This window comes from Diospyros lotus, chromosome 2, assembly GCF_014633365.1.
Source record: "Diospyros lotus cultivar Yz01 chromosome 2, ASM1463336v1, whole genome shotgun sequence".
In the NCBI taxonomy this organism is placed as follows: Eukaryota; Viridiplantae; Streptophyta; class Magnoliopsida; order Ericales; family Ebenaceae; genus Diospyros; species Diospyros lotus.
The window spans coordinates 24615335-24741697 of record NC_068339.1 but is presented as its reverse complement, the minus strand read 5'-3'; the positions used below and the strand labels follow the sequence as shown (position 1 = coordinate 24741697).

Genomic DNA, 126363 nt, shown 5'->3' with positions numbered 1-126363 from the left:
CCGAGCATCGTCGTCGGCGGTGAAGAAGGCCGCTGGAGAAGATACAGCAGTCAGGCACATGCATCCACGTGCCCACGAGTAGGAAGAAGGCGCGTGGCATGCACGCGCCCGACAGAAAAATAGAGAAAAAGAAAAAAAGAAAAAAAAATAAAGAAAAATAAAAATAAAAGAAATAAAATTTTGTAAAAATTTTCCAATAAAACTGGAATTTTGTTTATGTTTTATTTTGTGAAAAATATTCTGAAAAATGCTGAATTTATTATTTATTTAAATAGTTTTGCTATTATGGAAATAGGGAAAAAATAGGAATTCAATTTGAAAAATTCCAAGAAAATTTCAGAAGGCTAGAAAAATTATTTAAGGAATATTAATAAAGATAAATTAGATTATATGAAAGTTTAGATAATTATATGTAATTTTGAAGAAATAAGACTTAGAAAATAAAGAAAAATCTTAGAAATTATGAGAAATAGTGAATTATATATTCTAAAAATTATTAAATGTTTTAGGAATCATTGGGGAGGATTAGAAAATAGCCCGCTCGACACAGTTTCGAGGCTGACACGCTTTTCAAGGCAACTTAGTAGTAAGTGTACCGTTACAAGCTCAGTACGGTTATAAATATTTATCTTCGAGAATGCTTTCATCATATTAACATACTATGATATATACCCATCATGTAGATTACATACATGACATGACTATGAAATGCATAAATACATGCTGATATCATTGATCACACACATTGAGGCCGTAGGGAGTACGAGCTGGCACCGTTACCTTACCAAAGGGTGCCCAGACACCCCGGCTTTGAAAGAGGTGGCCGTAAGAACGGTAGGAAAGCATGAGGGGTGCAGTTGACACCTACGATGAAAGACATTGCATACACACATGATATAGCATTATGTACCCTTACTTAGATGGTTCATCATCTAACTTGGGTTTTGCCCCTGGAACATTCGACGTTTCAGTCGGGACTTGTAGTTATGGTACAGAGGTTGAAGATGTGTAGTGACGCGAGTCATTAAAAAACGAGCAAATGTGTCATGTTATGTTGTAATATGAATAGTTCAAGAATTATGTACGTTTTAATTTATCTTCAGAAGCTTATGTATCAACTTTGTAATAAGTGTCATGTTCAGTTATTTATGTATGTAATGCCATGAGCAGGTTCGATTTAGCTTCCGTTTTATAAGATTGTATTTATCTCTAGTGTATAAATTATTTCGTCAAGCACTAGATAGGTCTTAGGGAATTTCAGGAATAATGTAATTTAGAAAAAAAAAATTAAGACCCAAATTTTCTAAGGCATAACACGACCAGGGTAAGTGGTGTAATACCCCATGTTTAGATAAGGTTGCCACGTAATTTAAATAAGTTTAGAATACCAAAAAATTGGCTTGATAATAGTTATAAGTACCGAATCGACTGTAGGGAATGCCTCAAAGTGAAATTGTCTAAAAAAAATTACATGGTCTCGATGAGCGTTTCGAGATAGGATTTATGGTATAAAAAGAAATCAGATCGGAATAGTTTTTGGTACAGCTAAAATACAACTGCCATTTAGGGTGTAAAACCGAATCGTGGTAGGAGACTCCCGAAAAATCAACAGAACCCTAGAGGGCTCCGATTTTGCGTAATGAGCAACCCTTCAATGGTTTCGGATAAAACGATAGCCTAGTGAAGACACTGGGGCGAAATCGTCATTTTTAACTAAGCTTTGAATTATTAATTTTGGATTTTCAGTATCTGAATGCAATCTAATTCAGTATTTGAGGGCATATTTACAATTATGGTATTTTATAAGTGAAATAGGGATAAATTTCTAGATTAAAATATGTAATTTTTCTATTATTATAGTTTAATATATGGTTATATATGTAATTATATATATATATGTGTGTGTAGTAGCACGCAAGGGCCATGCCCTCTGCAAATTCAATCAGCCATGCCCTGCAAGCTCCATATCCTGTAATCTGATGGTTGCCACTTGAGTGATCTTCACGCTAAGAGGACTGGCCGTTAGATGCAGTGAGGTGAGGAGCGGCCGAGTGCCTATAAATAGAGAGGAAGCAATTGGCCATTTGCAGCAAGGAGTTGTGGCCGATAGCAGAGAGAGAGAGAGAGAGAGATAGCTCATGAGAGCTTGGTCGAGAGCTCGAGAGGTGGAGAGATCGGAGGCTGAAGCGGAGGCCAAGCTTGAGATGGCCGAACTCGGCCATGGCAGTGTGGGCTCCAAGCGGCCATGGCTGACCCGCAAGTTCGAGTGAAGCAAGGCGCGATCGACAGCAGCTGGGGCGAGATCCAAACAGCATAAACGAGCAAAGAAGCTCGTGGAGGCCGGTAAGGCGAGGCTGAAGGCTGGATGGTTGCAGCCACAAGCTCGAGCAGGGGCTGCCATGGCAGCGCATTCCAGCGAGGAGGGCTGTGGGTAGCAAGCGGCCGGCAACCGCGAGAAGCTGCCAGCGAGGAGGCAGCGGTCCAGCAAGGCTGAGGGCGTTCGTCAAGGTGAGATGCAGCTGGCAATGGCAGCGGGAGCTGGCGGGCGGCCATGCGCGAGTTGTAGGCAGCGCGCAGGTGGGAAGAAGAAGAAGAAGAAAGAAAGAAGGAAAGGAAGGAGAAGAAGAAGAAAAGAAGAAGAAGAAAGAAAGAAAGAGGAAAGAAGGAGTTGCTGGAGCAGGGGTGGAGGAAGAAGAAGAAGACGAAGGAAAAAGAAGAAGAAAAAGAAAAAAAGAAGAGAGAAAAGGGAAAAGAAAAAGAAAAGAAAAGAAAAGGGAAAAAATAGAGGAAAAAAATGCCAAAAAATTCTAAAAATTTATAGAAAAATGGGATTTGAATATTTACTAATATTTCAGAGATTTTGGGAGAGAAAATAGTTCGGGCACGCATTTCGAGAATGTGGCACGCATACCGAGAAAATCGGATAGGCTAAGTCAAGGTAAGTAAAATTTTCTAAAAATTCAAGAATATTATTTTATGAATTGTCGTAGAAGAATATTTGAGAAAATATTTTAGAAATATTTAGTTTGGATTTATTAAGGAAAATTAGGAAGAAATAGAAAGAAAATTAAAGAAAATGCCAGAAATTATGGAAAAATAGGTTTTAATATTTATTTAAATAATTATGGTGATTAGGATACTTTGAGGCTAAATTTGAAGAGATTCGTGCAAATTTTGAGATTGGCACGCAAATCGAGGCAAGGCACGGATATCGAGGTAGCCCGATAAGCTTGAGAAGGTAAGTGATACTCCCCAATTAAAGTTAGTTTTATGAAAAATGCTTGGTTAGTATGTGGTTTATGTTCCTCGAAAATGTTTTCATCATATTGACATGCCCTGATATGAATCAATCACGTAGACTGCATACATGACATGACCATGAAATGCATAAATATACGTTGATATCATTAGATCACTTGCATTTGAGGCCGTAGGGAGTACGAACTGGCACCGGTGCCTTACTAAGGGTGCACCCATACACCTCGGCTTCGAAAGAGGGGGCCGCAAAAATGGTAGGTAGCATGAGGGGTGCAGTTGACACCTATGATGAAAGACATTACATTCATGCACGAAATATATTTTTTGTACCCTTACTTAGATGATTCATCATCTAACTTGAGATTTGCCCCTAGAATATTCAAACTTTCTAGGTGGAGATTGTAGCAGATACGAGGATAAATGAGGCATGAAATGGTACTTAGCAGAGTGCATGAGAAATGAAATGTATGTAACGTAGTCCCTCTATTTAAGTTCTGTTACTTTAAATTCTGAACGTTTTGAGTAATGTTGAAGATGTAAGAATTTATTTAATGTAAGATATCAGGTTTTGATCATTGCTTCCGCATTTGATGTGTATAGTGATTCTCTTTCGAGATTAATGTATGGGAATTCTAGGACCAAGGAATGATGTGGTTTAGAAAAAAAAAAAAAATTATTGTCCCGAAATTGTCTCAGTTTTCATAATTTCACATTATGCAGTTGTGTGGAATGACGCCCTTGAGTCTAAAACCTAAGAATCAATAGGACTATCCACAGACAAAAGTAACGCATCCTGAATATCCTTAGTGAGTACGTTTGCAGCATCACCTTTGTTCTTGTCCTTCTTCTTTAATGCCCTGCAATTCTTCTTTAGATGACCTTGTTTGCCCCAGTTTCGACACTCTATAGTTTGCCCAAATCTGAAATTACTTATGCCATTCCTTGACTTCGATTTGCCTTTGTTCTGGTTTGAATTTATGTTATTCCTTCTACCCCTGCCCTCAACATTTAGAGCAAAACTTGATGTCGCAAATTCACCTAAATGAATTCTGCGAACCTCCTTTACAAGAATTCGATCTCTGACATCATTGAAATTCAATTTCGCGCTGCCAACAGAATTGCTAACTGTATCCCTCATGGGTTCCCAACTATTTGGTAGAGACACCAAGAGTATTAAAGCATGGTCCTCATCATCAAAATCAATTTTAACGGAAGATATTTGATTTACAATCGTGTCGAACTCATTTAGATGTGTTGCTACCGAAGCCCATTCTTCCATCTTTAAGTGAAAGAGTTTCTTCATAAGAAATACTTTATTATTTGCAAAAGGCTTTTCGTACATGTCAGACAATACCTTCATCAAACTCATAGTCAATTTCTCTTTCGCCACGTTCTTTGATAGTGTCAATCAGATAAGTCCCAACACCTATCTATTAATGAGATTACAATAGTTATCTGACATCCCTTCTAGTTTCTTTTCTGAAAAGGGTTGATATAGTTTCTTTCCATTTAGATTATCCTCGATCTGCATCTTCTAGAAAGCAAAATCGTTACCATCAAATTTCCTAATTCCATGTCCCAAACCTTCTTCGTTAGCTATGGGCTCTGATACCACTTGTTAGGATTAAAGTCCTAATCCTAAATGGCAGAAAAGAAATAATCAAAACAAGCACGAAGAAACACAAGATTTATAATGGTTCACTCTCAATGTGAGAGTTACGCCTATTGCCGCTGCTACAAGTTTTTCACTATAATCAAATTGAAGATTACAAGAATGCACACCAATGCTCTTTAATAACCACTCTAAGGTCGATCTGAGTACTGACTCTGCATTAGGGTAATATGCGCCAAGATAATAATTAGGTCCACACACTAACACTCAACTATCACTGTTAATTTTTACTCCAATTTAAATTATTTTTTTCTCAATCTCAATCTTCATTTGTTAGTTTTTTATTCCTTTAATCTCCATCTTAATTCATATCTTCATCAGGTTTGATATTATTTAATTTCTTCCTTATCTCATTTGCTTTGATGTCTTCTTGCTTGTCTAGAATTCCTTCTCCTTTTTATCAAATTAATCTTTAAATGTATTATAATATTAATTTTAAAATTAATATTATAATATAATATTAGTTTTAAATTTTATATTAGAAATTAATTTATAATATCTTATTTAAACCTCAATTCTTTAAATTTAATTTCTTTGCTTGTTTATTACAAAAAAATATTCAAAACATATAAAATCCATGCCGGCCATTTGGCAGGAGAGACGTCCGGTCTCAATCAAAGGAATCAGATCAACTACCCCAAGACTGAGTCCAGCATACAATACAATCTAATTAAATTTGATTTGATGCAATTTCCGCTTGCAACGCCATTGCGTCACTACTTCGGTCCCACGCAAGACTCAAGTCTTTGTTTAATTTTTCTGCTTTCTAGCGAAGTGTTCAATTGAAAAGAACTCTCTCTCTCTCTCTCTCTCTTACACACCCAGATCAATAATTACATGAACTACATTAATATAATCATTAAAACATTCATATTATAACTTGTTAACAACAAACACAAACGAGTAATAAGTGAATAAAAACCTACATTTTGTAAGAATCAAACCTGAAACTTCCAAGTTTTGAAGGCCTTGATTTTGTCACTAGGCATGCCCTCTTTATTTTTCGTAAAATTAAAACTAATTTAAATAACATGCATCAATTAGATATTTAAGTACAAGTAAAATTAAATACTTATGTCATTTTCAAAAGACAGTGATAATACAAGTAAAATGAATGAATATAAGGGATATTTTAGAAATAATGAAAAACTTGGAATTCACAAATAAATATAAAAATTACAAGTGTTTTAGTTATTATATATATATATATTCATTTATTTAATAAATATAAATTCCAAATTGATGACTCAATCTCATCTCTTACCAGTTACCATTGACTTTGATATTTTCATTGTCCAATGTAGCACACACCCAATGGTGTGCTGCCAGCTAAGTGTCATGACTGTGTTCAGTCATGACACCTAGCATTATTCGCCCATTTAACATTGACATTGATGACTGTATATATGCATATATTTTTCCCCGTAACCAATTATCTGTATTTTTTAAAAAAATTCTACTATATCCATATGTGATGTGCTGGAACTCAGAGAGCATGAGTCAATAACGGTGTTGCCACCAATCGCTTGAGAAAGCACGTCCCTCTCACGTGACTTTTAATCCATCCCGGCCATTTGCCGTGAATCTTCCAATTGAGAAGGACGTCGCCCTCTGGATGAAATATTAACTAAAAATCATTATTCAAATACTATTTACACATGTAGAGCCAAAAGATGAAATATCAACTAATTAAAAAACTGATCCCTATTACTTGTATTTTTACTTATTTTACATGGCTAGTGGCTACAACAAAATATTTAATAATAAGCAAATACTAATTAAGGCCGGCTTAAGATATAGGCCTTATTTTAAAATATAAGCCACTAACACTTATGTCTACGAACCCCAAAAAGAGGGGGCCTCACAAAAATTTCTGGCCAACTTCAAATTCAAGTGGTAGCTCGCAGCAAAATCAGCAAGAGGAGGCAACGACGAAGACAAGAATGGATAGGGGGGCCCCAAAAAATTTCTTGCCCAACTTTAGGAATCAAGTGGCCATTGACAATTGGCCACCCAGGAGGAGGTGGCAACGAAGATTGGAAGAGATGGCGGGAGGAAGGAGATGGCATGCACGTGATGGTCGTTGGTCGATTCATCGTTCGTGCTGATGCACATGGTTGTCAGTGATAGAGAGAGAAAAGGTCGTCTTGCCTACGTCTCAGTATCATGTTGCTGATTGCTGCTGACCACCGACCTCTCGCTTGCCTCTGGTTGCTGGACTATCATGCCATTTCCTTCTTTCCTGCTGCTGACCACCGACCTCTCGCTTGCCTCTGATTGCTGGACTATCATGCCATTTCCTTCTTTCTTGCTGCTGGCCAGGGCTTGTTGTCCCTAAATTAAAAATAAATTATAATTAATATGTTAATTTTGTATTAATTTCAAAATAAGACAAAAATACAGGACAAGAAAAATTAAGCTGATTTGTGGAATATGTATGCATGGAAGACTAAATTTTAATTAACAAAAAAAAATGCTGTGGAAATCAATTTCAATGATAATGATGGACTTGCAAATTGCAGTCTTGTTAAAAATCAGAGCCCCAAATTAACCTACCATTTCTTTTCTTAGCTGCATGTATCCCATTCCCAACATGCTCCGCCAGAAACGTCTTCTTCTCCTTTCCCACATTCTGATCGCAACCATCGCCGCCCCGCCTGATTTCTTGCACTACCTCTGCGTAAACACCGGCCATACCACGTTTAACACGGGCCATACCACGTTCCAGAAGAACCTCGACATCCTCCTCCCTTCCCTTTCATCCAACATCGATAAGCATGGGTTTTACAGCTTCTCTAACCGGGGGGCTTACGCAATGGCGCTCTGCAGAGGAGACGTTCCGCTGGAAACTTGCCGCAGTTGTATTGACGACTCCACCATGAAGCTCACTCAAGTCTGTTCAAACCATAAGGAAGCATTCGGATGGTACGATTACTGCATGCTCCGTTACTCAGACAAGTCTATGGATGGAATTCTGATCAGTATGCCAGAAGATCGGATTTTCTACATGTGGAACGTCAGTGATCGATCGAGCGTAGCGGATCATAAATTCAACCAGACGCTGGCAAGCTTGTTGGACAGTCTACGGGGTAAGACAGCTTCTGGTGGCGATCGCCTGAAATTTGCCACGGGGATCGCCGTTGTTCCAGACTTTGGTTGGAGTATCTATGGGCTTATGCAGTGCACGCCAGATTTGTCCGAGCAGGATTGCGTGGATTGCTTGGTTAAGGCTGCCGAGAGACAAGATTGTTGCGCCGGGAAGGTGGGAGGGAGAGTTGTCGGACCCAGCTGTAATTACAGGTTTGAGAGCTACCGGTTCTTCAACGACACTCCGGCGCCGCCGACCGACACACCGTTGTCCTCATCAGGTAGTATACATATATATAGAATAGCGCATGTCTCTTCTGGGTTTCGGTTTGAGATGTAACTGGTATGCAACAATTAATAGAATTTAGTTGCTTTAATTTCTCAGTTGGCAAGACAAAATTATTATATTCAAGAAAAGGAAGAAAGCTTTCTTTGATAGATGCCCATCTCCAGTCACCGCCACCTGCCGGTGCACCGCCGTCCTCGCCAGGTATGTAAACCACAACTTTCTTTTGCCTGTAGTTTTTTTTTTTTTCTTCTAATTGCAATAACCACCCTTAGAGTTTGCTCTAATTACAGAATATACCTTTTATTTTTTTAAAATAACAAAACTCGCCATTGCTCAATGAAAACCTGCGTAGAATCACCAATTACCCTTAATTTCTCTTCTTTTTGTCTCCTAATTCTTTCCTTTCTCTTCTTCTTGTCTCTCTGTCTCTTTCTCTTTCTTTGTACTATATATATAAAAAATATTAACTCTATATTTTTTTCATATAGAGAGTTATACCCAAATTTTAATAATTAAGGTTTGCACATGTAGCCATGGTCGGTTATCAGTTGACCATTACCATTGGTTGGTTGTACCCAATTTGGGTTCTAAAAAATGGTTGAAAAGAAAAGAATGAGAGAAAGAAACATTATTGCCATTGTAAAAATGATGCGAGGAAAAAGATGAAACCTTCTTGAATGATAATAGTTACATTCACTAAGGTTTCGTCCCCAAAATCCCATCGGTCATTAATGAGATTTTGAAGATGAAACTCTGTTGTGATCAATGGAGCTTTTTCAGAAACAATTTTATAGAGATAATGAGATTTCATTTTCAACATTGATCGTGAGGGATGTAGAAATTTGAGAGATTTCCTTAAAAAGAGAAGGGATAGATGAGGTTTTAGTCGGCATAAAAAGTGTACGTGTGAGAGAGATGATGATGAATTGTCTCATAGTGACATGATTTTTTGCATCTTTTCCAAGTTCAACCTTGGTTTCATATGGGTTTTTATCGTTTAAAAATATGATGTCATAATTGACTTGAATGTGAAGATGAAGGCAAAGGTGTTAAGACATTATTTAGAGATAAGAAAACATGTGCTTTGGACTTAAACAAAAAGAACATTAAAATGCAATGGAGAATAATGGTTTGGACCATAATGTTATTAAATAATTCATTTTATTATCGAGGAACTCAATGTCTCTAGTGATTGAAACCTAAACCAATTCCAATCACCAGTACATAACAACATGCTTGGTTTGGAGGTTAGAGGTAAAAGGAGGAATGGAATAAAGGTTATACTCCAAACTAAAGAGAGAAAGGAGGGAAGAAGAGGAAGAAAGAAGAGTGATGGATAAGAAATGACCAGTGTAGGGTATTTTAGTTATTTAAAAAAATTTAACTGAGTTACTAACAATAAGGTGTTAGTGTAACATCTGTAAAAGTTAAGGGACGTGGTTGTTTTTAAAAACCTCAGGAGTATTGCCTATTTTTAGCCAAAACATGAAAGGTATTTGGTGCAATCACTTTTTCCTTTCTTTGAGTATTATAATAAAGAAACAAAAACACCAAAAACTAGGTACAGACTTGGAAACGACAAAAATCTTCAATTCTAGCATGATCTAAATAGTAGAATTCTACAAAAATAAGAGGTAATTACTCCCATAGCCATATTGTGAATTGTTTTATTTGCATTTAGATCCATGTGATTTGTTTTTGTTACTAAAAATGCGTATAGTATACCTATGCTTAGGCACCCCCTATTCCTTTTTGGTATGAATGACGTTAAATAAATTAAATCAAATCACATTAACAACCTTTACTTAGCAATTTTGTGCATGTGGAGTTTTGGTTTCAAATTAGAGACTAACACCAAGGAAAATGAACATAGAAAATACTAAAAGATTAACATGATTCATTGGTTGTATTGTTAAGGTGGATCTTGAGTTTAATCTCCAAAGATGATAGTTTGATTATTTAATGGTCAGAATGACTCATCATCAATCACCAATATAAAATATAAAGGCCTGGATTGTCTAAGTTTAGCCATTAACTATAAGAGATAGCATATTATTTTTATAATTGGGAAGGTTACCTATACTATCTTAGAATGCACAAATTTGTTAAAGGAATAACTCCCATAGAAACCCTTCCTTAAAGGTCAGTATATCAAAAACTCAAAAATATCATAGTTTCCAACTAAAGTGCTAATTAACAATGGAAAGGGATGAGGAGCACGATGAACAAAGAAGGTATGAAAGTGAACAAAGTTAATAAATTAAGCTAAAGAAAGCAGGTGCGAGTTCGAGCTTTTGACAATCTAAATATGAAAAAAAGAGGAAGATGATGCTCACATGGGGGTTAGTAGAAGAAACCCAACAAAGAGTTATGGCTTTTATTCCAACGATGAACTAGGTTAGAAAAGAAGAAGGACAAGAGGAAAGAATGATGACAAAACCAAAACCCATGGTCAAATCTACTAGTGTAAAGCCAAGTTACATTAATAAGATGTGAAATGTGGAGCAACCAACGTCAACTCCTAACCTTGTTATTTCTTTTGGGACTAAGAAAGAGGAAGATGATTTTGAGATTGTTAAATACAAATCCAAAAGCTTAGAAGAAGAGCCTAATATGGTGTGCTTAGCATGGTAGAATGCAACAAATAAGGATCCACAAGAATTACTAAGAGGCTTTTTGTTAATCTACAGATAAGTTAGGAGTATTTATAAAAAGACATGTCTAATCTTCCCAACGGTAGGTGAAGAGAACTACGTCCCCCAAGTCCATTTCGAAAACACAAATAATCCACCAAAGAAGAAATAGAAAGACTGACAAGATTCTTCCCTTCCTTCTCTCAATCCCATTACACCTATAAAAAGAAAAATAGTTAACTTGATAGTGGAGGAAGTTCATAAATATTGCTCAAGGAGAAATTACCCATCCTTGAAATCTAAATGAATACTTATGGAAGATGCGATTAAACACTAAACTAATAAAAAAAGGGGGGGGTGGAATTTGGAGGTGTCAAAGAAAAAAAGCTGCAAGCTTATGAACTAACTCAACTTAATATGGAAAATATGCAAATGGAAACTTGAAAACCAAGAAAGGTTTTCGCATGTTAGGTAATTCGCAAAGAAAAGCTAGGTGGATTGGTCTATGATAATATAGCTTTTGTAGGTCTTGAGGGTTTACCCTTGAAAGGGTAAGCGGTTTAGGTCTTTGTTGCTTGTATGCCTTATGCTAGTTTGTGTTGTTTGCATTGTTCTGTTGTGTTTTGGTTCTTATTTTGATTGGTTATAAGCATTTGTCTAGTGGGTAGTTGGTTGTGGTCCTACCTTTTTGCTCCTTTAGAGTCCTTAGCTTGAGTTGTGTGCTCAATGTTATCATTTTTTAGATTTCATCATCAACCAAAAAAGAAAAGAAAAGAAAAATAAAATAAAATAAATAAATAAAGAACGAAAGAAGAAGAAGAAGAAGAACACTAGGGTTGTTGAATAGGTTAAAGAGAAGAATCCAAATAGGTTGAATCTTGAAAGTTTTTAATAATTGTAGCAGAAGATAAAAGGTAAGATGAAGATTGATAATGATTTTGATGAAGATTCCTTAAAAAGTTTAACTAGGTCATTTATAATGAAGATGTGATATGTGACTATGTTGAGAGTCATTAGCTGATGATTCTATTGCATCCATGCATATTCACAAGGACTAAGGTATGTTTGATGTTTTGCAAACTAATGAAGATTATGGTCACATCAATTTGGAAAATAAAGTAAAACAAAATGTTAAAGGCACGATAGATGTTTTCTAAATATTTCACAATGGAGCCATTAGGAAGATTCTCAATGCGAATTATTTGTCTGCTTTTGGTGCAAATTTATAACATTATGATCTTGGTAGGTGAGCTAGTGTCTCATGGATGCAAATATGTTGATTTTGGGAAGTAGTGCAGAATTTACAAATATAACAACTTAGTATGTAAAGGAAAAAGAACACCTACTATTTATTTAGGCATTCCATGCCTAAAAGGATTGGTTGTAGTGATACAAAGAGGATTTAAAAGATTCCAAGGAGTATATTTTTTGCGAAGTTGAAATATTGTTAAGGTTTTTGAGTTGATAAAGGAATTGTAAGATCAATTTTTAAATTCAAATCAAATAGAGATGAGGAAGGGTAAGCCAATCGTATAGAGATGAAGCTTCTCAATAATATGATTTTGAATAAATATTAAGATAAAGGTAGGACATCCAATCTCATCATGATAATTTCTCATAAAAAGCATTCCCTAGAGATTATGACAAAGAGTGTCATAACTCGATAATTGTGTTAAGTGGCTGATTTTCTAGAGTTATTGGAATTGTTAGTGATATATCATGGCAAAAACACACGTTGAAAAAATTAATTAATAAATAACAATAAATGGGTCAACACAGTAACCTGGGTTAGCCTAGTGGCAGAGGGTCGTAGGATAGAACACTCTCACAACAAAAGGTAACAGCTAGCCGCGAGCCTTTAAAGACAATCGTTGGGGTAGGGGCAGTCCCCTGCCCCGCTAGGGCTACCGCAGGCTAACCACGACCAAAGGATGCTGCAAACCGACCGCAACCCAAGAGCTAAGGCTCGGGGGTGAAAATTTCACCTTCCCATAGGCGACTTCACTGCCCAAACATTTCTCAGAGTACATGTAGGTAGACATGGCCACGGTTCATGAACCGCCGGTTTCAGTTCATGAATCGCCGGTTCCGGTTCAAGAAATCTTTGAACCTGAACCGAACCGCCCAAGGGCGGTTTGGGACGGTTCGGTTCCGGTTCCGGTTCGTGTCGGTTCGGTCAACGGTTTGGACCGGTTCGGTCAACGGTTTGAGCCGGTTCGGTCAACGGTTCCGGTTCCGGTTCAAACCGAATTTTTTTAATTTTTTTTAAATATTGTTGTATTCAATTTTGGTCCTTGTTCCGTTGTTCGGTTCGGTTTGGTTTCGATTTTTAATTGTTAAATGTAATTGTAAATATAAATATTCTCAACCATATTTTTAATAAAAAAACACTACTAAAAATTGAAGAAATATAAGTAATAATTTCATTAAAAATAATTAAAACAACTAAACAAGTATGTAATACAAGTAATTAATTTTTACAAATGTGAAAAATAAAAAATAAAAAATAGAATTAGACTTAATTTCATTAAAAAATAATTACAACAAAAATGTAATACAAGTAATTAATTTTTACAAATGTGAAAAAAAATAAAATATGGACTTGGATCCTACGCATCTTCATTGGAGTTGGAAGTCGCCGTTGTTGAACCATCATTAACCCATTCGTCAGATGATGATGAATGGATAAGTTCTTCTTGACGTCGCATGTTAGCTCTTTCCCAATCATCGAGGCAAACTTGAGCTTCCAATGATTATGGAGCCAATCTTGATCTTCTTTCGTCCAAAATGTTGCCTCCACTACTGAATGTTTGTTCAACGGCTACAGTTGAAGCTGGAACTGCAAGAAGTTGACTTGCAATAATTGCAAGAGTTGGAAATGTCTCCTTGTGCCTTTTCCACCACTCCAAAATTTCAAAATTTAAACCTGTATCATCACCAAACTCAAAAACTGTGGTTAGATAAGTTTCGAGCTCCGAATGTGAGCTCGATCTAGGTTTTTTCCTCCTTTGATCTAAAAATTTATGACCCCATTTCATTGGTTGGGAGGAAGAGGAATGCGGAGCCATGGATGGAAATGATTCTTCACTACTAGGAGCAATAACATATGCTTCATATAATTGATTGCATAAAGTTCTAACCTTAGAAATTATAATATTCACATCAATTTCTTCATTATTTTCTAATCCTAACAACGAATAATAGTTAGACAAACACTCAATTAAACCATCAAATTTACACCTAGGATCAAATACCATAGTAACAAGAAAAATTTCAGGAATAAATTGATAATAACGTAACCATTTTTCTCTCATTTCTAAAACAGCATGACAAATTTCTTCAACATTAATTCCTTCCATTAATACACCGGCCACATTCATTGCTTCTATTAAAAATTGATGTGAAGTTGGTTTATAAACACTACTAAGTGTTTGAGTAGCATCATTAAAAATTCGTAAAATATTCAAAATTGAACTACAAACATTCCACATAGTTGGAAAAATAGGATATTGTGGAATATAATTTGCTGCAAAAGAACACAATAAATCTTTATATTCAAAAGATTGATTAAGTAATTTAAAAGTTGAGTTCCAACGAGTAGGGACATCTTTTGAAAAACGTTTTGGGGTTTGACCATTGGAGGTGCAAAAATGTGCTCATGCTTTTGCAGTTCGAGGGTGTACCCAAATATAAGAAATAACATTTCTAATTAGATCTAAATAAGAATTAAGTGACTTAATACCATCTTGAACACATAAATTTAAAACATGACATGCACATCTAACATGAAAAAATCTTCCACCAAAATTTGGTTGGCAAATTCTTTTCAATTCATTAATAGAAGCAGTATTAGCCGATGCATTATCAAAAGAAATTGAAAAAATTCTATTAACTAATCTATATTCTTGTAAAATTTCTTGAATTAATCTACAAATATTTTCAGCATTATGACTTTCATCAAAACATCGATACGCAATAATTTTTTTTTGTAAAACATAATTTTCATCAACCCAATGACAAGTAATACCCATATATGAATGAGTTTGCCAATGATCACTCCAAATATCACTACAAATAGAAACATTAATATTATTGTTTTGAAAATATGTTATCAATTCAATTTTTGAGTTTTTAAACAATTTTAACAAATTCCTTTTCAAAGTATTTCTAGGAATTGATTTAAAACTAGGATTAACAAAGTTTTGACAAAATCGAGTAAAACCTAATTTTTCACCAAAACTAAAAGATAAATGATCAATTGCTACCATTTCAGCTAAACCAGACCTACAATTAGCTTCATTATAATGAAATAATTGAGGAGAGTTTGAAGAGGTAGCAAACCCGGATATTTGTGTTTGATCGCGGCTCAATCCAACCTTGAGCGGGTGCTTTGTTTGCAAATGTCGGGCGAAAGTACCATATCCACCTCCTTGCTTGAATTTGTATACCTGATTACAATAATTACAAGATACATCAAATTTACCATCTCCTTTTGGTGTTTTCTTGAAATGAATATTAAAAATATCAGAAATAGAAATTTTTCCACCTCCCTTTTGTTGAGTTTCACTCTCTTGTGTTTGAAAATTTTGAGCTTCAAACTCAACATTTTCAACATTTTCAAAATTTCTACCTTCACTTGCCATTTTTTTGAAAAAAGTATGATAATAAAAAAATATAATAATGATAAAATAATATAGTAACAAGTAATAAATAATTAACAATATAATTGAATAAATTGATAAATAACAAAATGAGAAGATTGAAGAAATTGAAATTAAAATATTAAATGAGAGACAAAATTGAGAGAATAATAGCTTGAGACTTGAGAGAGAGAGAGAGAGAGAGAGAGAGAGAGAGAGAGAAAGTGTGAAAAATGAGTGGGGGAGGGAGGGGTATATATAGATAGGAATTATAAAATTTAAAAAAAAAAAAAAAAAAAAGTTGGCTGGGGGTGGCAGCCAACGGTCCAATTTTGGACCGTTGGGGGGGGGGGGGGGCCAACGGTCCAAAATTGGACCGTTGGGGGAGGGGGGGCAAGGCCGCACGGGGGAGGGGGGGGAGGGGGGGGGAGGGGGGGCACGGCCGCAGGGGGGGCACGGCCGGTTCCGCGGAACCGGCGGTTCCGGTTCTCCGAAACCTTGAACCGGAACCGGACCGAATTTCGCCGGTTCGGTCCGGTTCCGGTTCCGGTTCCGGTTCGGCCGGTTCCGGGTCCGGTTCCGGTCCGAACCGCCGGTCCGGTTCAATTTTGGCCATGTCTACATGTAGGGTCCTATGAAACACGCAAACTAGGATAACTTCAATATCTAGAAATTCCTCTAAAAAGATAAATATCATCTATAAAAGATGAATGTTATATGTAGGAATCCTGATCCTAGAGTACATAGAATTACTTCATACCCTTCTATAAATAGACATACACTTATTCTAGAAAAGTTAAATCTCTAATACTAGTGAAAATTAGGTTCTACAGTCTTTAGCATTCTTAGTGTCTGACTTAAGTATTTAAGTATTTGCGTAGGGACTTTCCCATATACTCTGACTGTTTTCTTCCTTACAAACTAAGGTGGTCTAACGATAATGTTCCTAATCAAATAAATTTATTGTTGTATCTCAACAATAACAATTAGTGTTGTTTATGGGAACCATGCGAAAAGCTAATGAATCAGCTTGCAATGACCCGAACAAGAAGCACCACTAATCAACAAAGTCAAGAAAGAGCAGTAACTCAGTTCCTGGGGTGCCCACTTGGGGCACAAGAGGCTCCCTCATGCCCCATAAGACTGCCATAGGATTACCCACCTCGTACCACTCGAGATTCTCAGCCTTAGGCCCAACCTGAGTCTCACTCCTAAGGCTAGCTAGGAATTCACTCTCAAGACTAGTTGGGAATTCACCCTAGGGTTAGCTGGGAGTTCACTCTCAAGCCTAGTTGGGAATCACCCCTAGGGCCGGTAGGAAACTCATCCCACTAGACTCACAAACCCAATTGGGTAGGCTCTTCCCATGGTGCCATAGGTAGAGTATGAAGCCTTGCAGTGCTAACATAAAGAAGGAATTAAGGCACTTTGAGAAGTTATTGGGTTATTGCAAAATATTATCCCATGTGTGGCATTACCATTAGACTTGAGAAAGTTTGTGTCTAGCTTGATCCCTTTCCAAGGGGTATAAGAAAAAAGTTTTGAGACTACACTGGAACCACAAAGAACTCGGTCACAATCCATTCCTTCTCGGAGAACCCGTACCCGAGACATTTCTTTTCCTTGGATTCAAGATAAAGAAAATTAAGAGACACCAAAAAGGCGTAAAGGCTCCCAATAGGATTCCCAAAATATAAAGTATCTCTAGACCTTTTATCAAGGGATTTTGTTAAAAAAATCAACAAAGTCAAGGACCTATCGAAATTTAGTGCTCGCGAGACAGTGGATATGAAAAGAATGATCAAAGAAGTCTTGGAGTAGAAAAACCTATTACATGCATCATAAGATCAACCCTAAAGAAGAATCCCTTTTACCCTAGCCATCATGGATATGTCTTTACCAAAGAAGTTCAAGATGCCCCAAATATCTACATACTTGGGCAAGGGCGACCCTTACGACAACATTCAAAACTATGAATCCTTCATGATGTTACACGGATGGGAAGATGAAATTATGTTTCGTGCTTTCCCTCTGAATTTGATAGATCACGCTCAAGCATGGTATAATAGTTTACCCGAAGACTCCATATTCACTTTTAAACAAATGAAATCTGAGTTGCGACAATCCGTAAACAGGTTTTGCAATGTGGCACTAGAATTATGAGACTTGCAGGTGGGGGTAGTAGTGGCAACCATGCTACAAGGCACCAGGTCCACATCATTACAGAAGTCTTTAGCCTTCGATCAATCATCTACCTTGGTAGGCTTGTTTGTTATTGCTAATAGGTATATACTTTAATCAAAAGTTATGAGAACTATCAAGACAAATGAGGAGAAGTATTGGAAGAGAAAGGGATGAGATCTTGATGATCGTGAGGACAAGGAAGAAGACAAGCTCAGGAAAGGTGACGGCTTGCCAAATTGCAATACAAGAACTACACTTAACTTTCTAAGCCTCAATCCCACATCTTGGCACAACTATTAAAAAAATTGACCTATTAAAATTCCCAAAAGGAAAAAGTAGCCCATGGGGAGAGATAGAAATGCCTATTATAGATTCCACAAAACATACGGACATAACACTGACAAGTGCTAAGACTTGATGAACCAACTTCAATCCATGATCAAGAACAGAAGACCACAAAGATATGTTCAAACAGAAGATAGAGATAGGAGGAAATGTGAAGAAGAAGTACAGAGAGGGGACATGTGAAAGTAAAGCAAGATCACTATGGGGCAAGTAGCGTAGTTCAAAAATTTTGAATCTTACCTTGATCCCAACAATTAGATCAACGTTGAAATCAAAATAATCACATATATAATAAAATAAATCTAACCTTTAGATTTTCGAGTCCTTTCCAGATTCAAGCTGTCCAAGTGTCCAGCCTCTAACTCGTGATACGCGACACATGTTCGTTGGCCAAGAGAGTGGAATGAGAGTGTTAGCTCATTCTCCTTTTTACGGCTTGTGTACGGACAAAAAATAACGCCCTCATTTTGAATCGATGCCAAAAAGAAATGAGAGAGGGTGAACGACAATTGTTTTTTAACTCTTGAAAAATCGCATAAAACTTCATAAATTGGGCAACCCTTAAAAGGGTATTTATAGAGGAGTCCTAGGGTTTCTTAAACCCTAATGGATATGAGTCAGCCCATTTATCCTAATTCAACTAGGAACTTAATCAAATAGGTTTATTTTATTCCAACTAGAAACTTAATTAAGTAGCCCAAATCCAATAATAAGTTTAAATAAAATATTTGGCCCAAATTCAATTTAGCCCAAGTATAATATTTCATTTAATATTTGGCCCAAATCCAATTTAGCACAAATATTAATTTAAGCCCAAATGTATTTTATTTCCTATTTGTCACTTCAACAAATAGAAAATTCTTAAATTAGAAACTCTTTCCTAATTTAATCAATTGTCGTTTTAGGAAACTCTTTCCTTTATGATGACCCCTCATCATATCAACGTCATTACGTCTATTTGTTCTTCTTTTTTTTTGTGAGAACCTACGACGACAGAATTTCTTGTCGAAATGTCCCACTTAACCATATGCCCGCTCTCCTAGTTTAAGCCAGGGACCACACATATTGCATATGACTCATTAGGCTTCCGAATCTGTTGGCAATGTGTCGGCATAAACACATAAGACAATATTGGCCTCTAGCAAGGCATCATGTTTAAATGGATTCATAATCCACAAACAACATTTCACAAGCATGGTTACCGTGTAATTCAATCATTTTTTCAATGTATCTTATGTGATATCAAGTCCAGCGATGTGTTACTTGATTACGATCACATGAGTTTTCTTCGGTCATCTGGATATCCTCACTCAATAGAAAGTGAATCAATAACTCCTTATTGATCTCTTTCACCATGGCCATGGATTTAAAGTGAAAATCCACCGAAGACACCTTAGATACATCATCCTCTATCAAGGGATAGACGAGTCCCATCTTGGTTATGCACCCATCTCCATAAGCCTCACAATATATCCAACGATTGCCCACATGCAGCCTTTATCTAGGCCCATCGAAACGATATCAAAGCATACTGGTCTTCTTATGAGATGATCGTGACAACCTCAAGTCCAAGGATTAGTCACACCCACCTTGTATGAAAATTCCATCAACATATAACCAAAATGAACTCTCATGGCGAGTCATGTCCAGTGACACATTCTTCAACATTGATCACCTATGTACTTGTCTAGGCATCCCCATGCCTATGGGTGTGAGACCCTCATTACTATCACATAGAAAAACATAGCACATGCAAGTCTTACTGCAATTGTCAATGTTCATTCTTGACATTGCTACGACTTGGGACATTTAATGATGTCTAGAAACTACGATGCATTATTTCACATCTTTATAGATTAATCACAATATATATCATATGGACTTCTATCTAGTTTCATCAGGTTATTATAATAATAACAAGAAACTAATAGAACGACTTCTTGTGAAATTGAATAACTCCTTATTCAATAATAAATATGATTGCAATTGTCAGTGTACAATATGTTCAATCTGATTGGGTCTAGATCACCTACACTAACAACGTGCAAGTGGATTAAAGGTGTGAGTGATAAAAGACATCAAAGAAGGCATGAATTGGGTTTCTAAAATGCTTCTTGATTTTAAAGAATCTTTGAATGAAACAAGAAAACTTACCCTTTTTAAGTTTTAGAAAGCTTTTGCTGGAGAAATAAAACTGATCTCAATTTTTACTAAAAAATAACCCTTGTTGAAAGAAGAATGATAGTGTTGAAATAAAAGAGAGAAATGAAAAATGCAATACACAAGGATTTAATAGTGGTTCGACTCAACCAGCCTAATCCATTTCCTTGACTCCTCACTATAAGTTTTGCAGGCACATCTATAACCTCAACTTTTAATAGGTGTAGCTATAACCTCTTCTTTTCACTGGCTCAACAATAACCAATTACAAATAGCTTTTATAAGGAGCAGATGAACCTCTTACACTTTTCTTTTTTAAAGGGATCAAACACTAATCCAATAAAATCAGAGAAGTATGTAAATTTATCACCTTGAAAAGCTTTTACAAGATTGAAAACAAATGATGAAAATAACTTCTTATAAATAAAAGACAGATAAAAAGAATATTAAGATAAAAATACACTCTCTCTTTTTCTTATGAATGATGAATGCTTTGAGAGCACTTTCCTTTGAGAATGATTATAGAATAAATTAGCTCTACATCATCTATTCTTCTTAAAGATCTTGTCCCTTTTATAGCTTTACTTTCTTGATAATCGTTACCTTTATTTACCAATGGGGAAAACTTAAAAAATAATCAAGATATATTCCATTCTATTTTATCCCAATGGTTAGATATTTAATTTATGCTGAAGGGATGTTTTGAAAGCCTTTCTTAAGTTGTTAGAATCAAATCTGGAACTTTTTTGGATGTCTCAAATGGCTAGAATAACAACTAGTTTTTACGTTTCTGCACACTCTTTACTCAAGTGAATTTGGCCTTTACTAGACTAACTTTGGTCTCTACTTGAGTAAGCTTTGATTGCACTCGACAACTCAGGCCATCCTTTCTGCTCTCCCAAATAGCAGATCGAGCTTGACCCTGAGAATTCTACTCTCTTGAATAGCATATCAAGCCATCCTCTAGCTAGGTGCTTGCCATCACCCCTTTGTCAACACAAACCATATCCTCCACTTCCTCGCTAAGCCCTTTCGAGCTATTTCATAGGACATATAAATTTAATTGTTGTATTCCAATAACAACAATTGCCTAAAGGAATTCCACTCTACTTTATTCAATTTCATGGGAGAATCGGTCCCCATAGCCAGAGCAATACAACTCGCAATCACCTTGGGGACAAAGCCCCGGAGTACAACCAAGTAAGATAACTAAATGATAGTCAACACACTTTCATCAACTTATAACATTATATTGGGGTGTCCACTCCTAAATGATATGAGAATAGTAATAACTTCAATGTACTTGTTAAGGAAATTCTCGATAACCAATGGAATATAGCAAGTCTGATGTGACTAGAGGAAGGCATGAAGCTATTGTATCTCCTCTATGAAGAAAAAAGGTAAGAAGGAAACCCTAACAGATTAAAAAGTTGGAAGTAGTACATTACACCAAGATGACATGGAAAAAAGTGGTTTATGTAGGGAGCCAACTACCAGAAAAAACTGAGGGAGAGATAATGAAATACCTAAGGCAAATTGCTGATACCTTCACATGGATGTTGGTATATATGCTTGTGATAAGCTCGAAAGTAATCTCTCATAGCCTAAATGTAAATCCAAATGTGAGACTCGCCAAAAAAAAAAAAAAGAAACATCACCCCAAAAAGATAAGAAGGTTTGGATGAGCAAATCAATAAGCTGTTGGCTATCGGGTTTATCCAAGCTGTGTAGACTTCACCGACTTGAACAAAGCATCCCCAAAGGATTTGTATCTAGTTCCTAGAATTGATAGGTTGGTTGATGAGACATATGGATGATCTATTGAGTTTTCCAAACACCTTTTTGGGATGCCTTCAAATCATGATGCACCTTTCAGACACCTAAAAAATAGCCTTTATCATAGAAAGGGACACATACTACTACAAGATAATGCCATTTGAATTGATTGCCGAAACTACATATTAAAAGATGGTGAATAAAGTCTTCAAAGACCTATTGGGGAACACTATGGAAGCATATGCGGATGATATGATAGTAAAGAGTAAAGGCAATGAATCCCATGCTAAAAAGTTTAATGAAAGTCGTCAACATGTTTTGAGAAGATAATATGCGACTAAACCCTAACAAGAGCTCATTTGGGGTACAATCAAGAAAGTTCTTAAGCTACATGATATATAACACAGTTGGGCATTGAAGCTAACCCAAAAAAAATATAAGTAATACTTGACATGACACCATTGACCTCAATTAAAGAACTTCAAAGGTTGATAGGAAGACTAGCTACAATTAATAGATTATTTTCAAAGTCAACAAAAAAGAGCTTGCTTTTCTTTCAAACCTTGAGGACAGGGAAAAGTTTCAAGTGGATAGATGAATGCTAAAAGGCCTTTTAAGGCATTAAAATAGTATATGAAGGAAGTTCCTCTATTAACATGGCTAAAGACTGGGGAGCCATTTTTCATGTATTTGGGGGTAAGTAAAACTACGGTTTGTGTTGTCTTTTTGAGTAAGAATAAACAAAAGGATCAGCCCATGTATTACATTAATAAGGTTCTCTAAGAAGTTGAAACGAGATACCCCCATGCTGAGAGAGTGGCATTAGCGCTAGTAATGGCTTCCCAAAAGTTGTGGGCCCAATTTCCAAGCCCATCTTATCAAGGTCTTAATTGATCATCGATTTTTAGCCTCGACAAAACATCAAGGGCCAAGCCTTGGATGACTTCATAGTAGAATGCTCGCATGAATGACAATCACCAAAGGTGGACCTTAGTGAATGGAAGCTATTGGCAAGCAAGGCATGAAGCACACAAGAAAGTGGAGCTGGGGTGGCACTAATATCTCCTAAGGGGGACTTTTTTGAATAATCACTATGTTTTGATTTTACAAGCTCCAACAACATCATAGAATATGAGGCCTTAATAATCCAAATGAACCTGGCCAAAAAAATGGAAGTAGAGAGGCTGGTGGCACACAGTGATTCTCATCTAGTGGTGTAGCAATTTTAGGAGCGGTACAAAGCTAGAGAGTTATCGATGGTACAATATTTGCAAAGAGTTATGGGTTTAGCACAATTTCCCAATGAATTCTAGCCAATATAAATCAATCGGACATTAAATAGTCACCCAGATGCTTTGTTGAAGCTAGCGGTAGCCAAGGAAGCCAATGAGCAAAACGTTCTAGTGGAAACCCTCAAGAAGATAAAGATGTCCTTGCCATAGAAGTTGGCGATGACTAGAGGAGCCCTTTATAGAAATTTCTAAGAACGGGTGAAGTTCACATCGATCTTGTTGCCACGAGACAAATGAAGGTTAGGGGCACCAGGTTCACCATAAATGATGGAACATTGTATAAAAGGGCCTTCACAACACCCTTATTAAAATGCTTGGGCCCCCAAGATGTCGAATATGCCTTGAACAAAACACATGAGGGAATTTGTGGAGAACACCTCGAGAAAAGGGCGTTAGCAACTAAAGTGCTTCATGCTGGATTCTTCTAGCCTACATTGCAAAGAAATGCTTTCAAAAAAGTTAGAAAATGCAACAAATGTCAAAGGCACATGACTATCTAGTTCGTGCCAATCAAAGCCATACAACATATCTACCAACCTATGCCTTTTGCACAATGGGAATTGAGAATCCTAAGACCTTTTCCACAAGCAACAAGCTAAAGGAAATTTCTCTTGGTTGCCACTGATTACTTTACAAAATGGGTTGAACAAAAATGCTAGCCTTGATCACTAAGAAGAAAGTGGAAGTAATAGTATGAAACTACAAGTAGAGTTTCCATAGGGCAGATACCATTTAATCTAGTCTATGGAATAAATGCATTGATTCTTACAGAAATTGGGATTGAATCTCCTTGGTGGAGTGGATTTGATGAGAAGGTAAACGATACAAGGCTAGTAGAAAACCTAGATTTGATTGATGAGAAAAGAGAGCAAGCATCCCTCAGAATGGCCACCTACTAATGGGGAATAGCTAATTACTATGACTTGACGATTGTTGTGCCATAGATTTGATAAGCGTTCACCTAATCATATTTTTAATGAATAATTACAAGTGAACGCATTTTTTTTCAAAAATAATAATTAATAAATAATAGTGAATGAATGAATAATAATAATAATAATAAATTTGAGGGTAAAATCGTCTAGAGAAAAATGGCAAGACTGACCCTATAAATAGCAGGTCAAATGAAGCATAGGGGACTTTTTTTGGGCAACTAAAAAATAAAGAAGAGCTGCTTCTGGAAGTTTGATCTTCCTCCCGGTGGAAGGTTCCTTGGGTGGAATTATTCTGCCTAGAAGTCTGATCTTCCCCCGGGTAGAAGGTTAAACTTCCCTAGGTGGAATTCCACCCGAAAGCAATAAGACCCGGAAGGCCGTACTGCTCTACTTAGACGGCCGCATGACCTCTTTCCCGCAGGCCTCTTTGCTGTACATTAATTCCCCTAGGAGGAATTGATTCCTCTGGAACGAATTTCCTAATTCTAGCCGCGCCAAGTGGCATTCTACCCCAGAGGATAATTAATTGCTCAGGATGGAACACATTTCCAATAGGAGAATTGATCCCTCTGCGTGGAACACATTTCCACTCGAAACAAATTTCCTCTAGGTGGAGCACACTTCCACCTGGCGGAAATTCCTCCTTGTGGCCATCTTCTTCCTCCAGCGGCAATTAATCCCTCTCGGAAGACTCGTTACATCACCTGCAAATATTTCCTTTACTCGGAAATCTCTTATCTTATTTGATAGTATCATATTTACGTGGGATAAACCACATTTTACTACAAAAATTCATACTTTAGACACCAAGAACCTGCTCTTGCAGCTTACCGTAAAGCCCACCTTCTCTCAAAGGACTCCCTAGGCCATTAAGTCTTTTGGGAGGGATTCCTCTTAAACCCAACTAACCATTCTCTTAGCGAGAAATGTACATCTTTTATATTCATTAATTACATTATTTATTTATTATGTACTTACATGAACCTCTATAAGTGTAATATCCCAAATTCTTTTAAAGGGTTCAAGAGTAATTTTAACTTGGGCTATAGGTAAAATTATCAAAAGATTAAGGGTTTAAGTATAATTTCTTACAGTTATAAGTACCGAATCGACTCCAGAGAATGTTTCGGAGTATAAATGTCTAAGGAAAATGATATTATCTTAATGAGCATTCCAAGATAGGATTTATGGTATTAAAAGAAATCGGAATCAAAATATTTTTCGGTACAACTTCGATTTTGTTAAAAAAAAAAAAAAAAAACTAATCATCGTAGGGGACTCCCAGGAAATCAACGGAACTCTAGGGGGGCTCCGATTTTTCGTAAGGATCAACCCTAAAGTGGTTTTGGGATGAAACAAAAGTCCGGTGATGACACATGGACGAAATTGTCCTAATCGAGTAAGTTTAGAATTATTAATTTTTGATTTATTGTATCATAACGCAAATTAATTTGACGTTTGAGGATATAAATGCAATTAGAGAATTGTATAAGTGAAATAAAGATGAATTTTGAGACTTAAATGTGTAATTTTTATATATATTGATGTAATATATAATGTTTTATATATATATATATATGTATATGTGTGCCTGTGAGGCGTGGGGAGTATTTCTGCAGCATGTGGGGTTAGCTCTTCAATTGAGGATTTTTGTCTGAGAAATTGTAAAAAGTATGATGGAATTGGTTCTTTTTTTTAGAGCAATTGGAACTGAAATGTTGAAGAGAGATCGAGACTTTGGTTAGGGTGGTTGGCCAAGGCAGGCTTAAGGCTACGTGGTTTCTCTATAAATAGGAGAGAAAATTGAAGAGGAAAGAAAGCAAGAAGAAATAAAGAGAGAGAGGGGGGGCAAAGCATTTGGTCGAATCAGAGAAGTAGAAAGAGAGAGTTCGCAAGAGAAAGATAGCCAAATTGGGCCATTTCAACAATAGCTTGAAAGAAGCGGGAAGCAAGGGTGAGCAAGGGTGGTACGTTGGTGGTCGACGACAACCACAATGGTGAGCACAGAAGCAGTTGAAGTTGGTCGCAACAGGAAAACAGCAACCATGGCCGCAAGCCGCGGCCATGGTAGCGTAGATAGAGGGCAGATAAGCGTGGCTAAGAATGAGAAAGCAAGATCGAGAGGAAGTTGGGTGGCAATCGAAGGCAGCGCATCGGCAGTTGAGCAATCGGAGGTGGCTAAATTCGACCGTGGCAATGACGAGCGCGAGAGTAGTAAGGCGGAGTAGCGACGGCCATAGCGAGGCCGGTGGCGACTAGTACGACGACCAACTGTGGCGAGCATGCGGTGGTAGGTGGCCGCAGGAGGTGTTGGTTGCACGTTGCAAGAGGCATTGTGCGCATGTGCGTGGAGAAGAAGATGAAGTGAGGAAGAAGAAGAGAATAAAAGAAAAAGAAAAAAAAAAGAAAAGGAAAAGAAAAAAAGAAAAGAGAAGAAAGGAAAAATAGGAAAAATGGAGAAAATTTATGGAAAATGCTAAAATAATTCTGAGGATTATTTTAGGGCTTGAGGAGTATGCCCGTAGCTAGAAAATTGATCGGGCACGCGTATCGAGATCAGGGCATGCATACCGAGAAAGCCTGAGATACTAAGTCAATGTGAGTAAAATTTTTTAAAAAATTACAGAAACTCAGGAATGTTATTTATGAATTTTTATAGAGAAATATTGGATAAAATATTTGACAAATATTTAGTTTGGATTTATTGAGGAAAAGTAGGAAGAAATAGAGAGAAAATAAAGAAAATGCAAACAATTATGAAAAAATAAGTTTTAATACTTATTTAAACAAATATGATGATTATGGTACTTTGAGGCTTAAGTTGAAACAACTTGTGCGAATTTTGAGGTTGACACATAAATCGAGATGATGCAATATTTCAAGGCAAGACGCGAATATCGAGGTAGCCCGATAAGTTTGAGAAGGTAAGTGGTTCAATCCAAAACCCAGTTTCATGCAAACGTTTTAATATCATGTTTCCATGTCTTGCTCTACTATGCATCATGTAGAGTGCATTTACATTTTTTGATGATGAAATATGCATATAAGCACGATGAGATTCATGGTCATACGTTACATGGGTTTGGGATTAGGGATTGACGTCGTTGCTTTACCAAGGGTGCACCCACACACCTCGGTCTGGCAGGGAGAATGTAAAAATGATGGGCAATAGTTGGGTGTAATCGATCCAAACGTAAGAGTAATGATGATATGCACATTGCATTCATACACATGCATTTAATATTGTACCTTACTTAGATGATTCATCATCTAACTTGGTCTTTGCCCCTGGAATGTTCAAACGTTCCAGATGGAGATTGTAATAGAAACGACGATGAATGAGGCATGAAATGACACTTAGTAAAGTGCATGATAAATTGAATGTATGTTATGTAGCCCGTGTATTTAAGTTCTACTACTTCAAATTCTGATCGTTTTGAGGAATGATGATGTATAACCTTATTTATAGTTAATGAGGATATAAGAATTGATTTATAACTAATGTTAAGATGTTAGGTTCGATTCTACCTTCTGCATTTGATGTTTATGATGATTCTCTTTCGAGATAGATATATGAAAATTTTGGGATGGATATGAGGAATGATATGATTTAGCAATAGTTTTAAAGAAAAAATTTATTATCCCAGAATTGTCCTAAATTGTAACACGCCTGAGAAAGTGGGGTGTTATAATTAGTATCAAAGTGAACTAGCAAAAACCTTGATTGGAGACTCAGGGGTACTAGTGGAAATTGAGAATAATCAAGTTAGGAATAATTTAGTGTAGATTGAGCATCCTAGGAAATAATAAACTTAGAGTGGTTTGATTAATGCTTTTGGAGAATAGAATTTGAAAATTTTGATGATGGATAATGAGATAGGGTGAAATAGGAATTGGGTTAAAGTTACCTTGAAGGAAAAGACTCACGTGAAGGAGTCATGTATGTTTGGTTTAGTATCGACTTATGGGACTCTGAAAAAGTTCGTGTCAGAGCGAAATTTTATTTGGAGACTTAGAAGAGTTTGACTTGGAGATTAAGTGTTATTTCAATTGTGGATTCTCATAACTATACCCTATTTGGAGATTTAGGGAAAAACAACTTGGAAACTTAAGGTGACCTGATACAGCTAGATCCAGTTAGCAAGAACCCCAAGATGAGACTAAGGGAAAAAAGAAACTGATAGTTTGTAAAATGAAATCCCTACTTGGGAATTTGGGGTTGTCAATTGAAGTCTTAAAGGTTATTGATTTGAGGATTCTAATGTTGTTAAGTGATAAAACAGCTAGTTAGAATGACCTAAGCTATGAAAGGTAGGGTCCGATAATTTGGTTCGAACATAAGGATGATTCGGTAATCATGAATATGGATTTATGAGATTTAGAGACTGTTGATTTGAAGTCATTAGTTGGAATCATTATGATGAATGATAGGAAAATTGGTGGTATCAAGATTAATCGAGTCATGGATAGTTTGTCTGCTGTGACATAGCCTAGCTGTTGAGTTAGGATCAGATGAAAAATATTTTTGAGGTTCATCCAGTAACTTTAGGAAAGAAACGTATAGATTAAGGATCCCAAGCATTGGATTGCGCGAGACAGAAGGTGGTCTAGTAATGGTGTGTGAGTTACGCTTGCTAAAGATGCGACAGTGGTGCTACCAAAGTGACTCACAGAAATGGGACAAGGAACCCTTGTAACATGCCAACACTACTAGTTTGGTGTTCGCAGTGAACAGATATAGATCTAGGGACCCACTGCAAATGGCTAATGGATGGCTTGTGATAAGGTACGGGAGACCCGTCGACCAAAGCGTTATAGCAAATGGCATGGGAGACGATCAGATGTTGAAGATCTGGAACAACAAAATAGGGCTTGTACCTTGTATGGGGTCCAAGTTCCAATAAACTAGAGTGCGAGGTGTACCACTAGCTGGTCGTATGGCTATGGATTATTGTCCCGATAGTTGTGAGAAATCTTTAGGGCAATCATTTAAGGTGATGACAGGAAGTTATGAATATAAGAAGCCTATTACTATGTGCTATAGGCACTTATGGTCAGTGAAAAACCGTAAGAAAATTGAGGTGATGAGAGAAATATCAGGATGTATTCTCGGAAGATGTATTGGAATTATTTCTTGATAAATAAATTTGTTATTGATAGCTCGAGGTTATTTAATGTTTAGTTATGTGTGGCTTGACTGAGGATATAAATTATCAAGTTTTAAATGAGGTGATAATTAAGAATCAGTATCTTTTCCTCGATTTGATGAATTATTGCAAGAGGCTGGGATATTTTTAAGATTGATATGCAATCGAGAGTAAGATAAGGGAATGCGACATTAGAGTACCCAAAATATAACATTAATTATATATGTTCAATACATTTACAAGAGATCAAACAATGAGTAGTACAAAAAAAAAAAAAAAAAGTTAAACCATAGAACTGATAATGTTGCCGATGCTCAGCATCGACAATGGTTACCGAACATGACGGGTCCAAATTCATTGACGTCGTCTCGGAGTGGGTACTGGTTACTACTAGTATCGGCATGAAAACTAGGAAGTGAGGCATTTTCTGAAAATGGACTTGGTTTGGGTTGTGGGTGAGACCCATTTGGATCAGGTTGAGGATATGCATAATAGTTTGTAAATTCCTACAATAAAGTTAGATAAGCTTGCAGATCACTAACCTGTTGTTAGAGGGCAAGAATATGGGACACACAGCCGTAAAAAGGATCTTGAAGCCGAGTTAGAACTTCAATAGTGAGTGAAACAACTACCTGAGATCGGTCCTTTGCCGGAACTTGGGCTAGAAGGATGGAGGCATTTCTGGCACTAAAAACTCTGTGTATGGTAGAAAAATCAATAGCTCATTCCTCATGGTTGAAGTAAGGGGCAAAGAAGTACCGTGGGGTACATTGGGCATGCAAGACTAAGTAGGCACCGCATCGAAACTGGGGTCTTGGCATGATGGATCTAGGTACTGGCTTAGATCTGGACAGATTAGGTATGGGTCAGATCTAATTGGACCTAATTGGGTCAGGTCAACCCAGATCTGGCAGTAACGAGCAACGACAATGGTCGATAAGGGATTAGATCCAAGCAGCAACAGGCCTAATCTAGCGACGGCGGTCGGTGGTAAAGGAGATCTAATGCACAACAACGCGCGACGGAAGTGGCTACGGCCGGTTGTAGGGGTGGAGGCGTTGTACGCGCTGGCTTGTGCACGGGAGGCCGGGGCGGAGACCGCAGAGGCATCGGTCAGTGGCAGCAATCATGGGTCAGGTGTTGTCGGTCGAAGGCAGTCGCAGCGGGGATAGCGGAGGCTAGGGGTGGCCGGGGGCTGTGCGCAGATGGTGATTAGTTCGTGTAGGCGTTCGCAGAGAAGAAGGAAGGAGGAAGAAGAAAGAGAAAAAGAAAGAAGTAAAAGGAGAAAAAGAAAGAATAAAAAGAAAAGAAAAGAACAAAAAAAAGGAAAACAAAATATAGAAAATTGACCATTCAATAGAAGTCAAGATGTATCTAGATCATGGACTTATGTGCTAAGGTTAGAAAAATACCAAAGCAAGATAAATGACGTCGTGAAAAAAAAATGGGCAATAGAAAAGTGATATGTAGAAGGATATCGATTGGATGATTTAGTGAATGCAAATTGAAAAAATGATGATATGAGAGCCACAGGCTGATCATGATGATGTGTGTACTAGATGGGATCAGAGCTCGGGTTGAGACTCGTGGTCAAGGATCGGGATATGTGGTTATGGGCTTTAAAAGTGAAATTTGAAAGGCATGCGTGATTGATAAGTGTACTTGTCTAGCAATTGATGAGCATGGTCAACCCAAAGATTCTAATTCTAAGATGCGCGATGGCAGTCTCAAGTTTCAGATAGGATATACGTGCCAGAGGTCTTATGCTTAAGAGATGATTATAGACGATGTAGTTTTCCTTGGAATGTGTGATCGCCTGTAAAGAGCTACAACATGATTATTTGAAAGAAGGTAATTAGGTAGGTTCTTCCCTAGTTATTTGATCAGTCAAGCGCTAATTTCGAGGGTGGGATTTTGAGATTTAGAATATATGGAAAATTTCAAGGATGAAATTTTTGTAAAGAGGGGAGAATGTAATATCCCAATTTTTTTTAAAAGGTTCAAAGTAATTTCAACTTAGGCTATAGGTGAAATTATCAAAAGATTAGGGGGTTAAGCATAATTTCTTACAGTTATAAGTATTGAATCAACTAAGAGGAATGTCCCAGAGTGTAAATGTCTAAGGAAAATGATATCGTCTCGATGAGCATTTCGAGATAAGATTTATGGTATTAAAAAAAATCAGAATCAAGACATTTTTTGGTACAGCTTCGATTCTGGTAAAAAAAAATTGAATCATCGTAAAGGACTCCCGAAAAATCAACGGAACCCTAGGAGGACTCTGGTTTTTCGTAACGATCAACCCTAAAGTGGTTTTGGGATGAAACAAAGGTCCGGTGATGGAACATGGACGGCATTGTCCTTATCGAGTAAGTTTAGAATTATTAATTTTGGATTTATTGTATCGTAACGCAAATTAATTTGATGTTTGAGGATTTAAATGCAACTAGAGAATTGCATAAGTGAAATAAAGATGAATTTTTGAACTTAAATGTGTAATTTATATATATATTGATGTAATATATAATGTTTTATATATATGTGTGTGTATGCGTGCCCGTGAGGCATGGGGTGCATTTCTGCAACATGTGGGGTTAGCTTTTCAATTTAGGATTTTTATCTGAGAAATTGCAAAAAGTATGATGGAATTGGTTCTTCATTTGAGAGCAATTGGAGCTAAAAGATTTCTCTTCGTTTGAGAGCAATTGGAACCAAAAGGTTGTAAAGAGATCGAGAGTTTGGTCGGGGTGGTAGGCCAAGGCAGGCTTGAGGCTACTGTGGGTTCTCTATAAATAGGGGAGGAAATTGAAGAAGAAAGAAAGCAAGAAGAAATAAAGAGAGAGAGAGAGAGAGAGAGAGAAGACGCAGAGCATTTGGCCGAATCAGAGAAGTAGAGAGAGAAAGAGAGTTCGCGAAAGAGAGATGGTCGAATTCAGCCATTTCAACAACAGTTTGAGAGAAGCAAGAAGCAGGGGCGAGCAAGGGTGGCACGCTGGTGGCTTCAAGAATGTTATTTTAACAACAGCTTCAGGAATGTTATTTTATGAATTGTTATAGAAAAATATTGGAGAAAATTATTAGTTTGGATTTATTGAGGAAAAATAGGAAGCAATAGAGAGAAAATAAAGAAAATGCAAGAAATTATGAGAAAATAGGTTTTAATACTTATTTAAACAAATATGATGATTAGGGTGCTTTGAGGCTTAGTTGAAGCGACTTCTGCAAATTTTGAGGTTGGCACACAAATCGAGTTGATGCATGTATTTTGAGGCAAAGCGCGAATATCGAGATATCCCGATAAGCTTGAGAAGGTAAGTGGTTCAACCCAAAACCCAGTTTCATGCAAACGTTTTAATATCATGTTGTCATGTCTTGGTATGCTATACATCACGTAGAGTGCATTTACATTTTTTGATGATGAAATATGCATATGAGCACAATGAGATTCATTGTCCTACATTGCATAGGTTTGGGATTAGGGACTGGTGTCGTTGCTTTGCCAAGGGTGCCCCCATACACCTCAGTCTGGCAGGGAGACTGTAAAAATGGTAGGCAATAAATGGGTGTAGTCGAACCAAACGTAAGAGTAATGATGATATGTGCATTGCATTCATACATGTGCATATAATGTTGAATATATGTTATGTAACTCATGTATTTAAGTTCTGCTACTTCGAATTCGGAACGTTTTGAAGAATGATGTATAATCTTATTTATGGTTAATGAGGATGTAAGAATTAACTTATGACTAATGTTAAGATGTTAGGTTCGATTCTACCTTCTGCACTTGATGTTTATGATGATTCTCTTTCGAGATAGATGTATGGAAATTTTGAGATGGATATGAGGAATGATATGGTTTAGCAATAGTTTTAAGAAAAAAATTTGTTGTCCCAGAATTGTCCTAACTTACAACACGCTCGAGAAAGTGAGGAGTTACAATAAGTTCCCCCAAATAACCATTTTCTTTCATATATTGACTTAAGTATTGATGGGCATACTTGGGTGAGGAATCTCCACCTTCCTTCTAACTTGTTCTTGTGAGTGTAGTTCCACCCCAAATACATTGGAAGCTCCTCTCAAAAAAATCAACTTCCTATCAGAAGGTACCTATAAGCTCCTCTGATATCTCACCTAAAAGCTTGTTCGAGGGCTCATTCGAGACTTCAATCAAAGGTTCCCTATAGTTACAACAAGGTAGTTCTCTTGGGCCATGGAATCTATCCAGACCACCCTTACCAGAAAATCAGAGACTAGAGCCACTCGTTATATATTTTCACAAGCAGACACCTGCCAGTTTTTTGCCTCACTTCGTCGTAACTGCATCATTCTCGCACTACAAATTTCAATTGTTGTATTTTGGAAACAACAATTTTGCGACGTCTGTGGGAAACAAACAAAAAGTCAAGATTGATGGTGAGAACAACCAAGCCTGCTTGTGTTAGAAATCAGTGAGGTAATAGACAAAAGAACACTAATCCCAGAACAAAAGCAAGTTCACTCATCAAAAGAATTGGTATCCCCGAACACCAACTAGCACATCCAGTCTAGGGATTGGGGTCCTGATTGTTGACGATATCCTCTAGCGCAGAGCCATTAAGTGAGTATAACTCCTCGACGTGCCCTGAATCAAGAAGCTCTTTGTTCAGACAACCTTTCTTTGCAATTAGATGTTGTGTATCGATTTCCACAAACTCTAAAGAACCCTAATGAATAAGTCCTCAAATGGCCACAAGCGTCGCCAACTGTGTTGCTCACCGAATATGAGGATTCAAGGAAAAATCATGATGCATTCAAAATGAGACATGATACTTGATCATTGAAGGAACCAGCTTGTGTTGCCAATAAGGTCACATCCACCTCTTTAGAACCCTCACTACCCTAAGTGGTCTATGGGAAACCACTAAGAAACATGACTTAGGGACCTTTAAGAGTCTTCTTATGAGCATAACCCTGAGGATGAGATAGTTAAAAGATATGAGTGGACAAGAAAAATAGATAGCTGAGAAGAATTCAATGAAAATACAACCTCAAGAAGTGAAAATTCGATTTAATGATCATCCACCACTAGGGTTGCAATGTCAAACCCCTAGGTAACCTCTTAAAGAAAGAAAATCATGGAGGAAATCTTGGAAAAAAAGGAAAGCACTAGCTTCTTTTGAGGAGATACATAACGAGAGGGTTTTGTTTTCCATTAATTTGCTCAAGTAACCACCCCGCTAACGTTTGAACTTATACCCTCGCCAACACACTAAAGGAGAAGAAATCTTGTATCCTCTGGCACAGGTTAGATAACGAGACCGTGTGCCATGGACTTCACTGTAAATGCTCCAAGGAAATAAGGATCCAACATACCTACTCATTATTCAATAGAGGCTACACGGGTCATTGAAATAGTAAGTTGATTATTTCAGAGAGGCTATTCTAGAAGCATGAGATATGCAAGTTAGGCAATAGTTTTGGCATTCCCCTAAGGAATAACATTTTTACCATGAATAGAATCTTGGGCTCTTGACCAGTGTCCTCCCTAGTGAATTTACTTGCCTGAGCTAACAAATGTGTTGAGCGGATAGAGATTTTGAATATTTTCAATCCCTCAAATGCCTCAAGCATGAAGAAGGTAAAGAAGAGAGAAAGGCAGGTGAATGAAGGGCCCAATGGATTCTTAAAAAGTGAACCACTAGTATACATCAGGCTGATCAACTTTTCTCCTTATTTCAACAAACCGTAAGGAAACGACCCTAATATCATTTGTAAGTTTCATGAACGTCTACGTTACACCACCAATAAAGGTTTATAACTACACAATCAAATTGAATAACTAATTCTCTATAAGAAAATGGATCTCTTTATGTTGGATAAGCCAAGGTAACAACCCTACCAGTGGAAAGGGAAAAAGCAAAGGCATAAAAGACAACCACTTGAGACCAGTTATGGAAAAAAAAGTTGTCATGGAAATCAGAATTGGAGGAAGAAAGAGTAGAATGATAACAAGAGAAAAAGGGGATTCTTCAGCAGCTTGAAAGATGTGTACCCAACAAGCACTACATGTTGGTTCAGTGACCCAAGCTAAGAAGGTTAAAGGCCCAATCACTCTAGAGGACTAAGGCGATGTATTAATGCCTCATGATGACCCCCTCGTTATCTCCATCATAATTATCGAGCATCCCATTAAGGGAATCCTGATTGAGACCATCCTATAGAAGAAGTTGTACTTATCATGGGAATCATGTAATTACATATAAAGCTAAGCATGTGCCCCTAGATGTGACTCAGCAGGTTAACTTTATGGCGATCAAAAACATTCTTCTTCCTAATGCGATCTTGGGGAGATCTTTGATTAATGATGTGAGGTACAAGTTAGCGTGGCCAGTCGCGAACGTAGGCGAGACACGCTGAACCGTTGAAACAATATATTGATGCAAATATTCTCTAATTGTATATGTAAGCAAGATATGATGAATCGCCTAAACAAAACTCTAGAACACCAGTATCCTTGCTTTCTTACTCTTTGGTATTCTGACACTCTTATCCATGCACATATCATAGAGGTAGGTGGATCCGAATCGCGTCGACAAAAATATATATATATATATATTTATTAGTGGTTGTCTCTCTATATGGTTATCCACCAAAACATATATACACACTTCTGGTATTCTCATTATGGAATTCTTGATGCAGAAGTAGGCACACCATGCCGGACCGTATAAACATAATTATGGTAACCTTAACCGTAAAACCGGCGATCTATAAGACCGAAAACCCAATCTCATTTGGGTGTCACCTTGTAGCAATTTGGAGGCAAGACATCAAGTTAACCCAAATTCCCTATAACAACCAGATTCCATGCCTTAAGGAAAACCTGGATCCCTTATTGTAATTCGATGCTAAGCTATTAGGCTAACCTGGATTCCTTGTGATGATCGAATGTTAAACCCTTAGGCAAACTTGGGTTTCTTATAGTAATATAGTGCTAAGCATTTAGGCAAACCTAGATTCTCTATGGTGACCAAATTCGAGACATAATATACCTTATTTATGTTTTAATTCTTACTGCAAAAATTGGTAAGACATGTCAAACCGCATAAACAAAATTATAGCAACTTATAAGACCGACGACCTATAATGTTAGATTTGAAATGCTATGGCACACACCAAGAGGGGGGTGAATTGGGTAATTTAAAAAACTTAATTGAACTTGAAAAACTTTTTGATACAAATTGAGGTTTTAGTGATTTAAAACATAAAGCATATAAAATGACAAATGTAAGTTTACAAAGATAAATATGCGAACCAAGTGAAAAATAATGAAATACTTAGAAAGATAAATAGATCAAAGGACACAAGCACAAGAAAACACAAGGATTTATAGTGGTTCGGCTTAACCTAAGCCTAATACACTACCTTAACTCCTCACTAAGAATTTTGCAAACAATCCATTAAAACCTCCTACTTAACTAAGTAGGCCCTCTAGTCCAAAACTAGGAAATTACAATCCCCTTTCTTATACAAGCAAGCCCTCTAGCACCTAGTTAGGAATTTTAACCCCCTTGCTTCAAAAAGCAAGTCATCTAGCACAACAAGTTAGGAAATACAAGATTTTAACAATAAGAGAGAATCTAAGAGATGAATCTCTTAGTTACAAGATCTCTCAAGATACAAAACAAGGCTTGAATGAATTAATACAAATTTATATCAAAACCTTAAAGAGAGAAAAATTAAGCACAGTCACTGTAAATACAAACGAGTATAAATGTAAGCTCGAATCAATTCATTCCCGTCTATTAGCCTCTTCTTGATTTCCTTGATTTGTATTTATAGGCTTCCTAAAAGCTTTGCTCGAAACTAGACGTTTTTGAGTCATTGGAGAATGAGAAACTAGTCTTTGGAGACTGTCAGAGACACAAACTGTTGACAGAGTAAAGAGGTTAGTCGACTAATTATATGAACACAAATTAGACATAGTTGACAGAACCATACCCATAGTCGACAGATCAAAAATATAAAGAAAATTACTTCTAAAATACACAATGATAGTCGACAGATGCAGGAATTTAGTCGACAGAAGCAATAGAGATAGTCCACAGATGCAATGATTTTAGTCGACAAATGAAGAGAAACTTCAATCCAATACATTACAACATATTTACATTTCTTTAGTTTAAGTAAATGTCCTCATTCTCTTTAATTTATATTTTACCTTCTATTTACTTTAATACATAAATGTAAATAAGAAAGTATCTCTATTTGGATTCAATAAAAATATCCAAAAAATCAAAATCCATAACCATAAGAAAATAGAATTTTGGTTTTAGTACAAACTCAGGATTTAACAAATTTACCACTCTCAAAATACATTCTATTTATTAAAAATCATTTTAATAACAGTGAATATTAGCTATCACAATACTGAGAGATAGTTTTTCAAAATGAAAATATTTCATATATGTCTCCTTATAATGCGTTAATCTTCTAGACTTAGAGACATAATATTTCTTGGTTCATTTTGATACACAAAATACTATAATACTTTTTTTTGCTAATCTCCACTAATAGAAAATTATATTCTTGACAAATGACTTAGGGAATAAATTGATTTTATTTTTCATCATCAAGACCAAACATAAGAGCAAAATATCATATAAGACTGACGACTTGTAAAGACCGGTGATTTGTAAGATTGTCAAACCACTAAACCATCCACCTAGCCTCATTGGGGGGCCATCATTTTGCAATCTAGTACCAAGCCTCTAGACTAATCCAGATTCCTCATCGTGATCTGGTGCCATGTCACGAGACTAAACTGGATTCCTTGTCGTAGTCTAGTGTTAAGCTCCTTAGTCTAACATGGACTCCTAGCGAGGATCTGGTGCTAAGTCTCATGAAAAACTTGGTTGCTTGGTTGTAATCCAGTGCAAAGCCCTTAGGAAAACTTGGATTCTCCGAGGTGACCAAAATCTAGGGAAAAAGATAAAAACTTATTTATGTGCCACCCTACAACAATCTGGAGCCAAGCCTCTAGACTAAGATGGATTCCTCGTAGTGATCCAGTGCCATGTCATAAGACTAACTTGGATGTTCTGTCGTAGTCTGATTTTAAGCCCCTAGGCTAACATAGACTCCTCGTAAAGATCCAATGTTAGGTCTCCTAACAAACCTAGATCCCTAGTCAAAATTTGGAGCCAAGTCCCTAGGCAAACCTAGATTCTCCGAGGTGACCAAATTAGAGGCAAAATAATAATAAAAAGAAGAAAAAAAAAAACTCATTTATGTGCCTCCTTGTCATCGTCAGAAGGGGACCTAGTCATCAATAAACCATAAGAAACCCCAAAGGCATTAGCTAAACTGCTCGGGATAATGCCCCAACTTGCAGTAGTAATATTTTATTCTAACATGATGTCCCAAAGGAAAATAGGGCCAATGGCTACCAAATGTGAAATCTCAGGCCTATAATCAGCCTAAAGGGCTATAAGGCAACAAAATTTGGTGGCATGTTCCTTCCGATAAGAATTGAAGCACCAATAGTAAGGAATCACAAAATCATAATAAGGCCCAAGCAAGAACCACTTATCCTCGAAATCATTGACCTTGCATAAGGAATTAATAAATAATCTCCCAATAGAAAAGACCCGTAGAAAGGTATAAAAATTAACGTGATGGTCGAGCCCTGCAAGCTATAGAAGCAACTAAAGAGTTTGGGAGACACTGGCACCCTTCTTTAACCACATAAAATGGAAAAGGATAGCCATCCGTTAGGATGAATATGAGCAAGAGAAAGATGAAAATCTCGAAGAAATTCTCAACCAAAGTCAGACAAAGGAAATCTAAAACCCAGAACTAAAGAAGCCTCATACACAGTCGTCTATCCTCTACCAACCATTGTTGGACAACTCTCCTCCGAGGAAGGAAACCTTATCTCATAATCAAAAGGAAAAGACAAAGACAAGGCAATCCTTGCAAGGTCACCTTCCCCAGACAAGAGTGTTTTTCAGAAATCCTATCTCTCTCCGGCTCCAGGATTTCTCTAACAACCCATTTACACCTCATGTAACTTAAATGCAAGAAGAAAATATGCTTGAAGAGAGACTTGGGAGAAATACCTCTATGTAGATCGAAAATACAAGAGAATAGGGAAGACCAAAGACTTACACATTGTAGGAGATGAAGGATGTTCAAAGAAAGAAATGTGGCAAGCATAGCGACTATGGGGCTGTGGTGTAGGAAACAACAATATCACAGGATAAAGACAATGCAAAGCAATGATGGAAGCATGGTAATGGTTCGTGGGGGTATGATACAACCTACAAGGGTGTGAAATGGCATGCAAGGTAATGGTCGCATAAGAAGGTATGAGCGAGAGATGACTGTGCACGGGGGCATAACAAATGCAAAAAAGATGGTGATGACCCATGGAGGGCCTACGACTATGGCGATGGCCCATGCAGGGGTGCAGTGAAGGTGACGATGGACCACGAGGGGCCTACAGCTACGACAATGGTCATGCACAAGGGTGCGATAGGTGGGGGAAAGACGACGATAGCCTATAAGGGGCCTGCAGCTGCGACGATGGCCATGCATAGGAGCGTGATAGTTTTTATGATAGCAGCAATGACCTTATTGTAGTGATGAAGATGGTAGTGACATGATGACCGTAGAGGCTGTTGCAAGCAAATAGAATTTAGAAAATTAAAGAGAGAAGAATAAGACTTTTAGAGTGAGAAAAAGTGAAGCATGAGATGGAAAAAAGTGAGGGTTCCACCTTTAAATAGCAGGGACCACACGTAGGAAGGTTAAAGCTTAGTTAGAGATTTTATGCAAAATGCCTCTGGTGGAATCCGCAACTGAAGGAAAGCATGTGAAATAAATAGTAGGGAATAATTACTCTTCCTCTTGGGAAACCCAAAAGAAAGATATATCATGGCAAAAAAACACACTAAAAAATTAATTAATAAATAAATAATAAATGGGTAAACCTAGTAACTTGGGTTGACCTAGTGGCAAAGAGTCATGGGAGTGCAAAACTCCCGTCATAGGAAGTAATAGCAGGCTGTGTGCCTATAAAGGCAAGTCATGGGCCTTCAAAGATAGCTGTGGGAAAGGCAATCCCCTACCTGACCAGGGATGTTGTGGACCGATCATGGCCCAAGAGCTAGGCCTGGGGGCAACACTTTTGCAACCGAAACATTTCCCTAAGTACGACGGGTCCCATGCAATGAGCAAACCATGATAACTCCAACATCCAAAAATTCCTTTGAAAAGATAAATGTCATCTGTAAGAATTTAATCCTGGAGTACTTAGGATTACTCCATGCCCCCCTATAAATAGGCAGACACTTATTCTAAAAAATGTATATCTTTGATACAGGTGGAAATTCTGCTTTATGATACTGGTGAAAATTCTGCTCTATAGGTTTTAGCATCCTCAGTGTTTGACTTAAGCATAAGAGTTTTGTGCATGGACCTCCTCACGCCCTCTAACTATTTTCTTCCTTGTATACTCAGGTGGCTTAATGATGACTTTCCTAGTCAAATAAATTCATTATTGTGTCTCAACAATGACAATTAAGGTTTATAGCTTTGCTTCCATAAGCTATATATCATTGATTGAGCGAATATATTCTCATTATTATGGAATTGTTGAACCTAGTTTGTTGAGACTAAACCATGTGAAATTTCTATGCCCTTTTTTTTTTTTTTTTTGGTTTATCTAATCATAACACCACTAATTGTAACTCTCTAATGGATTTGTTTCTATAGTGGAGATTCCCTTATTTTGTATTGTGGATTAGATAAGAGAAAATAAACTTCACTACTTGCTTTACTAATGAAGTTAAAATAATAATTAAATATATATATGTATATATATATGTGTACTTGACATTCATTACAAAAGTCAACCATTGTGGGGCATAAGCATAAAGGCAAAACACCTCAAGCCAACACATATAGTTTAATCTCTAGTCATAATAAAACAATAGCAACAATAAAACATGGAGTTGAAACTAAACAAGCAAAGCAAGGTCCCAACAAAACCAAAAATCCAAGCCCATCAATATATACAATTAAAAAGGCCTAACAATACCATAAATAACAAAAAACAAAACCTAAACACAAAAGCTTGAAGCAACTAACCCAAATCATCGTCGTCGCATGCCATAAGTCAATACCAAAGATGACAACCTTTTAGAAGAAAGCCTCACTATTGCCTTAGCATCTAATCCTCCAACTAGATCTCATCTTTGATGGTAATTCTAAACTAAAAACCCTTTGTCAGCGAAGACTTCAAGCAAGCCTCAAACACCATTGCTAACTATCCTTCATATTTAACATTCATCCCTCCATCCAAACACCATGATAGATTTTTATTCTCTACAAAACTAGGATTAATCATGAATATAACTCCCATATGCATCTAAAACAAGGGAACAAGAGATTAGGGATTAAAACAATGAAATGGAAGAAAGGGTTAATAAGGAGTTGAACCAAGAATAGGAAACTAGAGTTCACGATTGAAGTGGCAAAACATCGAGGATTTAACCATAGTTAATAACTAGAGAAGAGATGGGGACACCAAAGGAGATCAAACCTACATCATTACCAAGGACTGATTCATTCTTCATGCTGCCAAAACCAAATGGAGGTCAATGATGACCTGATCAACCAAAAACCAACGATGGAAAAGGCCAACATATAGTAGGCTACTACATAGCTAGTTTCCCAAGCAAAGCTAGAGAGATACAAGCTCTCCAAAAAGTTCACTATAATAGAAGACTTGATTATTATACTAATGTTGAATATTGTATTATTGACTTTATAGGCTCCCCGAGGTTATGAGACTTTGGTATCTCAATTAAAATTTCTATGAACTATAGTGTTACTAGATTACTTATGAAGATGTATCCTTTTTTAATATATGAAACACATTAAAAGTGATTCCCATCATCAAGTCTGCCTATGGAAATCAAATTTAGACAAATTTCTAGAACATGCCTAACATATCTCAATACAAGCTCAGTACCATCTCCTTCACCAATTAACAATCTTGGCCGTACCATCATTTCTCATTTAAAAACTTCAAAATCATTTGGTGTGTAAGATGTGAAGAAACCCTTCCTAGCATGAATGGTAGCACCATTATCATTCACCAAACTAGACTCAAGACTTGTAAGGTTTACACTATCATCATCAAGGACAATAAGAAAATGCTCTATGGTGACTATACCATATGCTTTATCACCTCTGTCATTTCTCTTGTCTTTTTTAATTTTGTTCTTCTCATTTTCTTTTTTTCATTTTTGGAAAAATCTCTTATAAATCTGACCCTTCTTATCATAACGGTGACATTAAATGTTCATATATTTATTGAATTTACCTCTATATATATCTCTATTCTTCGAACCCTTACTTTGACTTTTATACCTAGTATCTATAACTAGCGCTTTGATTGTGAAGAGGCAACTCTGGTTTGTTTTTCACCTCTTCAATTCTAACACTACTCTTAATTGTATTTATTGTGATCATTCCACCTAGGGCTGAGTTGGATTAAGACGTTTGAAAAGTTTCCATTAGTCTGGTAAAGTACCAAGTAGCCATAATCCTTATACCTTATCATTAAACTTGATTCCTATTCTGGCCAACTAATTAATAATTCCTAAGAATGAATTCAAGTGATATGTTATAGTAATTCCATCTTGGTACCTCAAAATCATCATTTGCTTGATCAAAAAGAACTTATTGTTTCTTGTTTTTTAGCATAAAACTTGTAAGATTGTTCCACAAGGTGCGAGTATGTGTCTCTCTACTAATATGGTTCAAAACATTATCATCAACCCATTATCTAATTTACCTGCTGTTGTGCCATAGAAAAAATAATAAAAAAAAAGAGAAATGAGAATAATGTTGTGCCATGGAAATTGAGGGAAAAAAGTAATAAAAAAATGAATAAAATGATGAAGGCTGGCCGCAAGGGCCAGCCCCACCAGCGAAAGCTCACGGCAAGATAGCCGCGAGCTGGCCACTAGGGACCACCTCGCGGCACCATGCCGCGAGGCTCGTAGCCGTGTGGCTCGTGAGAAGCAGCCTCGCGACACTTTGCCGCGAGGCATAATTGCCTCGTGGCAACATTTGCCGCGAGGCACAAGTTGCCTCGCGGCAGCTTCGTAATAACCCCCCCCCCCCAATTTTTTGTTAAATCCAACCCCTTTAGTAATCGCCACGTGTCGGCTCCAGACACCCTTGAGAACCGTGCCCTATAAATACCCAACTACAGGACATTGATGAGGACCTCCAACTTTAGTAAAATCTAGACGCTTTGGATACATTTTTTTACTATTTTCGTGAATAGTCATTGGGATCCAGGACTGACTTTGACATCGGAGGGTCTTCGCGGGAGAAGATTCCCGCGAGCCCTCTAACTCATTTTCTGAGCATCAACAGGGTCAAAATCCTTGTGGCGAGCCTAGCGGCGAAGACAAAAGCTTGTGGTGAACCTAGCCGCGAAGACAAAAGCTTGCGGCGAGAGCTAGCGGCGAAGACAAAAGCTTGTGGCGAACCTAGTGGCGAAGACAAAAGCTAGTGGCAAGACCTAGTGGCGAGAGCTAGTGGTAAGACCTTGTGGTAAGAGCTAGTGGCGAGAGCTTGTGGTAAGAGCTAGTGGCGAGAGCTAGCAGCAAACCCTTGTGGCAAACCTAGCGGCGAAGACAAAAGCTTGTGGCAAACCTAGCGGCGAAGACAAAAGCTTGCGGCGAGACCTAGCGGCGAAGACAAAAGCTTGTGGCGAACCTAGCGGCGAAGACAAAAGCTAGTGGCAAGACCTAGTGGCGAGAGCTAGTGGCAAGACCTTGTGGCAAGAGCTAGTGGCGAGAGCTTGTGGCAAGAGCTAGTGGCAAGACCTTGTGGCAAGAGCTAGTGGCAAGACCTAATGGCAAGAGCTAGTGGCGAGAGCTAGTGGCGAGAACTAGCAGCAAATCCTTGTGGCGAGCATCCTAACGGCAATCTCCCTTGAGGCAACATCTCTTACGGCATCCTAACTTCACCCGACACCGAGCTCGAGTGGACCCCACATCACAAATTTTAATTGTTGTATTTTGGCAACAACAATTTGGCGCCGTCTGTGGGAAACGCAACAAAAAGCCAATTTCAACACAAAATACCGAGAGGGACAAGATCAGCCAGTCGGGTGGGCCCGCCTGACCCTACCCGAAGGAGCGCCCATACCAGGACGGGAACCACGAAAAGCTCCCACCAGGTGCACTCTACAATACCAGAATTTTTAGTGGATCACCCTAACAACGAAGTGCATTCCGGGAACTTTCCCGTGCTCGAATGCAACGATACCACTAGACTGGGGGGCATGGAGCATTCAGAGCAGGGAGAAGCACACATAGCTGGATTGAGGAGATACGCGATAAGGCGAGAGGAACAAGTCCCCCATGCAGTGCCTGCTAGTCAGGAACCACGCGCATTTGGACAATCTTCAATCCCAAATGGAAACCTCATGGGGACTTCAAGAGTAGCTCCACCCATGGTCTTACTCTCAGATTATGAACTATTGCGGGAGAATTTTGAGGAGCTGAAGAAACAAAATGACGAACTCAAAATGTCCAATAAGGAGAATATGAAAAGACTACAGGAAGTCATTGCTTTGTTATGTGAATTAAGGCCGAACATTCACATTCGCCACATGGGACAAATCGATACAAGGGTAAGACATTGGAGATCCCAAGGCAACCCTTCAAGAGCCCCTCGACAAGGGATAAGAATCAGAACTTCAGGGCTGAATAGTCAAGTCCCGGAAATAACGGACTCAAGAAGAAAAAAAAGCAGGAGGGCAAGAAAAGCTCCCACGTATAGAGAAACAATCGAAAATACCTACTCGGAAACGCCTTATGACCCATCTCCCGGCTAAAATGAAGGGAAGCAAGAAACACTTGGCGTGTCCGACATTAAACGCCTCATAGAGGAGGTGCTAGAACAGAAACAGGTAATGATGATACCGAAAGTAACTCCCTCGAAAGGGTTCCCTCTATTTGAGGAACTCTAGAGGCGACTAGTGCAACCAGGGTTTGAACTACCACAACTCTCGGTATATTCAGGAAGGGAGGACCCCAAAAAGCACTTACAACATTTTGTCGCAATGGCCGTGTTACATGGATGGAATGAGGTCACTAGGTGCAAGGCCTTCCCACTCTTCCTGGCAAAACAAGCTTAGCAGTGGTTCACTGAATTACCGGTAGGACATATATGATCATTCGAACAGTTGAAGAAAGAATTTCTAGATGCATTCTCCATTTATCTTCCAAAGAAGAAGAGTGCAATATATCTAATGAGTTTACAGCAGAAGTCGGATGAATCTCTAAAGCAATACATCGAGCGGTTTAGAGTTGCGACACAGGAAGTAAGGGATCTCTCAATCGGATTGGCAGCGTCAGCCCTGCTAAATGGAACAACCTACACCCCGCTTAGAAGATCCTTAGCTTTCTCTGTGCCAAATTCAGTGACTGAGTTGTTCGACCGAGTAGAACAGTTTGTCTCCCAAATGGAAATTTTGGACGCAGTGGAAGGTAATAGAAGAGGAAGGGAAACCCAACCCGAAGTGCGAAGGACCTTACAAAATCCAGAAGATGATAGACCCCAACAGGTGCACACTACCGACACCACAAAGCGAGGCGATAGGAAAAGCTTGGAACACCACGCACCTCGAGAGGTACTTCCCGGCTTTAGCCCCAAGGGAAGGGACGAAGCACAAGACATAGAGTCAAGCCTATCGTCAGAAGCGTTCCTCGACCCAGTTAGAGGCCGGAATTGTCTTTAAAATTTTCCATTGTAATAACATCTCCCGATAAATAAAAGAATACATCCTATGTATTCTCGTGGAGTAGGCAAAACTATAAGCCGAACCACGTAAAATCTATAGGAGCCCAGATTATTTGTATGTGTCTTGCAGGTATAACGACTCAAGCACAGCTTGCTTCCGATAAGTTAAGTCACCTAGTGGCAATCTGGTGCCGATGACCACGAGCTGGCCCGAGATCACTAGAGGATCCAATGCCTATGCTCGCAGACTCACCTGGATCCCTCATTTGAGTTCGGTGCTATGCCTTTTTGGCTAAACCCGACTCCTTGGTTGATCTGGCGCCTAGGTCTCCCGGCAAACTCGGATGTCTGGTAGGAATCCCGTGTTGGACCACTGGCTAAACCCAGATTCCTTGAGGTAGACTGGCCCTAGGAAGGCGGAAAAGAAGTGATCCCCTGATAGCTCCAACATAAGACCGCTCCCGAAGGTCAAGTCGCCTAGTGGCAATCTGGTGTCGATGACCACGAGCTGGCCCGGGATCAATAGAGGATCCGATGCCTATGCCCGCAAACTCACCCGGATCCCTCGTTTGAGTTCGGTGCTATGCCTTTTTGGCTAAACCCGACTCCTTGGTTGATCTAGCGCCTAGGTCTCCCGGCAAACTCCGATGTCTAGTAGGGATCCCGTGTTGGACCACTGACCAAACCCAGATTCCCTGAGGTAGACTGGCCCAAGGAAGGCATGAAAAGACAACAACCCTGTGATAACTCTGTCATGGCCTCGCTTATTAGAGTTGAGCCGTCCAAGTGGAATCTAGTGCCTATGACCACTAGTTGGCCCAGGATCACCAGAACATCCGATGCCTATGCCCGCAGACTCACCCAGATCCCTCGCTTGAGTTAGGTGCTACGTCTTTTTGGCTAGACCTAACTCCTTGGTAGATCTGGTGCCTAGGTCTCCCGACAAACTTGGATGTCTGGCCGAAATCTCGTGCCGAACAACTGGCCAAACCCAGATTCCCTGAAATGGGCTAACCCTGAAAGACGGACATGGAGAACACAATAGCCAGAGCACTATGACCCATCATAGTATCATCGGATGCTCCGGAGACTGTACCCGTGGGCTCGTCGGGATCCATTGACTGAGTCCGGTGCTATGCTCTCGAGCTAGACCCGACTCCTTAGCTGATCCGACGCCTAGACCTCTCGGCAACCTCGGACACCCAACTAGAATTCCATAGTGAAGTCTATCTACCAGGGGTATGGTTGCCCAGAGATAATTTGGTACTTCAACCCCTGGTCGAGGTAAGATCTTTTTGGGTATTCTGAAACACTTGATTGAGTCAAGGTGCTAGACCTGACTCCTTGGCTAAATATTTTACTCTTTAATTTTGTCTAAAGACAAAACAAAAGAGTAGCGGCAATTGTTGTGCCATAGAAAAAATAATAAAAAAAAAAAGAGAAATGAGAATAATGTTGTGCCATGGAAATTGAGGGAAAAAAGTAATAAAAAAATGAATAAAATAATGAAGGCTGGCCGCAAGGGCCAGCCCCACCAGCGAAAGCTCACGACAAGATAGCCGCGAGCTGGCCACTAGGGCCCACCTTGCGGCACCATGCCGCAAGGCGCAACCTAGCGGCTGCTAGCCGCGAGGCTCGTAGCCATGTGGCTCGCGAGAAGTAGCCTCGTGGCACTCTGCCGCGAGGCAAAGTTGGCTCGCGGCAACATTTGCCGCGAGGCGCAAGTTGCCTCGCGGCAGCCTTTGCCGCAAGGCGCAAGTTGCCTCGCAGTAGCCCTTGCCGCGAGGCCCAGCTGCCTCGCGGCAGCTTCGTAATAATCCCCCCCCCCCATTTTTTGTTAAATCCAACCCCTTTAGTAATCGCCATGTGTCGGCTCCAGACATCCTTGAGAACCGTGCCCTATAAATACCCAGCTACAGGACATTGATGAGGACCTCCAACTTCGGTAAAATCTAGACGCTTTGGATACATTTTTTACTATTTTCGTGAATAGTCATTGGGATCCGGGACTAACTTTGGCATCGGAGGGTCTTCGCGGGAGAAGATTCCCGCGAGCCCTCTAACTCGTTTTCTGAGCATCAACAGGGTCAAAATCCTTGTGGCGAACCTAGCGGCGAAGACAAAAGCTTATGGCGAACCTAGCGGCGAAGACAAAAGCTTGCAGCGAGAGCTAGCGGCGAAGACAAAAGCTTGTGGCGAACCTAGTGGCGAAGATAAAAGCTAGTGGCAAGAGCTAGTGGCAAGACCTTATGGCAAGAGCTAGTGGCGAGAGCTTGTGGCAAGAGCTAGTGGCGAGAGCTAGCAGCAAACCCTTGTGGCGAACCTAGCGGCGAAGACAAAAGTTTGTGGCGAACCTAGCGGCGAAGACAAAAGTTTGTGGCGAACCTAGCGGCGAAGACAAAAGCTTGCGGCGAGACCTAGCGGCGAAGACAAAAGCTAGTGGCAAGACCTAGTGGTGAGAGCTAGTGGAAAGACCTTGTGGCGAGAGCTTGTGGCAAGAGCTAGTGGCAAGACCTTATGGAAAGAGCTAGTAGCAAGACCTAATGGCAAGACCTTGTGGCAAGAGCTAGTGGCGAGAACTAGCAGCAAATCCTTGTGGCGAGCATCCTAACGGCAATCTCCCTTGAAGCAACATCTCTTACGGCAACCTAACTTCACCCGAAACCGAGCTCGAGTGGACCCCACATCACAAATTTTAATTGTTGTATTTTGGCAACAACAATTTGGCGCCGTCTGTGGGAAACGCAACAAAAAGCCAATTTCAACACAAAATGTCGAGAGGGACAAGATGTCAAACTTCCACTATCAAAATAATAGGCAACATACATAAGTTCTTCCCTAGCTTAACTAGAGGCATATCTCAATGATTATATCTCAAGAATCAAATTCTTAACATCTATCCAAAAGAAAAACTAAGAAATCTAACTAAAATAGGATGTATGAAAAAGACCCAAAAAGAGTTGAATGACGATAAAAAACATTCACCTTATAGAACTCTATGAGCAAAACAACAAACTAAAATTTCATCAAGATCAAAGCTGAAATCACCACTTGATCTTGGATAAAAGTATGCAAAATGAAGACCTTTTTTGTTTCTCTTTCTCCTCATTGTCCTACCCTCTTGCTCTTAATTTCAATTTGGCTTTTCTTTTTCTAATTACCATAACGCGCACACAACACCTTTATATTAAAGTGTGCCTTAATGGGTGGGACCTCACCTAACAATATTTTCTTTCCCATATGAACCCCAAAAACCCTCATAGTATGATAGCTACCAGAGCTACAAATTCCCATCAAAGCTTGCATAGAAATTTTGGTGATTACATCATCTTGATCATTGATTACATTCAAAATATCAAGGTTGCCATCTTTTATTCCTTCATTTTCAAGAACAATAATGATTATATGTAATTGGCTTTTCTGTTTACATTTATGACTTGGTATAAATTTCTCATCACACTAAAGACAAAGGCCCTTTGCTATTTTATAATCAATTTTGCTATTTGTAAAGGCAGATCAATTTTGGTTGAGTTTAGTTTGTGGATAACATAAAGGTAATATTCAAAACTAAGTAGAATTGGTAGAGTTTGATGTAAGAGATAAAGTCTGATTAGGAATTATTGTCTTTGTTGTACAAGGTTGGTGGAAAGAATTGGATGCAAATTGGGAAGTTCTAGTTAAAACTTTTGACTTAGGATAGATTGTATATGCAACATCTTGTAATTTAGCTAATGAATAAGCTTGTTGTAAGGTTCTAGCTAGGAACATATGAATAGGAATCTGAATTTCCTTATTTAATCTAGTCAAGAAGCAACTTAAAGAATATTTTTCACTCAATTTCACCTTATTCAACAAATTATCAAATTCATAGAGATATTCTTGAAGAGTACTTGTTTATTTCAAATTCTTCATATCACCCATAGGATCTTCAAAAGCTTGTTCCCCAAATCTACTAGTTAGATAATTTTCCTATTCTTCCTAGGTCATCAAATTTTTTGAATCATTCTTCATAAAATATTGATGCCACTTGATGATGTTGGAACCGATCACCTTCTTTCGTCTTCTCTAGCGCGCCTGCAATGGAGACGGGGACTTGCTCCCCCGGTCAATCTCCGATGATTAAGTCAGATATGCTTTATTCGAGAAAAGCTAGTGAAATTACTTATGCTCTAATCATCAAAAAGTTATTCGATCCCTTACCTTTTGCCTTCCCCTTTCTTTTATCCTTGCGTTGAGATCAGGATTCCGGGTAGAGATCTTCGGGATCTTTATCCCACTTTTCTTGGAATCTTATCGATAAGGATTCCATAATAGTCGCCTTCTCCTAGAAGTTCAGGATAGCTTTCCCCTTCTATCATTATCGGTGAGAGGGTATTAGGGTCTTCCTTACCCAGCATCCTGCCAACTGGTGCGGTAGCCCTTATCTGCCACATGTCCTTTGAGATTAAAACACGATCTCATCTGCGAAATTCTCCTTAAGCGCAATACGTGGCTTGACTGCCATAGGACGCTTTCTCCGGGCGTTGAGAGTAATTATGGGCCCGAGGGTATTTTCCTCATCACCACTATAATGCTCTTCCCTCCAAATGAATTGTTGGTATCTTAAACTTAGATTTAGTAAGTGTAGTATCAATTTCAAATAACTATTCTACGTACTTGACAAGGACAACCTCTCAAATAATCACCAGAAATTATGGGAAATTTGATATTTATTGATTGATTTTTATTATCATTGTTAGATTTAGAATTCCGTTCACCTAGTAAAGATGTTTTTCGAACTTGTTGCATTAACGTACAATGCTAGTGATGAAGATTGTTCACCAAGATTGTCAATTCTAAACTTAATTCAATTATCAAAAGCCACAAATCCCTAATTGATTTCTTCAACTACTCTAGTGGATAGTGTCCTTTGAAAACCCTCAAAGAGGATTTTTATGTTTTTTGAATCTTGAAATCAAGTATTCTCAAAGATAACCGTGATGAAAGGGCTAGAACAGAGATGTAGCTCTGATACCAACTTATGTGAGTAGGAAAGATGAAAAAGAAGAAACGGATAAGAATTGAAGAAAAAAATAAATAATTTCAAGAGAAGAATTCTAGGTAAAAAAGAAAAAAAAAATCATTTCATTTCTTATAATACCATAGAGATGAATTACAAGGTTTTGCATCCTTTCCATCTATACTTTGCTAACTTCTTGCTAAATACAACTAGGTAAGGAATAACTCCCAACAACTCAATTAACTAACTATCTAACTGTTGTTGTCATATGTCACCAACAAATTAAGCTTCTTCAATGCTTTAGTTCTTAAAAAAACCTTCCAACTTAGCTTTCTAAGGTTTTCGAAGTTAGCTCCAGCTCATTCTTAATCAAAAACCATATCAAGATGAACCAATAAAGATAAAACAACCCAAAGAAACATCTTTCTCTCTCCCTTTATCATATTTGAATCTAGATATGGGTTTGAGATGCTTTGAACCTAGATTAGTTCATTCATTTTTCATGATGAATGAACCTATCTAGGATCAAGACAAAGATGAACGAACCTAGGTTTGGGTTCATTCATTTTCAAAGTATTTCTCTCTCTCTCTCTCTCTCTCTCTCTCTCTCACGCGCACACACGTGCATATTTTTTAACTCATATATAGGTTTGAGATAAACAACAAACTCTTTCATTCATCTTCGTGATGGATGAAACCATCTAGTTTAAGATGAAGGTCAAAGTCTCTTTCTCCTCCAAACCCAAGTAGGTTTGTTCATCTTTTAGTTAACCATTAGAAGATGATCTGGATTCATTTATTTTTGAAAATGAACACCTTAAATCTAGTTTAGTAGGATCGACTCGCAACAATAAATTGACTAGAAATGAGAGAGGATAGAAGGAGAGAAAGAAAGAGGAAAATGATACAATTGTTTTTTTGTTTGTTTATTTTCTTTTTAACAATAAGGAAGATTGGCATTGTTTTTCAAAACTTGAGAGTGCCAGTACATTTTTTATCAAACTATGGGGATGATTTGTGACATTTATCTTTTTTATTTTGATAATTTTTATTTAGGGCATCGGAGGTGGTAGATGGTTAAGTAATCGAAACTAATAATTCTGTGATCCAATCCAATTAGGGAAGTGAACATATAAATGTATAAAAATATATATATATGAAAAAAATATTTTTAAATATAAGAAGATTTCATGTAATGGAAATTTAAAAAAAATTATTGAACATAGTTATTGGGCAACACAGTGAATTTTAATTTCATATTAGAATTCGAGAATTTGATGTTTGATCTTAATATTTTTGAAAATGAAATAATAATTATTTTTAATTTAAAAAATATGAGAATGTTTAGAGTTGATGTGGTGGGATTTACTAAATAAAATTGATGTCTATTGGAAGAGAAAAAAATACTATGAAACAAATAACATCTTGATAATTAAAAAGAAAAAGCAAGGTAGGGTGTCACAAGTTAATTTCCTACAATTTTTTATCTAAAATCTAGCACTTGAAAATGATTTGACCAAAAGGAATATTGGTTTTGCAGGAAATGATGATAAAAAAATCGTTATCTTTATTGTTGTTGTTTCGACTGTTTGTTTTGTGCTAGTACCCCTTGCTGTTATTTGCTTTCTGTTTATGAGGAGCCTGAGAAAGCCAGAGCACAGATTTGGATGTAAGTTAAATGTTGTACATTATTTAAGCCTCATGTGGATTTAGGCTCCAATTTTTGCTACTTGGATTAACATATCTAGTTTGTGAAGTTATGGATCAATATGGACCCATGAACAACATTAGCATCCCAGAATCCTTGCAATACGACTTCGATACTATCTGTGTTGCAACAGATTACTTCTCCGATAATAATAAGCTTGGAAAAGGTGGTTTCGGAGTTGTTTATAAGGTAATGAAATGTTCAAACTATGCATAAGATTTGTTACTCGTCTTTTAAAAAACCAATTTTTTTACATCAAAATTTGTTAATTTTCTTTTTAGTTACTTTGTTGATCTGTAGGGTAAGTTTTGTAATGGGCAAGAAATTGCTGTGAAAAGGCTCTCCTTGAATTCTGAACAAGGGGAACTAGAATTCAAGAATGAAGTTATGCTACTGGGTAAGCTTCAACATCGGAATTTGGTCAGGCTTCTTGGTTTTTGCTTGGAGGGAACAGAAAGGCTTCTTATCTATGAGTTTGTGAACAACTTGAGCCTTGATCACTTCTTATTCGGTATAACTAAACTATAGTACTTGTAGGTAGCAAATTCTGTTGCTATCAACCAAAATTTTATAAGTTCCTTTTATATGTATGTTGTGGAAGTTTTAACCCATTTTAAGTTTTAATTCAATATTATGAATGGATAATTTTGCAGATCCTATGAAACGTAGATATTTGGATTGGGAAACACGTTACAAGATCATAGAGGGCGTTGCTCGAGGAATTCTGTACCTTCATGAAGATTCAATACATAGGATAATTCATCGAGATCTTAAAGCTAGCAATGTTTTGTTAGATGAAGAGATGAATCCCAAAATATCAGACTTTGGTATGGCAAGATTGTTTATGATGGATGAAAGTCAAGGGGATACAAGTAGAATTGTTGGGACTTTGTAAGTTCTAAATTACATGAATACCTTATTTAATTACTTAACCAACACCTATATGTTACTTCTATTATAAAAAATGTGTTAAAAGGAACATTTTATTTAATTTGTATAGATAAATCTTCTAATCACACTAACTGTTTTGGCCACTACAGAGGATATATGGCTCCAGAGTATGCAATGCATGGACATTTTTCAGTAAAGTCAGATATCTTTAGCTTTGGTGTCTTAATTCTAGAAATTGCCACTGGGCAGAAGAACAAGTCTTCACAAAATGGCAAGAATTTAGAGGACCTTTTAAGCAATGTAAGTATGAATATTCACCACCAATTTGGTATGCCATTTACAAGTTTTTGAATGCTTTGTAGCACACATTAAATGCATGCAGGCTTGGAAGGCTTGGAATGAAGGGACAACTTCAAATTTGATAGATCCCATGTTAAAGTCTAGTTTAAGTTCAACATGTGAGATGATCAGATGCATCCATATCGGTTTGCTATGCGTCCAAGAAAATGTTGCAGATAGACCAACCATAGCTTTGATTGTTCTTATGCTTAGTAGCTCATCTCCCCCCCTTGCAACTCCTTCAAAGCCAGCCTTTTTTATGCATTGTGGTATGAATCTAGAGATGCCAATGCTCCGAGAAAATAGTTCTTGTTTTGTTGCAACAATTGAGTCTAATAAATCAAAAAATAAATCTAACGTTGCATCAATCAATGAGGCTTCAATTACTGAGGTATATCCTCGATGATCATTGAGGTTGTCATTCCACCAGTAAACTTATGTACATGAGTTTATAAAAGTTGGCCTTGTGAAACAAAAAGCTTCCTTGTAAATTGTTGACCAATAACTCAATGTAGAAGATTATGTTTATAAAGAAATTGATGATTGTTCTCGACTCTCAAAATAAACAGTCATTTATGTATTATATACAGAGCATAGTTGTTGAATTGAGATTTGAACCAAGAATCGAAAATTTTATTTTATGAATTGTTAATCGAGAATCAAATCGAATTGTGAGATTCGGTATACATTCTCAATTTCAACTATAAATAATATATATCCATAAAAAATAAATAAAATATATTAAAATATAATATATTTTAATAAATATCATGGACCATGTGGTCAATGGGAAAGATACTTGTCTATGAGGCAAGAAATGTGCCCACCATGATCAATTCTTTTAAATATAAATAATATTTTTAAATATAATTGCTAAGTTTAAAATTATGCCAAAAGTATATTCATGTTGCCTTTAAATTCAAATTGCACCAAACCAAACCACTTTAAAAAAAAACTATAATTAGTAGGCTACTAAAAACTCCCTTGTCCATAATCTTAACTTGTCAAGGCCCGCTTCTGAATATACTCGCTAGCATAGGAACATTCGAAAGAAGGTCTTTCCAAAATGGAATACAAAAATAAACATATAAAAAAAAAAAACTTTCATGATATAAATTAGCTTACTTTCCACATAAGCAACATTCATTCTAACATCATTTCTTAAGGCTTTAGAAGCCATGCACTTCTCAAAAATATACAAGGGCGCCAATACAATACAAAAAGAAATAACCTTCTACACCGGCCCTTCACACAAGTCCCAAAATCTTTATGTTGGGGGAGATCTCTATACACGTCTAATTTAACTTCAAGCCCCACTAGACTCCCCTTCTACCATGGTTTTGCCCTTACTTGGAATGACAACAACAAGCAAGTGAGCCACAAGGCCCGACAAGCATATATATATAGCAAGAGAAATAAATATAAGATAGATTTATGAAGGCATGCATAATATAAGAATCAGTGGAGGACTACTACCTAACATTTAGAGACAAAGCTTTTGATCATGCCTTCTTCATCAATAATACCTTAATGATTGATATTTCTTTGCTTAACAACAAGGCACACATTTAAACTCATAGAGTAACATTCGCACAATTTACATAATGGCATAATACCCTTTTTTTCATACATGACTCATACCGTAAGAAATCACATAGCACATATACAAAAGATTGCGAACAAGCCGCCTTTTTTGTCATGGCAAGCCTTTGCGATATCCACTTACTTTCCTTCCACCCAAAATAATAGGTGTGTTAAGGTAATATATACATATATATACATATATATGCATACACATTCAAGCATCTTAACATACTTAACAACAACATGCTTATACTTACCCACTAGGATTTTGGGCCACACCACATCATTTTCATGCATATGACTTCATTCAAATCAATTTATTGTTTATTCATCGCTTATGCATCTTATTTGAATGACTCAAGACAAAACGGATGAAGAAAACTCACTTTGGGAAAATTGGCTCAAATAGTCGACTGAAGGGATTGGACTGTCGACTGACCAATTTCATTAGTCGACTGGAAATGATAGTTGACTGAAGGGAACCCTTAGTTGACTAGACAACAAGCTGGTCTGCAAACCCAAATTTTCCAACTACTGCTCAGTTAACTCCTCAGCTTGAATACTCGACTAAATGCACACACAAAACTTAAAAATCCACGAACAACGAACACCCAAAACACCCACAAGCAAAACCCTAACCCCCCAAGTTACCAATGTCTGGATAAAAGATAGGGAAAACAAGCCCCATAGAGACAAAAACAAGACTCAATGACACATTTGAAGGAAATCCATAAGAGTTGAGAAAAACACGAAACTAATACATTTAAGTACAAGCTTTCAAAAAACCACCCAAAAACCACCATTAAAGAGATGATAGCAAGAACTTTAATTAAATATAAGGATATAACTTGCACTAAAAGATAGGAGAAAAGGATAATGAAGTTTTCCTTTTGATGAAGAAGCCAAAGAGAAGAAGAAGCACTCCAAGAGCTCGAAATCTACCCACTTTGGGAGCTTGATTCCACCACAATTAATGGAAGAAGAAGAAGAAAAGAAGAAGATGAAGGAGGGCTACTGAGAGGAAGCAAGGAAATATAGAGGGAGAGAAGAAGATTGAAAGAAAAGAGAGGCATGAGGGATAATGGGTTGCACGTCCATTCTCCAACCACCCCCTCCCCTAGAATTTCCAATTTTTCCCCACACACACCCAACTTACTTATGCCCTTAATGGTTTTTTGCTTCTATTTTCCTTTTCTTTTCTCTTTTCTATATTCGTTCTATTTTGAAAATTTCCATTTTACCCTTAACTTTTCCCACACACACCTAGCATATAAGTGATCTTTAGACATTTTGCATTTTCATTACCTTTTTCCAATTTCCTTATTCATTCATTTTCCACAATATATATCTATATATACACACATATATACATCTCATCAAATAAAACCCATATTTATACATGGCCCAAGCCCACTTAAAAGCCCAATTCATATTAGACCCATGGAATTATTTTAAACCCACCACTTCCATTGGGCTTTAAACCTTTGACCCAAACCCACATCAAAATACCAATAAACGCCTAGACCCACTAACAGTTCATTACATAACTAGCTACCAATCATTTTCAAGTTCAAAAGCATCATCATTTTCATCTTCTTTGTCTTCAAAGATAGCCAAATCCACTTACTCTCGATCCTCTACATCTTCCTCACCATCAATCAATTCAAAATTTAGTTCTTCTTCCACTTCGTTTTGAACAACTTTTCCTTTCCTTTTCTATCTAGTTTCAGGTTCCTTGGCTCTATATTATTGAGTTTTGGGGTTGAGAGAGAGAATTTAGTTTGCATTTAATCAAAAAGTAATAGAAATAAAATAATTAATTAAATATGTAGAAATAATAAAATAAAAGGAAAATATGATTTAGTTTATATGCTATGAATCCAGTATATATTTCCTCAACATGGATACGTGGAACACATTACATACACTAGCCAACTGAGGTGGTAAAACCAATCTGTATGCCAAGGATCCAATCCTCTCCAAAATCTCAAATGATCCAATATAACAGGGACTAAGTTTTCCCGAAATCCCAAATCTACGTACTCCTTTCATGGGCATTACTCTCAGCTATACATGGTCTCCTACAAAAAACTCCAAGATATTAGCTATTAAAATACTGGGAGATAGTTTTTCAAAATGAAAACATTTTCTTATATGTCTCCTTATAATGCGCTAATCTTCCATACTTGAAAAATAGCATTTCTTAGTTCATTTTGATACCCAAAATACTATAATATTTAAAATATATTTTCCACCATAAGACATATCAAAAATCCATTAGGGGTTTTAAATGTACCAAAAATAATTTTATTAAAATTATGTTTTGTTAAACATCAAAATACATAATAGGTTGATTTGAGCAATTTGACTCAACATCAAACGCTTCCTTGAATCTTGCCCAAGTCACAGGTTGAGCTTGTCTAAGCCTTGGATCGTGTTCTACTTGCCTAGGTGTCCTTTGCAAGGCCTGCTGAGTTGATTGCCACCATCTTTCAGCTTCTTCCTTTAACATGAAAGTAACGCAATTGACCTTCTCCTTATCAACACACTACAAATGTTGGAGGAGCTTCTCGATTCACTCAATCCAGTACTCAGCCATGCCAGGGTCATCTCCCGCCCTTCCTTTGAACACCGGGGGTTTTTGCCGGCGATACTGATCCAATACATTGGAGGTTACAGTTGGTATCACGATAATATCATTATAAATGCAAAAGCAAGATCAAAACCTCAAACGCTATATATGTAATGACCCTAAATTAGATCTAGGTGTTTTTAATATTTAATTTTAACTCAAGGGCATTCTAAATATGGGTCGAAGTATTTTAACAATTTTTTTTGATGCCATAAAATGATTTTGGATTAATATGAAATTTTCTTGGTGCATGCAATCATGAATTTAAATGTATGGGCCTAATTTTTAAGAATTTGAAAAATTAATGTTTTGGACTCCATTTAAATAGTTAAATGAGTTCATGGGCTTATCAGGTGGGTTAAATAAATTGTTGGTTTGGGCTTGGGCGCAATGATAAAAGAGATTTAAATTTTATTATGTGAAAAAAAAAAAGAAAAGAAGAAAAAGAAATTAAAATAAAAATAATTGTCAAATATCAAAAATGCCCCAAAAAGCTTGTTTGTTACCAGAAAAAGGAAGGACAAATTAATCTTTTTTTTTTTTTTTTTGGGGGGGGGGGGGGGGGGAACAGTGCAGTCTAGCAGCCTTTTCTATTGTGTCTTTTATTTTATGCACAAACCATATTCTACTTTTCAGCGCCCATAATATACCCATGTTGCTCCACTATTGCATTGCTTCTTCTTCTTCTCTCGCTGCTATGGGTTTTCTATTGCTGGTGGAGTTTTTGCACCTCATCAGGCAAGTTCTTCCTGCCTTCTCAGTCATATTATATAAATTCTGTGTATTTGATCTCTTCTTGGGCTATTGTCTGTTGCCAGGATGAATGTAAAATTCTATATCCCTGCTAACTTCTTCTCCTTCCTCATCTTGCTATATAGCATCACTTTTTATTTTTTGCGAATGGCTACCTTTGTTTCAGTCGATACAGCAGCCTTGTTCATCTTTGTATCAAAAAAATTGGCTACATGTATATATACACCCATATACATATATGTATTCACACCAGATGAGTAGCCTCTTACTTGGATATATAGCCGTATAGATATATGCTTTATGCGGATCACCATTTGTATACGTACACGTACACCTCCACTAAAATGCTCCCTATTTCAATTAACCACTTGACCCACTTATATATATATATATATACACACACGTATACACTTTGTTACACTTGCCATTCCAATGCCCTGCTCCTATTCGGCCACCCACGTATTCATATATACATAAGCAAATCTGAATGCTCCCTTGTTCTAGCCTACCCACCCACATATATATACATATATGGTTATACGCATCAGAGCAGCCAGTTGAATGGGAGCTCTCCCTCTGCCTCTACCCATACATATATGTAATCTTATATGTTGAAAGTGCAGCTGTGCATCAAGGAAGTAGTGGTAGTGTAGCTGCTTACTGGAAGCCTTCCCTCTCTCTGTCCAAACCACTTGTCTATATATATATATATATATATATGTGCACCAGTAGAGAGAGAAAGTGAGGGCATTAAAATCCAAGGAAATAAAATATACATATATGTAAACCCATTCACGCACCACTGGATGCTCCAATCAAACCTACTTATAATTATATATATATATATATATATATACACATCCAAGCTAATGCCCTGCTCCAAGAAACCCATTTATATTTATATGTATATATATATGTACACGGCCACGCTGCGCTGCTCCAAGCAACCTATTTACATTTATATATATGTATATATAAGCACATGTCACTGGATGCAAATTTATTTACATTCATTTATATATATATATATATATACACATTCAAGCCAAAGCCATGGATGCTCTGTTCCAAGCAACCCACTTATATATATATATATATACTTAATTCTTTAAACATCCATGCCTCACCTGAGTACACATCATCCTTACCCACTTAATTATATTATATATATATATAATGATGAATATATCCCTTTTGTTATTGTTATTCCATAAATAATGTAAATCATATATCAAATATATATATATATATATAAATACTTGGGGCTCATTTAAATAAATTGTAAAGAATTTATGAGCTTCTTGGAAATTGATTAAATAAATTCTTAGGTAAATCATTGTGTCTCGTGTGCATAATTGATGTGAGTGGGAAACTATCGATTATTGTGAGATAGACAGAAAATATATATTAGTATTGTAATAGTTGTGAGTCAAAATTTCATGAAATTTAGATGGGAATGAATGCATGTCACATTTGTACATAGTCAGTATGTTCATGTTATGATGTTTCGTATTACTTATCTTTGCGCACTTATTATTTTGTGCGGAGTGAAAGGGTACCCTAGAGCACCTGGCGCGGGAGGAAGTCGCCATAGCCCGGCAAGTTGGCTCCATATTTATTGGTGAATTTTTATTTACATGATGCACTTTGGCATGTGTTAATTAATGGCTTGCGAGCCTACGAGATTAGATTCTGTCACTTAATTTTATATGCACATTGCATGGTGATATATGGTGGTGTGTTACATTTAATTGGGATTGATCAAGTCTTAAATTGCGAATCTTGTATAAAACTGTCGAGTTCTTGATTACTCTTTTTGGTGTCACCATATTCTTGCTTCCTATTCATTGTTCATTGTTTCTAGAACTTGCTGAGTATTATGGCTCACTTGATCTTCCTTGCCATTCCAAGTAAAGGGAAGGCCATTTTTAGGGGCAAGTCCGGTGGGACTAAAGCCCAGGTATAGTGGTGTACGAAGCTGCGTCCTAACTTGAAGATTCTATTTAGCATTTTGGTGAGGCTTGAGATGAAATGATTTTTATTTTGTTAGTTAACATTAGAGCCTTTTAATTATTTTGTACAGCCTTTGAGCCCCAAACTTATGAGATATTGGAAGTGTAACTGAACCTTAATTTAGTTTCCGCTGCTAGTAATGAATTGAGTTATTTGTTTTATTATGGGTTATTCTATATCATCTCTGTGATGACCTCCTTTCGAATATTCTATGCTAGCGGGAATATTCGAGAGTGGGCCCTTACAATATAACCGAAACAACTTTATTCATAACATGGAAATTGCATCATCATTTAACATAACATCATCAAAATAATATACATAATAACCTAAAATACATGCTATGAACCACCGACAAATCCCTGTCACTCCTCAATAATTCCTTTTCCTTTGGCATCACTGCTTTTACCTGGAACGTTTAAATATTCTAGTGACAAAGTCCAAATAAGATGTTGAATCATCAAAGTGAAGGTTCAAAAACACATTTTCATGAATATATGCAAGACCATGAAACAAAATGACATTTCTTGACATGTTTCAGCCCAAGAGAATCCCATATTGTGCTTAACCCATACCACGGGAAAAGAGGAGTTTCTCTAAAGGTAACTCAACCACATCGACACATTAGCACAACACAGTCCTAGCTTAAGAGGGTAACACCAATGCCTCTCCCTGACACAACGAAAAACCATCGCTACCACTCCCGACACAAAAATGTTAACATTAATTCAGGAACTCAAGGAATCACCCCACAATCATGTTAGGGATTACGTTTCCACTCAAAAGCATTCTCGATCACGTTAACACAAACCTTGGCCACAAGATGATCAACACTATCCCTAGAATTAACATCACCTCGACAATAATGTTATTACTTAAAGGAACCTGGGGTGGTGCTTACTTTTAGTCCCGCCACTTAAGCCGATACGAGGTGGTGTCCACTCTCAGCCTCGCTACTTGTGGACCATCAGGGGTGGTGTCCACTCTCAACCCTGCCACAAGTGAGCATTAATCCTTGGCACACATCCCTAGTGTTATCACTCAAATTCCACATCCCATATGAATAACCAATCACCCTAGTGTAACTTCCCCGGCAACCAAGCCTGATATAGAAACCTAGGCAGTCATCCCAACAAGCACACACGGCACGGGATAACCCTATACATTGTTCCTACAAACACCATTGGGGAATTACGGCTACACTATTAGGGCAACATTCCAGGTTGACATCCTATATGGACAATACAAAAAACATGCCAATGCCACATACCATGATTCGACACATCATATAAACAACATTTTATGTACATAATTCACTACGTAAAATTCAATGCACATGTATAAAATATTTTGGGACGAATCTTCCACATGAAATCAACCATCATAGGAAATGAAACCCTTTGCATGTAATCAAATCAAGTTTAGGTAGAATCAGAAACCAAGTTTTGGATAGAACCACTCACATGAACATATCTAGAATGCTTCGATTCTCATGGATAACCTCAATTCTAGTGTCAAGCCTCAAACAACCCTACTTTTACTTAACCTCGAGCCTCAACGATCCCTAGACATTATATTTATTCAAAGGAATATCAAAATCCATTTTTCTCATTTTTTTCATAATTTTCACTAATTTTCTTCCTATTTTTCTCTCGATAATTTCAAAATAAATACCTCCTCAAGTATTTTTTTCAAATTTTTCTCCACCAAAATTTATAAAATAATTTTAGAAAAATTCCTAAAAAAAATTTCAATAAAAATTACCTTGCCACGCGCCTGAAATAATTGGCCAGCGTATGTACTACACGCATCTACTCCAATCCTCCGGTCGCCGGTGACTGCTCTGATCACCGATCATGTTGCACCACCTTGAAGACCTCCTCCAGTCAATCTTATTGGCACCCTCCTTGACCTGAAAACACCACCAGAGGTGCCCCAAACGACCAAATTTCAATTTGGCTCCGGGGAAGCTTGCAATTTTCTAACCACCCTTTGAAACCCACCTAAATCGACACCAAAACTCTTCAAACTCTCCAGAATTCTTCCTCTCGACACATCGAAAAAAATCCCTCTAACCAATCTCTCAAAAACACGAGCAATTTGATGCTCCAACACTCACAACCCTCGACCCCTATTTATAGAAAAAATTCGATAACTCTCAGCCAATCAACGGCCAAGCTTTGTCCCCAAGCTTCCTTAGGCCACAATGAACCTCCCCCAAGCCATCCTCAACCGTCCTATCATTATAATCGTGGACTTTTTTCAGCGGCCACGTGAGTTTGCAGGTTTCACACCTGCAAACTTCTAACATTTACACTTTGGCCCCTCCAACTTTTCCTTTTACATTTCAACCCTCATTTCAAGTCCTCAAGTTTTAATATTTTACCACATGAGCCCCCAAGTTCCAAGCTTCTCAATTTTCCCAACAAATTTGAAAAAAAAAAATCTCATTTTCAACCCCTTTTCAACTAGAATTAAAAATTACACTTAGATCCAAAAATCGTACTTAGGCCTTATCTTCCAAAAATTTCATACAAAACCACCTTAGGGTTCTGCTACATATAGAATCAAAGTCGTCTCAGGATTCCGATGACCTTTCAGAAGTCTCTTACAATCATTCAATTTTTTAGCTTAAATTACAGCTATACCGAAAACTATTTTTGATTTGATTTCATTCGATACTATAAATCACATCTCAAAATGCTTGTCAATACCATATCATTCTTCTTAGATATCTAAGATTCAGGGCATTTCCTACAGTTAATTCGGTCACTCATAATTGTGAGAAATTACACTATGACCCCAGAACTTATGAAAATTTCACTCATGCCCTAAGCCAAAATTACACTGAAGTCCTCAAGAAATTCTCAAGTGTTACAATTAGTATCTCATATTAATCAAGATAGTAAACATCATGTTAGTCCATAATTGACTAATCAGAGTCCCCTTCCGATTAATCTAAGGACCATGAATCTTTAAGAAGATCCCGCTACTAGAGAATCTTGTTGTATCATATTTTTTGGTATATGAGAAAAAATATTTGATGCAAAATCTATCCTTGTGAAAATCATATTTCAAAATAAGCTTTCATATTTCGAAACAATGCATAAAAAGTTTTAAGCGCGAATACTCAAATGTTTGAAAGAATCCAAATGCATGTGTGATGTTTTGAAACCAAGTGTTTATGTTTCGAAACACTATTCTTTTATGTTTCTCTAGATATTTTGAAATGATCGTGGTCTAAGTTTAAATGTTTGCTAAATCTGCATATCATATTTCGAAACCTATCTTGAATTTAAGAAGTATGTTTCGAAACCTACCCTATCATGTTTCTAAACCTATGTCTCTGTCTGCAGAGCATTCAAACGTTTTTGAGTTGCATATGTTTTGAAAGAAGTTCTCGAAGTATGTTTCAAAAACCTCCTATCTATGTTTTGAAACCTTTGACTCTCTATGAGTAGAATATTTTCAAAACCAAGAAGCATGGGAGCTAAATGCTTGTTCTATATAAAAAGCTTTCAAAATCATTTTAAAGTGATTTCTCCATGCCCTACAAACTCATTTATTAAATAGTTGAGTGGAGACCTATTTTATATCCTAATGGCCATGAGATTCCTTAAGGATGTTGTCTCCCACTTGTCTGTGTCTCTAAGGGGGCGTTTGGTACGGGAGAAATTTTAAAATTTCTGGGAATGTTAGGTTGAGAATCTATATTTCCATGTTTGGTATAATTTTTTTATAAAAAGAATCCTGGGAAATAGGATTCCCGGGAATGATTTTTAAGCAACTTTTCCACAAAAAGATTTCCATGGGGGGGTTGGGAATCCAAGTTTCCCATGGACTTGGAATGTTTTTAATAAAGAAAAAGACTAAAACACCCCTTACCATTTTATAACCCCATACAAATATATTATATATAAATATATTATATATCTATATAATAAGGGAGGACTGTTTTTGAAAATGTCTCAAAATGTCTTTTGATCCTATGGCTGAAATTGATTTCAGTGTAAATGAATGGCTTGAATTAATTTTCATATTTCAATTTCCCGCCCACTCTGTCTTTCCTCTTTCTCTCTCTCACACCCACCCCCCTTCCATGCCAGTACTCTACAATTCCCTCACTCACTATCTCTATCTCTCCCCTTCTTCTTCTCTATCTGTCTCTCTGTTCTCCTTCAAGCCAGCCAGCACCACCATTGTCCCCCACACCGCCTACTTCATCTCTCATTCCGCCCATCTCATCTCTCCATCACGAACCAATCGCCATCACAAACCCACCCACCCACGCCGTCGTCGCCCCTTCCTCCGTCGTTCGCTGCACCCCTTATCGGCCTAGCCCCGCCATCGTCGCTGCAACCCCCTCTCGAGACCACCGAGGAGAAGCTATTCATCGGTGGGATTTCATGGGAGACCACCAAAGAGAAGCTGAAGGACCACTTCGAGATCTACAGCGAGGTTTAATGGCCACCACTGCCTTTCGGCCCCGAACCGCCGTCATCGCCCCCCATTTTCGCCGTTCACCACCACCCCCTCTCGGCCCAGAACCGTCATCGGTAGAGTGAAATTTTGTAAGCGAATCTCTCAAATTTTCTCCATTGTGGACTCTCTCTTTCTGTGTATGTACTTTCAATCTCTTCTTTTTCGTGAAGAGATCTTTGTGTCGCCAGTTTTGGTGCCTGATCTGTCAGTGGCTTCGTTTTGCTTGAATTTCTGGGTTCTGTTTGTTAATGTGTGGGTTTGAGTTTTTGTTTGGTTGATTTGAAAAGGAGGTAAGAGAAATGAGAATGAAGGCCAGATTCTTGACCTGGAAACTGAAATTGTGGGCTCTCTGTGTTAATATGTGCATTTGAATTTGCTTAGGGTGAGTTGAAAAATGGAAGTTGGAATCTTTTCGTGGGAATTGAAATTTTTGGTTGTTTTTCTTTTGGTTTCATTTGAGATTTTGTTGGAAGTTATGTAAACAAGGGAAAAGGAACGAAAAATAAAGTTGAAATCTTTTCCTGGTTTGGAATTTGTAATGGAGTGTGTCGAATTATCCTATTTGGTTTTGTTTTGTGTTGGCTTTTATTGTTTATAAAACTTTTTTGTATTCTAAGTCACCAAATTGGGTTGTAGTGGTTCTCCTTGCTTGGATTTTGCTTATAGGCTGGTTTTTTTTACCCTGACTTTGTAACTAAGACATCTCCCCGGAAAGAAGAATACAAAGAAAATAAAATAACTAATGGACATACATTTTATGTATATATAAGTACATATGCTGTTGTTTCATTTTCTTCGCTTCCACAATTTTGAAATAGTGGTAGTGCCATTTTTATGGTTAAATTTTTGAATGGTAGGGCTAATGGATTTGTCCTTCAATAGATCTTATCATTTGTTCTGCTATTGTTGGCTGAGTGTATAAACCGATGCACTTTTTTGTGGTTGTGAAGATTGAATGTTAGAAACAGGAAATGTATATATCAAGTTACCAAATGATTTTATTTATATTTTGTAAATGGAAGAGACTGGAAATTTGTTTTTTTGATTTCTTATGTTCTGAATTCTAATTTGTTCCTGTTACTTTTGGTTGCTTGCATGTGAGATTTTGGGCACATGTATATATGGATGCTCCAAACAGCAAGTTCAGTTGGCATAAGCCTCAAATACTTAATTTTAAATATCAATTAAGTATAAGAAGTGGTTGGTTGGAAATGCAAGCAATGAATAATAAGCCCATTACATCCGTTTTGTTTTTCTCGATTGGTTGGGAAATCTGATATTGTTGCACGAATCAATTTTGTGGAAAGAACATGTGGTTTTGTGGTAGAGATTTGGATTTTTAGGGTTTTGGGCAAAGTATTTAAGTGGTTATTCTTTATGTTTTTATTTGCTATATTTACTTCTGTTCCTTTAGTTGCTGAGAAAAAAGGTGGGAAATAGATGAAGAATCGTGTGTCTTAGATTCTGTTTACAAAATAAATTTTGAAATTCTGATTTTCGATTGAGATTCGAGGATTTTGGTGCGACTTTGCTTGATGTTTTCTGTTAATCTCCCAGAAAAATACCAATGAATTCTTTCAGGACATTGAAAAAGGTGAGTGTATTTGGTTCTTTATATAGATTGTAACGAAACAATAATATTTGAGATTAGATGCTATTAGTTAGTCTCTGGGATAATGCAAGACCGTAAGAAATGGTACTTGAGCTGTTTGCTGAAGACCCAAAATATATAAAACTGGATGTAATGGGCTTATTATTCATTGCTTGCATTTCCAACCAACCACTTCTTATTCTTTATGTTCTTAACTTTTATTCTTTATGTTCTTAACTTCAATACTTAATAACATATTCAAATGTTATTGACTACAACATTTGAATTTTTTTAAATAAAAAAACACCAATAGTGTAAATTTTAATTTTTTTTTAAATTTTTACGTGATTTTACCACTATTGTTTGTTTCATTGAAATCTGAGGGGCTTGAATTGCTTGATTTAGCCTAAGTTTTAGGGTATGGATGTGGCATGTGTAGCAAGTTCTAATCTTTTGATTTGTTGTTTGTAGCAAGATTGGGATTTTCTTGGAACTTGCCTTCCCACATTGTGTTGTAAGTTCATGATCTAATATATATGTAATTGTGGTGGAATATGTTAGTGGTGAAGCAAAGAGAATGAGGATGACACTGATGTACAATGAAAAAATGACTAACAGGGTTTGGTTTCTTGGTTTTATGTGGGTAATGGGTTGTTTGATTTTTGCATAATTCCTTGGATTTTGATTTTATACAGGTTCCAAAGTGGCCTGAAAAGATTCCTTTAGCTGAATATAGGTTCCAGAGTTCAGGTAGGTAATTGATCCACTTTGCTTCATCCGAGCTCTATTATTATTGTTATTTGTATATATGACTGTCCATGTTTATGAGGGCATGTGTGTATGTGTTTAAGGGGTGTTTTAGATGGAGAAAGCTGAATTTGGGTTCTGAAGTGAGCATTTCATATCCATGCTAAATTATCTATTGACTTAAATGAATTGGAGCTTATTTACATGACTTAGGACGTGACCTGATGTTTGAGTCTATCCTGTCATGGGTTGTCTTGGTGTTCCGCCCAAATTCTATTAAGGGATTAGGAATGCACAAGGTCTCAAGGCCATGAAGATTTGTCTTCAGCTTCACTCTTAATTAATAGAGAAAAAATAATAAAGCATACATTTTCAGTGATCTCAAAGAGAAAAAATAATAAAGCATATGTTTAACACCATTACTTACCTATGTGTACCAAATGAACAAAAGGCATATTTTCAAGGCAAGTATATAATCTTCCCATGGTTGCCTAGAATACATGTGAACCCTATATTCTGTATAATGCCATATGTGCCACACCTCAACATTAAAATAAAGCAAACCATGGTATAAAATATTGGTCCTTGGAAAAGGACGGTACTTTTTTTGTGTCCATTTGTTATGTATAGCTCTTATTTTTGGGTTAAGTAGTTTGTACAAGAGATTTCAAGACTTTAATACTTGAGTTGGGCAAGTGAATAAGTATTTCAAGACCTTCGTTCATTGCTATATGTGTTGTGATTGAGATATGTTGGTAAAGACTTAGTTGAATATGTTAGAGATATGTTGGTAAAGACTTATTACAAGTTTTTATTTGAATATTTAGTACTTATCAAATTATTTTTGTTTGTCGCATACGGAGTGTATTTATCTATTTTTTTTTAACTTGCTTACACGATTGATATTATTACGTTCTGATGCATTTTGGTAAATAATTTTGCTAAGACAAGATTGTGTGGGTAATAGTTTCTATATTTTCAATTGCATGTTTAGTTATTTCTCTCTGTTTCTTATATTTGTAGCCACTATAGTGTACTAACCACCAATGCAAACTCACAGGATTGAAAAATGAACAATCTCACCATTTTTTGTCATGTAAGTTTAAACCTCTTCTATTTTCTTTTTATTTTTTTTTAACATCGCAACATATTCACATATCTATTTCACTTTATTTTCATGCATCTTCTTACAAATTGATGACGACTTAGAACAAACTATAAGATGAGTTTCATTTCACTCATATATTATTCACAGTTTGTTTGTTTATTAGATGGTAGATTGTGTAATTAGTATTTTATTGATTGTCTATACAGGTTGATAATCTATTGGAACCATATTTTTAGGAGAAATTATCTCTAAATATTTTTAAAAGAACAAAATAAGTATTTTTAGGAGAAATGTTTATTTTTAGGAGAGACCTCTTTAGTATATGTTAGACTGTTTTGTTAGTTTAAAAATGTTTCAGCCTCAGTCTAGAGAGGAAATCAATGAGATTCTGGATTAAACTTAAATCAATGACATGACTAAATTTAATTGTTTTTGTAAATGCTAGATTGTTGTACATTCTTTCAATTGGAAGATGCAAATTTGGATTGATACAATGACATTTAAAGTTGTGATGGAGAGAGAAAATATTTACAATGACGCGTAGATGAATGACCCATTTTGATAAACTAGATTAAAGAATGATCCATTTTGCAAATGTACTATATATAATTATGTTTTGTGGTCATTCTTTAATCTTATTTATGTTTAGGCACAACTATGAGTTTATTTTACAATGGTAAATAGTTTGAAATAGGCAAAACAATGGTTATTATTGTTTTGATGCCTAAAGCAATTGGTAAATAGTCATGTTAGGCATGACGATGGTTCATATTATGATGTTTTATGGTAATCAGCATGCATATGACATGGTTTGGTTATAGTTATAAAATATATAAATTTTGTAGCCATGTTGATATATTTGTGGTATTATATTTTCAAATGATATTTTGTCGAAAAATTGAAAATTTCTTACATTGATTTCAATTTACATTTTCAAATGATACTTTCTCATTACATGATTTTTGAATTAAACAAATTTTTTTAGGGACCCAAAATGTAATTATTGATCTCTTGCTTGGTTTTTGTTCATTCATTGAGATAACGATTGATTTATAAGTAGTTTATATCATTTTATTTTGTGATTAAAGTAGTCTGTGATTAAAAAATTTTATGGATTTATTTTGTCTGTCGCTTTTACAAGTATTGATATAGTTGTTAGTGTAGGAAGAATTGTGTTGTGGTAATTAGTACATAGTTAGATTTCAGTGTGCATATGACATGATTTGATTATGATTATGAAATATATATGTTTTGTAGATAGGTTGATATATTTTTTGCATCTTATTTTCAGATGATCCATGTCAAATTTCTGACAGAGTATCCACATTTTGACCATTCTTATTTCACTAAAGTCATGACATCAAACCATTTTCAGCTTAATACATGCTTATATTCATTGTTTGATTATTTCGTGTTTAAGAATTATATACATTGTCTTCACACACATGATATAGAGCGAGTTTAGGCTTTCAATTTAGTACATGTCCAAGTTCAGTCTTTGATTATTTCGCATTCAAATTCAATATTCGATTTTTTTTTAGTTGTACCGTGCCTTAAGGCACGGGTTATCCCTAGTATTTATATATTATATATTAAATATAAAAATATATATTATAATATATTTATATTATTTATTATAAAATATTATATATATATTAAAGTAGATATTCATACAAATATATATTATGTATATATATTATATATATACACATGCATATATATACATAATGTGTAAAAAAATGACATTTGTTTGACTTTTTAAAGATGTTGTGGGTCTCAATATTTTATATAGTAGAAGGAATTTATCATTTTTAAATAAAAAAATTAAATAAAGGTAATTTTGAAAAAAGAACATGAATTCTCAAGAATGTTACATTTAAACCTAATATAGAAATATAATATTCTCAGAAAAGAATACTCAACATTCCTGAGAATGTTTAAACCTAACCAGACACAGAATTGCATAAATCCTGGGAATCAAATATTTCTAAAAGCATTCCCAATAATCATGAATCCCAATAATTTAAAAACTTCTCCCGTACCAAATGGCCCCTAAGTGCTTGATGATTCGAAACCTAATGTTCATGTTTCGAAACCATGGTCTATTTCTGTGATGTTTCGAAACACAGTATGCATGTTTCAAAACCTACTTTTCTAATATTGTCTCTAACGGCTATTTTCAACCATATCCTTGTTTCTTGATATATATAGCAGGTCTTTAAAGATAAAGAGACATCCACAACACACAAGAACAAGAGAGAGTAAACACTTACTCATATACACTCTCAAGAGACACAAGTCACACTCACAAGCACATATGAAAGAAAATAGTTGACAAGCATCCAACAAAGATCATTTGTATCCATCTTAAAGTGTGCTGTATGGAGTGAAAAAGGAGAAGCGAGCTAAAGAATTCTTTCATCCAAGCTCTCATATTCTCAAATTAAGAAGGTTTGTACAGCCATATTGGTAAGAAAGTTTTATTGCATTAAATCTATCGGGCTATAAGAGATAAAACTTTACTTATCTTGTTTAAGTTGTAAGGTTTGAGTTTAGCCTAAAAACTCTCTGTGGAAATGTTTGAATTTAGCCTAAAACTAACAAGTTGTAAGGTTCGAGTTTATCCCGAAAAAGCTCATTGTGGTGAAAGTTTGAGTTAAGCCATAAAAACTCACCATTTAAGGTTTTAGGGTGAGTTATGGTAAAACTCTTAGTGTGTTTGATCACTAATGAAAGTGATTGTGGTTGAAAATCCTTCAAGTGGGTAAGCTTGAAGGTAGTGGAGTAGGCGGGTGTTGAACCACTATAAATCTCGTGTACTCGTGTCTTGTCTATTTCTCTTTTCTTAGTGTTGTTGCCCATGTATTCAAAAGAAATATCTTTCAAAAGCTAAAGTAGCTTCGAAATAAGCAAACCAGATAGCAAGGTTTCGAAATATACTATAATAGGTTTCGAAACATACTTTCTAGTAAGTTAGATTTTGAAACATACTCATTTGTGTTTCGAAACATATACTTAATAAAAAGGTTAGTTTCGAAACATACTCCTTCAAGTTTTGAAACCTAATATCTTGCAAGCAAAAGTTTTTCAAGTTATCGAAAATCTACCTAAATCCCAATTTACCCCCCTCTTGGGATATATTTGTCATTATATAGAACTAACAAATCTTATCACATATTCTTAACATCTTAAGACTTGCAAATAGGAAATCCAATGACTCATTCAAATTTCAAACTGGGGAGTCTAGTGAATGACAAAAAACTTGTCTTTTATTAATTATATATAAATATACATCAAATGTATTTATTACAAGCCCACTAGACGTGATACATCAAATGTATTTATTACAAACTCACTAGACGTCATCTAAATCTAATATTAGGATCCATTACTAACAACAATATGACAGGTAGGCGATAGAACAGAGGAGGAAGATGAACAACAGAAAAGCTATGGGCAAGCTTCTGCTTCTCCCTTTTGAGAATTGGATGAAAGAGAAGAAGAATGAGGCGTGTCTCACATGCACGCTACTTATTTTCTTTTCTTTTTCTTTTTAATATTTCCCCCCCCCCCCCCCCCCCCTTTCCCCCCCGCTCTGTGTCTCTCTCGTGTTAAATGCATCTCAAAACCATTAAATGCTCTACCGACAATGACAATGAAAGAAAAACATGTGGGGGCTTATGGAAATAAAGACCTCAAAGTGACATCAATACAGATGCGTATCACCTCTTATCTTTGCAACAATACAGTATAATGACCCTAACCATAGAGGTAACAAAACTCAATTGACATTGTCACTGCGCTCTAGTAGCAATCTTTCTTAACTGTTCACAAAATTTCTTAAGCATTGGAGGGGGCTTTTGGGAAACACCTTTAGGCAGTCCTAACAACTATTTGGCAGGAGAGAAGTGTGGTCTCAATCAAAGAAATCCGATCAACTACCACAAAGATTTGAGTCCAGCATACAATGTAATTAAATTTGATTTGATGCAATTTTCGCCTGCAACAACATCGCATCACTACTTCGATCCCATGCAACAGCCAAGCCTTTGTTTTATTTTTCTCCTTTCTAGTGAAGTGTTCAATTAAAAAGGACTCACTCTCTCTCTCTCTCTCTCTCAAATCAATAATTACATGAACTACATTAATAAAATCATTAAAACATTCATATTATAACTTGTTAACAATAAATACGAGCCAGTAATAAGTTGAATAAAAATCTGCATTTTGAAAGAATCAAACCTGAAATTTCCAAGTTTTCAAGGCCTTGCCTTTGTAGCTAGGCATGCCCTCTTTATTTTACGTAAAATAAAAAATAATTAAAAGACAGTGATAATACAAGTAAAATGAATGAATAAAAGGGATATTTTAGAAATAAACAAAAACTTGGAATTCACAAATAAATATATAAATTACAAGTGTTTTAATTATTATTTATTTATTTAATAAATATACATTCCAAATTGATGACTCAAATCTCATCTCTTACCCGTTGACTTTGATCCTCTCGTTGCCCAATTCCATTTAACATTGACATTGATGACTATATATATGCATATATTCACAAATAAATATATAAATTCCAAGTGTTTTAATTATTATTTATTTATTTAATAAATATACATTCCAAATTGATGACTCAAATCTCATCTCTTACCAGTTACCATTGACTTTGATCTTCTCATTGCCCAATTCCATTTAACATTGACATTGATGACTCAATTCTATCTGCATTTTTTAAAATAATTCTATTACATCCATATGTGATGCATACTACATTCTTTGCCTTCTAACCGGAGATCGGCGAGCTTGAGTCAATAATGGTGTTCCTACCACTCGCGTGACTTTCAGTCACGTCCCTCTCACGTGACTTTTAATCCATACCTGCCCTTTGCCGTGAATCTTCCAATTGAGAAGGACGTCGCCCGCCGGATGAAAAATACGTTCAGGGAAAATTCATTCCAACTGAGAATGCGTCACTTCAGATTTTAGTTTTTTAATTTAATTATTTTCAAAAATTAAAATAATAATGTTTAATTATTCTGTTTACTTTTAAAACCTTTTAAAAAATATGCAGAAAATAGAAGTAATAGGATTATGATGCACAAAAACTTCTTGAGTGACATCGTTTCGACGTTTTCGAAATATTTTCATTTTTAAAATGCCAAAAAAAGAGAAAAATCATTTATGGATTGTTTTTATAATTTTAAAAATATTTTGAATTTGTTTAGTAATATTAAAAATAAATTTTTAATTTAAAAATACCTTTTTGTCCATAAAGAGGTAACCTATTACTTGCACATACTATAAAAATTCACCTCATTAGACCATAATTCTGTTCTATCTAATTTTGAACTAAAAATCATTATTTAAATACTATTTACACATGTAGAGCCAAAAGGTGAAATATTAACTAATTAAGAACTTATCCCTATTACTTGTATTTTTACTCATTCTGCATGGCTACCAAAAAACAAAAAAAAAAAAAAAAAGAATACTTTAACAATATCAAAGGAGAGTTTAGTACTTGTGGGACTCACATCAAAAAAACAACCCAAGAAAATAAAAATAAAAATAAAAATAAATTATAATTAATATGTTCAAAATAAAACAAAAAGAACTGTCCAAGAAGAATTAATATGAATGGATGGCGGTATTCAGCTGATTTGTAGAATTGTATGCATGTAAGACCAAATTTTGATTAATAAGAAAATTCTATGGAAATCAATTTAACTGATAATGATGGACTTGCAAATTGCAGTCTTGTTAAAATCAGAGCCCCAAATTAGCCAATCATTTCTTATCTTTGGGGCATGTATCCCTCCCCCAACATGCTCTGCCTGAAACGTCTTCTTCTCCTTTCCCACATTCTGATCACAATCACCGCCGCCCCGCCTGATTTCTTGCACTACCTCTGCGTAAACACCGGCGATTCCACGTTCCAGAACAACCTCGACATCCTGCTCCCCTCCCTTTCATCCAACATCGATAAGCATGGCTTCTACAGCTTCTCCAACCGGGGGGCTTACGCACTGGCGCTTTGCAGAGGAGATGTTCCGCTGGAAACTTGCCGCAGTTGTATTGACGACTCCACCATGAAGCTCACTCAAGTCTGTCCAAACCACATGGAAGCAGTCGGATGGTACGATTACTGCATGCTTCGTTACTCAGACAAGTCTATGGATGGAATTCTGATAAGTATGTCAGAAGATTGGATTTTCTACATGTGGAACGTAAGTGATCGATCGAGCGTAGCGGATCATGAATTCAACCAGACGCTAGCGAGCTTATTGGACAGTCTACGGGGTAAGACAGCTTCCGGTGGCGATCGCCTGAAATTTGCCACGGGAATCGCCGTTGTTCCACATTTTGGCTGGACTATTTATGGGCTTATGCAGTGCACGCCGAATTTGTCCGAGCAGAATTGCGTGGATTGCTTGGTTAAGGCTGCTGAGAGACAAGATTGTTGCGCCGAAAAGATGGGAGGAAGAGTTGTTGGACCCAGCTGTAATTACAGATTTGAGACCTACCGATTCTTCAACGACACTCCCGCACCGCCGGCCGACACACCGTTGTCCTCATCAGGTAGTGTACGTATATATAGATTAGCGCATGTCTCTTCTGGGTTTCGGTTTGAGATGTATAGCTGGCATGCAACAATTAATAGAATTTCGTTGCTTTAATTTCTCAGTTAGCAAGACAGAATTATTATATTCAAGAAAAAGAAGAAAGCTTTCTTTGATAGATGTCCATCTCCGGTCACCATCACCTGCCGATGCACGGCCATCCTCGCCAGGTATATAAACCACAACTTTCTTCTGGCTGTAGTTCTTTTTTTTTTTTTTTTTCTTTTAATTGCAATAGCCACTCTTAAGAATTTGCTCTAATTATAGAAAATACCTTTTATTTTTTTAAAATAACAAAAATCACCATCTCTCATTGAAAACCTGTGTTGAATTACCATTTGCCCTTAAATTCTCTCTTTCTCGCTCCTAATTCTTTCCTGTCTCCTCTCCTCGTCTCTCTTTCTCTTTCTATATACTATATATATAAAAAATATGTACTTTATTATCCAATTATATTATTATAAAAAAAATCATAAAACATATTGCTCATTGGAAAAAAAATATGTTTTCCAAACAACTAATTTTTAGGTTTTTTTAATCTTTGTATATAATATGACACAATATATATTTTTCATATATAATTATTTATAAATTATGCCCAAGTTTTAGTAATTAGCCGTAGTTGGTTGTCAGCTGGCCATTACCATTGGTTGGTTGTACCCAATTTGGGTTCCCAAAAATGGCTAGAAGAAAAAGGAAGAAAAAAAGAAATATTATTGCCCTTGTAAAAATGCTATAAAGAAAAGGATGAAACCTTATCTATCCATGATAGTTATACAACCACTAAGGTCGCTTTTTTTTTAGTTTTCAATTTTCAGTTTCGAATTTTAAATTTATTTTCAGTTTTTTATTTTGATAATCTGTTTATAAAAAATTGAAAACACGTTCTCTTTGTCATTTTAAAAAATTATTTCTTCAAACAGAAAATTAGAAAGCAATCTCTTTAAAATTTTGAAAATATTTTTTTAATAATATTTTATTCAATAAATTTGATTATTCAGTAAATTATAAATATTTAATGTTAATATATTATTAAAAAATATATATACATTTTAAAGTTAATAAATTTTGTAATATTTTTTCCCATTATAATAATAAAATATGAATAAATAAATGTGTTTTGAGTTTAGAGTTTGTTTTGCATGAAAACACTTAAAATAATTTTTTGTTGTTTTGAGTTTTCTTTAAAAATCTTTTTTTTTTAAAATATATTTTTAAAAACAGTAAAGAGAACGCGTTTTTATTATTTTAAAAAATTAAAAATAATTTGAAAACAATAAAAAGAACGCAACCTAAGGTTTTATCCCTAAAATCCCATCAGTCACTAATAAGATTTTGAAGATAAAACCCTGTGGTGGTCAATGGAGTTTTTGGAGAAACCCTTTTATTGAGATAATGAGATTTTATATTCAACATTGATCTTGAGGGATGGAGAAACATAAGAGATTTCATTAAAAAGGAAAAGGGATACAGAAAGTTTTAGTCAGCATAAAAAAATGTAAGTGAGAGAGATGATGGCGAATTTTCTCATAATGACATGATTTTTTTCCATTTTTTTCAAGTTCAACCTTGGTTTCTTATGGTTTTTTACCATTTAAAAATATATGATGTCAAAATTGACTTGAAGACGATGAAACCAAAGATGTTGAGACACTATTTAGAGATAAGAAAACATATGCTTTGTACTTCAACAAAAAAAAACAATCAAATGCAATGGAGAATGTTTTCCCCTGGATAATTACTTTTTCTCTGGAAAACCCAAAAGAAATAGCAAGCCGCTAGCCTATAAAGGCAGATTATGGGGCTTCAAAGACAGCTGTAGAGGGGCAGTCCCTGCCTTGCCAGGGCCGCCACAGGCCAACCGCGACCCAAGGATGTTGTGGACTGGTCGTAGCTCTTGCCTAAGGGCAGCAATTTCGCCCTCCTCTACCCCCCTTCAAAATGTTTCCCAAAGTACGGGGAGTCCACGCAATGCGTAAATCAAGATAATTCTAACATTTATAAATTTTTTTAAAAAGATAAGTATTTATAAAAGATAAATGTTATTTGTAAGAATATAATTCTAGAGCATTTAGGATTATTCCATATCTGTCTATAAATAAGTAAACACTCATTCCAAAAAATGTATATCTCCGATACTAGTGAAAATTTTGCTCTATAAATTTTAGCATCATCAATGTTTGATTTAAGTATTTGAGTGTTTGTGTAAAAACCTCTTTATATCCTCTGATTATTTTCTTCTTCGTTGACTCAAGCGACTTGATGACAACGCTCCCAATCAAAAAAAATTCATTGTTATGTATAGACAATAACAATTAAGTTTTATAGCTTTTCTTCCACAAGCTATATATCATTGATTAAGCGAATATATTCTCATTATTGTGGGATTGTTGAACCTAGTTTGTTGAGTCTAAACCATGTGACATTTCTAAGCCTCTTTTTTCTTTTTCTTTTTTTTGTGGTTTATCAAATCATAACACTACTAATTGCAACTCCCTGATGGATTTGTTTCTATAATGGAGATTCCTTTATTTTGTATTATGGATTAGATAAAAGCAAATAAAATTCACTACTTGCTTTACTAATGAAGTTAAATATATAATTAAATATATATATATATATGTACTTGGCATTCATTACAAAAGTCAACCATTGTGAGGCACAAGCGAAAAGGCATAAGACCTCAAGCTAACACACATAGCCTAATCTCTAGTCATAGTAAAACAATAGCAACAATAAAGCATGGAGTTGAAAGTAAACAAGCAAAGCAAGGTCCCAGCAAAACCAAAAATCCAAGTCTATCAACATATACAACTAAAAAGGCCTAACAATGCCATAGATAACACAAAACAAAGCCTAAACACAAAAACTTGAAGCAACCAACCCCAATCATCGTCGTCGCATGCCATAAGTCAATACCAAAGATGACAACCTTCTAGAAGAAAGCCTCACTATTGCCTTGGCATCTAGTCCTCCAACCAGATCTCATCTTTGATGCTAATTCTAAACCAAAAAGCCTTTGTCAGCAACGACTTCAAGCAAGCCTTAAACACCACTACTAACTATCCTTCATATTTCTCATTCATCTCTCCATCAAAACACCATGGCTACTTTCTATTCTCTACCAAACTAGGATTAGTCATGAATATAACTCCCGTATGCTTCTAGAACAAGGGAACAAGAGGTTAGGGATTAAAATAACGAAATGGAAGAAAAGGTAAAAGGAGTTTAACCAAGATCGGGAAGCTAGAGTTCACGATTGAAGTGGCAAAACATCGAGGATTTGACCATATCTAATAACTAGAGAAGAGATGGGAACACCAAAGAAGATCAGACCAACATCACTACCAAGGACTGATTCATTCTTCATGGTGGCAAAACCAAATGAAGGTCAATGATGACCTGATCAACTAAAAACCAATGATGGAAAAGGCCAACATATAGTAGGCTGCTACATAGCTATTTTCCCAAGGAAAGCTAGAGAGATAGAGGCTCTCCAAAAAGTTCACTAAAATATAAGACTTGATTATGATACTAAAGTTGAATATTGTATTATTGACTTTGTTGGCTCCTTCGGGTTATGAGACTTTCGGTATCTTAATTGCAATTTGTAAGAACTATAGTGTTACAAGATTATTTATGAAGATGTATCCTTTGTTAATATATGGAACACATTAAAAGTGATTGTCATCATCAAATCTGCCTATAGAAATCAAATTTAGACAAATGTCTTGAACATGCCTAACATATCTCAATACAAGCTCAGTACCATTCTCCATCTCCAAACTAACATCTCATTCACCAACAGTCATGGCCATACTGTCATTTCTCATTTAACAACTTCAAAATCACTTGGCATGTAAGATGTGAAGAAACCCTTCCTAGCATGAATTGTAGCACCACTATCAATCACCCAACTAGACTCATGACATGTAAGGTTCACACTATAATCATCAATGACAATAAGAAAATGCTCTATGGTGACTACAAAATATGCTTCATTACCTTTTTCATTTCTCTTGTCTTCTTTGCCTTTGTTCTTCTTCTTTTTTTTCTTTTTTTTTTTTGAGTTTTCGGCAAAATCTCTTAATGTGACCCTTTTTACCACAATGGTGACATTCAATGTTCATATATTTATTGAATTTACCTCTACTTATATCTCTATTCTTCGAACCCTTAGTCTAACTTTTATACCTAATATCTGTAACTAGCACTTCTGATTGTGAAGAGGAACCCTGTGGTTTTTTTCTCATCTCTTCATTTCTAACACTACTCTTAATCAAATTCATTATGATCTTTCCACCTAGGGCTAAGTCGGATAAAGACGTTTGAAAAGTTTCCATGAGTCTGATAAAGTATCAAGTAGTCATAATCCTTATACCTCATTATCAAACTTGATTCCCATTCTAGCTAACTGATTAATATTTTTCATGGCAATGAATTCAAGTGATCTATTATAGTAATTCCATCTTGGTACCTCAAAATCATCAATTGCTTGATAAAAATAACTTATTGTTTCTTGTTTTTCTAGCATAAAGCTCCCAAGATTATTCCACAAGTTGCAAGCTTGATAAAACAACTATCTAATGTACCCACAAACTTGTCGATGAAACAAATTCCATAGTTCAAAGCATTATCATCTACCCACTATCTAATGTACCCACAAACTTGTTGATGAAACAAATTCCATTATTCATCAGTCTCTCTAGCTTCTTAGTTTCAAACACTGACAAATAATAATTTTTCACATAAAGAATATTTTTTATCTTTCCTTTAAAGACTTAAAATGGAGTTTAGATTAATCAGTTTACTTATAATTTGAACCATTTAGATTAATCAGTTTACTTATATTAGCTTTCCATATTGAACACAAGGTTGAAAATTGTAATACCCCAAGAGCCTAGAGAATGGTAGAATATATCAAGGATAAGTAAGGAAGGAAACAACATCAACTGAATACCTTTTGAGCTGAATGTAGGTAAAAACTTCGGGATTAAGCGTGCTTGAGCTAAGGAAGCTCAAGGATGGGTGACCCCCTTGGAAGTTCGAGTAGGTCCATTAGGGTAAGTTGTTTCGATCCTTCCTATCGCTCGATACAGGATGTTTCAGGTGGTATTAGAGCCAACCCTTGGTGAAGGTGGTCCGATGAGAGCGGGGAGTGGCGCCGGGGCTCGAGGGCATGTACAAGGAGCGGCTTCTGGCAGGTTTCTAAGATGGCAGCCCTCAAAGGGGAGAAGATCTGAGACCAATTGTATGGTCGCATGACGAGGACGTCATGTGCTCAAGGGGGGAGAATGTAATACTCCAAGAGCCTAGAGAAGGGTAGAATATATCGAGAACAAGTAAGGAAGAAAACAACATCAGCTGGATACCTTTTGGGCTAAATGTAGATAAAGAACTTCGAGATTAAGCATGTTTGAGCTGAGAAAGCTCAAGGATGGGTAACCCTTTGCAAAGTTCGCGTAGGCCTATTAGGATAAGTTGTTCTGGTTATTCCTATCGCTCGATACAGGATGTTACAAAAATCTTATAACTTTGCTCTAATACCACTTATTAAGAGAAATACACAAAATAATAAATCAAGAATCATAGCAAACACACAATTAGTACCAGATATTTTTATGTGAAAAACTACCATGGTGTGGGACTAAGAACCATAAGTACAAACCAGTCAAACTTCCACTATCAAAATAATAAGCAACATACAAAAGTTCTTTCCTAGCTTAACTAGAGGCATATATCAATGATTATATCTCAAGAATCAAATTCTTGATATCTATCCAAAAGAAAAACTGAGAAATCTAAATAAAACATGATATATGAAAAATTCCCAAAAATAGTCGAATGACGATAAGAAACATTCACCTTGTAGAACTCTGTGAGCAAGACAACATACTGAAATTTCATCAAGATCAAAGCTGAAATCACCACTTGATCTTGGCCAAAAGTATGCAAAATCAAAACCATTTTTATTTCTCTTTCTCCACATTATCCTACCCTCTCGATCTTAATCTCAATTTGCTTTTTCTTTTTCTAATTACCCTAATGCACACACACAACACCTTTATATTAAAGCGGGCCCTAATGGGTGGGATCTCACTTAACAATATTTTCTTTCCCATATGAACCCCAAAAACCCTCATAATATGATAACTAGCAAAGCTACCAATTCCCATCAAAGCATGCGCAGAAAGTTTGGCCATTACATTGTCTTGATCATTGATTACATTCAAAATATCAAGGTTGCCATCTTTTATTCCTTCATCTCATGTACAACAATGATTATATGTAATTGGCTTTTCTATTTACATTTATGACTTGGTATAAATTTCTCATCACACTAAAGACAAAGGCCCTTTGCTATTTTATCAGCAATTTCTTTGTTGGTAAAGATTTTGGTCTATTCTTGGAAAGGTTATTTTAATGTCACGATTTTGGTTGAGTTTAGTTTGTGGATAACATAAAGGTAATATTCTAGACTCAGTGGAATTGGTATAGTTTGATGTAAGAGATAAAGTCTGATTAGGAATTACTGTCTTTGTTATATAAGGTTGGTGGAAAGAATTGGCTACAAATTGGGAAGTTCTAGTAAAAAATTTTGACTTAGGATAGATTTTATATGCAACATCTTGTAATTTAGCTAATGAATAAGCTTGTTGTAAGGTTCTAGGTAGGAACATATGAATAGGAATCTAAATTCGTTATTTAATCTGGTCAAGAAGCAACTTAAAGCATATTTTTCACTCAATATCACCTTATTCAACAAAATATCAAATTCATTGAGATATTCTTGAAGAGCACTTGTTCATTTCAAATTCTTCGTATCTCCCATAGGATCTTCAAAAGCTTGTTCTCCAAATCTTCTAGTTAGACAATTTTCCTATTCTTCCTCAGTCATCAAATTTTTTAAACCATTCTTCATAATATATTGATAATGCTCTTCCCTCCAAATGAATAGTTGTTATCTCAAACTTAGATTTAGTAGGTGTAGTATATAATTTCAAAGAACTATTCTACGTACTCGAAGAGGCCAACCTCTCAAATAATCACTAGAGATTATAAGGAATTTGATGTTTATCAATTGATTTTTATTGTCATTGTTAGATTTAGAATTTCATTCACCTAGTAAAGATGTCTTTTGAACTTGTTTCATCGACGTAGAATGCTAGTGATGAAGTCTATTCAACAAGATTTTCAATTTTAAAATTAATTCAGTTATCAAAAGCCACAAATCCTTAATTGATTTCTCCAACTACTCTAATGGTTATCTTTAAATCGAGTATTCTCGAAGATAACCATGATCAAAAAGTTGGAACCAAGATGCAGCTCTAATACCAAATTATGTGAGTAGGAAAGATGAAGAAGAAGAAGAGGATAAGAATGGAAGAAAAACGTAGATAATTTCAAGAGAAGAATTCTAGAAAAAGAAGAAAAGAATAATTTTCATTTCATTTCTATAAATACCAGAGAGATGAATTGAGATGAATTACAAGGTTTTTTATCCTTTCCATGTTTACTTTGCTAACTTCTCGATAAATACAACCAAATAAGAAATAATTCTCAACAACTCAACTAACTAATTATCTAACTGTTGTTGCCGTATATCACCAACAGATTAACCTTCTTCAATGCTTTAGTTCTTCAAAAAACCTTCCAACTCAGCTTTCTAAGGATTTTCCAAGTTAGCTCTAGCTCATTCTTAATCAAAAAACCATATCAAGATGAACTAATAAAGATAAACGGACCCAAAGAAACATCTTTCTCTCTCCGTCTCTCATCTTTGAAACTTGATATGGGTTCGAGATGCTTCGAACCTAGATTATTTCATTCATTTTTCATGATGAATGAACCTATATAAGAACGAGACAAAGATGAATGAACGTAGGTTAGGGGTTCATTAATTTTTAAACTCTTTCTCTCTCTCTCCTAGACACACACGCATATTTTTTAAGTCATATCTAGGTTTGAGATAAACAACAAACTCTTTCATTCATCTTCGTGATGGATGAAACCATCTGGTTCAAGATGAAAATCAAAGTCTCTCTTCTCCAAACCCAAATAGGTTTGTTTATCTTTTAGTTAACTATTAAAAGATGATCTGGATTTGTTTATTTTTAAAGATGAGCACCTTAGATCTAGATTAGTAGGATTGACTCGCAATAGTAAATTGGCAAGAAATGAGAAAGGTTAAAGGTGTTCGTGATTTTATGTAACCCACAAATAACACGCAAGTATATGCGATCAAGACAAGTAAAGTGATGAGTAAATATCATTCCCATGGAGATTGATAACTAAAATTAGTCACAATTAACTATATTTGGATAATTGATCACTCAAATAATTTACTCCTTAAATTGTGTAACTAGAAAGAAAACAAATTAAATAATTAACAATCACTTAAGAATTAAAATTCAATTGATTAAGACTTAGGATTTTCTAAATTCACTTAGCAAATCCACTTTATCAAATTATCTCAATTTTAAGTTGATTAAGTTACGAACCTTGTCAATCAAGCACTCTAATGAATTTATTAACCTATGTCTGGGTCTACTAAATTTATTTAACTAACATAGCTCACTATATGTTTATGTAAATTAGAATTAGAGAATACATTAAGTATAGATACTCATAACATGAAAATATTCATTACAAATATATATATAATCAAAGATTGCACATGTAATGTCTTCCCCAATTAACATGTGTTATTTTGTTCAAGAGTTTATTCCTTACTTATCTATGTCTAGTATCATAAGAAATCTCAAATTATGTAATTGGTGATCAAGCAATTACAAGTATTAAGTAGGGGTGTTCGCGGTTTGGTTTGGTCGGTCTGAATCATTTTCAGCACGTCAAACCGTTAGTGCGGTTTTTCAATCAAACCAGATCGTAGTCTGGTTTGGGTTCGGCCAAACTACACCAAACCAAACCGCATTTGCGGTCTGGTTTGGTGCGGTTTACTGTGGTTTGAAATGCTACTTAAAATCACTAAAAAAGATATTTAAAATGGTAAATAAAGACATAAATATTGATAAATAAAAACAATTAAATGTAAATAAATAGGAGCAAAAAATAAAAACAAAATAGTGTAAAAAATAAATAGGATGAGGCTGCCAATTATTAGATTTTTATAATAATATTTTTTTTTATTATTTTTTTGGGCGGTTCGGTTTAAAACCGAACCGCCAACTATCCAAACCGCAAATCACGGGGTTTGGACATAATCCAAATCGTTTTCGACCACAAAAAAAAATGAGAAAAATTATACAATAATTTTTTTGTTTGTTTTTTTTTTAACAATAAGAAAGATTGGCATCGTTTTTCAAAACCTAAGAGTGTCAGTACTATTTTTATCAAACTATGGGGATGATTTGTGAAATTTATCTTATTTATTTTGATAAATTTTATTTAGGACATCGGAGGATGGTTAAGTAATGAAACTAATAATTCTGCGATCCAATCCAATTAAGGAAGTGAACATGTAAATGTATAAAATATATATGTAAAAAAAATATTTTTAAATATAAAAAGATATCGTGTAAGAAAATTTAAAACAATTACCGAATATTATTATTGGGAATCACAATGAATTTTAATTTCATATTAGAATTTGAGAATTTGAGGTTTGATCCTAATGTTTTCGAAAATGAAATAATAATTATTTTTTAATTTAAAAATATAAGAAAATTTAGAGTTGATGTCGTGGCATTTACTAAACAAAATTGTTGTCTATTGGAAGAGGAAAAAGTACTATGAAACAAATAACTTCCCAATAATTAAAAAGAAAAAGCAAGGTAGGGTGGGTGTCTCAAGTTAATTTCCTACATTTGTTGATCTAAAATCCAGCACTTGAAAATGATTTGACCAGAAGGAATATTGGTTTTGCAGGAAACGATTATACAAAAATCGTCGTCCTTATTGTTGTTGTTTCGACTGTGTGTTTTGTGCTAGTACCTCTCGTTGTTTTTTGCTTTCCGTTGATGAGGAGCCTGAGAAAGTCGCAGCACAGATTTGGATGTGAGTTAAATATTGCACATTATTTGAGCCTTATGTGAATTTAGGATTCAATTTTTGCTACTTTGATTAACAAATTTAGTTTGTGAAGTTATCAATCAATATGGACCCATGGACGGCATTAGCATCCCAGAATCCTTACAATACGACTTCAATACTATCTGTGTTGCAACAGATTACTTCTCCAACAATAATAAGCTTGGAAGAGGTGGTTTCGGAGTTGTTTATAAGGTAATGAAACGTTCAAACTATGTATATGATATGTTACTCCTCTTTTAAAAAAATCAATTTTCTTACACCGAAATTGGTTGATTTGCTTTTGAGTTACTCTGTTGATCTTTAGGGTAGGTTTCGTAATGGGCAAGAAATTGCTGTGAAAAGGTTGTCTTTGAATTCCATACAAGGGGAACTAGAATTCAAGAATGAAGTTATGCTACTAGCTAAGCTTCAACATAGGAATCTAGTCAAGCTTCTTGGTTTCTGCTTGGAGGGAACAGAAAGGCTTCTTGTTTACGAGTTTGTGAACAACTTGAGCCTTGATCGCTTCTTATTTGGTATAACTAAACTACAGTACTTTTTGGTAGCAAATTTTGTTGCTATCAACCAAAATTTTATAAGTTCCTTTTATATGTATGTTGTGGAAGTTTTAACCCATTTTAAGTTTTGATTCAATCGTATGAATGGATAATTTTGCAAATCCTATGAAACGTAGATATTTGGATTGGGAAACACGTTACAAGATCATAGAGGGTATTGCTCGGGGAATTTTGTACTTTCATGAAGATTCAAGACTTAGGATAATTCATCAAGATCTTAAAGCTAGCAATGTTTTGTTAGACGAAGAGATGAATCCCAAAATATCAGACTTTGGTATGGCAAGATTGTTTATGATGGATGAAAGTCAAGGGGATACAAGTACAATTGTTGGGACTTTGTAAGTTCTAAATTCCATGAATACCTTATTTAATTACTTAACCAACACATATATGTTACTTCTATTATAAAAATTTTGTTAAAAGGAACATTTTATTTAATTTGTATAGATAAATCTTCTAATCACACTAATTGTTTTGGCCACTACAGCGGATATATGGCTCCAGAGTATGCAATGCATGGACATTTTTTAGTAAAGTCAGATATCTTTAGTTTCGGTGTCTTGATTCTAGAAATTATTACTGGCCAAAAGAACAACCCTTTGCAACAAGGCGAGAATTTAGAGGATCTTTTAAGCAATGTAAGTATGAATATTCACCACCAATTTCGTATGTCATTTACAAATTTTTGAATGATTTGTAGCACACATTAAATGCATGTAGGTTTGGAAGGCTTGGAATGAAGGGATAGCTTCAAATTTGATAGATCCCATGTTAAGGTCTAGTTCAAGTTCAACATGTGAGATGATAAGATGCATCCATATCGGTTTGCTATGCGTTCAAGAAAATGTTGCAGATAGACCAATCATAGGTTTGATTGTTCTAATGCTTAATAGCTCATCTCTCCCCCTTGCAACTCCTTCAAAGCCGGCCTTCTTTATGCACAATGGTATGAATCTAGAGATGCCAGTGCTCCAAGAAAATAGTTCTAGTTTTGCAGCAACAACTGAGTCTAATAAATTAAAAAATAAATATGTCCTTTCATCAGTCAACGAAACTTCAATTACTGAGGTATATCCTCGATGATTATTGGAGTTGTTATTCCACTGGTGAACTTACGTGCATGAGTTCATAGAAGTTGGCCTTGCGAAACAAAACACTTCCTTGTAAATTGTTGACCAATAACTCAATGTAGAAGATTACGTTTATGGAGAAGTTGATGATTGATCTCAACTCTCAAAATCAAGTCATTTCTGTATTATATATAGAGGGAGAGAAGTAACTTTACTTTTTTATGCCCTGCATACTTGTGACGGCACTTTTATACCCATTTAAGTTTGCAAGTCGTACATCCAACTCCAATTCAAAATTCTCATTACAACCATCTCCTGCTCATGGGGCTACCTACCTACACTAATCAACTCTAAAATACCATCTGGGTGGTAGTTAATTTAATGGTAGATCGTATGTGTTGCCAAGTCTAGAATTAATAATGTACTCTAATCTAGTTAATTTTACTGTTTTTCTTTTCTTTGGGTTTCATAGATTCACACCATGTGTTTATCTGGTTCTAAGATCGAGATAAACAACCAACCCCCATAATTGTTATATTATTATATTGTTATGAGAACAACTGTTACAAATATGAAAGGCTAGTTGGAACAGTAATTAGTTCAAAATTAATTAAAAAATGGGGGGGGGGGGGGGGGGGGGGGAATATCATACAAACAACTATATTTTAGCTTGAGACTCAAATTCATCACTCTATTTTAAGAAAAGTCAAATAAGTCAATCTACTTTTAGCTTGAGACTCAAAGAACCTCACAAACTTGAGAACTCTTAAATTGAATTAAAAATTTGAATTCGAATAATCACACACAGATGCAATTTAGCCATTTTCAAGCTACAAAAGTCGATTTGGCTTCAAGTCTAAAAATATGTTGATTTGTTTGACCCTTTTTAAAAGATAATAACCCTTATCGATGTAGTGATTTATTTAATATTTGGAACTTAAAAATAACCCTTATCGATGTAAAGTTTTGTAATGAGATCAAATTAATTAAATTAAGAAAATTTCAAATAACAATAAACCTACAGAGTAATAAGAAATGCTTTGGACCATTTAAAATGATAAGTATCTTTGCTAAGAATTAACTCAACTAATCTTACCAACTTTTTTGGAATCAATTAGTTGTGGTAGATGTTGTTGAGAAAATCTTAAAATTTCAAATTTAGATAATTTAACCTAAAGCATGATAGAGTTGGCAAAACTTAATGTGATAATTGTGATCCAAAATTCAGGTTTATCTGAGATTGGGACTCTTATGTAAGTTTCAAATGATGGCAAATATATTTCAAGAGGGGGGATGAATTGGGATTAGGGTTAATTTTTCGAATGATTAAAGACCTATTGATGGCAGAACACTATGTTTCGAAATATCAATGAGTTTGTTTTGAAATCAACTTTTCTATTAAGTATATTTCGAAACCTACTATGATATGTTTTGAAACCTTATTTTCTGTTTTGCTTATTTTAAAACTTTTAGCTTTTGAAAAAAATTATTCTTTTGAAAGCATGAACAGTAAGAATAGATAAGTAAAATAGTAAAACAAATGCACATGAGATTAATAGTGGTTCAGCACCCCGCCTAGTCCACTACCTTCAAACTTACCCATTTGAAGGATTTTCAAACACAATCACTTTTGCTAATGATCAACAACAATAAGGGTTTTACCACAGTTCACCCTAAAACCTTATACACGATGAGTTTTTGTGGCTCAACTCAAACCTTACACCACAATGAGTTTTACTGCTAAACTCAAACCTCACAATCAATTAACAAGATAAATAAAACTTATCTTTTACAACCCGACAGTTTTAATGTAATGAAAAATCTTACCAAATGGTTGTACAAACCTCTTGGTATGAGGTGAGGAGAGCTTAGAAGGATGAGATGTCGGTTTCAGTTTGCTTATCCTTTTCACACCACAATGCACATCATGGACTGATTGAATGGATCTCCTTTGAGAGTTTGTCACAAAGATTTGGTTCACTTGTGCTTGTGTATGTCTCTTGCAAGTGTTCTCGAGTATATGCTTGTGAGAGGTACTTCTCATCATCAAAGAACTGATATATATATATATATATATATATCAAAGAGATAGAGTTTTTGGCTAATTATAACTGTTCGAGACAAGATGTTAATGTAGGTTTCGAAACACACCCTATAGGTTTCAAAACAACACACTTTTACACTGAACTTTCGAAACATACATCACATGTTTCAAAACATCCATCCTTGATAGCTAGTTATATACTAAGAGACAAATGAATAAGAGACAATGTTTTATGCAAAACATGATTTTGTTTTATTCTCCACTTTCAAAATTTTGAAATTGAAACATCAGAGCATGGAGATTAAGTCAAAGGAAACTTTCAAACAACTTTTGGATTAAAAGGCAAAAGCATGTCGGTTTTCAAATATTCTGCTGACAAAGTCAAATGTTTCGAAACATGCTTCAAAAATATATATGAAAACATATGCAACACAGATTTTAAATACTCTGCTGACAGAAATGACAAATGTTTCGAAATATACTATATAGGTTTCGAAACATATGCTTAAATCTCAAACAGGTTTCAAAATATATTATACAAACTTAGCAAACATTGAAACCTTATCAAAGGACATTTCAAAACATGTATAGAAACATGGCAGAAAGATGTTTCAAAACATGATGCATGAATTTTGAATTTTTCAAACATTTGAACATTCGCACCCAACATTATTCAAGTATGTTTCGAAATATGAAAACTTTATTTCGAAATATAAGATTCACATAAAGATTTTTCATTCTAAGATATTCATCAAACATATTTTCTCATATATCATAAAATATGATACAACATCTTAATCTGACCATGATTATGACTTCAAATTTGACTATGATTGAGACACTAAATTTGACTGTGATTGGGATTTATCTCAAATCAAAAACTTATTTTCTTAGTTCATCTTATGACAAAATATAATTTCTTGTGTACATCTATAGATGAATGTTCGGTCTATCAATAGATTCCCAATACCCTAAAATTAAGATAGCAATATCACTTTTGTAGTACTAATTTCATTATAGTGATATTTTATTTTTCATGCACGTGATTTTTGTTAGAATAGAAGTGCTATGGCACACACCAAGAGGGGGGGTGAATTGGTATATTAAAAATTCTTTTCATAAATAGGAAATGTCGTCTATAAAGACCACGACTTCGTTAAACCTTAAGACTATGAAATAGCACGATAAGGTATCAACCGTGTAAAGACAATCTCATTTTGATAATGGAAAACACAAGAATGAAAAATGAAAAATCTTTTTCATTGAAGGGTTTAAAAATATGAAGCAAGAGAGAAATCAAGGAATGCTTGAAAAGATTAAAAAGGAAAGATCACAAGCACACGAGAACACAAGGATTTATAGTGGTTTGGCTTAACTAAGCCTAATCCACTACCTTAGCTCCTCACTAAGGATTTTCAAGCAAAACAATATAACTCTCCTATGACACTGGATAGGCTCTCTAGCATTAAGCTAGGAAAATACAATTCTCTTAAACAACCAAGCAAGCCTTCTAGTAAACCTAGGTAATACAAACCTCCTTCTTTGATAAGTAGGTCATCTAGCTATATAAGCTAGGAACACAAGAAATGATACAAAAGATTAGTTTATAAGAGTTTGCCCACTTAGTTACAATATAATCAAGAATAAATGCAAGGCTAAAAATTATGCTTTGGACACAAATAAAATACAAGCCTTGAAAGCAAGAGACTTAGGGCACAATTGAAGCACGATTGATGAGCACTTGGGAGCTTGTAGATAGATTGCTTTGGTAGTTTGAATTATCCTTCTTGACTTGCATTTATAGAGGTTTGAAAGACAAAACTTGAAATCATCCCATTGTAAGTGGAGAGAACACTTGATGAGAGGTGATCACTAGCCGTTAAAAGTTATCTGTGACAAATCGGTCGACTGCTTCATTTAACTGGTCGACATGATAGTTTGAAATATTTGAACACCGATCGACAAGTAAGGTAAAACGGTCGACATGTTCTCAAGACCGGTCGATAGGTCAACATGCAGAGGCGGTCGACAGTAAACAACTAAGAGCATGTTGTTTAGCCGGTCAACAACCTATGTCTTAACCAGTCGACAACTTGGCATCTTGAAGCAACTGGTCGACAGGCTTGTATCACCGGTCGATAGCTTCTTATAATTTTGAAAACAAAAACTATTACTTTATATTTATTTTACACGACAAATTTAAAAATAACATTTTGGAACATAATAAGACCAATGTGTTTAAGACAAAATATGATGATTTTGCTATGATATAAATATGAAAGATTGTTTTTGATTAACTTTGATTTAATTTGAATATGATAACTTGATAGAAAAAAAGTTTGAAATTGAATTTATCTTCATAACATATATGTATAAGTTTAGTCAACCATCAAAACCAAAACATCAATATCATCAATCTCCCTTTTTTTGATGGAGAAAAAAACTTTCAACTTTCAAGCAAAATCGCAAAATCAATTTCAATTTCAATACCTTCTCCCTTTTTTTTATCAAAGATCAAAAAGAGATTACTTACAAGCAAAAAAGCTCCCCCTTAGTATAGGCTCCCCCTTAAGGTGAGATAAACAAAAGCACTCATTAAAAAATTTCAACCATAAGAGTAACAAGAGCAAATACATACAAACCGTTAATATAAAAAACGTCAAGAGAAAAAAGATACCATTACCAAGTTTAAAACATTACAAAGACATAGATTCATATCCAAAACAAGGCCAAGTGCATAGGTTCAAAATAAAGTTTCAAAAAATGAAATGCCATATATGAACCAATATAAAAACATCCTATCAACGTCTACAATAAGAAGAGGAGATGAGGTTGATATGGCTGGGGGTAGTCGAGATAGGATGAGCTCCATTAACTGAGACATCTGAATTGCATGCTAAATTTGTTGGTTACAAATCTCTCAAACCTCTCCTCGAAGGGAATCAACTTCTGCTCAAAGGCCAGCAATCCCATGAATCACAAGGTCATCTGGACAATAAGATGGTTCTCCAAATGCATGAGATGAAGAGGCACACAAAGGAGACAGAGGAGGAATGGAAGATGTGGCATGAGGCTCAGCTATAGGAGGAGGAACATCTTCATGTTCAGGTGAAGAAAGCGCACCTCGCTTCTTGGACTTGACCCAATTTTTGTGTTTATCTTCTTTGTATCCCCATACGTCCTAAGGTCTTGCTATTTAGGACTTTGGAAGGTTGAATCATTATGCGACGAGTGTTAATAAGGGTTGCACTACCTATTTTAGAATCAATGATTGAGCTAATAAGCATGCCATAGGGAAGACTCCTTTGTTTGTTGGTGAATGCACCAATCATTTCACTCACAATTAGGGAACACAGGTTGATCTTTTGACGAGTCATAATATGAAACATGAGCCACACATCTTCTTTAGTAACTTGGGCAAAATTACCCCGTCTAGGCACAATGACTTGGGCACAAATGAGGTGTAAGAGACGACCCATTAAAGATAATTTGGATGATAAGTCAATGTAACATAAAAGAGACTCATCTTTAAAAACGATTTTGGATGCAAGGTCATGATCAAATTCAGTAGGATTGTAGATGATGCCTTCGTTAGGAATTTGAGAGAAAGTGTTTTTGTGTTTAACATCTATGTTAATAGTTTTTTCATAAACTTTGGTTTTAAATCTAGATTGGGAAGCATAACAATGAATGGTGTTTGATGCATTGCAGTAAAATGTTCTAACAACATCCACATAAACTTCTCTATATAAAGAAATAAACGGCAACCAACCAAAACTCTCTAGATTACTTAGATACGGAAATCTAATAGACTCTAGAAAATCTAGACCAAGAAATCTTTCTAGAATGAATTCACGAGAGGTGAATAAAGTAGAAAAGCGACTAAGATTAGTCGGATTGCTTACTAACCACTGAATTTTTGTGGGTTCATTCAAATGACCTTCTTTTGAAGCCTGAGGACGTTTGGTGCGAGCCATTGAGATGAGTGAAATCAGAAGAGATTGATGTAAGGAAGATTACCAGGGAGATCAATCGAGCAAGATGAAGGGTAGAAAAAAGGTTATTGGCCAAGAAAGAAAAAAGAGAGAGAGAATAGGGTATGAGGGCAACCCGACAGTCGCTCGCTTTTTATAAATCTCGACAGGAACGGTTGACTGCTCATAGAGGAAATTATGGAAAAATTGAGAAAATTTGATTTTGATGTTTCCTTAATTAAATATGGTGTTTAGGGTGTTTCTTGGCTTGAGGTTGAGAATAAATTCGGGTGTTTGTGATTTTGCACGCAAATCGAGGCTTTTCACAAGGATATAGGCATTCCAAATGTGTTCAAGTGAGTGGTCTGACTCTAGTTTTACCCTTGTTTGGAAGGTGTGAGTATAGTGAGTTCAGGTCAGTGGTCTTACCAGAACTCGGGATGCTATGCTTATACGTTTTATTTATGTATTTATGGCATCATTTGCATATTGATCATGTGGTATATTGCATCAACCGTTTTTACTTATAAAAGAGTCGGTGCATGGTGTGTGATTTTCATATCATTGGGTTATTGGTATTCGTGTCGGTGTTGTGTCCATGTGGGACGGGATGGGGTTTTCTTGAGAATGGGACAAGATTAATCCAGGTGAACGAGTGACACGGTAAGGTACTCGAGAGATTAAGTATGTCGCGACAAGGTGAACCCCAATGGTGTGTGGAATGGATTTTCTACAGGAGGTTGAGTATGTCAAGGAAATTTCTCAAGATAGAGGTGTTGCATGTTGTTGTTGTCTTTGTATGCCATGCTCGTGTATCTTTCATGCATTCGGTAAACTGTTTCATGCCATCATTTAGATATTTCATCATCTAACCTGGGTTATGCCCCTGGAACATTCAAACGTTCTAGATAGGGACTGCTGTGAGGGCAAGGACATGGTCAATTGAAGGCCAATGGTGCTTAGTTTGATAGTCGTTGGAACTTTTTGAAGGCTTTAGTATGTATTTCAGCTTGTGTATGAACAGTTGTATGATAACATTATTATCATTTGGTTATCTGTATTACGTATTTAGTTATTGAATACTATGTAAGAACCACGGTGTTTGATGTTAAGGTATCAGTTGCATTGTATAATGTCTCGTTTAGTTTAAGGTTACTGATTTTGTTAGTTAAATGGGCAAAACTGGGGTTCTTGGGGTTTGTATTTGCATGTGTAGATTGTTCTTAACACACCGTGCGTGTTGAACTTAAAAAAAAAAAAAAAGAAATCCCAGGAATTGTCTTATAGTGACGCGCTCGTGCGAGGCGAGATGTTACAATTGGTATCAGAACCCTAGGTTAAAACCCTAGGATGGTTAAGCTAGGTTGTTGAACTTAGCATGGTTAGAACCGTTGAACAATAACTTAGAATAGGGATTCTAAGAGACATTCGGAACATAGATGAAAATGGTATGGAGATGCTTGAGAGGCGAGATTTGAGGTTTTTAACTTGGATATACTTTCAGTAGCAAGAGGAGACGGAAAAACTCTGTTCATAGTTTGGGCACAATAGTAGGAAGTGAGAGAAAGCCGGTAATAAGAGTCATCGAAAGGACATAGATATATGATCAGCAAAATGTTAAAAGAATGAATACTTTGGTGATTCTGGTACAACTTGAAGCATAGTATAAAATCTTTTTTGGAAGAATTATAGTAAATCGTTTTAGTATCTCCCGATTGGGATGTGTTAACAAGGGTGATGTCATGCCTTGACAAGATAAGTGAAATGAATGAGGTTACTAAGAGAACTCGTCAAGGGACATGGGAGAGTAAGAATGACTTGTGGCTAATATAAATTTTAAGGTTCAGTTAGATATCCGAAGTGGAGTCTTAAGAGAAACATATTTAGTTAGAGCCAATTAGTGGAAATCTCAAACGGAGACTTAGGGGAAAGAAGCTGATGGATCGTAAAGACAAAATCCCTACTTAGAGATTTGGGGGCTTGGAGAATATCAAACCTTGCTGGGTGATAAAACATCGGGTTTTGGAGTTAGCATCCAACGACATGGTTCGAATGAAAGGTTGATTTGGTAACCATAACTGAGGATTCGTAAGATTTGGAAACTATAAATTGGAGATCATTAGTGAAATCCTTTTTGCTAAATGTGGGGATACCTGGTGGTTATTAAGAGAGAGCGAGTTATGGATGGTGAGTTTGATATGGCAAAACCTAATTGTAAATCAGGTTTATGAACGGAAGGTATGAAATCATCAAGATTCAAGGATAAGAAAGACTCTGTATAGATCAAGGATCCTAAGGAACGATCTGCAAGGAAACCCAAGATGATTCGATAGGTGCTTATGAGAATAGAATTTGAGGGTTTTAGGAATCCGGAATTGTTGATGGGATATTGAGATAAAGAATCTGGAATTGGTGACAAAGGAAATAGGGAAAGATTACCTTAGGGAAACGGTATGTGTTGGTTTCATATGTTATTCAAGGGTAAGGAGGCTCAAGGTGTAGCCTTGAGTCTTGTGGAAGTTTTAGGTAATAAAAAGAACTGTATCGAGGATTTTAGTTTAGGATCAGACGAGGAAAACGAATCGAAATTAATTGAGGATCAAATTCCTGTTTCGGAGTTTTAGAAGTTTTCTTAGTGGCGACTGGAGAATTAGGTAACATATTTTGGGTGGCAATGAGAATTTCTCCTTCGAGTATAATTTTGGAGTATGATCTAAACTTATTTCCCTTACATATGGTCACTACTAGACAAAGAGGGAATGACTATAAGTTGGCTATAGTTAGGGTCAAGTTGCAATTGAAAGGTATTAAAATATCAAACAGGAAGTTTATATATTTGGAAGATTAGAATTTTCGTTGGAAATTTGAAAGCATCATATGGCTTATAGAGGATTTGCAGAATGAAACCCTATGTAAATATTTGGGGATTGTAAATAATATAGGGATCAATGATAGACTAGAGATTTGTGATTTAGGACAAACCTTGGAGATTATAAAGATTTTAGGATAAGAGAACTTCGAGTTTGACTTCGATGTTTCTAAAGGAAAATGTACATATATTGTATAGGCTTGGAGATAAAATGATATTTCAACCTGATGAGACGATTACATCTTAAGCTTGTAATGACCCTAGTCGATTTAGGAAAGTTCAAACTCAGAGGAAAATAATTAGCATGACAATTGTCAAGAACCAAGGGGTAATCATATAGGTCGTGGCTTGAGTTTTAAGGCACCAAGCGATGAGATAAGATTCACTAAACTTGATAAGCTCGTAGAGATATCTTAAGGCAGGATATGGTGATTAGGTCTTAACACGTTGATCTCAATTGATCCAAAGGAAGAAATAGGAGTGATTGAAAGAGCGACCCATAAAGTGAAGTGCCAAGTTGAAAGTCGGTTGCGAAATAAGAAGTCAAAACATGTAAAGGAGAATAGACTGTAGAAGAAAATTCGAGGAACTAGGAATGGTTAAGACAAGGATGCACCACTCGATTGAGTAATATTTTCAGAAAAGAAAATTGAGAATCTAGGAAAACAGGGATTTGGACTAGTAATAATAGAACCATTATAGCTCTCGGAGATGGAACGAGGAATTCTAGCGTAGCGATAACACCATCAGTGTTTGGCCTGTAACAACGGATTTGAGCCTAGGGACCAAGGCCGAGGACTGGTGGTTGGCTTGCGACCTGGGGTGTGATACCCATGGGTCGGAGCAACACAGTGAACTGTAGAGATAGTTAAGTGCCAAGGTTTGGGCAGCAACGTGGATGTTATGTATGGATTAGAGTCCAAGTTCCAAGAAACCGGAGAATCATGGCAGGATCCCTAATTGATATGAAAAGGTTGAAGGTTTGGAAGATGACTTAACCTGGATATTGCCTTGTAGGCTATGATTGTCAAAAGAGAATTGATAAAGAAATGTAATCTCGCATGAAGAAATAGTGTTTGACAAACTATTACCAAAGGTTTGCGAAAGGATTCTTCTAGGATTGTTCCATCCACGAAAGAAACTCGTGAGGTTATGGTTACTAAGAAGTGATGAGTGGGCTTGAAAATTCAGGAGTTGTGGTGAAATAGTAATTATGTTCCTAGGTCGAGGTAGGTCCTAATTATGAATGGAATGATCCTTGGTATAGACATGTGTTGTGGAGTTGCTTAGGAAAAAAAAAATGTGTTTCCAGATTAAGCAAGCGGTGGGACGATTGTTTTTCAGATATAGCCTTTTGGAAGAATTTAATTATGATTATTGGCCTAGTTTTGGTTGAGTGTATTTAATATTACGCGCCTTAGGAGTTGTGAGCAATTGGCTCTGATTTAGTTGTCTTGAATCTTACTTTTGGTGATATAATTAGAACAATAGTAGGTATATCTTGGTACTCTCAAGAACATGAGTTGATCTTTAAAAGAGACGAAGTCGACATAAAGATATGGTAAGTTATATGTTGATAGGTAATCAAAAGTGTTGTTCTTTCCGAGAGACGTGTTTTGATTTAAGAAAGAATATGAATGACTTGTTATATAGGAAGACGTGAGTTTTCAGTTCCACTATGGAAATTTTATTTAGGTTGTAAGATAGAAGGTTAAGCTATTAAAGTTTTGCTAAGTGTTGCCGAAAATCCAGTGAGAATCAAAAGTTATCCTGTAAGGTTTTTCATTTAAGAAAGTTGTGTAAAAACTAGATCGCCTAAGAGGGACAAGATTAAATCTATTATTAGGATCAAAGATGATCGGGGATCTTGTTTGGTTCAATAGAGAAACTGTTTCTCACGTGGGAAGGATAAGGGAAAACATCGCTTAGTTGAGATAGAGCAATTCAGCGGTACTAGGTTGGATACCACAAATGATGTGTGTGTCTAGGGTATAATTATGGAATGTTGTTTTGTGAATGATGAATTGAACAACACGAGAGTTCAGTGTTGAGACAAACTAATATGATTGCTGGATAGTATTTGGAAGAGAAATAGTAACATGCTAGGATGTTAGGTTACCATAAGAGAAATTGAGTTCTTGACAGACCTAAATTGATGATTTGCGTGATCAACTGCAAGAGGCTAAGAAATTGTCTCTAAAGTTAATATGCAACTGAGGTATTGATAATTGAGAAAAAGGTACGTCGAGTGAGTTCAATGTTATCAATTTCTGTGCAATCATGGCAGCTGAGTAAGTTCAATGTTATCAATTTCTGTGCAATCATGACAACCGAGTTAGTTCAATCTTTGTATGATCATGACATATCCATTAACATAAGAGTGGGTTGGGGGAATTACTAGTCAAATAAAATGAGTTTTAAGGACACGATTAGAAGTGATATTAGGTTTTATAAACTATTTTGGGATTAGTGTAACCGCCGATATAGAGCTACAACGGGATATTCTGGAAAATAAGAAACGTGTCTGGTAAGCTCAAACCATATGGAGATGTAAGTTAAGAGCGATTTCCAAGGATTAAGAATGAAATATTTAGGACATTTTAATTGGGAGTCATTAGATATAGGAGTGATACAATTATCACGGACCAAATTTTGAGGACGAAATTTATTAAGGGGGGAGAATGTAATACCCGGGAATGATTTGAGGCTATAAATAATATTTGATGAAGGGTACAAGTGGAATTATCGAAAGAATAAGGCTATAAGGCTATAGGACACACTATCGCACAAGTGGAATTTTGGTGCTCATTTGGGGCTGTTCGAGGGTCGACCGAAATTGGGTGGCGGTCCGCCTACCGCGACCTGCAACTGGTCGTTTGGTGGCCTTTCCGGTGGTGGGTTGGAGTGAAAATTGAACCATTGTGATCAACTTTAAGTGGGCTTCAACGGGGTACCATTTTTGGGGTCATCGGAGCATCTATCGTCGGCCGGATTTTTGGAGAAAACGGTGGTGCGTGAGCTGCACGTGCCACACACCACTCTCACCCACACTCTGGGCGCATGAAGGCGCGTGGATAAGGGTATTTTGGTAATTTTAATTCTAGAATTTTTATTTAATTATTTGAGGATTTATCATGTTGAAATATTTGAGAAAATAGTTGAGAAAATAATTATTTTGGAATTATCGAGGTGAAAAAAGGGAGAAAATAGAGGAAATTATGGAAAAATTGAGGAAAATGAATTTTGATGTTTCGTTAATTAAATATGGTGTTTAGGGTGTATCTTAGCTTAAGGTTGAGAATAAATTCGGGTGTTGGTGATTTGGCAAGTAAATCGAGGTATTGCACGTAAATTGAGGCATTACACGAGGATCGAGGCATTCCGAATGTGTTCAGGTGAGTGGTCTGACTCTAGTTTTACCCTTGTTTGGAAATGTCTTAGTGTGAGTGCAGTGAGTTCAGGTGAGCGGTCTTACTAGAACTCAGGATGCTACGCTTATACGTTTTATTTATGTATTTATTGTATCATTTTAATATTGATCATGTGGTATATTGCATCAACGATTTTTACTTATAAAAGAGTCAGTGCATGGTGTGTGATTTTCATATCATCGGGGTATTGGTATTTGTGTCGGTGTTGTGTCCATATGGGACGGGATGGGGTCTTCTTGAGAATGGGACAAAGTTAATCTAGGTGAACGAGTGACACAGTAGGGCACTTGAGAGATTAAGTATGTCGTGGCAAGGTCAACCCCAACAGTGTGTGGAATGGATTTTCTACAGGAGGTTGAGTATGTCAGGCAGATTTCTCAAGATAGAGGTGTTGCATGTTGTTGTTGTCTTTGTATGCCATGCTCGTGTGTCTTTCATGCATTCGGTAAACTGTTTCATGCCATCATTTAGATATTTCATCATCTAACCTGGGTTATGCCCCTGGAACATTCAAACGTTCTAGACAATGACTGCTGCGAGGGCAAGGACATGGCCAGTTGAAGGCCAATGGTGCTTAGTTTGATAATCATTGTAACTTTTTGGAGGCTTTAGTATGTCTTTCAGCTTGTGTATGAACAGTTGTATGATAACGTTATTATCATTTGGTTATCTGTATTACGTATTTAGTTATGGAATACTATGTAAGAACCACGGTGTTTGATGTTAAGGTATCCGTTGCGTTGTATTATGTCTTGTTTAGTTTAAGGTTACTGATCTTGTTAGTTAAACGGGCAAGACTAGAGTTCTCGGGGTTTGTATTTGCATGTGAAGATTGTTCTTAACACACCACACGTGTTAAACTTAAAAAAAAAAAAAATCCCGGGAATTGCCTTACAGTGACCCGCCCGTGCGAGGTGGGGTGTTATAGTATCCATCTCCCAACTTTCTTCCCCCACTAGAGTTCCCTTCCACCTTACCAAGTATTGCACATGCCTATTCTTTTTACTTGCCCCCAATGTATAATGGTCTAGAATTGCCTCAATCTCTCGATCATGTTGCACCCTGATAGTTGGAAGGGCCCTCTTGGCCTGCACCCGACCGGGAGTGTTGTCCTCATAGTAAGGTTTCATGAAAGTCACATGAAAATTTGGATGTATTTTTAGCCTTTCGAGTAGTAGTAATTTATACGCCACAGCACCAACTCACTACACTACCTCAAAAGGGCCATCATACCTTGGAATCAATCCACAATACACATTCTTATTAGTGATTTGCTTCTGAATCTAGGGAGTAAGTTTCAGCCATACCTTATCCCCCACAACAAATTCTAAGGGTCATCTCCCTTAATTCGCATACTTCTTCATGCATCGAGCAGCTTTGTCCAAGCTGTCTTGTGTTTCATATGGTGTTAAAGGCTACTAACCTATTGCCAACTCAAACTCACTCCGACCCGTAGCAAAAGACTTATGCAAGTTATAGCAGAATTGAGCAATATCCAAAAGGCTTACCTAATTTCTCTGACTTGTTGTCACATAATGCCTGAGATACTCTTCCAACAACGCATTCACCCTTTCTGTCTGACCATCAGTTTGAGAATAGTTTGCTGTTGAGAATTTCAACTCCGACCCCACCATGTTGAACAACGAAGTCCAAAACCTACCTGTAAATCTTGCATCTCAGTCACTAACCACGTCTTCTGGAAACCCAAAATACTTGACCACATGTTTGAAGAAAAGCTCAGTAATGATCTCAATCTTGCTTGCTTTCTATGTAGCCACAAACACTGCATACTTAGAAAATCGATCAACCACCACCATAATCATATCTTTCCCATCCACCTTGGGAAAACCTGTTATGAAATCAATTGAAACTGACACCCACAATTGTTTAGGGACTGGAAGAGGCTACAGTAAGCTTGCTTTCCTTCTTCTCTCCACTTTGTCCTACAAGCAAACCATGCAAGTCCTGACATAAGCCTCTACGTCATCATCCATCTTGGGCCAATAATAGCTACGTGTAAGTAATGCATTCATCCTTGCTGTTCCCGGGTGGCCCGCCCATGTCGTGTCATGGGTCTCACGCATCAGGAACTACCGTAAGCCTGCGCCATAAGGCACATATAGTCGGTCCCCTTTTGCATGCAACAAGCCGTCGCTAAGCCAATAGTGCCACACTGTGCCCTCAGCCACCTGTTGCACCAACTTTTGATATTGAATATCAGCCTTTGCCTGCTCTCAAACCCTGTCTAAGAACAAAGTATTGAAACTGCTAATAGTTGCCACCATTGCTTGGACATGCTTCCTACTCAAAACATCAGCCACTTGATTATTGGTCCCTACCTTACACTGCCACACAAAGTCATACTCGGACAAAAGTTGTTCTCAACGAGCCTGCTTGGCAGTTAAATTCTTATGTGTTGAGAAGTATGTATTGGTTACATTATCCGTACATACTGTAAATGTTATTCCCAGCAAGTATACCTTCCACAACTGCAGGTAGTGCACAACAGCCAGCATTTCCTTCTCATGCGTTGAGTATCGCTACTTAGCATCATTCAATTTCTAACACCCGAATGCAACTGGATGCTCATCCAGCATCAAGACGCAAGCATTGGCCTTGTTAGAAGCGTCGATATGTACCTCGAAGGGTTGCTCAAAATCAAGCAACTTCAACACGGGTTCTAAAGATATAACAACCTTCAACTCGTCAAATTCGTCTTAACACTTAGCAGTCCATTACCATGCCTTATCCTTCTTCAGCAGATCGGTCAAGGAAACAATCTTCTTCGAATACTCTTGGATGAACTTCTTGTAATAGTTGGCCAAACCAAGGAAAGATCTAAGTTCCGACACCTTTGTTGGAACATGCCAATTGACTATCGCCTGCACTTTCTTGTCATCCATCCTGACACACCCTTTGCTAACACGATGCCAAAAGAACATGATCTCCTTCCGGGCAAACTCACATTTTTCCTTCTTCACAAAGAGCTAGTGTTCCCTAAGTTGTGAGAACACCTTCCTTAAGTGCATCAAATGATCATCCAACATCTCACTGTAGATCACAATATCATCCAAGTACACAACAACAAACTGATTGATATATTCATTGAGAACATCATTCATCAGATTAGAAAAGGTAGCAGGGGCATTGGTTAAGCCAAAAGGCATAAGCAAAAACTCATAGGCCTCATACCTGGTTACATAAGTAGCATTTCCCTCATCTCCCCCTGCTATGCGCACCTACCAGTATCCCGAACCCAAATCCAACTTGATCGAGTGGGTGGCTTGTGCCAGCCTATCAAACAAGTTTGCAATAAGTGGAATCGGATACTTATTTTTTATGGTCACCTTGTCGAGGGCCCTATAGTAGACACACATTCGAAAAAACCCATCCTGCTTCTTCTATAAGAGCACAAGAGCTCCATAGGGTGCTTTGGATGGCTAGATCAAGCCTACATCCAACAAGTCCTTCAACTGCCTCCTTAACTATGCAAACTCGAGTGGTGCCATCCTATAGGGTGCTTTAGCTAGGGGTTATGCACCAGGTTGTAACTCAATCTGATAATCCGTCGGCCTCCTAGGTAGCAAGGCCTTTTGCAACTCCAGTGGCATAACATCAGTAAATTCAGCCAATACATCTGCCACCACATAAAGGACTTCCACATTCTGATTTGGGTTAATTTCGATCATGGCTGCAAAATACGTAGTTTCCCCCTCTTAAGGCCATGCTCGACCTATATGGTAGAAAGCGTATTGCTTCTGCCTCCTTTAACCAGTGACTTGTAAAACATGGCTTGCCTCACAAAGCAAGGTTGCAGTTCATCAAAGAATATCACACCTCCCAGGTGTATCATGGGTGTTACCTTCGCCCGCATTAGAAAGTCCACTCCCAAGATGACATCAAAGTCATCAAGTGGCACCACCATGAAGGGCAACGTCCCTCTCCATGGACCAACTGAGACAATCACCTTCGAAGCTAAACCCAGCACACCCTGGGCCATTGAATTCACAGGTTTGATACAATTCTGGCATGGCTCCACCATTAGCCCAAGTGCCACTGCTAACCTTCCCGCCATAAAGTTATGCGAGTCCCCACTGTCTACCAACGTATAACGATCTTCACTGTTTAGTACAATCTTTACTCAAGCTAAGCCACTAGCTGAAGTGGCTTGGATTGCACCGACCAACAATTGAAGAGGGCTCACTCGCACCTCCTCCTGTTCAGCGCTCTCCGTGTCCTACTTTCCCTCAATAACTGAGGCATTAAGCCACTCATGCCTTAGGCACTCCCGTGCCATGTGTGGCCCATCACATATGAAACATCCCTCAGTCTTGGGTTTTCTCGCCTCACCCACAACAACTTTGCATTTTCCTTTGTAATTGTTCTTTTGATCTGGCCTACAATCATCCCTCTTCTTACCTTTTTCCTTGCCCTTGCCAACAACACCATCATTGGCTTTCAAGGCCCGCAAATCTATAAGGGCATCTGTTGCAGCCATTGCCTAGGTCAAATCCTTCACATCTTGTCTCCTAAGCTTTGTTTGGGCCAAAGCTTAGAGACCAGACATGAATTTGAATAGGCGATCCTCCTCCGACATCTTGTTAATATCCAGCATAAGAGAGTTGAATTGCTTGACATATTTTTGCACAGTTCCAGTTTGCTTCAACCTCTTTAAGTCCTCACGAGCTATCCATGATCCGTGTGAAAGTAGGAATTGGGCCTTCAACTCTGCCTTCAGTTCATCCCACGTCTGAATCCGAGGCTTGTCCTTATCGTTTGCCGACACATGGGTCCGCCACCAAAGCTTTGCATCACCCGCCAAGAACATGCTTGCGAGATCCACTTTCTCACCCTCAGGTATGCGAGCAGTCTTGAAGTACTGCTCCATATCCCACAGAAAGTTCTCTAGAGTCTTTGATTCCCTCGCCCCCGTGAAGGCCTTTGGCTCAGGCACCTTTAGCTTTGGTGGTGCCTCACCCCTACCAGAGGGTCCGCTCAACAGTGCACGCTTCAGTAGGGAGACGTCCCCTTACAACGCAACCATCTGGGCCATCAACTCCTCCTCATGTGCCTCTGCCTTTGCGGTTAGGTCTGCCTCAAGGTCAGTTAACTTAGCAGCCAATGTTTCTTCTCATGCCACAATCTAATCCTTCAGGGATGTGCACAACTCATCCATAAGGCATTGTAGATCCTCTAGGGATAAGGCTACCATCGTTGCCTTTTGACTCAAGGAGACTTCGTCAGTGGGGTCCCACTTCCCCATACGAGCTTTAAGATGAGCAACACGATCACGAACTGCTTTACTCCCACCAACCATATTGTCTTTACCTGCTTCTTTGTATAGCAAGCAACCTTGCTCTAATACCAACTTGTCACAAGACTAGCCCTGGATTACAGCCGACAACCTTGTGATGGATCTAAGTTCACCTACTTAGATCAACCAACAACCTTCTGGGGTTAATACACCAAACAAACGGAAGCACACATAAGGAATACGGGAAAAATACCAACCTTTTATTCAATCCGAGAATACAAAGGAAAATGGCTTGGGTCAAGCTCTCTAAAAGCTACCAAAATAGCCCACAAAGCTATATATATAGGCTACAGAAAATACAAGCGGTTGTGCCTCATAATCGTCGCTACTGAACCATAGGGCTGCATGCATCACGTGCAGTAACCGTTTGTGGGTCACATGGTTCGTTTGGCTGACACTTGTCCCAACTGCCTCAACCCCCTGCACACGCATGGCCATGTATGGCCCTCGTGGGCACGCCCTGCGCAATCGTGCTCCACATATTGCGGAAGTGCGCAAGTCGTGCCCACTTGGTGCTGCAACTATTCCAGCCTGTTGGCCTTGCCTCTCGCCAAGGCACACTGATTGCCCCCGTGTCCCACACATCTCAGCCAACTCAGCCCGCCAACGTGCCCGCATCTCTCGACCTACATGGCTTCCACGTGGCATCCACCTCACACAATCAGGTCCAGCCTCATCCATGCGCACCAGCCATGCTAATCGTCGTCCTCCATGCAGTGCCTTTGCCATCGAGGCCCATTCCCTTGCACGTTGTTGCACACTGTTGCCTTCCCTTGCATGCTTGTTGCCACATTGGCACGACAACCGTATGCCATCCAACACTTAAGCCTTCCATCTGCCCATAACCCACCATGACATGCCACACTCGTGCCACATTGCTTCACCAGAGCTGGGCAACTTCCGGTGAGCTTATTGGAGACATTACACATGCCTTTTTTATTTTTCATAACATTAAAAATAATTTAAATAACATGCACGAATTTGATATTTAAATACAAGTAAAATTAAATATTTATGTCATTTTCAAAAGACAGTGATAAAAGTAAAATGAATGTATATAAGTTTATTTCTAAAAAAAATGGAGATGCAAAACTATTTTTTTGAAATATCATTTTCGAAATAATTAAAAACTTGGAATTCACAAATAAATATATAAATTACAAGTGTTTAATCATTATATATTTATTTATTTAATTAATAAATACACATTCCAAATTGATGACTCAATCTCATCTCTGACCATTTACCATTTAACATTGACATTGATGACTATATATATATAGTCATCAACTATCTGTAACCAACTATCTGTATTTATTTTAGAAAATTATATTATATCCATATGTGATGTGATGCATGCGATACATTCTTCGCCTTGTAACCGGAAATCAAATCAGAGAGCTTGAGTCAATAACGGTGTTCCCACCAATCGCTTGACTTTTAATCCATGCCTGCCTTTTGCCGTGAATCTTCCAATTGAGAAGACGTCGCCCTCTGGATGAAAAATACATTCAGGGAAAATTCATTCCAACTGAGAAAGCGTCACTTCATATTTTAGTTTTTCAATTTAATTGTTTTCAAAAATTAAAATAATAATTTTTAATTATTCTTTTTATTTTTAAAACTTTTCCAAAACATGTAGAAAAATAGAAGTAATAGGATTATGATGCACACAAACTTTCTTGGGGTACGTTTTGGAAACATTTTCGTTTTTAAAATGTCAAAAAAGCTGAAAAATTATTTCTAAACTGTTTCTGTAATTTTAAAATATTTTTGAGTCCATTTTATAATATTAAAAAATATTAAAAATACGTTTTCAATTTAAAAATATATTTTCGTCCCTGAAGAGATGACCATTAATTGCACATACTATAAGAAAATTCACCTAATTAGACCCTAATTCTGTTCTATATAATTTTGAACTAGAAATCATTATTCAAATACTATTTACACATGTAGAGCCAAAGGATGAAATATTAAATAATTAAAAAACTTATCGTATTACTTGTATTTTCACTCATTCTACATGGCTTGTGGCTACAGCAAAATACTTTAATAATAAGCAAGTACTGCTTTTACATAACACAATAATAATATGAGAGGAGAGTTTAGGACTTGTGGGACTCACTTCAAAAACAGAATCCCGAAAAAATTAAAAATAAATTATAATTAATATGTTAATTTTGTATTTTCAAAATAAGACAAGAAAAGACAGGCCGAGAAAATTTAAAATGGATGCTGATTTGTGGAATTGTATGCATGCAAGACCAAATTTTGATTACCAAGAAAATCCTATGGAAATCAATTTAAATGATAATGATGGACTTGCAACTTGCAGTCTTGTTAAAATCAGAGCCCCAAATTAGCCAATCATTTCTTATCTTTGGGGCATGTATCCCTTTCCCAACATGCTCTGCCTGAAACGTCTTCTTCTCCTTTCCCACATTCTGATCACAATCACCGCCGCCCCGCCTGATTTCTTGCACTACCTCTGCGTAAACACCGGCGATACCACGTTCCAGAACAACCTCGACATCCTGCTCCCCTCCCTTTCATCCAACATCGATAAGCATGGTTTCTACAGCTTCTCTAACCGGGGGGCTTACGCAATTGCGCTTTGCAGAGGAGACGCTCCGATGGAAACTTGCCGCAGTTGTATTGACGACTCCACCATGAAGCTCACTCAAGTCTGTCCAAACCACAGGGAAGCAGTCGGATGGTATGATTATTGCATGCTCCGTTACTCAGATAAGTCTATGGATGGAATTCTGATGAGTATGCCAGAAGATCGGATTTTCTACATATGGAACGTCAGTGATCGATCGAGCGTAGCGGATCATGAATTCAGCCAGACGCTGGCGAGCTTGTTGGACAGTCTACGGGGTAAGACAGCTTCCAGTGGCGATCGCCTGAAATTTGCCACGGGAATCGCCGTTGTTCCAGACATTGGATGGACTATCTATGGACTTATGCAGTGCACGCCGGATTTGTCCGAACAGGATTGCGTGGATTGCTTGGTTAAGGCTGCCGAAAGACAAGATTGTTGCGCCGGAAAGGTAGGAGGGAGAGTTGTCGGACCCAACTGTAATTACAGGTTTGAGACCTACCGGTTCTTCAACGACACTCCCGCGCCGCTGGCCGACACACTGTTGTCCTCATCAGGTAGTATAAGTATATATAGATTAGCGCATGCGCATGTCTCTTCTGGGTTTCGGTTTGAGATGTAGCTGGTATGCAACAATTAATAGAATTTCGTTGCTTTAATTTCACAGTTGGCAAGACAAAATCATTATATTCAAGAAAAGGAAGAAAGCTTTCTTCGATGCCTGTCCATGCACCGTCATCTTCGCCAGGTACATAAACCACAACTTTCTTCTGGCTGTAGTTCTTCACTACTTGCTTTACTAATGAAGTTAAATATATACTTAAATATATATATGTACTTGGCATTCATTACAGAAGTCAACCACTGTGAGGCACAAGCGAAAAGGCATAAGACCTCAAGCTAACACACATAGCCTAATCTCTAGTCATAGTAAAAAAATAGCAACGATTAATAAAGCATGGAGTTGAAACTAAACAAGCAAAGCAAGGTCCCAACAAAACCAAAAATCCAAGTCTATCAACTAAAAAGGCCTAACAATGCCATAGATAACACAAAGCAAAGCCTAAACACAAAAACTTGAAGCAACCAACCCCAATCATCGTCGTCGCATGCCATAAGTCAATACCGAAGATGACAACCTTCTAGAAGAAAGCCTCACTATTGCCTTGGCATCTAGTCCTCCAACTAGATCTCATCTTTGATGCTAATTCTAAACCAAAAAGCCTTTGTCAGCGACGACTTCAAGCAAGCCTTAAACACCACTGCTAACTATCCTTCATATTTCACATTCATCTCTCCATCCAAACACCATAGCTACTTTCTATTCTCTACCAAACTAGGATTAGTCATGAATATAACTCCCGTATGCTTCTAGAACAAGGGAACAAGACGTTAGGGATTAAAATAACGAAATGGAAGAAAAGGTAAACAAGGAGTTTAACCAAGATCGGGAAGCTAGAGTTCACGATTGAAGTGGCAAAACATTGAGGATTTAACCATATCTAATAACTAGAGAAGAGATGGGAACACCAAAGAAGATCAGACCAACATCACTACTAAGGACTGATTCATTCTTCATGGTGACAAAACCAAATGAAGGTCAATGATGCCCTGATCGACTAAAAACCAGTGATGGAAAAGGCCAACATATAGTAGGCTGCTACATAGCTATTTTCCCAAGGAAAGCTAGAGAGATAGAGGCTCTCCAAAAAGTTCACTAAAATATAAGACTTGATTATGATACTAAAGTTGAATATTGTATTATTGAGTTTGTTGGCTCCTTGGGGTTACGAGACTTCGGTATCTCAATTGCAATTTGTAAGAACTATAGTGTTACAAGATTATTTATGAAGATGTATCCTTTGTTAATATATGGAACACATTAAAAGTGATTGTCATCATCAAATCTGCCTATAGAAATCAAATTTAGACAAATGTCTTGAACATGCCTAACATATCTCAATACAAGCTCAGTACCATTCTCCATCTCCAAACTAACATCTCATTCACCAACAGTCATGGCCATTCTGTCATTTCTCATTTAACAACTTCAAAATCACTTGGCATGTAAGATGTGAATAAACCCTTCCTAGCATGAATTGTAGCACCACTATCAATCACCCAACTAGACTCATGACTTGTAAGGTTCACACTATCATCATCAATGACAATAAGAAAATGCTCTATGGTGACTACAAAATATGCTTCATTACCTTTTTCATTTCCCTTGTCTTCTTTGCCTTTGTTCTTCTTCTTTTCTTTTTTTTTTGAGTTTTTGGCAAAATCTTTTAATGTGATCCTTTTTACCACAATGGTGACATTCAATGTTCATATATTTACTGAATTTACCTCTACTTATATCTCTATTCTTCGAACTCTTAGTCTAACTTTTATACCTACTTATATCTCTATTCTTCGAACTCTTAGTCTAACTTTTATACCTAATATCTGTAACCAGCACTTCTGATTGTGAAGAGGAACCTGTGATTTTTTTTTTCTTATCTCTTCATTTCTAACACTACTCTTAATCAAATTCATTATGATCTTTCCACCTAGGGCTAAGTCGGATAAAGACGTTTGAAAATTTTCCATGAGTTTGATAAAGTATCAAGTAGCCATAATCCTTATACCTCATCATCAAACTTGATTCCCATTCCAGCCAACTGATTAATATTTTTCCTGGCAATGAATTCAAGTGATCTATTATAGTAATTCCATCTTGGTACCTCAAAATCATCAATTTCTTGATAAAAATAACTTATTGTTTCTTGTTTTTCTAGCATAAAGCTCTCAAACTTGTTTATGAAACAAATTCCATAGTTCAAAACATTATCATCTACCCACTATCTAATGTACCCACAAATTTGTTGATGAAACAACTTCCATTATTCATCAGTCTCTCTAGCTTCTTAGTTTCAAACACTGACAAATAATAATTTTTCACATAAAGAATATTTTTTATCTTTCCTTTACAGACTTATAATGGAATTTAGATTAATCAGTTTACTTATAATTTGAACCATTTAGATTAATTAGTTTACTTATATTAGCTCCCATATTGAACACAAGGTTGAAAATCCTATAACTTTGCTCTAATACCACTTGTTAAGAGAAATACACACAAAATAATAAATCAATAATCATAGCAAACACACAATTAGCACCAGATATTTTTATGTGAAAAACTACCATGGTGTGGGTCTAAGAACCATAAGTACAAACCAGTCAAACTTCCACTATCAAAATAATAAGTAACATACAAAAGTTCTTCCCTAGCTTAACTAGAGGCATATCTCAATGATTATATCTCAAGAATCAAATTCTTGATATCTATCCAAAAGAAAAACTGAGAAATCTAACTAAACACATGATATACGAAAAATTCCCAAAAATAGTCGAATGATGATAAGAAACATTCACCTTGTACGTAGAACTCTGTGAGCAAGATAACATACTGAAATTTCATCAAGATCAAAGCTGAAATCACCACTTGATCTTGGCCAAAAGTATGCAAAATGAAAACCTTTTTTATTTCTTTTTCTCCACATTATCCTACCCTCTCGATCTTAATCTCAATTTGCTTTTTCTTTTTCTAATTACTCTAATGCACACACACAACACCTTTATATTAAAGCGGGCCCTAATGGGTGGGATCTCACTTAACAATATTTTCTTTCCCATATGAACCCCAAAAACCCTCATAATATGATAACTAGCAAAGCTACCAATTCCCATCAAAGCACGCGCAGAAAGTTTGGCCATTACATTGTCTTGATCATTGATTACATTCAAAATATCAAGGTTGCCATCTTTTATTCCTTCATTCTCATGAACAACAATGATTATATGTAATTGACTTTTCTATTTACATTTATGACTTGGTATAAATTTCTCATCACACTAAAGACAAAGGCCCTTTGCTATTTTATCATCAATTTCTTTGTTGGTAAGGATTTTGGTCTATTCTTTGAAAGGTTAATTTAATGTCACGATTTTGGTTGAGTTTAGTTTGTGGATAACATAAAGGTAATATTCCAGACTCAGTGGAATTGGTATAGTTTGATGTAAGAGATAAAGTCTGATTAGGAATTACTGTCTTTGTTATATAAGGTTGGTGGAAAGAATTGGCTACAAATTGGGAAGTTCAAGTCAAAATTTTGACTTAGGATAGAGTGTATATGCAACATCTTGTAATTTAGCTAATGAATAAGCTTGTTGTAAGGTTCTAGGCAGGAACATATGAATAGGAATCTAAATTTCGTTATTTAATCTGGTCAAGAAGCAACTTAAAGCATATTTTTCACTCAATATCACCTTATTCAACAAAATATCAAATTCATTGAGATATTCTTGAAGAGTACTTGTTCATTTCAAATTCTTCATATCTCCCATAGGATCTTCAAAAGCTTGTTCTCCAAATCTTCTAGTTAGACAATTTTCCTATTCTTCCTCAGTCATCAAATTTTTTAAACCATTCTTCATAATATATTGATAATGCTCTTCCCTCCAAATGAATAGTTGTTATCTCAAACTTAGATTTAGTAGGTGTAGTATATAATTTCAAAGAACTATTCTATGTACTCGAAAAGGCCAACCTCTCAAATAGTCACTAGAGATTATAGGGAATTTGATGTTTATCAATTGATTTTTATTGTCATTGTTAGATTTAGAATTTCATTCACCTAGTAAAGATGTCTTTTGAACTTGTTTCATCAACGTAGAATGCTAGTGATGAAGGCTATTCAACAAGATTTTCAATTTTAAAATTAATTCAGTTATCAAAAGCCATAAATCCCCAATTGATTTCTCCAACTACTTTGATGGATAGTGTCCTTTGAAAACCCTAAGAGATTCTTTTACATTTTCAAATCTTTAAATCGAGTATTCTCAAAGATAACCATGATCAAAAAACTGGAACCAAGATGTAGCTCTGATACCAAATTATGTGAGTAAGAAAGAAGAAGAAGAAGAAGAGGATAAGAATGGAAGAAAAACATAAATAATTTCAAGAGAAGAATTCTAGAAAAAGAAGAAAAGAATAATTTTCATTTCATTTCTTATAATACCAAGAGATGAATTACAAGGTTTTTTATCCTTTCCATCTTTACTTTGCTAACTTCTCACTAAATATAACCAAATAAGAAATAATTCTCAACAACTCAATGTCATGAACCTAGGGTTTAGCCTAGGATTGGAATGACAATCAGAAGGAGCTGATGAATAGAATCAAGAACAGAATATTTGAGAGGAAGAAATGGACAGAAATGGGGAAGAATGTAGAGAGAAATGAGGGAGATAAATAGAGAGAAAATGAGAGGGAGATTGTAGAGAAATTGTAGAGAGAGACTCAAATTTCATTCATTTAATTCAAACATATCCATCTCCTCTTACAATTGGCCTTTTTATAGGCATAGGTAGCTCCTTAACTAATTTCTAACAGCACCCATGTGCTCCTAACAAACAACCAAATATCTCCTAACAAACTAATATAAGCCTGTTACAATATTAACCTTTTATTATATCCCTATCACAATATTACCCTTCTAATCCTTCTAGGGACATGACACTCAACTAACTAATTATCTAACTGTTGTTGTCGTATCTCACCAACAGATTAACCTTCTTCAATGCTTTAGTTCTTCAAAAAACCTTCCAACTTAGCTTTCTAAGGATTTTTCAAGTTAGCTCTAGCTCATTCTTAATCAAAAAATCATATCAAGATGAACTAATAAGATAAACAGACCCAAAGAAACATCTTTCTCTTTCTTTCTCTCATCTTTGAAACTAGATATGGGTTCGAGATGCTTCGAACCTAGATTAGTTCATTCATTTTTCATGATGAATGAACCTATATAGGATCGAGACAAAGATGAATGAACGTAGGTTAGGGGTTCATTAATTTTTAAAGTATCTCTCTCTCAGACACACACACGCATATTTTTTAAGTCATATCTATGTTTGAGATAAATAACAAACTCTTTCATTCATCTTCGTGATGGATGAAACCATCTGGTTCAAGATGAAGATCAAAGTCTCTCTTCTCCAAACCCAGATAGGTTTGTTTATCTTTTAGTTAACTATTAAAAGATGATCTGGATTCGTTTATTTTTAAATATGAGCACCTTAGATCTACATTTGTAGGATCAGCTCGCAATAGTAAATTGGCAAGAAATGAGAAAGGTTAAAGGTGTTCATGATTTTATGTCACCCACGAATAACACACAAGTATACGCGATCAAGACAAGTAGTAAATATCGTTCCCATGGAGATTGGTAACTAAACCTCTTAATTACTAAAATTAATCATAATTAACTATATTTGGATAATTGATCACTCAAATAATTTACTCCTTAAATTGTGTAACTAGAAAGAAAACAAATTAAATAATTAACAATCACTTAAGAATTAAAATTCAATTGATTAAGACTTAGGGTTTTCTAAATTCACCTAGCAAACCTACTTTATCAAATTATCTCAATTTTTGGTTGATTAAGTTACGAACCTTGTCAATCAAGTACTCTAATGTATTTATTAGCCCATGTCTAGGTCTAACAAATTTATTCAACTAACATAACTCATTATATGTCTATATGAATTAGAATTAAAGAATACATTAAGTATGGGTACTCATAACATGAAAATATTTATTACAAATATAATCAAAGATTGCACATGTAATGTATTCCCCAATTAACAAGTGTTATTTTGTTCAAGAGTTTATTCTTTACTTATCTATATCTAGCATCATAAGAAATCTTAAATTATGTAATTGGTGATCAAGCAACTACAAGTATTAAGTTTAGAACAAAATAAACACAGTTGAAGGAATAATCATAATCAAAGATTGAGTAAACTAATAAAGTTTCAATGCATAGGAATTTTTAAAACCCCTACACAAGTATTTAGTCATTCATAATGAATAAAATATTTCCATAATTATTCAAGAATTGTTGCATAATTGATATCCTAAACAATTAAAGAAAAACAAAAACTCAAAAGAAGAAGGAAGGAAGCTCCCTGCCTAAATCTAAAATAGATCTGGAGCCGGATCCGGACAGATCGGGAACAGATCTGCCGTGCGAGTACTGCTGTGCGTGAGTTTGAGTTCGTTGTCTTGCTTGTGCTTCCTGGCTGTTGATGCGTCCGCCTTCTCCTTCCAATTCCAAAATCAATTCCTCAATCACTCCTCTTCCGTGGGCCGATTCCAATCCAATTTCCTACTGCCCTCCTTTGTTTATTGATTATTCTCTTCCCTTCTACAATATGACTTCCATAGTCCTCCTCAATATGACTTCAACTCCAATTGCACTTTTCTCTCCTCCCAATTGCCTTCAATTGCCGCTGCCAATTTATTAATTATTAATTCTCTTATTGTATTATAATATTAATTATAAAATTAATATTATAAATTAATTTATAATATCTTCTTTAAAGATCAATAATTTTTTAATTCATTTCCTTTACTTGATTCCTACAAAAAAGATATTCAAATTATGTAAAATTCATATAACATATATTTTAAGTAAGAAAAAAAGAATAAAATTAAAATAAAAATTAGATAAAAATATGTATACAATTAAATCCTATCAAAAAAGAAAGAAAGAAAGAGGAAAATTATAAAATTATTTTTTTGTTTATTTTTTTTTTAACAATAAGAAAGACTGGCATGTTTTTTTTATCAAACTATGGGAATGATTTGTAAACTTTATCTTATTTGTTTTGATAAATTTTATTTAGGGCATCGGAGGAGGTAGATGGTTAAGTAATGAAACTAATAATTTTGTGATCCAATCCAATTAAGGAAGTGAACATATAAATGTATAAAAATATATATGTAAAAAAAATATTTTTAAATATAAGAAGATATCGTGTAAGAAAATTTAAAATAATTACCGAATATAATTATTGGGAATCACAATGAATTTTAATTTCATATTAGAATTTGAGAATTTGAGGTTTGATCCTAATGTTTTCGAAAATGAAATAATAATTATTTTTAATTTAAAAATATAAGAAAATTTAGAGTTGATGTCGTGGCATTTACTAAATAAAATTGATGTCTATTGGAAGAGGAAAAAATACTATGAAACAAATAACATCCCAATAATTAAAAAGAAAAAGCAAGGTAGGGTGTCTTAAGTTAATTTCCTACATTTGTTGATCTAAAATCCAGCACTTGAAAATGATTTGACCAGAAGGAATATTGGTTTTGCAGGAAACGATTATACAAAAATCGTCGTCCTTATTGTTGTTGTTTCGACTGTGTGTTTTGTGCTAGTACCCCTCGTTGTTTTTTGCTTTCCGTTGATGAGGAGCCTGAGAAAGTCGCAGCACAGATTTGGATGTGAGTTAAATATTGCACATTATTTGAGTCTCATGTGAATTTAGGCTTCAATTTTTGCTACTTTGATTAACATATTTAGTTTGGGAAGTTATCAATGAATATGGACCCATGGACGGCATTAGCATCCCAGAATCCTTGCAATACGACTTCGATACTATTTGTGTTGCTACAGATTATTTCTCCGACAATAATAAACTTGGAAGAGGTGGTTTCGGAGTTGTTTATAAGGTAATGAAACGTTCAAACTATGTATAAGATATGTTACTCCTCTTTTAAAAAATCAATTTTTTTACACCGAAATTGGTTGATTTGTTTTGAGTTACTTTGTTGATCTTTAGGGTAAGTTTCGTAATGGACAAGAAATTGCTGTGAAAAGGCTGTCCTTGAATTCCATTCAAGGGGAACTAGAATTCAAGAATGAAGTTATGCTACTAGCTAAGCTTCAACATAGGAATTTGGTCAGGCTTCTTGGTTTTTGCTTGGAGGGTACAGAAAGGCTTCTTGTCTACGAGTTTGTGAACAACTTGAGTCTTGATCACTTCTTATTTGGTATAACTAAACTACAGCACTTGTGGGTAGCAAATTCTGTTGCTATCAACCAAAATTTTATAAGTTCCTTTAATATGTATGTTGTGGAAGTTTTAACCCATTTTTAAGTTTTGATTCAATCATATGAATGGATAAATTTGCAGATCCTATGAAACGTAGATATTTGGATTGGGAAACACGTTACAAGATCATAGAGGGCATTGCTCGGGGAATTTTGTACTTTCATGAAGATTCAAGACTTAGGATAATTCATCGAGATCTTAAAGCTAGCAATGTTTTGTTAGACGAAGAGATGAATCCCAAAATATCAGATTTTGGTATGGCAAGATTGTTTATGATGGATCAAAGTCAAGGGGATACAAGTAGAATTGTTGGGACTTTGTAAGTTCTAAATTCCATGAATACCTTATTTAATTACTTAACCAACACCTATATGTTACTTCTATTATAAAAATTTTGTTAAAAGGAACATTTTATTTAATTTGTATAGATAAATCTTCTAATCACACTAATTGTTTTGGCCACTACAGTGGATATATGGCTCCAGAGTATGCAATGCATGGGCATTTTTCAGTAAAGTCAGATATATTTAGTTTTGGTGTCTTAATTCTAGAAATTATTACTGGCCAAAAGAACAACTCTTTGCAACAAGGCGAGAATTTAGAGGACCTTTTAAGCAATGTAAGTATGAATATTCACCACCAATTTGGTATGTCATTTACAAGTTTTTGAATGATTTGTAGCACACATTAAATGCATGCAGGTTTGGAAGGCTTGGAATGAAGGGATAGCTTCAAATTTGATAGATCCCATGTTAAGGTCTAGTTCAAGTTCAACATGTGAGATGATAAGATGCATCCATATCGGTTTGCTATGCGTTCAAGAAAATGTTGCAGATAGACCAACCATAGCTTTGCTTGTTCTAATGCTTAATAGCTCGTCTCTCCCCCTTGCAACTCCTTCAAAGCCGGCCTTCTTTATGCACTGTGGTATGAATCTAGAGATGCCAGTGCTCCAAGAAAATAGTTCTAGTTTTGCAGCAACAACTGAGTCTAATAATTCAAAAAACAAATATGTCCTTTCATCAGTCAACGAGACTTCAATTACTGAGGTATATCCTCGATGATTATTGGGGTTGTCATTCCACCGGTGAACTTACGTGCATGAGTTCATAGAAGTTGGCCTTGTGAAACAAAAAGCTTCCTCGTAAATTGTTACCAATAACTCAATGTAGAAGATTACGTTTATAGAGAAGTTGATGATTGATCTCAACTCTCAAAATCAAGAGTCATTTCTGTAGTATATATAGAGGGAGAGAAGTAACTTTACTTTTTTATGCCCTGCATACTTGGGACAACGCTTTTTTACCCATTTAAGTTTGCAAGTCGTACATCTAACACCAATTCAAAATTCTCATTACAACCATCTCCTGCTCATGGGGATACCTACATACACTAATCAACTCCAAAATACCATATGGGTGGTATTTTCTTTGGGTTTCACAGATTCGCACCATGTGTTTATCTGGTTCTAAGATCGAGATAAACAACCAACCTCCATAATTGTTATATTATTATATTGTTATGAGAACAACTGTTACAAATATGAAATGTTAGTTGGAACGGTAATTAGTTCAAAATTAATTAAAAAAAGGGGGTAAAATATCATTCAAACAACTATATTTCAGCTTTAGACTCAAATTCATCACTCTATTTTAAGAAAATTCAAATAAGTCAATCTACTTTTATATTTTGGAGAGTCATGTTAACCATCTTGGTAGATGCTATCTTAATATTTTTGAAGGACATTAACTTTATTTCCAATCAAAAGAACCTCACAAACTTGAGAACTCTCAAATTGAATTAAAAATTTGAATTCGAATAATCACACACAGATGCAATTTAGCCATTTTCAAAGTACAAAAGTCGATTTGGCTTCAAGTCTAAAAATATGCCTTTTTAAAAGATAATAACTAATTAGTCCCTAAACCAAAATTATAGTGATTTATTTAATATTTAGCACTTAAAAATAACCCTTATTAATGTAAAGTTTTGTAATGAGATCAAATTTATTAAATTAAAAAAATTTCAAATAACAATAAACCTACAGAGTAATAAGAAATGCTTTGGACCATTTAAAATGATAAGTATCTTTGCTAAGAATTAACTCAACTAATCTTACCAACTTTTTTAGAATCAATTAGTTGTGAAATTTAGATAATTTAACCTAAAGCATGATAGAGTTCACCAAACTTATGATAATTGTGATCCAAAATTCAAGTTCATCTGAGATTGGGACTCTTAATCTGACCGTGATTATGACTTTAAATTTGACTATGATTGAGACACCAAATTTGACTGTGATTGGGATTTATTTCAAATCGAAAACTTATTTTCTTAGTTCATCTTATAATCAAAATATAATTTCTTGTGTACATCTATAGATGAGAGTTAGATCTATCAATAGGTTCCTGATACCCTAAAATTAAGATAGCAATATCACTTTTGTAATACTAATATCATCATAGTGATATTTTATTTTTCATGCACGTGATTTTTCCCAATTTGAGTTTTTTCACGTTAAATTTCTGTGTTCGTTTGTGTGCTTTATGATTTGATTGTAATTTGTTTTCGATCTAAAATCCTAACAAAATGATATTAGAGCCATTGGATTAAACCATCAGCTTTTGACAGATCTCAACCGCTGGATTACAGCTCTTCATGGTGCTAAGGTTGCTAGCTGCAACTGTCTTTGTTGTTAGTTGTTGATGCCTCCGTCACTGTTGATTGTCACTACCATTGACCACCTCCTTGCCTAACGTCGTCACCACTGTCATTGCCTCCATCTTCCACCATTGTTAGCCAGTTCAAGCTCCAAGCTTTAGTCTTAACCCAGATTCGACCCATTCGCCCAATTTAGATCTGGTCATCCGATGTCTAATAGATCTGTTTTGCCCAGATTTGCTGTCAAGATCTGTTATCCTAGTTTGTTTTCTATTAAGTTTTTATTTATTGATCGTTTGGCATTATTTGGGGTTATTTGATCTTTGTAATGGCTATCTTAAAGTATAATATTCCATTATTGGACCAGAATATTAGATTCTTACTATAACATGTTAAGATGTGTGTAATTTTGGCACAGATGGATTTAAATGATACACTTTTGGGCTTAGATAAAATGCCAAAATCATGCAGTGATGAAGAAAAATAGCGTAAGAATTGTAAGGCCTTATCTCAGATACATCTGTATTTATCGAATCAAATTTTATAGGATGTTTTGAAAGAAAAAATCATTGTTGCTCTATGGTTGAAACTGGAAAACTGTGTATGACTAAAAGTTAACCAGTATCTCAAACAGAGGTTATATTCTCACCAAATGGAAGAAGGTATGTCTATTGAAAGCCATTTAACAAATTTTAAGAAAATTGTTTCTAATTTGAAAAGCATGAAGGTTAAATGTAAGGGCCCATTTTTGAATATTTTTGCTAGCATATGATATTCGAAAAGAGGTCATCACAAAGATGATATAGAATAAACCAAAATAAAATAAACAACTCAATTCATTACTAGCAGCGGAAACTAAATTAAGGTTCAGTTACATTTCTAATATCTCATGAGTTTGGAGCTCGAAAGCCATACAAAATAATTAAGAGGCTCTATTGTTAACTAACAAAATAAAAATCATTTCATCTCAAGGCTCACCAAAATGCTAAACAGAATCTTCAAGTTATGACGTGACTCCATGCGCCATTATCCCTAGGCCTTAGTCCCACTAGACTCGCCCCCAATAACGACCTTCCCTTTACCTAGAATGGCAAAGAAGATTAAGTGAGCCACAAGGCTTAGCAAGTTCTAGGAACAATGAACAATGAACAGGAATTAAGAATATGGTGACACCAAAAAGAATAATAAAAAACTTGATAGTTTTATACAAGATTCGTGATTTATGACTTGATCAATCCTAAGTTAAATCTATCATACCACCATACAAATGTGCATATAAAATTGAGTGTTAGAATCAAATCTCGTAGGCTTGCAAGCCATCAACAACACAGGCCAAAGTGCATCAAGAGTATAAAAACTCACATTCAATATGGAGTCAACTTACCAGGCTATGGCCACCTTGTCCCGTGCTAGGTGCTCTAGGGTATCCTTTTCCCTCCGCACAAAATAATAGGTGCGTAAAACTAAATAATTTCTACCCATCCCACAATACTAGGTAGCTTTTCACTCACATCAAGTATGCACATGCTACAGTAATTTATTTAAGAATTCATTAAATCAATTACTAAGATTTACAATTTGCTGGGTGCATAACAAGTATTCATATATATATGTATATATATATTTATACATATACTTTGAGTTATTAAAATTTAGAATATCACCAACCATATAAGATATTTTCTATTATAATTATATATATATATAAATATGTGGGTAAGGATGAGGTGCAAAGAAAGGGTGTTTAAAGGCTTGAGTATATAAATATATATATATATAAAAGTAAATGTAAATGGGTTTTGCTTGGGGCAGGCATCCAGTGGCTTGGACGTGTGTGTATATATATCTATGAATAGTTTAAATATGTACAGGCGCCTTGCGAACTGGGTATAGATAGTTATATGTGTATATATATATATAAAAATAAATATAATTAAAGAAAAACAAAAAAAAAGACTTCTGCACAAAAAATTCCTCTTTACAACAATGATTATGAGAGGGAATTATTTTATTTTAGAACATCATATAATCCGATATCATATTTTACCTTGGGTTTTAATGCCGTAACTTTCTCTCACTAATGGTGCGCGTATATATATGTATAAGTGGGTTGGACACATTTTTAAGGGTTGTTAAAATCAAACGGTGAGCATGAATGAGGTTAACCAAATCCTGGGGCTGATGAAAATAAGGGATTCATTTTATAATACTCGAGAACTTTGGGTTAATTGAGAAATAGGAATTTTATTAGAAAAATCGGATTGGAGGAAAAATAGGTACAGAATAACCCGATAAATTGACCAAATCGATTGTAGGGAGTGCCTTGGAGCCAAGATGTCTAAAGAAAATGATATGACAGTGTCGAGTATTTTGAGATATGATTTATGGCATCGAAAGAAATTAGAAATAGTTTTTGGTATAACTAAAATACAGCTATGGGATAGACTGTAAAATCGAATAATTGTAAGGGCTTTCGGGAAGTTAACAAAATCCCGAGAGTATTCATATTTGGTATGTAGAGCAATCTTTCAGTGGTTTTTGGAAAAAATGAGTAGGTTTGAGGCCAAAACGAAAATTTTGGCCAAAGTACAGTTTTTTGAATTGGCCGGAGGGAGGTCAAGATGGAGATTTTTCAGAATTTTCAAAGGTCGAATGAAAGTTTTAGGAGTTGAGAGACTCATTGGCAATTATGAAAAGTTCAGGGGCTTTGTGAAAATGGGTCAAGGCATAAGAGACAAAATAGGTGGGGTGAAAGTGTAATATTTCAAAGTTAAGGAAGGAGTAGCAGCCATGGACGACCAGTAGCTTCTGGTCGCCGACCAGCAGCTTTTGGTCCCTGACTAGTGCCTACCGACCATGGGGAATCTAGCAAATGGGTCGGGGATGCATCAGGGTCGGGTCTGGGCCGACAAGGGAGCTCGGGTTGGCTAAATTTTGAAAGCAACAAAAGTGATGATTACGGTCGATTTCTGTAGCAAATAGGTCGATCCAGGGGCGATAGAGGCTTTAGAGACGTCTGATTGAGCACCCTTGAGCATTTGGAGGCTCAGGTTGCCTATAAATAGCAATAGCCGAATGCCCTTGGAAAATTAATTTGTTAGATTTGTAAGTTTGAGAATAAATTGGGAGACTCGGATAAGGGGCTTTTGTTGTCCATGTCAAGAGGAGCAATTCTGGAAATTTTGATCCATTTTGGTTGAGAGATGAGGGAGATCCGAAACCTCATTGAAAAAATGAGTTTCGCCAGAAAATCATGTTGAGAAGTCAAAAAATGGCTCCAATCAATCGATTTTAAGATATTATCCAGTAGAGGGCGAAAAGAGGAAGCCATAGGTTCAAACGGGGGGTCAATTGGAGTTCGGATGAAGGAGATATGGCCAAAATACTAGGCGGGTCGCGAATTATCGGCGTGCTAGTGGAAGAAGACGACGGGCGCGTGTAGTGCAAGCGCCAACTGGGCCCTACAAATCGGGGCACGTTAAGGCGCGTCCACACTCCAAAAATTCTGAAAAAATTGCTAAATTCCTCTAAAATCAAGCTCTAGAGGCCTGTACAAAAATATTTGGATTAGGTCTTCCCGATGTCTCGATTTTAGCATTGAACAACCTCATTTTACCTGAAAACGCAGCGTCCAGCTAACTTATATGGATATTATGATTTTTGGTGAAGAAAGATTGGAGAAAATAGTTTGGAAGATATTTATTTGGAATTTTAGAGGCGAAAATGGAAGACAAATGGAGAAATTATGAGAAAAATAGGTTTTGATGATTATATGTTGATTAAGGTGCCTTGAGGATTAAAGTGATGTGATTTATGCAAATTTTGAGTTTGACACTAAAATTGAGGTTGGGCACGCAAATCAAGGCGATGCGTGTTTTTTATGGTATCCTGAATTTTGTCAAAGGTGAGAGTTCTAACCCCAAAAATTTGTTTATTCAAAGTGGTTCTTCTCTTAATCTTGATTTGTTGCACTTGATTTGATTTCATGCAAATGGTTTGTTGAATGTGAATGTTTTTAACCTGTGATGATTGTTTTGATACAGGTTTGTCCCGAAATATTTTATGCATGTGCATTGAATTTTGTGATAAATTGTGTACATGAAATGTTGTTTCATATGATGCATCGAGTTATGTTTTGTAGCATTGGCGTGTTTTTATGGGATGTCAACCTAGGGTGACGAGTTGTACATATGGGATGGGATGTCGACTTATGATGTGGCACTTAAAGTGACTAGGGAAGCATGCCAAGGGAAAATGTCCACTTGTGACGGGGGCTGAGAGTGGACACCACCCTTGCAAGTCGACAAGTGGCGGGGCTGAGAATGTATACCACCCTAGACCGACAAGTGGCGGGCTGCGAGTGGACACCACCCCAGATGCCACAGTAGTATTGTTTCCGATGTAGACATGGATTCCCAGGATGATGTTGATCATCATATGACCAGGATTTGTGTTGACGTGCTCCGTAAGCTTCTGAGTGGGAATGTAATGATGACAGGGTGATTCCCGGGGTTCATGCATTGACGTTGCTCCCTCTTAAGCTAGGATTGTGTTCTGATAATGTGTCGATGTGGTTGTGTTGCCTTTAGAGAGATTGCATTTTTCCCGGTTAGGGTTAAGTACTGTGTGGGATTCTCTTGGGCTGGGTTTTTTCATGATTTTCTGTTGTTTCATGTCTTGCATACATTCATGAAAATGTTTTTGAATTCTCACTTAGATGATTCAACATCAAATTCTTAGACTTTGTCCCTAGAATATTCAACGTTCCAGGTGAAGGTAACAGTGTAAAAGGGAAAGGAATTGACGAGGATTGATGACAACTTATAGGTGGATCGTAGCATGTATTTTGGATTATATGCTTTTCATTTTGATGATGTCATGTTAGACGATGGTACGGTTTTGGTACTATGAAGGAAATGATTTCGATTATGTACCATATCAGGTTTCGATCTAGCTTTCGCATTTGTGATGATATTACCTATCTTACCTTAATGATTTTAGTTTAATGTGCTAAAAAGGTAATCGAGATTATCAGGGAAGTTATGGATTTAAGTGTTGTGCAGTAGAAGTGCATGTCTAGGAAAGTTCTGACTAAGAAAAGACTTGGTATTTAAGTGTGTCCCTTTGTGACCCACATCTTTTTCCTAGGAACTTACCTAGTGTACTATTCACGTACAGAGACTATATTATATATCTATGGGAAAAAAATATATCCTCGAAATCCATGATGCTGTTTTTCGCATTTATGACACCTCTCGGATGGAGCGGGGTGTTACAGTTAGTATCAAAGCTGAAATTTATTGGAATTCTTAAGTGATTCTGAAATAGTTGGTATCAGAACTGAAGTTTATTTGGAAGTCTTAAGTGAGGTATTACAATCAGAAAGTTCGAGTTCGGTGCTATAATATCGGTGACCTCGACCTGCGCCTTATTCTTCATGGAGCTCGCAAGGCCAGTGACGGGGCACTAGGCCTGAACTAGGAAGGCCCTTATATTATCAAAGAAAACCTGGGCAACGGAGCATATCACTTGGCATATATGAATTGAGCTATTCTCCCACGAGCTCGGAACGCGGAGCATCTCAGACTATATTTTCGATAAGCAACATATTTTCTTTGCATGATGTTTGATTGATATTTTGTTTATGCTGACATTACTCCATTAAGGAATTGAACTTACGATTATTGTTATCAAATCTTATTATTTTCGCTTTTCGTTAAATATAAGAGGCAGGAAATAATCCTAATTCAAGGTTAAAAAGGCTATGATTTGTGAGCTGGGGCCTATTCAACTTAGCTTACATGTCATAGTTTGCGGCTTATCTAAGCATTCATCTTAGTCTTTGCCCAAGGCTGTGGTTGGCGAACTAGAGGCCATTCATCTTAACCGCAATGTCATGGTTTTGTGCCTGTTAAGCCACCACCTCTGCTAAAAACTTATAAGTCATGGTTCACTAGCTGGTGTCCTCTCATCTTGACAGAAGTCATGGACTGCAACCTACCTGGGTGTTCATCTTAACCTCGCTAAGCCCTTAAAAGTCATGGTATGTTAGTTGGTATCGAATTACGATCTATCTAGACATATAACTTGACAACAAAACGTGATTTGATTTAACGTTCACTGACCTACTATATGTTAGGTTAGATTTGATCTCGTTTACTTAAATGTTCATGACCTACTGGGCATACGACTCGAGCTAACGAAATCCTACTTAACATATTATCCGAAGTTGCTTGGTTTTGAGATTTATCAGTTGCGAGCTAAAGGTGTCCCTGAGTTAACTAAATTTAAACTCATGTATGACCTTTGTGTTTGACTTTCAGCTTGCAGCAAATGATAAAGAAACAAAAGTTCACTGAAATAAAAAGGTGTATCACTTTCAAAATCAAAGTACAAGAACAAGGAAGGAAAAAACAAAGCCCTAGTAACCTGGGGAATGCGAGCTCGAAGTAGCCGCATCCTAGGGAGCTGAATTGCCGACATCTTCAGCAGGAGGATCAACTCCGGTCTAATCAGGCGCGGGCAAGGTTTCAACGACTTCCTTATTAGCGACATCAGCATCATATTTTTTCACCACCTCCACCGCATCTTTACCGAAGTAGGAAAAGTTGAGCTCTCCACAAAGTAAAGATAAATGCATTGCAAATGTCGGACTCGACCTCCTCACGTTCCTTCGCTACCCGAACTTTGATGTCAACCTTTATTTGTCTAACCTCCCGCTTTGCCCCTCAAGCCTCCCTAAATGCAGCGTCAGCTCACTACCGAGCCTGTTCCAGGTCATCTCGCATTGTAGCCAGCTCTGCCTCAGCCTTTTTTAGCTTCAAAGTGGCCTGGGAGAAGGCCGAATCATACATTCTCTTCTCACGGGCTAGTTCATCTACAGCCTTTGCCTTGGCTCTCTCAGCTTCCTTCACTTGGTTTTCCAAGCCCTTAACCTTGCTCCGGGCTTTTTGGGACTCGGTGGTCAAGAAGGCCAAATTATCCTCCAATTTCTTCTTGTCCTTCTTGAGCACCTCAATGATGGCCTCAAGCTGCTTTTTTTCCTTGGTGGCTCGATCTATCTCTTCTTTTTGCTTGAAGATGCCCAGGGAAGCCTATAAAGCTTGAGAGGTCAGTACATA

At 36.3% G+C, this 126363-nt stretch overlaps 1 protein-coding gene across 9 annotated transcripts; it reads left to right on the top strand.

Annotated features, from left to right (window-relative positions):
* Positions 1-7462: 7462 nt before the first annotated feature.
* LOC127794041 (cysteine-rich receptor-like protein kinase 44) lies at positions 7463-117855 on the top strand. 9 transcript variants are annotated; one of them, XM_052324909.1, is made up of 8 exons: positions 7463-8298; positions 8403-8507; positions 52776-52904; positions 52993-53132; positions 53244-53454; positions 53597-53834; positions 53984-54134; positions 54217-54738. In XM_052324909.1, exons 1-8 carry the CDS (start codon positions 7506-7508, stop codon positions 54577-54579), a joined length of 2130 nt encoding a protein of 709 aa, XP_052180869.1. In that variant the 5' UTR covers positions 7463-7505; the 3' UTR covers positions 54580-54738. The 9 variants fall into 9 exon arrangements, with proteins under 9 accessions (XP_052180869.1, XP_052180866.1, XP_052180868.1 ...); XM_052324906.1 differs by lacking the exons at positions 8403-8507; positions 52776-52904; positions 52993-53132; ... (2 more) ...; positions 53984-54134; positions 54217-54738 and adding exons at positions 75775-75879; positions 115842-115970; positions 116050-116198; ... (2 more) ...; positions 117050-117200; positions 117283-117855 and having other exon boundaries at positions 7477-8298; XM_052324908.1 differs by lacking the exons at positions 8403-8507; positions 52776-52904; positions 52993-53132; ... (2 more) ...; positions 53984-54134; positions 54217-54738 and adding exons at positions 75775-75879; positions 115842-115970; positions 116059-116198; ... (2 more) ...; positions 117050-117200; positions 117283-117855 and having other exon boundaries at positions 7478-8298.
* Positions 117856-126363: the final 8508 nt, after the last annotated feature.

What these genes read in the sequence shown, in the direction of transcription:
- LOC127794041 (XM_052324906.1), top strand. Translation starts at nt 7,506, where the DNA reads ATGTATCCCATTCCCAACATGCTCCGCCAGAAACGTCTTCTTCTCCTT. An exon ending in CACACCGTTGTCCTCATCAG is followed by an intron (nt 8,299 to 75,774) that starts GTAGTATACATA and finishes TTAATTTCTCAG; the next exon opens with TTAGCAAGACAGAATTATTA. An exon ending in GTTTCGGAGTTGTTTATAAG is followed by an intron (nt 116,199 to 116,308) that starts GTAATGAAACGT and finishes GTTGATCTTTAG; the next exon opens with GGTAAGTTTCGTAATGGACA.